At 39.1% G+C, this 144,179-nt stretch overlaps 2 protein-coding genes and 1 long non-coding RNA gene across 8 annotated transcripts in view; all 3 read left to right on the top strand.

The window, feature by feature from the left end:
* Window positions 1–63,519, top strand: part of STON1 (stonin 1) — a 71,353-nt gene extending 7,834 nt beyond the window's left edge. The window contains exons 1-5 of one of the 3 annotated variants that reach the window (XM_007475288.3): window positions 9,944–10,989; window positions 19,914–20,027; window positions 36,238–38,191; window positions 55,871–56,073; window positions 57,270–63,519. In XM_007475288.3, the coding sequence (XP_007475350.2) occupies window positions 36,286–38,191; window positions 55,871–56,073; window positions 57,270–57,344 (2,184 nt within the window). In that variant the 5' untranslated portion in view covers window positions 9,944–10,989; window positions 19,914–20,027; window positions 36,238–36,285 and the 3' untranslated portion in view covers window positions 57,345–63,519. 3 annotated transcript variants of the gene reach the window in all.
* A 17,184-nt stretch (window positions 63,520–80,703) lies between these two features.
* Window positions 80,704–82,222, top strand: LOC130457426 (uncharacterized). The gene is made up of 2 exons (XR_008916643.1): window positions 80,704–81,494; window positions 81,943–82,222. It is a non-coding gene; the product is annotated as an uncharacterized LOC130457426 (long non-coding RNA).
* A 16,440-nt stretch (window positions 82,223–98,662) lies between these two features.
* Window positions 98,663–135,875, top strand: GTF2A1L (general transcription factor IIA subunit 1 like). Of its 4 annotated transcripts, none has more exons than XM_016427949.2 (10): window positions 98,663–98,791; window positions 103,597–103,698; window positions 103,929–104,052; window positions 112,934–112,989; window positions 114,554–114,647; window positions 117,479–117,996; window positions 128,972–129,229; window positions 129,853–129,942; window positions 131,959–132,039; window positions 134,889–135,875. In XM_016427949.2, the coding sequence occupies exons 1-10, from the start codon at window positions 98,771–98,773 to the stop codon at window positions 134,994–134,996; spliced, it is 1,452 nt and encodes a 483-aa protein (XP_016283435.1). In that variant the 5' UTR covers window positions 98,663–98,770; the 3' UTR covers window positions 134,997–135,875. The 4 variants fall into 4 exon arrangements, with proteins under 4 accessions (XP_016283435.1, XP_007475352.1, XP_016283422.1 ...); XM_007475290.2 differs by having other exon boundaries at window positions 98,667–98,791; window positions 117,479–118,089; XM_016427936.2 differs by lacking the exon at window positions 131,959–132,039 and having other exon boundaries at window positions 98,667–98,791; window positions 117,479–118,089; window positions 134,867–135,875.
* Window positions 135,876–144,179: the final 8,304 nt, after the last annotated feature.

The following is a 144,179-nucleotide window of genomic DNA, read 5'->3' as shown; positions in this document are numbered from 1 at the left end:
GAGCTGAGAAGTGTCTGAGAACCAGGGACCTCCTGTCTCCAGCACTGGCTTTCTCTATCCACTGAGCCACCTAGCTGCCTCCATCAGGCATTTTAGATCAGGGTTTCTGGGTGACACAACCCTTTGGTAATGGGGTGGTGCCTATGGATCCCTTTTCAGGGCATTGCTTTTAAATGTGTAAAATAAAACACAAAAGAAGCAAGTTACATTGAAATAGTTATGAAACGAGTTCATAGAGCTCATGTTAAGAACTCTGTTCAGATGTGGATGCTCCTGTTCATTCATTCCTCTGACCACTCGATCCCGACATTCTGTCCCTTTTGGGTTACTTCTTAAAACAGGTACTTTCCTGATAGATAGGCTTTTGGTCAGTCACAGCTAATGAAGATCTGACCCCCTGAAGCTGCCCTCCAACCCTAAGGTCCCTCTTAGTCTGTGGCCGGACTTGTTCTAGGGATGTGAGTGGAGTTAGAATTCTGGGGCTCATTTTAATTTCTGGAAACTGACTCACTTATTTTAGAGTTGAAAAGAGTTTTCTTGAAGCCAGTTAGTGCAGGATTATTGAGAAAGAGGTCTATTATTAACTCATATGTTTAGAATTCCTTTTTAAAAAACCCTTATCTTCCATTTTAGAATCAATGCTGTGTGTCGGTTTTAAGGCAGAAAAGCGGTAAGAACTAATGATGGGGGTTAAATGACTTTTCCAGGGCCACACAGGAAATATCTGAGGTCACACTTGAACCCAGCACCTCCCTTTCTGGGTCTGGCTCTCAATTCATTTAGCCACCTGGCTGCCGTCTCTATAATTCTTTGAAGCAGTAGTTCTTAATCTCTCTAAAGCAAGAATCTATAAACCTAAATTTTAAAAAATATTTTATTTAATAATTCTTTAACTAATTTAATTAATCAAACAACTCTTTAAATTAATTAAACATTTTATTTAATATAATATTCTATTAAAATATAAAGCTATATTTTAATGTAATAGACTTCCTTTAAAATCTATCTATTTTATGATATGTATTTAAAAACATTATTCTAAGAAGGGGGTCATAGGTTTTACCAGACTGTCAGAAGGGTCCATGACATAAAAAAGTTAAGAACTTCTACTTTCATATACACAGAGTACTTTTCTCATGACAGCCCTGGATTATGGCAATGGAAACATGACTTCCCATTTTACAAATGAGGAAACTGAGACTCAGGGGTTAAGTGACTTGACCTGGCTCACACTTATAACAAGTCTTTAAGGTAAAATCATTTTTTAACCACCTCCTTCCCTAGCATCCCTATACTTGCTAGTCAACGCTATAAGGCTGTGAGTGAGTAGTAACCACCTTGAGGTACCATGTTAATCAATGTAGAACATGAGGCAGAGAAAGCTGAGTCAGCAGCAAGAGTCTGAGGACTTTGGTGGCTCTGCCACTGGCATAGATCCCTGAAGTCCATCATTTAGAATTTTAATTAGGTTCAATAATGGAGTGTCTTCCTCTCTAGTTCCATATGGACAGGATTTGTTTAAGATGAGTTAGGCACAATCCTTGGGATAGGTTGGACTCAATGACCTCCTTAGAGTCCCCATGATGGGCGCCATGATTGTTCAAGATAACAGGTCCTCTAGCAGTTTACAAGTAGGGAGGAAACAAACATTAACTAAATGCCTACCAGGTGCCAGGTACCATGCTAACTGTTCTACAAATATTATTTCACTAGACCCTTAGAACAAACATAGGAGGCAAGATGCAATTATGGTGACCCCTATTTTGCAGTTGAGGAAATGGAGACAGATGAGTTAATTGACTGGCCCAAGGCCATACAACTAGTAAGTATCTGAGATTGGATTTGAATTCAGGTCTTTCTGCCTTCAAGCCCCATCATTCTGTATCCAGCTACTTCTATATCATAGAGTTTGGGTAGGAAGATGAAGTTTTCTCAGAACAGAAGAGGATGCGTTTTCTTTATCTGAACTTCTAGAATTGCATGGATCAAAGCAGAAGAAAGCCACCAACGTGGCATGCGTGAAACCCCAAAGCTAAAATGAGCTTGGAAAAGTGGGTGTAGTGAAGGAGGGCTAAAAAATGCCCACATTCCACGATAGCTAGTTTTGCCAAGTCTATGTAGTGGACGTAACTTGGCTTTAAATGTAGAGCTCTAAGAGCTTCCAGTGAATTGGAAGCATATGGGGCAGGAGGGAGGAAGGGGGCATTTGTGGGAGGAGAGTGGGGAGAGGCGGGAGAAAGTTCTGTGTTTTCTTCAACTTTCTTCATTGTGAAATGCCACTTCACAAGGCCCAGACTAAATTATACACAGTTCAAAGAGTTTCCATTGGCCCTCCTACTGCCAGGACTATAAATTAGGTAGTAACTGGGGCAAAGTTGAAGAGTGGTATGTATGAAGGGACGAGGTGTGAGCACTACACAGAAACCTGAGCAGGAACACCTGTAGAAAACTTAGCCCCAAACTTAGAAGATTTAACAAACTATTGATAGTAAGTTCTAGAGTGAGATCTTAAAAAAAAATTATTAATAGAATTTATCCACAAGCGTCCCAGCCACTCCCTCCCCTCCTTACATCACAGAAGGGGAGACAGACACATTCATACAAATTCTTTCATATTTCCACCTTTTAGTTCATTCTCTAGAGGAAACATTCACAATTTATTCTTCCAGTATTAATTCTGTAACTGTTTATAATGTTCTCTTGGTTCCACTCATTTCGCTCTTCATTATCCCATATAGTTCTTTCCAAGTTTTTTTTTTTAAATCACTCTGTTTATTATTTCTTATGGTATGTATTCCATCACAATCATATACCACATATCACTGGGGGTAACATTAAAGGGAAGGGGTAAACAAAAAAAAAAGATCCTTAACAAAAACTTACCACCCAACTCTATATGGAAAAATATATAACTATTCTCCAATTGATGGGTATCCCCTCAATTTCTATTTTTTTGCCATCACAAAGAGAGCTGCTATAAATATTTTGGAGCATATGGGTTCTTTTCCTTTTTTCCTGCTCTTCTCAGGGTATCTTTCTGAGTATAATCCAAAATTGCTCTCAAAAATGGTTGGATCAATTCACAGCTCCACTAACAGTGTGTCAGAGTCCCTAGGGTGAGGTTTTTAAAAAGAAGCATGATGATGGTATAACCAAAGGGCATTATATTAGGAATTAATAAACCAGGGATCTAATCTTGACTTTCCCATTAATTGTATCATTGGAGAAGCCCATAACTCCTCTGCACCTCAGTTTATCCATTTGAAAATTTGGACTATTTGATTTCTAAGTTTCCTTCCATCTCTAACGCTCTGTGTTTCAAAGATCCCATCTGCTGTGTGAGGCTACCCAAATTCAAACAATTTTCTTCTTTTAGAGGAGCAGAATTCAGCTCTTCAACCATATCAGGTTTGATAATGGAAGACATTCTTGCAAGTCATTTTTTCCATATAGAGTTGGGTGGTAAGTTTTTGTTAAGGATCTTTTTTTTAAATTTCTGTTTCATTTCTGTCCCTTAAAAATGCTTTCATTTTGCTCGACAACTTACTTTTACCCCTTCCCTTTAACCTTGCCCCCAGTCATATTCCCAATGTTATATTTTCTGGTATCCTTTGGAGTCTCCATTAGAGAAACCCTCTCCCAGGATAAGATTATATAGCTCTCTGGGTCCTCGAAGTTCCTTAAATGTTTGAGCACCTGCTTGATGCTCAGCTCCATGCTAGCTGCTATGAGGTACTTGAGGCAACTGGAGAGAGAACACTTACATTCCTGAAATGAAGAGCAATTACGTGGAATATAAGTTCCTCTGGCAAAATGAAAGTTTGTTGGCAATAAGGATTTTGCTTTTCCTTTGTGTGGTCAATGTTTTGAACATAGGGAGCATTTAATAGTCCTCACTGAAGTTATAAATTGTCAATTAATCAATCAACATTATTAAGCTCTTTCTAAGTTCCAGGCACTGTGCTAGGGATACAAAAAGAGGCAAAAGACAAAGTCTGCTCTCAAGGAGCTTACAATTTAATGGGGGAAGACAACATGCAAACAAATATATACAGAGCAAGCTAGAGACAGGATATACCACATATATAAATAGGAAATAATTAATGGAGGGAAGGAACTCGAGTTAAAAGGGATTGGGGAGAACTTCCCAGGGAAGGTAGGCTTTTAGTCAGGACTTATGGAAGTCAGTGAGGTCAGTATTCAGAGTGGAGGCAGGAGAACATTCCAGGCATTGGGGGGGGGCAGCTGGAGAACATGCTTGGAGCATTGGTGATGGAGTGTTTTGTTCTAGGAACAGCCAAGAGGCCAGTGTCACTGGATCAAAGAGTACACGTTGTGGGGGAAGGTGTAAGAAGACTGAAAAGTGTGTTTGGGCTAACTGAAGGGCTTTGAATGCCAAACAGAGATTTTATATGTGCTCCTGGGGGTGATAAGAAGTCCCTGGAATTTATTGAGTAGGGGTAGTTGTGATATGAACAGTTATGTTCTAGGAAAATCATTTTAGTGGCTGAATGGAGGATGGACAAGGCTGTTTATGCTAAGTACTAAATTCATGAATCCCTCAGGAGAAATAGCTACTGGATAGTAGCTCATCTTTTTTGAGTTTAGCATGAAGTTACTCCCTAATACGTCTCTTTCACAGTCTGTATCAAGTGAAGAAAAAACCTCTTTCAAAGTAATAACTCAGAATTTGGCATCATTCAAAATACAAAACCGAAATTCCATCCTTCAGCCCATTTTGTTAAGACTTCAAGTTGGTGTTTGAGTGGTTGTTTGGCAGGCAGGGAAAGGTTAGGTCTTCAAGCAAACATTAAAGAAACTGAACATTCTTCCTTTCCTTTAGACTCAGGATTCATTTTTGTCCTATTCCCATTATGTGGCAAAGCTCTGCGGTGACATTAGAAGGGACTATGAAGCCAGTTTCCATCTTTCTATTGCCCTTTTTGGAATTTTATTGGATCTTTGTTTTAGGTCTTTATGTTTAACCTTAGCAGCAAAGAGGAAGCAGGGGGTTGTGGAGCTACAAAAGTAGCTAAGTTTTCTATAGCTTGCTTTATGGTTTGCAAAAGTCTTAAAAGGTATGTTGTTTATACTCACAACAAATATGGGAGTCAAATGCTTATTATTACCCAGTATTATAGAGGAGGACACTGAGGCAGACACAGATAAAATGACTTGCCCAGGGTCACACAGCTAGTGAATATTTGAGGCCAAAGTGGAACTCAGGTCTTCCTGACTCTACCATCTACTGGACCACCTATTATCTACCCACCCTGCTGGAGGAAAGGTTGGTACCGTAAATGGCATCAACTAGATAGGTGTCACAGTCATCTGAGGACCCAATACATATCTTTGCTTGACATCCCTGGACTATTCCTGAATCTAGCCTGGAGAGTCCAGAATGGAAGACTCTCTAATCCCCAATACCGAATAGCTTGAGTATCTAAGCTGGTGGTGACTTGATCTGCTTTTTTCCAGTTGGTTTTCAAATAAATTGAAATTCAAGTTCGTATGTTTATTTCAAGTTTTTTTTTAATTGTCCTTATCTACTTGTAATAATACTACCTAAATCTTTTTTTCTTTGCAAAACTTCTTTTGGGTTGATTATATATTCTAACATAGCTCCAAGGATTAGAAGTGTAGATTTGAGATTCTTGGGGCACAGATTGAGGGTGGGACATAGATCGTAGGAAGGAATAATCTTAGCGATACCTGGTTTCTTTACCTGTCAGGATCTATTATCAGTCGGTTCCAAGCATCCCTTTTCCTTTTAGCCTCTTTTAGTCCTGTTTCTGCCTTCATCCTGGGATCACTTCCTGCCTTGACAAGAAATATACAAGAATCTGTTGTCGGAGCCTCAAAGCGTTGTTGTCTTAGTATCAGACTAACATTCAGATTGTTGGTATTTCTTATCATCATCTCTCCTCCCTGTTTGCCTTTTGCCCCTTTTCCTGCTCTGGTTTATTTATAGTAGCTTTTTTGCAGTAGTAAAGAATTTACTACTAGAGTTTGGGTAGGGAGAGGAGGGGGGAGAAGAATTGCCTATTCCAGAATGAGCAACCTGGTCCAAAACCTTCTCAATCAGTTTCACCCCAGCATCACATTCATGGTGCCTTTAAGAAATGCAGCTACAAAATGGCCATGTGCCGCCACTTGGGGCATTTGCCAGGATAATGCCCTTTCTGATTTTACTTTTTTTCCTTTGACCTTTTCCCTCCCGTCCATTCCATAGTAGTGCCCAAAGGGGTGTAAATATCAAACAACAACACTGAAAAACAGTCCTTGTTTTCAGGCATGGCTCTATTGCAAATATGACTTTCCTTTGAGTAGGAGTGGACAAGATTTTTATGAGAGTTTAAAGGGACACACTTTATGTTGTCACTGTGATACTGCAAGATAGCCTGATATTTCAGAGGCAGAATATTATATATCTGGCATCTGGCTATTCAGCAATATAGGCTGAGAGCCTGTAGTGTCCAAGCATTTTCTACTAGGTGTAGTGAGAGAAATATACAGGGGAAGAAGAAAACAGGGGCCCTTTCCTTGGGGAACCCCCAGTGTATTGGAGGAATAGGACACACATATACTACTAGAATTAATATTTTCAGTCACTCACCCCTAAATGTGGTTTCCTTCCGTATTCTAGGGAAACAATTTTCTTTTTTAAAAATTTGTTTGTTTGTTACATTAAAGTTCCCAAGTATCTAATACCCTCATTCCCCTCCCTATACTAAAAAGGACACTATTTGATTAAAAAAAGAGAGACCTATGTATAAAACTACACCTATGTATCAGTTCATTCTCTGGAGGTGGGCATTCATAGTTATTCTTTGAACAATATTTCCATTGTCATATGTAAATGTTCTCTTGTTTTTGCTCATTTTGCTCATCATATTTTCATGTAGTCTTTTTTTTTTTCAGAATTAACCTATTCGTCATTTTTCTTACTGGGCAGTAGTATTCCATCACACTCATATGCCCCAATTTGTTCAGTTTTCTTTTTTCTGATCATCTTGGGAAACAGACCTAATAGTGGTATTGCTGATTCAAAGGGTATCCAAAGCTGTGTAACTCTTTGGGCATAATTCCAGATTGTTCTTCAAAAAGGTTCGTTTAGTTCACAGTTCTACCAACGGTGTTTCCATTTTTCCACATCCCATCCAACATTCGTCATTTTGACTTTGTATTTCTTTAATCAGAATGATTTAGAGCATTTTATCATATGACTAAAGGTAGCTTTTATTTCTTTATCTAAAAACTATCATTTATCAATCTGGAATGGCTCATATTCTTATAAATTTGACAAAGTTCTCTATATATTTTAGATATAAAATCTCAATCTTGACAACATTTTAGTTGTATAAAACCTTTTTCAAAATTACTCATTTTACATCTTACAATATTTTCTCTTTTGTTTATTCATAAATTCTTTGCCTATTCAAAAATCTAATAGTTAATTTGTTCTTCTAATTTGCTTAAGATGTCTCCCTTTATGTCTAGGTCACATATCCATTTTGATCTTGTCTTGGTGTAAAATATTGGTCTATCTCTAGTTTCTGCTGACTGCTTTTGAGTTTTCTCAACAATGTTTACCAAATAATGAATTCTTAAACCAAAAGCTTTATCTTTATTTTTGTTAAACACTAGATTACTCTAATTTTTTTTACTACTGTTTGGTATATGACTGTTCTGTTCTACTGATCAACTTTCTATTTCTTAGCCAGTACCAGATAGTTTTGATAATTACTGCTTTATAATATAGTTCAAAATTTGGTACTATTAAACCTACTTTATTTACTTCTTTTCATTAATTCCTCTGATATTTTTTTACCTCTTGTTCTTCCAAATGAATTTTGTTATTTTTTCTAGCTTAATAATTTTTTTTTTATAATTTAACTGGGATAGTATTGAATGATTTTATTTAGGTAGGACTGTCATTTTAGTTATATTGACTCTGCCCACCTGTGAACAACTAATCTTCTTCAGTTATTTAAATCTGAATTTATTGGTGTAAAAAGTGTTTTATAATTATGTTCATATAGTTCCTGGGTTTGTTTTGACAGATATATTTCCAGGCATTTTATTCTGTTTATGGTTATTTTAAATGGGATAGCTAATACTATCCCTTCTTGCAGGACTTTGTTAAAGATATATATAAAAATGCCAATGACTCATGTGGCTTTATTTTATATCCTGCTACTTTGCTAAAATTATTGTTTCAACCAACTTTTTAATTGAATCTCTAGGATTTTCCATATTAACCATCATCTCTTCAAAAAGGAATCATTTTATTATCTCTTTGTCCATTCTGATTCTTTCAATTTCTTTTTCTTCTCATATTTTATTGTTAGCATTTCTAATACAATATTGAATAGTACTGGTAATAATAGGCATCTTTGTTTCACTCCAGATCTTATTGGGAAGGGTTCCAGGTTATCTCCATTACAGATAATGTTTCCTGATAATATTAGGTAGATGTTCCTTGCCAATTTAAGGAAAAATTCATTTATACTTATGCTTTCAAGTGTTTTCTTTCATGTATTTATTTCAGTTACATATAGAAACAATTTTTAACAATTGTTTTCTGACATTATGCAATCCAAATGCTTTCCCTCCTTTCATTCTCTTCCCTACCCTGAGACAGTAAATAGTGTGATACAAGTTATAGTAGTGTTATCATGCAATACATATTTCCGTATTCTCATGTCATGACAAAAGGTAAATATACATACAAGAAAAAAATCTTGAAGGAAATTAAGTGAAAAAAAATCTCATTCTCTGATCTGCATTCAGACTCTGACAATTCTTTTTATGGCTACCGATAGCATTTTTCTTCATGAGTCCCTTGGGGTTAGCTTGGAACCTTGCATTGTTGATAATAATTTAGTCTTTTACAGGTGATCATATTGCCATATTTCTGTTACTATATATAGCGTTCTCCTGGTTCTGCTCACTTCACTTTGCATCAGTTCCTAGAAGTCTTTCCAGGTTTTCTGAATTCATCTTGTTGGTCATTTCTTATGGCACAAGAGTATTCCATGACAGCCACCTACCAGAACTTGTTCAGTCAATCCCCAATTGATGGACGTTCTCTCAGTTTCCAAATCTTTGCCACTATGATGTCTACAATGTCTTCTCTAGTGCATTGTACTTCAAGACCCAAAATACTTAGTGGGAACCTAGTTCTGACCCTGCCGTGTGAGGCACTATACTATTCAAAATCTTTTAATTTGTTAATACTTTCTTTGTCAATGACCTTCTTTCTTCTTACTTTCTAAACATTGGTCTTCTCTAGGGCTTAATACTTAGGTTTTTTTTTGTTCTTTTCTCTATGCTCTCTCCTCAGATGCCTTCTTTCTGGCCCCGGGAGGGTTAGCTGTCAGAGCTGGAAACACAACTTTACTATTGTTCACTCACCCTATTTGGTGTGTGCTTTTTTTGGGCTCTAGAACCATACAAGCCATTACCCTAGACCAGTGATGGAGAACCTTTTAGAGGGGTGGGTGAGGTGGAAAATGTCCTCAGAGGGGATCAGCCCAACCCCTTATTTCTGTGGCTTTTTATGAATGAACTCTGGCAAACTCTGTGCTGAGTGACAGTGTGTGTGCCCACAGAGAGGGCTCTGAGTGTCCCGCTCTGGCATGCATGCCATAGGTTCACTACCATGGCCCTAGACCATAATGTGTAGACCTGTGAGTGCCTCATGCTAAACCACCATGAAAACTGAAAGAGTGATAAACCCTGTGTCCCAACACTATATTATTGCTGCTAATATTTCCTCCTAGTCCCATCGAGTCTTTTTAGAAATTTCCATTTTAGAATCAATTCTGTGTATTGGTTCCAAGGCAGAATTGCTTTTTTAATCCTTTCCTTCCATTTTAGAATCAATTCTGCATATTGGTTCCAAAGCAGAATTTTTTTTTTAATCTTTACCTTCCATTTTTAGAATCAATTCTGTGTATTGGTTCCAATGCAGAAGAGCAGCAAGCACTAGGTAATAGGGGTTAAGTGATTTGCTCAGGGTCACCCAACTAGGAAATTTCTGCAGTCACATTTGAACCCAGAACTTCTTGCCTCTAGGCTCTTGGTCCCCTGAGTCACCTAGCTGTCTCCCCCTCACCCAATTTAGTCTTTCTGTCTATCCTCTCCATCATATATGGGCCAGTCTGAACCATGGTATGCCAGTTCCTTTCCCTATATATGACTTTTATAAAAACCCTAGAAAGAGTGCTGGAAGGAAGTCACTTCCAGATCAATCCACTTGTTCCTCACCAACTCAGGATGGTAGGAGCATCTTCATAGAGTCTGCTATGTACATGGTACCAAATACCACCTACCTACCTGCACCCTCTTCTTTTTGTACTCTGCTTGAGGAAAATCTAGCCATGATTCATGGCATTTATTAGCTAGCTGAGGGTCAAGATATCTGTAGAGATGGCTACAACGCCAAACATTACACGACATGTGAATTATAGAGCTACAAAACACCATGCCATGTAAGGGTGGGAGGGGGAAGGTCATTTCTGGTTGAAGGAAATCGGAGAAGACAATGAACAAGGGGGTCAATTATGTCACAAGAATAGGTAGGACTTCAACCAGCAAAGAAGGGGTTTTAAGCCTAAGAACAGGGTGAGCAGAGCCTTGAAGTTGTAAGAACTCCACCTATTGGGTAAGAAGGAGAAACCTGTAGAGGGAAGTTATTGTGTTCATTTCAAAGTGGACCAATGGCATCCGAGAGAAATGCCTTTCTTGACTTGATTGCCCGTCCATTGGATTTAAGGGAGGCAGAGTGGCACACGATCATCAGCCTCACTCTCTTCCAGAGTTATCCAAGTCCAGCAGCAAGACAAAAGCCAGGATGGCCCAGGATGTCCATCTTTGATGTCCAACCAAACTCTAAGTACTCTGTGAAATTTAGATTACTCCACCCTACTTAGATCTTACTTTATGGAGAAGATAAAATTGTAATCTCCTGATTGAACAATGAAGGTACTTAGTTCTTACTTTATAATGAAGCTTGAACTTTAAGTTAAGTCTATTTTAAGATCTTAATACAAAAAGGTGTTAAGTAACTATAAAGGTTAAATTAATCACAAAAAGGTTAAGTAACTCAAAAGGTGAACTTAACAAAGAAGTGTTAAGTAACTCTAAAGATATAATCTACTCAAAGAAGATAAGAACTAAAGAATGGGCATTTAGAGGAGGAGACACAAGAGTAAAAGGGGGCTATATATTTGGCTCACTGGCTCTCTCCAGGAGAACCTTTTCTCTCTTTCCCTGGAGAGGTGGCTCTGGCCGGTCACTTCCTGTGAGCAGGCCTGGGTGCCAGTTCAATCCTGGAACTCGAGCCTGGAGGAGCTCCCTCAGACAGCTTCCTTGAGATGGTCATGTGGTGAGTGATAAGACTGACTCCCTTTTCCCTTGGCTCTCAGGGGAGGCTCCTTGGCCAAGGCCTTGAACTCCTGCCTGGCTCAGCCCAAGCCGGAGCAGTTTAAATTAACTCTCTCTCTCTCTCTCTCTCTCTCTCTCTCTCTCTCTCTCTCTCTCTCTCTCTCTTTCTTAATTTCTTTCCTCTATATTAATTAAATCACCATAAACTTCCAGCTGACTTTGGTATTTTATTATGGGATTTCCTTGGCAACCAAATTAATTTAGATTTTAAGTCACAACCCTAAAAATATCTTTAACAACTCCAAATCACTTTCATGGCTGTCCGAAGAAATTGTTTGCCTTTGCCCATTCTGCTAGGTAAAGCCTTTGCATGCTTAGTGTAGACACTATACTAACACACTGGTAGGCTGGAGACCAGTTAGTTCTCTTCAACCTAGTTTAGACCATTTGCCAAGGCAGTTTTATTGGAGTGTGGCCACTGCCCATACTATAGCTTCCTGGAACCATAGACGAGAGTTGAGTGAAAGGTGGACCCCAAAGGTGGATGAACAGCCCTGAAAAAGCAAGCCGGAAGTACTGTGGTATAAGATAAAGGAGGAAAGGCAGACTGGGACCAGCTTGTAGAGGGCTTTGACTATTATCCTAAGGGGTCTGCACTTTATTCAGAACGTAGTAGGAGCTACTGAAGATTTTTGAGCAGAGACCTCATGTGTCCAGACATGCTTAGAATAGGGATTATTTTGTATTTATAATTATATGGATGACAGGTGAAGGGAAAGAAAAAAGATACAAAGACCCGTTAGAAAGCTCTTTCAATATCCCAAGTTGCACTGACATATGGAGGATAATAGAGCTAGAACTTAAAGGAACCCTAAAACACATTGACTCCAACTCCACTTTACAGATGAGACTATAGAGACTCAGCAAGGTTAAGTGACTTAACCAGAGTCACATAACTAATATCAGAGGTAGGATTTGAATTCAGGCCTTTCTGAATTGACATTTAGTACATTATCCATTACACTGAAAGAAAAAGGGATTGATAGGGAAATTTTTGAGGAGGTAGAATATATAGAACTTGGTACATTGGTGATTATGAGAGATAAAGAAAAAGGAAAAGTTAACCATATGTTTATAAAGAAGGGGGACTAAGTGAATTTCTGCACCAGAGAGAAATTGTGAATTTAGGAGGATGAAGAAAAACAAAAAGAGGAGGGAGTGAAAAAAAATTCAGCAAATCCAATCAATATACTAAAAATTTGACAGGTATACAATGGTCTGCACCCATGAACCTCTAATGCAGAGAAATGTTGAAGGACCAATAGGATGAGCAGTATATCTGGAGCCATTAGAGGAGAAAGTATGCAGCTGTGTTAGAAGTTACAGAAAGGTCATAGGAAGTTGGTGACTAAAATAAACCACTAGATTTGGTGATTGGGGAGACGTTAGACTCATGTAGCTGTTTAGTTTCTCAGTGATTTTATTGATACTCTTTTCTTCTCATGATTTGTGATTTATTAAGGATATGCCTGTGAAAGTATGAGAAGGGGGCCAGCTAGGTGGCTCAGTGAAGAGTGAATTAGGTCTTTAGAGGGGAAGTCTTCAGTTCAAATTTTGTCTTAGACACTTATCTGTATGGCCCTGGGCAAGTCACTTAACCCCAGTTGCTTAGCCCTTATGGATCTTTTGCCTCTATCCCAATATTTAATATCAATTTTAAGACAGAAGGCCAGGGTTTAAAAAATACAAGAAGGGAACAGATAAGCATTCTCAAATGATATTCCATAGCAGGCTGTATTTTTACAATTACACAATTAATTGAAAGTCACAGGGATCACAGGATCCTACTTTACTTATAGTTTGCTGACTATTTTAAAAAAGCATTTGACTGGGGGCAGCTGGGTGGCTCAGTAGATGGAGAGCCAGGCCTAGAAATGGAAGATCTTGGCTTCAAATATGGCCTTAGATACTTCCTAGCTGTGTGACCCTGAGCAAGTCACTGAACCCCCATTGCCTAGCCCTTACCCTTCTTCTGTCTTGGAACCAATATACAGAATTGATTCTAAAATGGAAGGTAAGGATTAAAAAAAAAAAACAATCTGCCTTGGAACCGATATACAGAATTGATTCTAAAATGGAAAGAAAGGATTAAAAAAACAATTCTGCTTTGAAACCAATATGCAGAATTAATTCTAAGATAGAAGTTAAGGATTAAAAAAACAATTCTGCCTTGGAACCAATATGCAGAATTGATTCTAAAATGGAAGGTAAAGATTAAAAAAAAATCTGCCTTGGAACCAATATGCAGAATTGATTCTAAAATGGAAGGTAAGGATTAAAAAAACAATTCTGCCTTGGAACCAATATGCAGAATTGATTCTAAAATGGAAGGTAAAGATTAAAAAAAAATCTGCCTTGGAACCAATACACAGAATTGATTCTAAAATGGAAGTTAAGGATTAAAAAATCCAGCATTTGACTTTGTGGAGCAAGACAACTCTCCCAATCATATGTTAAAATTATATAAAATTTCTTGAAAAAATGAAACAACATCAATAATTTTGCTGACTGGTTATTCATATCGAGTAAGGCACAAGATAATGGGACATTTGCTTGCCAAGGAAGATTTATAGTACTTTTCTTTGCCTACAGTGGGCATGGGTTTCATACTTCTTCGTGACATGTGCCATCATCTTGGAATAGTAGATTTGCCTCTTACCAGCTCTCAGGTCCATCTGTCCAAAGTTATCATCCAAAGCTTTCCTGGCCACATAGAGATATGTACCTGCCACTCACTGATACCATGTGTAAGATCGGTGACCGTCCAGCACCACATTCTATTGCACAGCTCCAACTTCGGCTGTTTTTTCAACACCAAAGTGCCTTGAATGGACTAGCCCTTGAGTCCCTTGGCTGATCATCACCCTTTTGCTTCTTGGCTTGAGTCACTTTTCTCAGCCTCCCACCAGCGATCTTTCTTTGCCATTTATCCACCGCAGACAACAGAGGCAAGAAGGTTGGATCACTGAAGTAGGGACTGTGTGCTGCTGCCATATTGTCCAGTGGAAGCCCCCAACTTTCAGCTGTACAGCCATTAGCTTATAGTTCAGATCTTTGGGCATTACAGAGAGCCTTTCCTCCTTCCCAAGCAACGTCATGGTTTCTGTGCCATGGAACGTTAGGGTGAGATAGGTGCATCTTTGCTAGTTGGAAGTAAATGTTGGGTTTGTAGGCTACTCTATGTATCTGGCAAGTAGCAGTTCGCGTGGGGCTGGTCGGAACATTTGGAGATTGTTGTTGGTCTACGGTATTTGAATGCCTCAGTGATGACTCGTATCCAAACCAAGAACTCCAGGTTTTATATGGGGGAGGATGAGTTTCCTGATGGTTCAAATCATTGGTAGCAAATACAACTGGTTTTTGGTGACCAGAATTTTCTTGGTCCAGGATTGCTTCTAAACCCTCTAAATGCCTAACTCAGCTTCTATATGCATGGCAAAAGGCTTCTTTGGGTCTGCATAAGGTAACCCTATTATGCACATGTGAGACAAGCTGCCAAGTCTTTGGAAGCTTTTTCATAGATTTGTCTTTCAGTTTTCAAAGGACTTTGTGGATTATAAGACTGACATCTTTGCATTTCTCACTTTTTAAAAAATTCTTTCCTGTCTTAGAATCAACATGGTATCTTGGTTCCAAGGCAGAAAAATTGGTAAGGGCTAGGCAGTAGGGGTTTAAGTGACTTGCCCAGGGTCACCCTGCTAGGGAAACATCAGAGGCCCTATTTGAACCCAGAACCTTCCAACTCCAGGTCTGGCTCTTAACCCACTGAGCCCCTTTCCTGCCCTCTTCACCCATTTGTTGTTAATGCTTCTTCTCTTATATTTACTGGAGTTTCCCATTTCTAGCAAGTTTCCAATAATAATCATCCTGAACTAGAAAAGTCCATTATTGTTCTTTGGAAATGGCTCATTCTGTTGCACTTTTGTATCCTCTGGGTTGGGGCTCACATTTCATTGACAAGAGGCTTTTCAAAACTGGCAGCTGGCAATTGATAACGTGCCTTTAGTCAGTCTATTAAGAAATGCCTCACTCCAGAGATCCCAAGGTCCTCCTGGAGAATAATTCCTCCCATGCTGGTACATTGGACTGGAGGTCAATAAATTAAGAGGCAAGGCTAGATGACAAAACATTTCATTAGCCTCAGTGAAGGGACAGTTGCCAGATGGATAGCAATTCCAAGGAAAAAAGGGAGATGCGCACAAATAGGGTTTTACACAGCCTTGGAGTAACATTAAAGCTGGCAAAAGGGATCTCTCAGGTGAAGCCCCTTAGCCACTTTCCCTCTTGAGAGACTGAGTAATAGGGAAGATACCAGGTGAACTGGAGGAGAAGAGATCCCAGGAGGGGGGCTATTCTACTCTGCCATGGTCCTTAAGAAGGCCAATGTTCATTAAGGTCAATACATCAGAGACAGGAATTTTTCTGGCTCAGAGGAGCTGGGATAACCTCCCTCTTCCTTTCCATGAAGAGGGCTCTATCACTGGATACCTACACATGTGGTGAATGAGTTCAGGCCAGGTGGAGCCTAGCCTCTAATGAGGGTGGTTAGGACCCCCCCCCCCTTTTTAACACTCTAGTCACATCCCCCACCTCAGAATGCCAGGGATGATTTGTTTAAAGCTTAGGTTTTGGCTCCTCAGAGGAGGCAGCAGCATCATTCTCAATGAAGGTTATAAATCAAGTATGGGACAAATATTTATTTCCTACAAACATAAAAAATATGAACCCCAATTATTAAAAGTATGTGATGACAATTAGAATAGTGTTCGGTAACTTCACCTATTACTATTGTTATCCTCTCCTTGAATTTTATACTTAAACTTCATTAGAACATAAAACAATTTAAGGAACTAATAAATTGATATTTTGTTTCACCTCAACTAGTTGAGTCTTCCTGCCTCAGTTCATACAAGTCTTCCCAGGTTTCTCTGAAACCATCCCCTTCATCATTTCCCAAAGCAGAGTGACCCTCCAGCACATCATAAACCCTAGCTTTTTCAGCCATTCCTCAATTGATAGACGGTCCCTCAGTTTCTAGTTCTTTACTACTTCAAAGAAACTAAACATTTTTGTACATATGGATCCTTTCCCTTAAAAAAAATCTCTATGGGGGTCTAGAAGTCATATCTCTGAGTCATTGTGAACAATTTATAATGCGGCATATTTCCAGATTACTTTAGAGAATAACTAGACCAATTCATAATGCCATCAACAATTTGATTCTGTTCCTTATATATTTTAGAAATGAATTATCAGAGAAACTTGCTGAAAATATTTTTCCTGTTTGCTTGTCTCTTTTCTAATTTCAGCTGTATTTTGTTTTCACAAAACCTTTTTAATTTGATGAAGTAAAAAACATAAACAAAAACAACTGGAAAGGCAGGAAGCCTAGAAGTACCATATCTCAGTTTATACCTGAAAGTATCATCAAAATGATTTAGTACTGATTAAGTAACGGAAAGGTTGATCAGCAGAAAAAGACTAGGTACCCAGTATTCAGAAGCAAGTGATCCCAATAGATAGTATTTGATTAACCCTAAGATCCTAGCTATTGGAGTAAGAACTTATGCTAAAGCAAAAATGATTGGGTTACCTGGAAAGGACTATGGCAGAAACTCTGTATCAACCAGCATTTTATACTATTTACCAAGATAAAATCTAAATGGATACATCTTATACATAAAGAATGACCTCATAAGCAAATTAGGGGAGCAAGGATGAAATTACCTTCCAGATCTATAAATAGGGGAAGAGATCATGACCAAGCAAAAATAGATCTGAGCACAGAAGGTAAACTGGACTCCTAGATCTGCTTTCTCCTGACCATCTCAATTCTGCTGCCGCCCTTGTGTCGGCATGACAGAATGCCAAAATAAGCAAAGGACAGGGCAGTTAGTTCATTAACATTTATCAAAAAGCGAACATGTGCCAGGAACTGTCCTAAGTACTGGACTTACAAAGAAAGGCAAAAGAAAGTTGCTGCTCTCAAGGAGCTTGAAGTCCAATGGGCTTAAACAACTATGAACCAACAAGATATATAATTGAAGATAATCTCAGAGGAAAGGCACTAGCATTAAAGAGATTAGGAAAGACTTCTTGGACTTGAAGGTAGCCAGGAAAGCCAGGAAGCAAAGATGGAGATGGTGGGAATTTGAGACCAGGGGGCAGGCACCAAAAATACCCAGAGTTGGGTGTTTTGGGGTCTCTTGTTCAAGAAACAGCAAGTAGATTCGGGTAACTGGATTGCTGAGTAGTTGGGATTGAATAAGGTTAAGAAAACTGGGAAGGTGTGTGTGTGTGTAGGAGGAATTTATGAAGGGCTTTGAATGCCAGGAAAGGTTTTATACTTGATTGTGGAAGTGTTGGGAAGCCACTGGGATTTACCAAATAGGAGGGTGACGTGGTCAAATCTTCACTTTAGGAAGATTAATTTGACAGCTGAGTGGAAGACAGTCTGGAACAGGAAAGGCTTGAGACTTGGAGATCCACCAGCAGGCTATTGTAATAGTCCAAATATGTGGTAATGAGAACCTGAACCAGGATAATGGTAGCATCAGAGAGGAGGGAATATAAGAGATTTTAGGAGGGTTTGGCCAAGAGCAATGGAGGTGCGCCATATTATTGTGTCTAGGTTTTGTTCTCAGGAGCCCACATACGATGCATATAAAATGAAGGAGGAAGTGAGGATGAAGCTCTTTTGCACACACACCCATGTCCTAGCATGCTGTTTGCCTAACAAACATAGGGTCCTCAGACTTTGCTACAATCCAGGTAGAAAGTAGATATTAGCAGGATAATAAGACAGGACGTATTGGACTATTAGAAGTGGGGTTGCCAGCCTCCTTATTTGCCTTGTTTCCCCTTTGATTGTCACTTTCTGATGGGGAAGGACCACTGTCTTTTTTTTTCTTCACAATCTGCAGAATTGCACAGCACCTTTTATCTCATGAAGCCTCCCAGAATTTCTAACCCTTTTATTTCTAGGCTTTCCTTTGATCCTCTTTCAAAGATGTAATTTTTAAACTCTAAACTGTGGCTAAAAATCACTGCCTCCAGGAAGCCTTTCTAGGTGAATCTCCCCTCACTCTAGGCACTCCATTCATTGCACACAGTCTATCATTTTATTCCTAATGATTTAAATAGCAAGAAGTAGAAAGAACTCTGGATCCAAAGCTCCGTTCCGCCACATCCTCACTGTGAGTCAAGTCCCTTTCCTTCGGTGCAGCTTGGTTTTCTCATCTATTAAATAAGGGGGATTGGACTAAAGGGTCTCTGTAATCTTTTCCAGTTCTAAAACCCTATGATCCAACAGCTGTAATTCATTGTATATTTGTTTGTTCACTCCGTTCTGCCGCCACAAGGACAGAGCAAAAGGAATTCAAGGAATTGCCCCAATAGGGTGGCAGGGTCACCGCCTGCGACACATGTCACCGTTTCCTTGCCTACGCCTGGATCCCTCTTTCCAGTAGCTGGACAGCATGTAGAGAGGCCCTACAGAGTTCAGGGAAAGCTCCGGGTCTCATGAAGCTCATCTGGGCCTGATTTAGAATCTGCGTGAAGTTTCGTGGTCAGCCGAGGAGGTGGGAATCTTATCTAGCCAAATGGAAAATAATCAGAAACAGCTGGCGGTCCGGAAAGATGGGAGAGCGCTGGTTGGGAAGAGGTCAGAAACCCCAGAGAGGAGTCTGGAGACGGAGCACTGGGAGCTCTGGCTGAGCCATCCATAATAATAACAATAACAATAAGAATGATAAGTGGGGCAGCTTCCAGAGAGTGGAGACAGCATTAAACTCAAGTTAGTGATGTCCACATTTTATGATCCTCCTCCTCCTCCAGCCAAAGAGCACTTCCACTGGGTTTTACATGTGTCATTGATCAAGACCTATTTCGCTATTATTGATGTTTGCACTGGGGTGATCATTTAGAATCTACATCCCCAGTCATATCCCCATTGACCCATGTGATCAAGTAGTTGTTTTTCTTGTGTATTTCTATTCCCACAGTTCTTCCTCTGAATGTGGATAGCGTTCTTTCTAAATGTACTCTTTTTTAAAAATGTATTTAATTAATTTAGAATATTTTTCCATGGTTACATGATTCATGTTCTTTCTCTCCCCTTCTCCCACCCTCCTCCCCTAGCCAAAGAGCAATTCCACTGGGTTTTACATGTGTCATTGATCAAGATCTATTTCCATATTATTAATATTTGCACTAGGGTGATAGTTTAGAGTCTACACCCCCAATCTTATCCTCATCAACTGTTGCAATATTTAGAGGGTAAAAGAATTGAGATCTCTCTCTTTCCCTTATTTCCCTTTTTACCTTCCCCTTCCTTTTTAAATAAAATCAAAATATTTATATGTTACCTCTATGTTTCTACCCTAAAAATCCTTCAATCCTATTATATTTTACAACCCATGTGATCAAGCAGTTGTTTTTCTTCTGTGTTTCTACTCCCACAGTTCTTCCTCTGGAGTAAAATGGACTCTTAATTCTGCCTTCTCCTGACCATCTCAATTCTGTTGCTGCCTGGATGTCAGCATAATAGAATGTCAAACTAAATAAGGATGGGGCAGGTAGTTCATAATCATTTATTTATTTTTATTTTTAATTAAAAAAAACTCTTATCTTCTGTCTTAGAATCAATATTAAATATTGGTTCCAAGGCAGAAGAACAGTAAAGGCTACTACGCAGTTGGGATTAAGTCACTTGTCCAGGGTCACACAACTAGGAAATGTCCACCTAGCTGCCCCACATAATCATTTATTAATTAAGTAGTATGTGCCAGGCACTGGGCTAAATGCTAGAGATTCAAAGAAAGGCAAACGATAGTCCTTGTCTTTGGATGGCATCCAGATGACAAAGTGGGGACCAGTTTATAGCACCACAGGAACATTTATGGGAACATACGATGGAAACACTCATGACCTATGAAATACATAACCCTGGAACTTCAGGGCCTTGATATCTCTTCCTTATCCTCAAAGACTTTCTGCTGCTCAGCTGTCCTGGTTCATAAGGGTCCATATACCTGTACCTGTACCTGGGTCTTCTGCAGAGAAGTGGCTGGAGACAAAGCTAGTTTGGGCTTTAGACCTTAGTTAATTATTTCTTCTGACCTTTTAATACTCAGCCCAGTTTTTTAAAGGCGTGGAATGCTTCCTTTTCACATGAAAGAGTTTTCCTTTTACATTTGAATGTTTCCTGGGTTTTGTTTTATTTTTTTCTCTATGACCTAAAGTCAAAAAGGGCACATTTTTACCTCTCATTTCCTGTAGTCTCTAGCACAGGGCTGGACCTATAGTAAGGACAGTAACTGGCCCTTTACATACTTGATTTCATTTGACCCTTAAAAAGTTCATTTAAGATGGGTATTATATATAGTGGGCAGCTAAGGTGATGCAGTGAATACAGTACTAGGTTGGGCATCAGGAAGACATCTCTGAGTCTGAATCACTTCAGACACTAGCTTTGTGATGCTGGGTCTCTTAACCCATTTGTCTGCCTCAGTTTCCTCATCTGTAAAATGAATTAGAGAAAGAACTGGCAAACCACTCCAGTAACTTTGCCAAGAAAACCCTAGAAGGGGTCATGAAGAGTTGTACGCTACTGAAAAGGGACTGAACAACATTAAATATAATATTGTTATCATTTACAAATGAAGAAACTGATACTCAGAGATGTGAAATAACTTCCCTTATGGGCACCTAGTGTCAGAGATTGGCTTCCAATGAATCACTTCATCATGTATAAGTGGACATTTTCTACCTTTGAACTACATTCCCCCAATTCCTTTTGTATTTTCCAGCATCCTTTTCCCTTCATTTATGTGGGTCTTTATGTTGTTGTTTATGAGTTTCTGTAACTCCTCCCTCTTTCTTCTCTTGAGACCATGGCTTGAGTTAGATAGCTTCCTTTCAACTCTAGTCTTTATTTTAGTTATTTTAATAAAACTTAGAAATATAATACTTGAGTTATTATATATTCATTTTTTAAATCTACATTTTGGCTTACCAAATAGGGATAGAATTCAAGGTTACAGGAACTTATAAACATAAAGACACACATAAATGAAGGGAAAAGGATGCTGGGAAATATAAAAGGAATTCTGGGGAATATAGTTCAAAGGCAGAACATTTCCACTTATACAATCAGAAATTATTAAGTGCCTACTCTTTAGGAATTATTCTAGGTTTGGGGATAATAAGACAAAAACAAAACAATTCTTAACCTCCAGGAATTTTGCTCTCTAATGGTGGAGATGATGTGTCTGTGTATGTGTGTGTGTGTGTGTGTGTGTGTGTGTGGGTAGGTATATAAAAATGATAAGAGGTAAAGTCGCTGTGGGGCAGGTTCAATGGCAACTGGGTGCGATCATTAAGTCCTCATACTCCTCAGTCAGTTTGTAGACTAAATCTTGAAGGAGTCTGAGGATTTAAGAGGAAACAGTAAGGTGTGTGTTCCAGGTGTGCAAGAAGGAATAGGAGGTGGAGAAATTTGTAATAAAACTGGAAAGGGAGAATGGGGATAAGGTGTCAAGAGTTTGAAATGCCCAGGTGAGAAATTTTATTTAATTCTAGAGGTAATAGGGAGCCAGTGGCATTTATTGAATAAAGGGAATGGTATGGCCATACATGTGCTTTAGATCCAGATCACTCCTGGTTCCAAGTCCAATACACCTTCTGTTCTACCCCATTCTGCCTCTTAGTAAGTAGGTCTTTAGTAAAAACTATTTGAATGGATGATGTTGTAGCAAAAGTTAAAAAATAGATAAGTACCGTTCTGAGTGGTGGCACAAGGTGATACCAGACTCCATGTTACCCACAAAATCCCAAATGAAAACAATGAAACCTTGATGAGGGCAGATTTACATTCTAGTAGTTTTCCTTAAACCATTCACCTTTTTTTGAGTTATTGTCCTCTTTTTGGCTTATCTGTATAGAGCCCACACCAGGGCTTCAAGTAACTGTATGTCAATTTTGAAAATGACGACCTGCTAATGGAATGCCATTCTGGCCCTAATTCCTGTCTGATGGCCATCTGAGGACATGTTTCCCAGGGATGTTCAGGGTTGACTTGCCATCTGTCCACTTGGCATTCTAAATTCAGGAAATAAACCAAGAATAAAACATGATCAGAAAAATAGCAAGAATTTGAGGTAAGCATGGAAAAGCAGAGTGAATGGAGCCACATTGGTAGAATGAAGACAAAGCAAATGTCATGATGCTGGGGATTTGAGTGAGAAGCTTTCTATTTGAAGGAAAGTGGGGTAGGGGGGCATTTTGTCATTTAAATATTGTCCAAATGGTATTTCCTGTCACATATCTGAGCTAAATGCTGCACGTGTTTGTGATTAAGTATTACGGGGTGCAGAACATATGTGCTAATATCATGGGACACAAGATCTGTGTTTTCTTAGGACTTAAGACGGACAGTTAGTTTTGCAGACCTTTAGCCATCACTTAGATTTCTGTTTTGCTCAGTTTATTTATTTATTTTTTGTTTGTTTGAATGGAAGTATTTAGGGTACCAAGAAATAATTTTATAAATATCTTCCTACTGAATGCCCTGCCTCTCTGTCTCTCATGCACACACACACATATTATTTTTAACATTTATTTCTTCTATGTTGGAAGGCCTTTGATTTACATGCTTTGCTTGCCTGGGGCACCTAAGGGAATAGCAGTCAATGTTATTTCAACTAGATTAGGTTATGCAAATAGAACTCCATCCTGATTACAATAGAGGGAGGGGGTTGATAATCTGGCAAAGGAAAGAGTCTGTGAATCCCTTATTCATCATGAAGACATTCTTTCAACACATCATGCAGCTTTGTTCCAGAAGAAAAAGTCATAGACATAAAGGACTAAATTCAACATTCAAACCTTGGGGCAAGTGGGTGTCTCTGGGGGTGGAGGCTTCCAGGGTCTGCAGGAAACCTGTAGAGGAGGGAGTTTGCACTCCAGCCTAGCTGTGGGCTGATACCAGAAGACTACCGATAGGAGCCTTTAAATATTTTCTCTAGTTTCTTAATCTATAATGCCAATATTAACATACACTGAGTACCTGGCAGGGACACCTCAAGGCCAAAGCTCTTGTTGTGCCATCAGGGGAAACCTCATCATCCTGACATTCCACTTGGCTGGGGGCCATTGGGGGGGGGGGGTAAATACACTCTGAAGGGGCATTAAAGCTTTTTAGTTGCAAATGATCTGAGGTATGTACAAATGGAACAGCCAATAAATATCTGGCCTGCTTTTGAGAAAAAACATCTGCAAGGAAAGGTAGAACTTTATATCCATTCCTTTGCTTTAATGGTTGATGAAAGGAAAAAAAAAACAACCACTGGAAACTGTGAAGTATAACAGATGTGGAAACTTGGGGGGGGGGATGCCATTTTTTTTCAATTTGCAAAATATTTTAGAAATAAGTCATTGAATGGAGGCTGTCATTTGGGGAAAGGGGTGCTGCCAGAGCATGTTTATTAGAAAGTTATATTTGTCTTCTAAAGAATTTTTCAGCATAAATATTGCCATATTAGTTGGGAAGAAGAGGCAGGGAATGTGAAGGGCTGGGGTTATGAAAATAGTTTCCTGAGTAGGGATTCTAGCTGGAATCCTAAATCAGTGCTAAGATGTTTTATTGTTCTTGAACACCCTTGGGGGATATTGTCTGAGGCAGTAGGTCCAGAGTTTTTTTCCCACAGACTAATATCCTTGGAGCAAAGCATGGCCTTCATGAGCTTTTTAAACAAATTTTTAAAAAGCACTAGGGTAGCATTCCTTCTTGTTTGAGATCCCTAAAGGGGATTCTTAGGTTCTAACAAATAGACTTCATCTCTTGGTTCTTTGCCTCTCGGAAGGGGGTGCAGAAGAATGGAAGAAGCTCTGGCCTAGGAGTTAGGAGGCCTCCCGAATCCCAACTCTGCCATTGACTAGCCACTAACCTAGGACACTGCTAGAGCTTGTTTTCATTCTCTGTAGAATGAGATAGTTGGACTCAGGTCCCTTCCAGTTTTCACATTTTATGATTCTGTGGTCTTGGCTCTGCTGTTGACTATCTGTGTGGTCTTGAATAAGTCTGGGACTCAGTTTTCTCATCTGCCAAAAGAAAAGATTAGACTCCTCTCTAAGTCTCCTCCAAGGCTGAAAGTTCATGATTCTCTGAACTAGGGAAGGTGATAGAAATATTTTTTTTCTGATGGTGAAAGTGAAAAGAATTTCTATTGTGTCCATAGTTCAATCCATATGGAAGCTAATCCATTCCTGGACACTTCTAATATTTTGGCATGTATTTTCTCAAGAGAGCTACTGAAATCCTTCTTTTTGAGCTTTGACTATGGAGGACAGACCTTTTGGCAACATTCTCATTTCTCGGTTTTGTCTGGGATCATCTCCGCTGGGGCTCCAGATGATCTGGAGTAATTGCTCAAATTATGAAATGATTATTATTAATAATTAATTCTTATCCAGTGGAACATAGTAAATAGGGAGATTTCTTTGGAGATAAGAAAGCTCTGGGTCTAGTCCTACCTCTGCCACATACCAGCTGTGTGACCCTGGGCAAATTACTTAACCACTCAGTATTCCAGATAACTCTCTGACTAGTGGAAGAGAAGGGACCAACTTGCATTGCATTCAGGAGTTCTCTGTGTTATTAAACTCGAGTTCAGTCACTAGTCTTATCCCTAATCATTTGAAAATGTATTTCTGACACAGCATATGTATTATCAGCCAGGGTTGTGTGAGTTCATTTTACTGAACTGTTTTTCTTTTTTCCTTTATTCTTTGTTACCTGCTGGGTTGGGGGGATGGGAAGGATAGATTTGGAAATGAAGGTGGATATAAAAAGAGATCTCGATAAAAGTTAACATTGACCCTCTCCCCAATCCCCCCCCAAAGCAGTATAAGAATCCTTAAATGAAAAAAGGAAATACATTTATTTTTTTAAAGTTTATTTAATTTAGAATATTTTCCATGGCTACATGATTCATGCTCTTTCCCTTGCTTCCTCCTACCTGCCTCCTGTAGCCGATACACAATTCGACTGGGTTTTACATGTGTCATTGATCCAGACCTATTTCCATATTATTAATATTCGCACTAGAGTGATCACTTAGAGTCTACATCCCCAGTCATGTCCCCATCGAACCATGTGATCAAGCAAATATTTTTCTTCTGTGTTTCTGCTCCCACAATTCTTGGTGGGATGTGGATAACTTCTTTCTCACAAGTCCCTCAGAATCATCCTGGATTGCTGCTAGTAGAGAAGTCCATTACCTTCGATTGTACCACAGTGAATCAGTCTCTGTGTACAATGTTCTCCTGGTTCTGCTCCTCTTGCTCTACATCACTTCCTGGAGGTTGTTCCAGTCTCCATGGAATTCCTCCACTTTATTATTCCTTTGAGCACAGTAGTATTCCATCACCCAACAGATACCACATTTTGTTCAGTCATTCCCCAATTGAAGGGCATTCCCTCATTTTCCAATTTTTGGCCACCACAAAGAGCGCAACTATGAATATTTTTTCCTTATTATCTCTTTGGGGACAAACCCAGCAGTGCTGTGGCTGGATCAAAGGGCAGAAAGACTTTTATTGCCCCTTGGGCATAGTTCCAAATTGCCCTCCAGAATGGTTTGATCAATTCACAACTCCACCAGAAATGCATTAATGTCCCAACTTTGCTGCATCCCCTCCAGCATTCATTACTTTCCATTGCTGTCATGTTGAACAATCTGCTAGGTGTGAGGTGATACCCCAGAGTTGTTTTGATTTAGGAAATACACTTCTGAAAGGATCTGGATGTGGTAGACAGTTGCATCCAGCTCTTAAGGAGAAATCTAAGACTTTTTGTCTAGTATAGATTGTAGTGTAGATAACACAGGCTTTGATTTGAATGAAGGGTCATTTCTTTGGTTTAAGGGCCCTATGGGATACAGATTGGAATCCAAACTTACTTGGAAAAAAAAGCAAAAATAAAATAAAATAAAATAAAAAGTACCAGCCACTATCAGATAAAAGTGATTACTCGATGAACTGGATTTGAATTTCTTGATTACTAACAAGTCTACATACAACTAAGACTCTTAGTCTTCTGATAGGCGAACACACACAAAAACAGTTGACGTTTGCCTAGGAATCAGGGAAGGGAGAGGAGAAAAGGAAGCACTTTTGAGATTTTGGCTTGGTTGTTGACCCTGGGCAAACAAGACTGTGTGAGGGCCTTTGAGACTGGGATAGAAAGATGAGGTCATTTTAGGAATGGAACTGAGAAAAGGGATGAGAATGAATGGAAAGGAGGAAGGAAAATGGTGTTCAGTGGAAAGGTAGAGGAAATGAGTAAAGCAGAAAGGAATGAGGAATGGCAGGATGAAAAGAACAAGAGAACTCAGTTTTAACTGGCTTGACAAAATGTACTATTTTGAAAGCTTCCCTTACCATTTCGTTGTCAGGCTTGAAACCCAGGATCCTCCAACCATTCGGTGGGAACTGGATTTGAACTAGAGACATGTTCAATGTATGTTTTTTAGTGTAACAGAGGCAAAAATTTGTTTTTTTTCTTTTGGATCTTTTAAAGAATTTGGTTGCATGAAATTTAGTTTAGTTCATTTTACATTTTTCTGGTGCTCAGAGAGGGCGTATCATTTTACTGATGAGCAGAGAATATTATGATATCTACTTTGTTGAGAAAGATCAGAGCTTTTAATATTGGTTGCCTATAAAATAGTGAGACAGGCTGGTTTCAAGAAATCAATCTCATTTTATACTCCATCACTGGGAAATCGACAGAGCTCTCAAGAAATAAACATTGCATGTTCAAATTCTAGTCACATCAGTAATGGGACTAGAAAAAAAGGCAAATATTGGATAGATCAGAATGTTTTTTAAAGAGGCTGAAATGGACATTCTCTCTCTTTCTCTCTCTTTTTTTGTGTGTTTTTTTTAAACAGACCCTACCAAAGTAAATATTTTTATGATCTCTCACTCTTAACAGAGGAGTTGTTTTGGCTGAACTCTTTTGAAAGGGGAAGAATACCATTGCCTAGTTCCTGCAGATAAGCCTCTCTGGACAGCCTCCTAATGAGCCAAATTGCTCTTTGAGCTGTGAGGGAAGAGGACTTTATGGAACCTCCAGCCTAATCGACAGTGACACTGAAATGCATTCTCCTGGGGAGCTGGTGACCTCAGCAGCTTCTCTGTTGTGGGCTTCTATGCCCACAGGAATGTGCCAGGGCGCCGCCGACACAATACTGTTCTGTGTGTGCCCCCTCGACAGCGAGAGGCCTCGATTTTTTTCAAAGCTTGAGTAATTGCATTTGTTGAATCTTCGTTAACTGAGGGAGGGGTGGAATTTTGAGCAATGGGTTTTTTCAGGCTCGAGGGACAGCTCTCTGGCCTCTGAACATTTTGTTTAAAAAATCTGGTTGTGAAGGTACCTGATGGGTGACAGAAATTCTGGCTTTGTGGTTTGTCTTTTCTCAATGAATGCCAAGTTATCACAGAACTACTGAAGCTGGGAGGGACCTAAAAAGTTACTTCCAGGTCAACTTCAGTATTTCTCAGATGAAGAAACCAAGAGGAAATGGCTGGCCCAGGGCCACATAATGATGGGCTCCGGATTTCTACTTATGTGTTCTTTCTACCACACCTCTATACTTTGGAATGATAGAAATACAAGGATGGTTCCAAGATAAACAACATCCTTAAAGTTAGATGTCTTTTTTGAAAAATAGAAATGAAGATATTCCCCACAACTCCCTTGATTTGGAGACGGATTGTTTAGACCTCAGAACTTCCACAAGCTTTTCTGGGCAGAAAAGGAGGGAGAGTGGTTCATTTCACTTTCATATTATTTAAAAAAAATTATTTTTTATAATCCTTACTTTCTGTCTCAATAACAACTCTAAGACAGAAGGTCAAGGGCTAAGCAAACAGAGTTAAGTGACTTGTCCATGGTCACACAGCTAGGAAATGATTGAGGTCAGATTTATTTTTATTTTTTATTTTTCGAGGGCAGATTTAAATTCAGGTCCTCCTCCTCCGCCCCTTTTTTTTTTACCACTTAAAAAAAAAAGATCCTACTGAATTGCTACACTTGGAAATTCTTTTATTCCAGGAGTCTACTTCTTCCTTCCTTTCCTGTGGATTCTTCGGCACAGTAATCCATAGTTCCTTGGAGACACCTTGGAGATGATGAGCCACAGTTCTGGGGTCTTTGACACACAAAAGGGGTTTGCTCTCCTCCTTTATGTTATAGTAGCATCTGCAGAGGCATACAGCTTAGGCTCCTTTCACACATATGTGTGTAATGGGGAACTATCCACTGTAATGTAAAGGAGAGCAGATCCCTTTTGCACACAATCTCTGAATGCTTAGCTTTAGAGATATGGAGCTCACTGCAATGTCCATCAGCTCACTCTTCTTCCTCTTATACCCAAGGCTTCTGAAGACCCTGAAACGAAGGTAGTGGCAAAGGGTCTCTGGGAATCTCCATCCCTCCAGCTAGCAGTTTGGTCTCTGATTCCTGCTTATAGATGGGTGACCCCAGGATTATGGCTCACCACCTTCAGAGTGGCTCCAAGGAATCTGAGGGTAGAGGAGTCTGGTGTTAGAGGTCTTCTTCTAGGTCTTTAATATTTCAGAGATAGCAGTGCTACACCAGAGATGCCTTCTTTTATTTCTTGCTCTCTCTACTACAAGCTCATCTTTTCTGGTCACATATTTTCTTGATATCTTTTGTGTCACTTTTTGAACAGAAATGACTGAGGTTGGATTTATTTTTATTTTTATATATTTTTTTTGAGGTCAGATTTAAATTTGGTAAGGTTTTCTTGTGCTCACCATGAATTTCCTCTGATGCTCTTTGGATCACCTGCTATTTATAAGATTTGAATATTTCATGATTCCTAACCACAAAAAAAATTACTGGAAGAATATTAATGTTTTTAAAAATGACTGTGGGTGGCAGGTAGGTAGCATAGTGGAAAGAATTACAGGCCTGGAACTAGGGGAACCAGGGTTCAAATCTAACCTCAGACATTTCCTATCTGTGTGACCTTGGGTAATCATTGAACCCTAATTGCCTAATCCTCACCACTCTTCTGTCTTGAAATTGATACAGAAAGCAAGAACTAAAAAGAAAATAAAAATAAAAGACTAAGTTTGGCTTTTTGAAGTAGCTTCAGTTTATTTCAATGAGCATTTTTTTAGTGCTTAATATTTGCAAAGCATGCAAGATGGAAAGGTTAAAACAAAACAGGCTCTGCCCTTAAGGAATTTACATTCTATTGGGGATTTCAAACGCTGAATCGGATATGATCAGATTGATATGAATGTTTCCTCCATTCATGCAGATTTAAACCCATTCATGTCTGCTGATCCTGTGCAGGTCTTTTTTTGGTCTTCCTATAAATTCATCAAAAGAGCCCCTATTGTGTTGTGGGCCTTCTTCACTTTGGATACCTTAAACACACCAATGGAGTCCACAGACTATCAACTGGTGAAAATCTGCTCTATCCATATAATCAAGCCATTTAAAATTTTTTTCTTCTACTGAATCATTTTCTTTGGTTCTCCTTGTTATGATTAAAATTCTCTGGAGACCATATCTTAGCTTTATAATTATTTACTAAATAGCAAAAAAAAAAAAAACAGGCCTTAGTAAGAAAGAGAAGCATGAGTCCCTTGTGGCTGGCTAGCTCTTTCTTTCTGTCATCTCCTTGATCCAGACTGTGGGGCCTCCCAAATCTGCATTTCCAAGGGAAGAGAGGGACTTCCTATCCTCTCTACCAATTGATGCTCTTCGTGTTGTCCCTTTCCCAGGCCTCTCTGATGGGATGAAACAGACCTCAGTCCAGACAAGAGTCAGGTCTTCTGGATGCCAGGAGTAATCACCAGGTGTTTAGGATGATCACACAGCACATGAACAGCCTCTCCCAGCCTGAAGGACAATAGGAAGGACGACTCCACCCATGGACTCGGGGAGATACAGTCCAGAATCTTATACCTAAGATTTTTTTTTTTGCTTTAAAATCAAAAGGTTGTTTTGGAGGCTAAAAAGCAGTTCAATATACACTTTTCACATTCTTCATATTCAATACTGAAGTGTTGCATTCCACTCAATGCCACCATGTCCCTTTCCATTGCCTTCCATTGTTGTATCCAATTCTTTGGAGAGTATAGTGGTCCATGATTTATGGCCATGCCATATTAGGAGAATATTGGTATTAAGATGGCAGGCCTTTATTTCAAGAAGTTTGAGGTATTTAAAGGAGGCTTGTTACTAGCTAAAAGCATCCTACCAGTCTTTTCCTCCAATTTAATACTGGACCCAACTCATTTATACTGATTGTCTAAAATATTCATATTGCTGGATGAGTTCTATTGGTTGTGTGGGTCCTAAAAGAAAAAGACTGCATGCTGGAACTATACCCCCAGCATGCCCCAGGGGCCCCTCCCCCCTACTTCCTGGTGTGGGATTGGTCTATGAATGGACCAATCCCGTGCTGGAGAGGGTTTGGGGAGGGTACTTCCTGGTGTGGGATTGGTCTATGAATGGACCAATCCCGTGCTGGAGAGGGTTTGGGGAGGGTACTTCCTGGTGTGGGATTGGTCTATGAGTGGACCAATCCTGTGCTGGGGAGGGTTTCCTCCCCGCCTACTTCCTGGCGTGGGATTGGTCTATATCTTTGAGGCCCTATATCTTTAAAGGAACCGTGAATAATTTTTATAAACCTGGTTGGAAGAGAGTCTTTCTGGATCTACAGAATACAAATATTTTGTAGTGAACAAACATTAAATACAATAGACTCCTTAGCAGTTAATCTACAATAAGGACACTTTCATTTATACGAAGTAAAGGGTAATTTGGGGATAGATAAAAATAAATGATTGGAGGTGAGCATCAGACTTCATCTGAACCGAGCCTTGAAAGATAAAGAATCTTCAGGATGGAGATGAGGAAGGAGTATATTCTAAGGGGTAGGAATCTTGTTCAAATACACAGAGGAGTGAGTCAGGAGGGAAGTAAGAATGCTGAACTGCTAATAGTCCAGTTTGGTTAAATCTAGACAAAAATGTGATGAAAAATAATGTAAAATTGGTTTGGGAAGGTGGATTGGAACCAGAAGGCCTTAACTGCCAGACTGAGGAGTTTATATTTTGCTTTTATATTTTATCCTTTGGGTAATAGAGATCCCTTGAAGGTTTTTGAGCTGAAGAGTATCAGAGAGAGATTTATACCTTAGGAAGATTATTTTGGCAGCTGCGTGAAGGATAGATTGGAGAGGGGAGAGACTGGGAGTATGGATACCAGTTAGAAGGTTATTATAATAGTCAAGATGAGAAGCCTAAAAGTAAGAGTTAATGTTTGCACAGTGCTTTAAGGTTTGTAGATCACTTTACAAATACAGTCTCATTTGATCTTCTAAACAGGCCCAGAAAGTAGGTGCCATGATTATTTCCATTTTATGGATGAAGAAGCTGAGGCAGCCAGAGGTTAAGTGACTTGCCAGATCACACAGCTAGTAGATGCCTGAGGCTGGGTTTGAACTCAAAACTTTGTGACTTCAAATCCAGCATTCTACCACCTACGTGCCTCTAAACTGATGAATGTGACTCCCCTTTGATAGAGACCTTCTCCTGCCTCTGAAATTCTCAAAAATTTTAGATTTAACCTATATGCCTCGGTTTCCTCAGCTCTAAAAGAAGATGATTATAAGCAGCAGGGACACTATGTGGCTGGGCCTGGAGTCAGGAAGACCTGAGTTCAAATCTGATCTTAGACACTTGCTATCTGTATGGCCCTGGGCAAGTCATTTAACCCTGTTTACCTCAGTTTCCCCAACTGTAAAATGTGAAGGAAATGGCAAACCACTCCAATATTTTTTTTTCCATGAAAATCCCAAATGGGGTCTTGAAAAATCAGATACAATTGAAATGCCTCAACAACAATAACAATAACAATAACACCTCCCAGGGTAGTTGTGAGACTCAAATGAGATAGTATATTAAAAAAAAATAAACCTTTACCTTCTGTCTTAGAATCAATACTCTGTTTTGGTTCCAAGGCAGAAGAACAGTAAGGACAAGGCAGTGGGGGTTAAGTGACTTGCCCAGGGTCACACAGCTAGGAAGTGTCTGAAACTAAATTTGAACCCAGGACCTTCCATCTCTAGGCCTGGCTCTGGGTTCACTGAGCTACTTAAATGCCCCCGAGATAAAGTGCTTAGCACAGTGCCTGGCACAGAGTGAGCATGTAATAAATGATTGTTTCCTTCCTTTCCTTAAAAAAATAAATAAAAAACTAAAACACTGTACAATTATAAAAATGCAAAATAATCCATGCCTCTTTCTTCTTTATTGGGACTCAGTTAAACTGGGACTCAGCACATGTCTATATATATATAATGTGGTGCCCGGCCAAGATAAATATACCAATGGATTTATTCCATATATTATCCAGTGAGGCAGTATAGCATAAAGTATAGACAACTGAACTTGATAAGCCTAGGGAGAACTGGGTTTGAATCCTACCTCAGGTACTTATTAGCAATGAGCCCTTGGACTAGTCACTGAATTTCTTTCTGGCTCAGTTTCTAAATCTATGAATGCTAACAATAGGGATCACAGAGGATTGTTAGGAAGATCAAATGAACCAACTTTGTGTGCTTGGTTTTTATGTTTTTGTGTGTTTTAAAAATATTTTATTTTATATTTCTTTATATATAAATATGCATTTATATTTAATTTAAATACAATAATAAAAATATTAAAATAATGAAACATTTATTATATGCTTAATGAAACAACTTACATTTTGCAATCCTTGAAGCACCATGACAGTTTGAGCTACCATTGTTGTTCTCATTGTCCATCCAACTCCATTCCATAATCTGCTTGGTTCTCCTTTGTGGATTACTACTAACCAGTCTTCTTTGAGTAGCAGCCAAGGAAATTCTGGAGTCTTCTTGGTCCAATCTGTAAGGATATTTATAACAAATTCTTTCCACCATCAAGGGTAGTAGAGTTACCACATTTAGATTTTGAATATCACAGTCCCTGATGTGCTTATAGAGGAAGTGGAAATGACATCAGAAATAACAAAGACGACAAGCAGTTGTACTATACACTAAGTATAAACAGAGAAGATCCCTTTTGGGTGCAATATAATTTTAAAGGCCTTGAGAGACCAGTTTTCAAGATATCTGAAAGAGGGGAAGATACCAAAGATTTAGGAAAAAACAAAATAAAACAAAACCTCAGAGCCTATTTATAACAAAGAAACAAACAAAAAAAGAATGATCAAGATTTATGGTTCCTTTTTAGTTACTTAAAAATAATGCTATTAGTGATTCTCATTCTTTTGGAAATATTTTGAAAACTTATTTGAAATGTCTTTAAAATTGTGTTTCTGCCCCAGATTGTTGTTGTTTTTTTATGTTTTATTTTGTTTTTTGGCTGTATTTGGTCAAGCCCCAGCCACCTTTCCTAGTTTTTCTTTCTTGAATGCCATTTCTGCTCCCTCCTATAGAACACCACAGGATTTGAGAACAAATGTGGTGGTATTTTGACCATAGCCAAAAATGATGAGAAATGGTCACTATGGTAACCATGACATATCTGTTCCATTTCACATTTTTGTTGCCCTCCTTCCAAATATTCTTGGGATGATCTTGTTTAATTGGGTCTTATGCCATGTTTTCTGTAGGCTTATTTTCCCCCGTCTACTACCTTTTGCTGTTTAATGAAATAATATTATTCATGATATTCTGTCATCCTCCTCTGCAATATTTTGCAAATGAGCTTGTACTTTAAACTGATGTTATCCTTGGCTGCCATGTCTCTCTATTTGGCAGGAAAAATCCAATATTTGCTGACTAAGTCATTTTGGGGCCCTTTTGGGGAATAGTCTTCTTTATAGCATTGTTTTACATTGATTAGATTTCCCTTAGAAATGGTGATAATTGCTTCCATCCAGTTGCTAGTTTTCAGATTCAAACACTTCTTTTAATAAGTTGGATTGGAATTATAATTGTTTATATCATCTCCTATTTCTTTTTTATTGTTGCTTCTTTTAATTTGATGTTCTAATCATGTGATGATCTTACTGCACATAGAGAACTTATTCTGAAAATTGTTGTTCAGTTGTTTTGATCATGTCTTGTCACGTTTTGTGACCCCATTTGGGAACTTCTAGCCAAAGATACTGGAGTGTTTTGCCATTTCCAGCTCATTTTATAGAAAAAGGGACTGAGAAAAATAGGGTAAAGTGACTTGCTTATGGTCACCCAGCTAATCAGTGTCTGAAGCCAGATTTAAAGTCAGGAAGATGAATCTTTCTGACTCCAGACTGGGCACTCTATCCACTATACCACCCAACTGTCCATTCTGAAAATATTAATAGTCATCTCCTGTTTTTATGAAGATATGGTTAATTTAATTTTTTGTTGAGTTTGACTTCTTGTCATTTTCTGACTTTTCTGGAAAAAAAGTATTCATGATATATATGAATGTGATTTCAGTACCTTTTGCTTCTTCCCTAATCCTAGGAAATCTAGAATATTTTTCATCATTCTCCCATTCCTGAGTTATCTAACATTAAAGTCCTTGAGTATGAGAGTTTCACCTCATATGTAAACTTGTCCAATTTCTCTCCTTCCTTTCTATAACACATATTAGTACAAAAGCTACTACTGTCTTCTGGTGGGTCCCTTGCCTATTCTCATCTTACAAGATGAGACAATCGAGTGTCTCATGAAATGATGTTTCTTGTTCATTCTAAGTACACAAGGAAACCAACCTCAGAGACCCCTTTATTTGTGATTCCAAGGAGAAATAGTGAACCATCTTTCTATTCCTCTCTGACTTCTTTATTTCATCATCTTTGTTCATAATGTGTTAATGAGGCCATATGGCTACAGCTTGATTCCTCCAATAATATTTCAATTCATTGGTCACTGAGCAATGACAGTTAAAGGGAGCCCTTTCCAACCCCTCTTAATTCTAATGCCTTCTTTCTTTTTATTATTTCCTTTTTATTCTGGAGAGAGCTTTTTTGTACATATTTATTTGCCTATTGCCTCACCTATTAGATTATATGCTCCTTGAGATAGTCTTTTTATTAATTTATTTAGTCACTCTAGAACATTATTCCTTGGTTACAATAATCACATTATTTCCCTCCACCCACCCTTGCCGCAGCCTTGAGATAGTCTTTTTGCCTTTTTTCATATTCCTGGTACTTAGCATAGTGCCTGGCCATAGTAGGCAATGTTTATTGACCAACAGTGATCTTCCATCCAGAGAACCAATCATTATCTTTGCATTTTTAGGTGCTATAAAAATATCACCCAGAGCTGAGGGCCATTTTTGTATTTTGATCTAATTCATGGATCAGCCTTTCAGAGCCCACTCAAGCTAATTTTTCATTGGCATATCTGCAAAGGACCCAAGGTTGTTGCCATGCCACGATAATTCACCTGTTATTGATGATTATGTTGTTCTTAATGAAAAACAAAGCAACTAAGCCTTGGCTTATTTCAGAGTCATTATTAGATGAGCAGTTTGATTGCAAGTGCTCTGAGGAAGAGATTACAATTTATGATGCAGCTACCACAGGTCTGTACACTTATGATTCCTTCTCATGTAGTGGGATGATAAAGCATTGTTAAATTAAATTGAACTGAAAAGTGCTCTATATTTTTAGCTCCATGAAAGCAGGTAGCATGTAAACCTGGATACTTTTCTATTTGAGTGCTTATCTATTTTTTTTTCTTTTAATAGATACTTCATGCATAATACACCAAGAAGCGCGTTGCTTGATTCTCCAAAATGTATTCTGCTAACCCAGCCGATTGGGTCACATTTGAAGATGAGCCACTTTCTCAGTCCTCTCAAAAATCAAAGAATTTTCCACCGGAGAATCACAGCATCTGTAAACCAAATGGACTTAAGCTGAATCTCCCCGGCCTCAAGGAATCCTATGCTTCTTCCTCTACAAGTGGGACCCCTCTTTCTTCTCCCATCGTAGACTTGTACCTAAGCCCAGGCCCCCCGAGTAACTCTCCCCTTTCCACACCTACCAAAGACTACCCAGGCTTTCCTTATATTCCCAAAGCAGAGGGGATTCACGCACTTTATCCTATTCCTGAATGGCCATCCAACAGCCCACTCCCAAGCCCAGGGCCAGATTCTTCATTGCTCCCTTCTAAACCCAGCTCTCCTGCCCAATCCTCTGCACCCAGTGATCCTTTGTGTAAGCTTCCCGATGCCAAAGCTGGGCATCTGAATGAAAGGAACCCTCACCCTCACCCTCACCAGCCTGAAATCTCGGGCCGTCAACGGGACTTTCCGCAGTTCCAGTATTTTCAGGAAGACTGTGCTTTTTCAAGTCCATTTTGGAAAGAAGAGTCTTCACCTAGCACCAGGTCTAGCAGAAGGATGGCTCCTCCTGAACAGAAAAGTCTCAATCAATGTTCATTCAACTATGTCTGTGAAAGACTGGAACACCTGCAAGCTGCGGCTGATGCTACAGACTCAATCGGAAGCCTGTCCATGCAGTGTCTGTACACTGGAGACAGCAGCCCTTCCTTCGTCCCCCAGACGTTATTCAGAAGTCAGCAGAAAGTGGGCTGGTCCTTCATGCTTAGAATCCCGGAGAAGAAAAACATGATGTCTTCTAGGCAGTGGGGTCCAATTTTCCTGAAAGTGCTGCCGGGGGGCATTTTGCAAATGTACTATGAGAAAGGGCTAGAGAAACCCTTTAAAGAGCTTCAGCTGGACCCTTACTGCAGACTCTCTGAACCCAAAGTAGAGAACTTTAGCATGGCAGGAAAAATCCACACTGTGAAGATTGAGCATGTGACTTACACAGAGAAAAGGAAGTATCATTCTAAGACGGAAGTGATCCACGAGCCGGAAGTGGAGCAGATGTTAAAGTTGGGGACCACAGACTACCAGGATTTCCTTGAGTTTTTTACTGTTATCGATGAGGAACTGATGAAACTCCCTCCTCTCTCCAAACAAAAAAGAAATTATGAAGAACAAGAAATTTCCCTGGAAATCGTGGACAACTTCTGGGGAAAGGTCACAAAAGAAGGAAGGCTAGTTGAAAGTGCTGTCATTACCCATATCTACTGCCTCTGCTTTGTAAACGCAAACACAGAATGCTTTTTGGCTTTAAATGACCTTGAGCTACAGAAGAAAGATGAGCGCTATTTTGAGCGAGATTCTGAAAAGAAAGGCATTGAAATTCTCGAGTATCATTTTCACAAGTGTGTGAAAGCACCAGAGTTTGAGCAGTCGAGGATCATTAAGTTTTCACCATTAGATGCTTGTCGATTTGAGCTGATGCGTTTTAAGACATCGTATGATGGGGAGGACCTTCCATTTTTGGTGAAGTCTGCTGTGGTTGTCCAGGGTGCGTATGTTGAGCTCCAGGCTTTTGTCAACATGACCTCATCTGCTCTGGCCCCAACGCTTTCTAGTCCTTTGAGATTCTGTGATCATATAATGATACATTTCCCAGTCCCAGCCCAGTGGATCAAAGCACTTTGGACCATGAACCTCCAGAGGCAGAAGTCCCTGAAGGCCAAAATGAACCGTCGGGCTTGCCTTGGTTCTTTACATGAACCAGAATCGGAACCCGTCATCCAGGTCACAGTGGGAACGGCAAAATACGAGAGCGCCTACCGGGCGATCGTGTGGAAGATAGATCGGTTGCCAGATAAAAACTCAAGTAAATATCTGATTTTTCTAGTTGTTTTCCAACATTGTGGGGTTTTAAATGTTTTCCCTCTGCTGCATATTGTACACACTGGAATCAAGCAGTCTTAAATATCTAAATAATTCTGTCAACCGAGGCTCTGTCTACACAACCAATACTATTGGTTGAAAGGTAAAAAATGGTCAGGTTGGTGTTTGCACGTGATATTTTCATAATTCAAAGTGATTTAGTTGGATTGATTTTAAATAGACAACTGAGTCTTTTTGGCTAGATCCCTTGGACCTAAGATCCTGTTTCTGATGGGGCACCAAGGACAGTTTGTGGGTTTGAACCTTAGATTTTTTAGAGACATCCCTAAACATCCCAGTTTCCCAGAAAGAATGGAAATTTGAGAATGAGAAGAGACCACAATTGTTTTCCAATGCCATTTATGCCTAAAATAACCTATAATGAATCTATAACCCACAAATATATTTTGGCTCTTTTGGGGGCAGATATTTACAATCTCAATCTGTATCAACTCTTGCATATGGCATATTCCATAGGTTTACCATCTATTATGCAAAATTAGACACACTGACATTTTAGGGTGATAAGCTACACTGCTTAATTAGGGCCTCTTATTGTTATTATTTTAACTTATTTATTTTACTAAATTGACAGATTTTCTAGAAGATCTAACTTAGAGGGACAGCTAAGACCAGAGATGGGAGATCCTAGGTTCAAATCTGGCTTCAGACACTTCCCAACTATGTGACCTTGGGCAAGTCACTTAAAACCCCATTGCCTAGCCCTTATTGCTCTTCTGTCTTGGAACTAATACACAGTATTTATTCTAAGATGGAAGTAAGGGTTTAAGAAAATTGAAGAAAAAAAAGAAAATCTGTCTCAAAAGGGACCTTAGAATTGGTCCTCTGATCCAACTCAGAACAGAATAAGAATCCCTTATTGAAATATTCTCCCACAAATAATCATTTAGACTTTGCCTGAAGACCCTCAGTGAGGGGAAATCTTCTAGGGAGCCTATTCTTTTTAGAGAGTCCCAATCCAATCCTTATTTTAAGCAGTTGGGTTGTTAGGTGGCACAGTGGATAGAGCACAGATCTTGGAAATAGGAAGACTTATCTTCCTCAGACACTTATTAACTGTGTACTGCTAGTAATGGACTATGTAATGTAATAAACAAGTCACAATTTTATTTGCCTTTTAAAAAAAGAAAGAAAGGAAATTGGGTTGTTTACAGAGGATAATTTGGGGCAACGAGCAAATTTAGTGGTAGATTCAAAAGGGACGGTGTCTATATTAGTGTGGCCCAGTTCCAAGGGGGTTTCACTTGGGCATGGTTGCTTACCTAAAGGATTCTATGTAGTTGATTCTATCTGAGATTCTTTGCAGGTTAATATACATTGGGGTCCAAGGCAGAGCCATAACTCGGGTAGGGCAAATGGACCTTTGTCCCACCTTAGCCCTTGGGCTGAAATTTAGAGGTGTGCTTTCTCCCCAAGTAGTTTTTCAGCCTGGCATCCCTGCTTGATGGTTCTCCGCTGGCCTTGCTCCATTGTCCCCAACATTTGTAGTGTGATAGCTGTCCTGGGCGATAATATCCCAGTACTTTAATTCTTCTACCATGACTCTCCCAGACCTCAGTAGCTTTCCTCTTACCTGTCACCACTGGAGCATCCTCACCTCATCCTGGAGTCATTGAAGATGTCTGTGCTATAAGTTCTCCTGTGGCTGCATTGTTCCTGCCTCCGGACCCCGTTCCCCACTTCTGCTCTGCCATTGTCTGCTCCTCCCCACACGTTGGCCTCCTAACAGGAACTAAAGGTCTCTGGGTTTTTTGCCATAATATTTCTGGCCAGACTTTCAGGGTGACGTGTTGCCGTTTCCCAGGTGTGAGTGCATAGAGTAGAGCAGACACAATTCTAGGGCTTGCAGGAAAATCATTTATGGAACAATGAAGCTGAAGACCAACACATACTTGGGGAGGTGAGATCTGGAGCCTCTTGGTGGGCTTTGTCTTGGCCTGACCCATCTTGCCCCCTCTATTAATGGTAACCTCCCCAAGCCAATACTGCCTGGTATCTTAGTCTCCAACTCTTCCTCTGTCACCTCCCAATTTCTCTCTCTTTTTTTTTATGGGGGTCTTACCTCAAGTACTCTGAAATTATTAGCCGTTGCTCTGATCCCAAGAGTAAAATGGACTTGCTGCATCTTCTCAGAAATAGAACAGAAGGGACCTTTACTCCCCGAGGCTCCCAAACCACTCCCACTTACCAGGGACCTCCAGCCTAGTTCATTGATGGCTGGGTTGGCTTTTGTAAGTTATCGTATTGACCTATAGAGCCTAGGCTCAAACAGAGGAACATGTTGAGCAGTCTATGAAAACTAGATGCTCTCTCTTAGATTTTCCATGTCTTCCCATCTTTTCTACCAGCTCCTTTGTTTATTCTGGTTGCAGAGCCATGTGGACCCTCATTAATTATTCCTTCTTTAGAATGTGCCATTGATATAGAAAATTTGTATGGAAATGCAATCTTGTCCCCTAATAATCTAATATTCAGGCTATTTGTGGAGCTAATTTCCTGGTATAAAACTCAAACTGTACCCTGCCCTTCTCATAACTCCACTGTGATGGGATCTATACTTACTCAATTATAAATTTGCCAATTAATTTTTGTAGTTGAAATACAACAATGGTTTTTCATGCCATAGGTTATGGTTAAAATCCATGCTAAAATAACAAAAATGATAACAATTTTTATTATTTCTTTGCTTTTGATTTTTGGGTTTGTGGCATTTTCTTCTAAACCTTCTCCTATTTATGGGGGATTAAGTTTAGTTTTAAGTGGTGGTTTGGGTTGTGCAATAGTGGTTAATGAGCTAAATTATTTGTTTTTCTCTTTCATTTGTTTGCTGAGGAAGGGAGTAAGATCATCATTAAAAAAAATGTTCCCTGGGGGCAGCTGGGTAGCCGAGCCTAGAGATCTGAGATCCTGGGTTCAAATCTGGCCTCAGACACTTCCCAGTTGTGTGACCCTGGGCAAGTCACTTGACCCCCATTGCCTAGCCCTCACTGCTCTTCTGCCTTGGAGCCAATACATAGTATTGACTTCAAGATGGAAGGTAAGGGTTTAAAAAAAATCTTGCCTGGGGATTTTGAGGGCAATAACCAAATATCTGGTCTTTTTATTTGGGTGATTTTTTGTTTGTTTTTGGGCTAGATCTATGATTGCATTAGTCAGTCATTAAGAACTTATTAAGCATCTAGTAGGTACCAGACACTGGGAATACAGAGAAAGGCAAAAGATAATCACTGTATCTAAATCCCTGCATCTAAGGAGCTTCACAGACTAGGGGAGAAAATAACATAAAAATGAATGTTTTTTTTTTAAACCCTTAACTTTCCATCTTAGAATCAATACTATGTATTGATTCCAAGGCAGTAGAGAGGTAAAGGGTAGGCAATGAGGGTTAAGTAATTCACTCAGGATCACAGAGATCACGTTTGAAGCTAGGTCCTGTCTCTAGGTCTGTCTCTCCATCCATTGAGCCGCCCAGCTGCCCCCATGAAAATGAACATAAACAAACCAGATATGTACAGGATAATTAGAGATCATCGACAGAGAGGAGGCACGAGCACGAAGGGATAGCAGAAACGGCTTCTTATAAAAGGTCCGATTTTAGGTAGGACTTGAAGGAAGCCAGAGAGGCTAAGAGGCAGAGATGAAGAGGAAGAGTGTTCTAGATGGGGGAAATGCCCAGAGATCAGCAGATGGAGTTTCCTGTAACTTACAGTCTTAGAGCATTGCCTGGGGGCTCTGAGAAGTTAGGCGACTTGCTTAATCACACAGCCAGTATGGGAGAAAGGCAGGACTTGAATTTAGGTCTTCCCACCTTCACTGACAGTCCTCTGCACTATGCCACACAGCCTTCTCCGCTTCTGAGGTTAGAGGAGTTAATAAAAATGGAATCTTTCCTTCAAAGGAAAACAGATCAAGGGCAGTCTTTTTCTGCTTAAAATTAATACCTGATCTAATTAACATGTGCAGAGCTAGACCCAGAGAAGTAGGTCCTGATGATAAGGAGGCACAGGGCAGTAGAATTATCTTTGAGGTCAGTGATGGACACAGGGACCTAAGGAGGTCAGTCTTGTTTCACCAAGTGGATCGCAATTGGAAATGTGTTCCTAAGGGCGGGGTAGGGAGAAGGGTTCAAATAGCAAATTCTTATTGTTCAGTCTTGTGGTACGGCCAACCAGACTCAAGGAAATAAAACTTTCAAGCTCAGTCAAGCCAATGCAAACTTTATTTTCTAAACTCATGATAGAGTCATGGATCCTCCTTTAAAATTTTTAATTGTTACATTAATGCATATATACATTTTTTAAATTTAATACTGTTTAAAACATTTCCCATTGGATCTGACTCTTTGTGACCCCATAATGTCCATGGAGTTTTCTTGGCAAAGATACTGGAGCCTTTCCTTCTCCAGCTGATTAAGGCTAACAGGATTAGTGACTGGCTCTGGCTCCCACAGCTAGTAAGTGTCTGAGGTCAGATTTGAACTCAGGAAGATGAGTCTCCCTGTCTACTATTTTCTTGCAGAAGATAGCAAGAACCCTCTATTGAGCACTTTATTAACGGAGCCACGTAGCTGCCTCTTTCCTAGCATTAACTGTGATGAAACGATCACTTATTGATGAAGCAGCACTATAGTATGTATAGAGGGGTTGGGGGTCAAAAGGGAGTAGAAGAAGGATGCGAGAATGGTTCCCTGTCCTGTGTGTTTAGGATATTTGTGTATAAACTTGGCATGACAGTAGATCAAGTACATTTGAAATGAGTAGGCAAGGTGTAAACATTTAGAAACCTGAAGATTTTAATGATGTATTAACTAGCTATTGGCCCCAAAGGGAATGAATATGTGAAATGACATTCTCACATAGAAAAATAGAAAATGAGTTGGAACTTTGAAAGTGGTTTTTTCAAAGGTACTCAATGCCATCAGCTCCATCTAGTATTCTTTTTTTTTCCTTTAATTGATTTTATTTTATTTTTAAAAATTTTCTATGGTTACATGATTCTTGTTGCCTCCCTCCCCTCTTCACTCCCAATTCCTGGAGTTGACAAGCAATGTCACTGGGTTATACATGTAGCATCACTTGTTATAGGGAAATTAGCAGGAGCAGGCGCTGCTGAAAAGGCAGAAGCAGGACCTTCCTGCTTCTAATGATATTCACATCTAGAGAAAGGAAGGTTCTACTTCTGCCTTTTCAGCAGCTCCTACTCCTGCTAATTTCCCACTTGAATCCTATTTCCATATTATTCATTTTTGCAATAGAGCAGTCTTTTAAAACCAAAACCCCAAATCACTAACCCATACAAACAAGTGATAAATCACATGTTTTCTTCTGGATTTCTACTCCCACGGTTCTTTCTCTTGATGTGAATAGCGTTCTTTCTCCCTCCGAGTCATCCTGGATTACTGCATTGCTATCAGAAACAAAGTCAATTACATTTGCTCATCCCACAATGTTTTAGTTACTGTGTATAATGTTCTATCCAATATTATTTTGATTATTTATTATATTAATTATTTTAATTATTTAATCATTATCTGGGATACTTAATTCCTAAGTTTTCATTCAATAAATGTCCTTTTACCAAAGTGAGCCTGCATGCTTGGGAAATCAGGAAATTCTAGAGAGAGTAACAGCATGCATGGTATAGTTGATAGAGAGCTGGATTTGGAGTTAGGAAGACCTCGGTTCACACCCTGCTTCCAAAATTCACTAGCTGTGGAACACTCAGATAGCCACTCTGAGATGCTATTTCTATCTCACAAGCTCAAATGAGATAATGTGTATAAAAACGCTTGATACCTTTTACAGATTTCTGGGATTCACCAGGAGGTCAGAAAGATGCTGCCCAGATTGTGGTTACATATGAATTCCAAGCAGGAGATCTAGAGAAAAGCAGTGTGGAGTGAATATTTACTCTGTAAGGCATCCCTGTGCCTCCTACTAAATGTGCAATTTTGGGGAGTAGAGCTCCAAATGAAATGCCTTTACTGGAATGCACTCTCATCTGGTTCTCGATTTTACCAGTTGCTCAGCACTTCCTTTGCCAGAAGATGGATAGAATAGTCACTTAGGAAGCATGTAGCTCTCACTTTTCATCCTATTTCTGTGATAATTAAAATGTTTTGGGAGCAAGGGAAATATATAACAATTATGACCACGGAAATATGTTTTCTACTGTGTCTTGGGTTTATATAAATATAAGATGGTCGCCAGGGAATATATTCCCAATTTATGAATATGCCCAAGCCAACTGGGTTTTATAGAGAAATTTAATTTATAATACACTGATTAATCAATAGAAAAAGAGAGAAAGTAAGAAAGGAATAAGAATGAATAAATCAGTCAGTTGGTTTTATCACTCACCAAGATCTCTCTAGGTAAGGCTTCACATGCCAACCTCAGGCTCCACCTTCAAGAGAACCTCCTTTCAAGAAATGTTTCCAGAGAATTCTCCTCCTTCAGAGCCAGCTTTCTCTCCTGATCCTCCCACAGAGCAACCTCCTCAGTCCTCCTTCAGAGCCACCTCGCTCAGAGCAAAACCTCCACCTCCTTCCCCTCAGACCCCGCTATCTTTAAGGCACCATCTAAGTTCCCTCCCCTCAGTTCTCACATCTACCAATCACTGTCGATGTCTCCCCTGTGCCAATGGTGGCTCTAGCTTAACCCAGGACCGCCCAGAGGTCTGTCCCCTTTGCACATGTCTGTTGAAGGTCATATTCTCAAATAATTAAATCTTGATCCTTTGCTGCAGCCCTTCCTAAATCCTTTTACTCTGAGTAGGGTGAAGATTGTATTTTCCAAGACCTGGTTCTGTCATTCTAAGTATCTCTATTGTATTAATTCTAAAATCAATCATGACTCAAAGAACTTCCTGTTCTATGTTTAAGCATAGGTCAAAGCCCTTTCCATTGTTCAGCAAAAGGTTTCTGTCCTAAAGTAGTCTTAGATAGGGAGGAGGAGGAACCTCCCATGCCAATGGGGTTTCACATTCCAATAGAGTTTCTTACTATCAGTAGGAAATTTTTTCCAGTATGAAATTTCCCAATGGTGAAATTTCCAACATTTGTAAGTCTAAGAAATTTTAAGGTTTACATTTCTCAAATTCCTCAAAGCTTTTGGTTTTAATAGTTTCTTGCAGAAGACAGCGAGAAGCTGGTCTTAAAATGTGGAATCCTTCTTCAGGTCAGTCAGGAAATCTTAGAGAGCTTATTCAGATGTCAGTAAGTCAGCATTTTAGTGTATTCCTGATGCTATGTATGGTACTTCCTCCCTCAATATGGTGCTCCCTCCACCGATGCAGATCTCAACCCCTCTGGACCTTTTCATCATGTTTGATCATTTTCCACTGTCTGGACTCCATCAATATTCACCAAATGACAACCATAATTCATTTAATTATATTAATATATAATTATAATAATATATTAATTAATTATAGAATCCTTTATGATAATATAATTAATTATATAATAATTAACAACATATAAACATATTACATTAATAAATATAAATAATAAAACATAATAAAAAGTAATAGAAAATAATAAAAAGTAATATATAACTATAATAATTATATTAATTAATTTTATTAATATATAATAATAATTTTAAATTATACAAAGGTTTATTCTTTCATTCTTTTAATATGCTATGGATACCAATACCATAGTTGGGCTCCCTATCTGTTATCCTTTGATTTCATTATGTAATTGATCCAGTTACTTTTTTTTAAACCCTTGCCTTCTGTCTTAGAACGAATACTGGGTTTGGTTCTAAGGCAGAAGAGTGGTAAGGGCTAGGCAATGGAGGTCAAGTGACTTGCCCAGGGTCACATAGCAAGGAAGTGTCTGAGACCAGATTTGAACCCAGGACCTCCTATCTCTGGGCCTGACTCTCAATCTACTGAACCACCCAGCTGCCCCCACCAATTACTTTTAATAATAATAATAATAATAACAACAACAACAATTAGTAGTAGTAGTAGTAGTACATATAGGTACTTTAATGCTTGTAAAGCACTTGGCAAATAAAAGTCATTTGCTTAAGAGGATGTGTGATATATACATCCTCAAAATAACTTGATGAGTTATTGTATTTATTTATATATTTATTTGTATGTATGTATTATGTATCTATTGAAGTATTTATGAGGCTATAAATGTACTATATGACACATATATACTCACAATAACTCTGGGAGGTAGATGCTATTATTCTCATTTTACAGATTTTCTCTTCTGCAAGCAAATATTAAAAGCCAAAGCTTTGAGAGATTTGAGAAATAGAATGAAAATCGAGTCCTCCATGCTTCCTAAGTGACCACTTTATCCAGGTTCTGGCAAAGAAAGTCCTAGGCAAATGGCAAAACTGTGAATTAGATGACAATGGTAATATTTTTATTGATAGAGAGTGTATTCCAGGAAGACACTTCAGAGAAAACAGAAATATCCAGAGGATAAATGACTTGGACTAGGTTCCAAAAGTAGTAATTACCTGCCATCCCATTTGAATTCAAGACTTCCTGTCCCCAGCTCTAACATCAATCTACTGTGCTACCTGGCTGTCTCTTTTTCTAGTCAAACATGTCCTTGAAAAATCTCATTTATGACTTTCTGAGCACAAATCATCATTAGTAATTTGCAGCACCCTCCCATATGTTTCTCCATTGTCATTCTGGTCATCTGCCATTGGTTTTTACTGCCATATAGCACCATTGGGAAAATACTAATGTTCAAACAATGGACTTTGGGGGAGGTGAGCAGTTTGTATCATTGAAAGTATTGTGCAATTTCCAAAATTTAATACCATCCAGGCTCCTGTTCAATTTTGGGTCCTAGAGAGCCCGAGAGGTAGTTGACAATGGGCTGATTCACTGGCTGCCCATCTAACTGTATTTCATCATCTGGACAAGGTAATTTTTTTTATCTACTTTTTTTTTTTCTGAGAGTAGATGGCTAGACCTATATGTTTCAAATAAGCATGAGTTTTATGGAAGGGATTTTATAAGATTCTGGAACCTGATTTAATTAGTACAATGCCATCTACAAATAGAAGCATCCTTCCTTCATTTGTACGGGGTCTAAGACCTCTTCCTTGACTCAGGTGAATGTATGTCTTTCCTATTTGATGCTTTGCTTTGATGTTGATCTTATTAGAGAGGTAGCTTGATAGTGTCAGTAACAATAAAAATGTAATAAGGACCTACAGTGCACCAGGCACTGTGCTAAGTTCTGGGGATACAAAGACACCCAAAGGACTGTCTCTGCTCTCAAGGAGTTCATAATCGATTGTGGGAGACAGCATGCAAACAAGCTACAGAGGAGAGAGGTTGGAAATAAGCAGCAGAGGGAAGGCACTAGAATTGAGGGGAATGGGAAAGAGTTCCTGTAGAAGATGGGATTTTACCTGGAACAGGAAGGTTCAAAGGAGAGAAATTGGAAATAAGCAGCAGAGGGAAGGCACTAGAACTGAGGAGGATGGGAAAGACTTCCTGTAGAAGATGGAATTTTGACTGGAATTTGAAGGTTCAAAGGAGAGAAATTGGAAATAAGCAGCAGAGGGAAGGCAATAGAACTGAGGGGAATGGGAAAGACTTCCTGTAGAAGATGGGATTTTACCTGGAACATGAAGGTTCAAAGGAGAGAAATTGGAAATAAGCAGCAGAGGGAAGGCACTAGAACTGAGGAGGATGGGAAAGACTTCCTGTAGAAGATGGGATTTTACCTGGAATATGAAGGAAGCCAGGAAATCCAACAGGCAAAAAGGAGGAAGGAGAGTATTCCAATCATGTCAAATTGAGTGTTTTCCATTTGCTCTGGTGGTGATAGGAGCCACTGGGATTTATTGAGTGAGTGTATGTGTGTGTGTGATATGTGGCTATTGTATATGTATGGGTGGGTGACTGGGGTATATTAGAAAGAGAGGTGGAGTTTGGAGTGGCAGCTAGGAGGGGTGGTGGTGGATAGAATGCCATGCCTGGAGTTCAAACTTGACCTCAGACAAGTATGGGGCCCGGGTGGGTTATTTAACCTGCCTGCCTCAGTTTCCTCCTTTGTAAAATGAGGATAATAATAGCACCTACCTCTCAAGGTTGTGAGGATTAAATGAGATAATTGTAAAGTACACATTACAGTGCCTGGGATTAATAAATAAATGTTGACTGTTATCATCGTCATCATCCTTATCATTTGGAGTCAGCAGGCTTGGCCTGGAGCCTGGCTTTGTTACTTCTTACCAATATGATCTTGAGCAAGAGATTTAACTTCCCTAATCCTCAGTTTCCTCATCTGTATGATGAAAAATATGGACTTCATGACATCTAACCTCTCTTCCGAGTCTAAATTGGGGATCATTTGCAGATTGTTGAAGAGTCTAATTGTATGTCATAATCTTTTTTTTCTGTCATCCAAAGACATATTTGAGAACAGTCTGTAAGTTTACATTTTGTTCTACTAAGGCTTTTTTCTTTTTTCTTAACCCTTTACTTTCTTTTTCTTTTTTCTTTACCCTTACCCTCTATCTTAGAGTCAATAGTATTGATTCTAGGGCTAGGCATTTGGGACTAAATGACTTGCCCTGGGTCACAGAGCTAGGAAGTGCCTGAGACCAGATTTGAAGCCAGGACCTCCCATCTCCAGGCCAGGCTGTCTATCCTCTGAGCCATCCAGCTGCCTCTCAAATGCTTGAAAAAAAATCAATGAGCCGACACAATGGGATTTTATATTCTTTATCCCTTTTAATTGTGTGATGTAGGAAATGGCAAATCAGTTCAGTGTCTTTGCCAAGAAAACCCCAAATGAGATCATGAAGAATTGGACACAACTGAAAAAACAACTAACTAAAAGATGGAACTGCTGTTGAAAATTGTAAAAACTTGACTATTCTCTAATCATATTTTAATTGAGGATACATTTGGTGCATGGAAAGACCAGCCATTCTCATAAAGAATTATATCGACAAGAAAATAGGCATGTGGGTTATTCATTGCCGATATTTTCTCATTTGCCCCTTCTTAAAATGTGTATCCTTCTGAAAGAGATACTAACTGAATTTCATACTAACTTTCACATAATTAACATCAGAGTCTTTTCTGAGAGCAGATTTGAAAGGGCAAAAGGAAAAGGACAAGAATCCTGGGCACCTCAAGGAAGTTCATGGAACGGATTTGGGAAAGCAAAAAGGAAGCAAAGGCAAATGACTGTTTTTATAATTTTCTCAAGAGCTTTATAAAGAAAACTATCAAGAATTTTTCTTTATCTCTCTACGTCATTCCTCTATAGTCTTCCTAGTATCTCTTATTCTCACTGCCTTGCCATCTATTCCCACTAACTCCCTGTAATTTAGTAATGTAAAGTGTTCCAGTGTGCTCAGCAATAAAAACTTTAAAATTGTATGGAATAGGTTTGGTGACTCAGAAGGAAAGGAGCTTGGAGAGAAAGTAGTTACTACTCAGGCCAAAGGGTGCCCCTTAGTGGCCATCACTGGGATAAATAACAAAGTTGTTTTTACTATGTTTAATATTACTTAGAGATTCCCATTTTTTAAAAATGGTAGAACAATTTAGAATACTGTTCAGACTTTCTTTCTTTCTTTTTTTTTAAAGAACCCTCCAATATATAGAAAAATAGAAAATGAGGAATTTTCCTCTTGGATTTCTTTCCCTTTTTTTCTATGTCTTATACTTTAAAATGTGTTATGAGGACATGGTCATGTGGACTGAATTTTCCTTCCCTTCTCCTTCCTCCTTCCTTACCTTCCTTCCTTCCTTCCTTCCTTCCCTTCCTTCCTTCCTTCCTTCCTTCCTTCCTTCCTTCCTTCCTTCTTCCTTCCTTCCTTCCTTTCCTTCCCTTCCTTCCTTCCTTTCCTTCCTCCTTCCTTTCCTTCCTTCTTCTTTCTTTCTTTCTTTCTTTCTTTCTTTCTTTCTTTCTTTCTTTCTTTCTTTCTTTCTTTCTTTCTTTCTTTCTTTCTTTCTTTCTTTCTTTCTTTCTTTCTTTCTTTCTTTCTTTCTTTCTTTCTTTCTTTCTTTCTTTCTTTCTTTCTTTCTTTCTTTCTTTCTTTCTTTCTTTCTTTCTTTCTTTCTTTCTTTCTTTCTTTCTTTCTTTCTTTCTTTCTTTCTTTCTTCTCTCTCTCACTTTCTTTTTTCTCCTTCCTTCTTTCCTTCCTTCCTTCCTTCCTTCTTTCCTTCCTTCCTTCCTTCCTTCCTTCCTTCCTTCCTTCCTTCCTTCCTTCCTTCCTTCCTTCCTTCCTTCCTTCCTTCCTTCCTTCCTTCCTCTCCTCCCTCTCCTCTCTCTCTCTCTCTCTCTCTCTCTCTCTCTCTCTCTCTCTCTCTCTCTCTCTCTCTCTCTCTCTCTCTCTCTCTCTCTCCCCATTACCTTCTGTTTTAGAATCAGTGCTGTGTATTGGTTCCAAGGCAGAATAGTAAAGGAGCAGAATAGTAAAGGATAGGCAATGGGGGTTGTGACTTGCTTAGGTGCTTAGGGACACACAGAGTTTGAGAACAGATTTGAATCCAGAACCTACCATTTCTAGAACTGGCTCTCAACCACTGAGCCATCTACCTGCCCCCCATATTTTTATAGTGAGAGTGGCTCCTCCTTAATATCCCAGGATATGTTTGAAATATTTTTAGCAATGTAGAGCAAAATAAAAGGTAATACATGTAGGTCCTTGACTCCAATTTTCTGACAATATTGTTTGATTTGATCAGGAATTAATACATCTAGGACTCTCATGAGTTGCTTGAGGTTTAGTTAGACAAGTTCCTTTCAATCACACAACTAAGTAAATATCCTGTGGGGTTTGGATCTAGGCCCTCTTGACTCTAAGCACTTTCTCTATGAAAACATACAACCTCTAGGACTAGGAGTATCAGATTGTCTCTTTTTTAAATCATGGAAATAGTAATGGTTTGGAAATGAGTTGCCATTTATTGTTAAAACTGCTCAACTTTTAAAAAGTAAGCTGGAAGTGTGTTACACTGAGATCACTTTTAATTATTCTTTACCACCCAGAAGGGCCTGGGAATCTTATCTCCCGCCCCCCCCCCCCCTTTATAGTGATGAAGGTGGTTTATATACATTTGCTTTCCCATAAAAGGAAGAAGAGAAGAAAAAAATCTGCCTGGGTAAGCAATTATTTATTTTTTATTTTTTAAAACCCTCACCTTCCGTCTTGGAGTCAATACTTAGTATTGGCTCCAAGGCAGAAGAGTGGTAAGGGCTAGGCAATGGGGGTCAAGTGACTTGCCCAGAGTAACCCAGCTGGGAAGTGTCTGAGGTCAGATTTGAACCCAGGACCTCCCATCTCTAGGCCTGGCTCTCAATCTACTGAGCTACCCAGCTGCCCCCATAAGCAATTATTTAGGTAATCAATAACTATGTATTGAGTACCTGCTATATGCAAGGCACTGTGTTTTGTGGGGAATAAAAGGAAAGGTAAGATACTGCCCCTGCCTTGAATTGAATTGAGAGGAGATGATACAGTGTAAGTGATAATAGAAAGGGGAATAAGTGGCCAAAAAGTGGAATAAACTAAAGGGTCTAATAGGAAGAAGGAGATATCATTGTAAGTCAGAATAATCATTGAAGGCTTCATAGAAGAAGTGGGTTAGAACCAGGCCTGGAAAGATGAGTAAGTTTTTTTTTTGAGGATTGGGACATTCCAGGCAATTTGAGCAAAGGAATGATCTTTAAAGTTCATTTTTTTAAAAAAACTTGCTGATTATATCTTCTTATTGTCCTAAATGTTTCTAATTTAAGGTGGAATGTTGAGAACTGGACAGTTATTTGTATTCTATGGTGATTTTACCCTTGTGAAAATTTCGACATCACCGTGACTTTTTTTTTAGCCTATCTGAAAAATTACATTATTGCCAAAACATGTATGTTGCAAGAGATTTTAGATAGCTTCTTATCTGCCATCCTGATATCGTGAGTTAGAAAAGAATGAATTCCCTAAGTTATTTTTGCTTGTATGTGTAGATCTGCATGGATATGTAGAGTTATAGATACAAATATAGTTAAGTGGAGGGTAAAGTTCAGAAAATGCAAATATTGTCAAACTTTGTGATTTCCCTACCAATTATCTGTGTGATCTGGGGAAGGTCATGACCCCGCTGGACCGCAGCCTGCTGTAAAATGAGTCCGTCTCAGAGATCCCTAGGATCCCTTCAAGCTCTGACATTTTATGATTTGTCAGCAAAGTTGGATTAATTCATTATTTAGAAATTGACTTCAGTGTGAAATAAACTCTCCAGAGAAAATGGGGTAGTTTGAAGTTCACTAAAATGGTCTAATCTTTTTTTTGAACTTGGTCTTAATAGCAAAGTCACTACTCTAGGCATCCTTGTCACCAAAGGGACTTGATGACTGGGATTTTCACTCATCATTTTCATGGCCGTCATGCTTGTGATCCAGTGACACTCGCCTCCTTGCTGCTGCCCCTAATGCAGGATGCTCCATCTCCCCACTCCTGGAGTTTTCCTGGGTTGTTTCCCATGCCTGGAATTCTCTCCCCCTTCTTCTCCACTTCCTGGCTTCCCTGGTTTCCTTTAAGTCTCATCTCAAATCCATCCCTCTACAAAAAAACCTTTCCCTGGGGGCAGCCGGGTAGCTCAGTGGATTGAGATCCAGGCCTAGAGATGGGAGGTCCTGGGTTCCAATATGGCCTCAGACACTTCCCAGCTGTGTGACCCAGGGCAAGTCACTTGACCCCCCCCTTGCCCAGCCTTTACCACTCTTCTGCCTTGGAGCCAATACACAGTATTGATTCCAGTATGGGAAAAACAAAACAAAACCAAAAACCTTTCCCCATCCCCCTTCTTTCTAGTGCCCTCCTTTTAATGACTATCTACAATTTATCTTCATGTATATTATATACAGATATAATATATGCACACACATATATATAAACAACTATGTATAAACTAGAGATGCTACACATAAATATAATATATACACAAATAATATTATATTTTGTATATTGTGTATTCATTTACTTATTATCTCCCCCATTAGACTGTGAGCTCCTTGAGGGCAGGTACTGGTTTTGTCTCCTTTCAGTTCTTAGCACAGTGCCTAGCACATAGTAGACACTTAGATGTTTTTGACTGACGAACTAGAGAGGATAATGACCAGTTCCTCTCTGTTTTCATTGAGGATCATTTTTATATTATTATTATTATCCTTGAGATGAGCATATTTAGATTTAAATATTACATATTATTAATAGTGCATATGATATATTATATTAAATTGTTATAAATATTATATATACATATATTATATATACATACATATTTGCCTGTATATAGATATAATTATAAAATAATTAAAATAATTTATATGAATAGTATATCACATACATAGTTAATAGTATACAAACTGCCAGAAGAATATTCATTTACAGAAGGGATACAAGGAGACAGATGTGTGTCCTGTCTTATTACCACCCTTGGGTTCCAGCTCTGGGTAATCAAGCTACCTGTGGATGGAATTGGCTCTGTCTAGTCTATGAATAGATTCAGAGTGGGGGTGGTGGGGATGATGAGGGGTATGCGGGGTTGGGGGTCTGAAGTAGACCAAAGAAACTAGAGCCTTTTTGAAATACATCCATCTGGAGAGGCTTCCTTTTTTTTTTTTTAAGTTTGGAAGATTTAATTTAATTAATTAAGAATATTTTTCCATGGTTACAAGATTCATGTTCTTTTCCTCCCACCCCCCTCTCATAGCTAATGAGCAATTCCACTGGGTTTTACATGTATCATTGATCAAGACCCATTTCCATATTATTGATAATTGCACTAGGGTGATCTTTTAGAGTCTATATCCTCCATCATATCCCCATCTAACCATGTGATCAAGCAGTTGTTTTTCTTCTGTGTTTCCACTCCCACGTTTCTTCCTCTGAATGTGGATAGCATTCTTTCTCATAAGTTGGGGGAGGCTTCTTAACCTCTTTGTGGTCATGGACCATTGGCAGTCTAGTAAAACCTATGGACCCTTTCTCAGAATATTTTAAAGTATAGACAATAAGATAGATAGGATTGCAAAGGAAACTAATTATAGCGAAAAGAAAGCTGCCTTTTTTCCATCCAGATTCACAAACCCATAAAATACTATCCGTGGAACTGTAGTCTGTGAGCCACCATGATGGAGGGTGAACAGACAGGCCCTCATCCCTTTCATTGTGCCAATCAGGAATAAGCTAGAAAAAGTGAAATAGAGGGGTATTTTGTTTATTAGTTCTCTTCGGGCCTTCATTCCTGGTTTCATCTGTTAGTGTAGGTATTTCCTTTTGTGGTTCCCTATTCTCCCCTTGGGGGAAGGGTTCCTGTATATAAAACCAGCTGGCATCACATGTTGTAAGGAATGACAGGCAATTTGTCATTCATAAAATAAGCCATATCTTTTGGGGCTTGTTTTAATAGCTTAAACCACATTCTGGGGGAAACCTTTCTAGGGTTAGGACCATCTTTGTTATTTCAATGAAGTAGGAATTCTATTCTATTGAAGCTGCTAAAATACCTCTCATCCAATTTATTTTTTATTTTATTTAAAAATTTCATTTATTTAATTAATTTAGAATTTTTTCCCATGGTTCCATGATTCATATTCTTTCCCTCTGTTCCTTCATCCCCCTCCCATAGCCAATGAGCAATTCCACTGGGTTTTATATGTATCATTGTTCAAAATTTATATTTTCAATAGTGATCATTTAAAGTCAACATCCCCCCATCATCCAATTTATTGCTTTAAATAGGGTCAGCATTCTTTGATGTGGGAGGATGTTTTTGCTAAGGCAAACCAGAGATCTTTTTGCAAAAAGATCATGTCAGTGTTGATGCTGTCTATTCAACATGTTTCTGATTGCTTTATGATACACACACACACATACATCACCAAACTTAAAGTTTTGAAATATATTTTTGAAGTGAAAAAACAAAAGTTAGGGCAAACACTAAATGCAAAAATAGAATCCTTTACTCCATATATTTTTGAGCTTTGAAAGGGCATGGATGAGAAAACTGTTGATGAAGAAAATTTTGGGGCTAGCACCTAATTTTCTGAATTGCAATGAAATTTCATTCATTTGGACTTGTTATTTTAACTAGAATTGGGATAAAGTTTTTCCTTGCATCATCTATAGAGAAAAACATTGCTCAGTGAATGAAAAAAACAAGACTGTAGAAATTTGATTAATCTTCTAGAGAATAAATTGTTTTGATGTTACTTAGAACATGAATCTATGCAAATGATGTTATTTATTACAAAAGAGTCATCAGTTTATTAAGGCAGACCAGCAGGACTTCTATTTGGAAACACTTTGTTAGCAAGTTAGCTTAGTTTCTTCATTTCCTGGAAAGTAACAAAGCATCCTAAAAAAAAAAAAAACAAAACGCATTACACAATATTTCCCTAACTCCAATTGACTTTCTCTCATTTAGCACACAAGTGAGATTTGGCAGTGTGATCTGAAAGCAAACTTGCACTGCTCTAATGTTTCTGGTCTGTTTGTCAGCTGCACAAAGGTAAAGACCATCTCATACATTCAAAGGAAACAATGCAATTACTTGGACTAACCATTGGCTATTTTTTCCATTCCTTAAGGTCCTGATCATCCCCATAGTTTGTCATACAAACTTGAACTTGGATCAGACCAAGAAATACCTTCTGATTGGTACCCATTTGCTACGGTTCAGTTTGTCATGCTTCACAGTTATGCTTCAAAGACAGAAATGAAGTCTATGGGCATCGAGAGTGATGTCCAGCCCCAGAAACACGTTGTTCAGAAAGCTTGCTATAACTGCCAGGTGAGTCTGAAGCTCTTTTGATCCATCTGTGGTTTACTGAAACTATCAGTTGGTTTAGTTTTAAATGCTTTATTTGAACCACTTAAGTAGTTCTATGTGCATGTACCTAGGTGTAAGAAGTATTTGAGACAAAGATTACAGGCAGGAATATCTGACAGTCAGTAGTAAGTACAGTGTGCCTAGGAGAGCACATGTGTTCCTTTACCACCGAGAACCTTCCATTGGGAAGACCTTGAATAAATAAAAGGGGTTTCAAAAAAAAACATACATACCCTGTAACCAGAAATAGAACATAAACTTCTTGAGGACATGGACTATTTTTCTTTTTTCTTTGTATAGCAGCTACCACTGTTTGTGCATAGCATGTGTTTAATAAATATCAAATGAATGAACGAACACAATATTCTGTTAAAACATTATCTAGCTTCATGCAAGGAAGCAGATGTTCACAATATTCAGGATCTTTTATTTTTGAAACTGGCACACTTCTTCTTCCTCCTTGTCACCCCACCAGCACATGTCCCCTAAACTTTGTCTTCATTCAATGATTCAATCGATCTAGGTAAATGATTACCTAGATGGCCTCTGCCTCAAAGTTACCATGTTACCCCGAAATGTTCCAGAACGTTGGTGTTTCATATATGTTTTGTTCCTATCTCTGGGCTCAAATGAAACTTCCCATTTTCTAATAATTAAAAAGAATTTATATCTTTTGTTTTTATATCCCCTTCATTTCCAAATATATCCTTTCCACTAATATTTTAAAACTCACTCATAGAATTTAAATAGCAGATCTAGTGCTGCCATTTTTTTTCCCACTTTGGCACTTATAGTATAATTAGTATGATCACGTCATTGGCACCACCTCACGATTTTATCCCATAGTAACATTTATTATCATACTTGTAGTTATGCCAGTGAATCACTTATCAACAGTTAAATGTGCATACATTTTCCTGAAACATTATATTTATGGGTTGACTGAAGATCCTTCCAAGTGTTATGTTGTGGAAGTCAGTCTGTGCTTAGGATCTGTATGGCTGTCAGCATGCACTATAGCTTGCATACATCGATAAAGAGTGGTGGATGCTCCAGTTACTCACAAAATACACCTATGCCCAATGCGTAGCAAAGGATCAGGAATTGTAACTATGCTGTACTTATTAACGCATTCCATGTTTTATTTTGAACCACAGGTTGAAATAGAAAAAAAATGGATTAAAATTGACGGAGAAGACCCAGATAAAGCTGGAAACTGCATAACCCAGTAGAGGAAATAAGACTTGACAATGGATAAGAGTGACCCATTCTTCAGATAATGCAATTCAGAGAGAATAACAATAATAGCAAGTTCCAAATGACTTAACTGTTGGATTGGAATTGATAATGAACCTCTGATTTCATTGATAAAAAGAACTCCCAGATGAGAGAATTTTCTCAGTTAATGCAAGTCTCCAACTACAATTACATAGTGGGGGAAAAAGTTCCACTGTGAACACTGATGTGATTCGCAGCATGGGAAAGAGGAAGAAGTGCCATATTTTGTGTTTGGAGAAGCAAAACATCTGAAATCCATCATAGTCGAGAGAGCCATCTTCAAGAGAGCCAAGCTCTCAGTGTTTTGATCTAAAACTATTCCCCTTTGTGCAAGGCTTTTGCTTCTCCTTGAAACTTAATAGTGTTGCTCAAGGTAATTGATGTGACTTAGACAGCAAATGACCTGAAATAGCTGTTCCTTGAAGGTATTCAGTATCTGACAGCTTTAGGAGGATCTGAAACATTTGCTTCTCCTTTGGCCCCACTATCGACCTTATTTTCCTATTGCCACCTTTATTAGGGAATAGGGCGATGAACTCTAAACCAATCAATTTAGCTTCTTGCTAACAGCATTGGAAAAGGGTTTTGAGTGAGAGAACATTGAAACCAAAATGGAAGTTTGGGGTAGATATTTGGCAAGAGCACTTTGACCAGCTTCATTACCTGCTAGTCTTATGATGGTTGGCCAGTCCCTTCAATCCCTTTGGGTTTCAGTTTTAATTTCTATAAATTGAGGATCATAATATCTGGACTTTCTACCACACTGGAGAGGATTCGTCATCTAATCCAACACTCCCATTTTACAGATAAAAAACTAAAGCCCAGAGACATTACATGACATCACACAGGTCACACAGGTAATAAGGAGTAGAGCTGGTATTTGAACTCAGGTCCTCTGACTCCATATCTGCTGTAGTTCACTATTTGGAAAGGACTCTAACAAAGTATGGCAGGATTATGGATTTAAATGACCTATGTCTTCCCTGGCTTGGTCTTAAGCAGAATGGAGAACTGAGAATTGACTATATTTAGAAAATGTTTTTCTGCAATTTCTAATTATCGTATCTTTTAGTATTTACCCCACTTCAGGACTTGTATGGCTTCTGATATGTGCTGCAAATGTTTATGAAATACCTAAGAAGTCATTCATGTGGATAAATATTTTATTTTGGTAACTCAGAAAGATAAATGAACTTTTTTTGAAAGACTATTTTTTTCCAAAATGGAATCATAATATTATATTCATTTTACTTTGGGGCTTTGATAACCCTGAAATCTTTCTTTGGACAGTAGTTAAAATATGCAGGAGATTTTAAATTATCATTTAAAAATATACATGACTCTTCTTCTTTTAAATTTGAAATACTAAGAATATGGAAAAAGGATCAGCCTAAATTATTTTTTCAAAACCCTGAGATAAGCCTCAAGTGAAGAATAATCCAAATCACATGACCAAAAGAACGTAATATTTTTCTTCCCTGGGGACGCTAACCATAAGGGAAGTCAATGTGAAATTATGAGATTATTCTGAACTGGATACATAAGGTATTGCGTGTCAATGATTCTAAAATGATCCTAAAAATACTAGGTAAATGATTATAATCTTTGGGTAGCTAATGAAACCCCCACAGTACTGGCAGATTTTATTCTGCTTCTAATTTTATACTCTCCCCTTGTCCCCACCACTACATCAAAGGAAGTCTCTCAGAGAGATTACCCTTCACTTAGTGTTCAGTCTTAACTATTATTAAAAGCTATTTGTCATTATCTACTAAAGTCACCTACTGAAGCAATAAGCAGTCTAACATTTTTCCAGACAACATTTATCTGTTTGACTTAAAGTTACTTCTGTAGATTTTATTTAATATTGTATAGCATTCATTTTAATCTATTTGCTCAATAAACCATTTTCCCCCTTTTAAAAAATTAATTTTCCCCCCTTTTTCATTTCTTGCTGAGCTGCAGAAGTAAGCAGCTTTTATTGCTACTCTCTTATATCATATAGATAAAGAAATATAAAATAGTTGAATGATGAACTACATTTGTATTAGTATTTTTAAAACCGTACTTGATTTGATACTTATTTGTGATTCTGTGACCTTACCTGTGTGGCTACTTCCCTCCATACGTGAAGATCAAAATCTATTCATTCCCTCCCATGCCCTGTGGTTTTTCTATGCCTTCTATAGACTTCCTTTATAGTCACTGCCCAACAGGCCAGAGGCTTTTCTCCGACTCATTGGATTCAAACATCTAATGCTTAAAATTCATCTTGGATAAAATGGAGGGTGAGCCGTTATGTGTTTACAGCTTCCCTTTTACTCATCTTCCCTTCTTCCATTTTCTTCCTGGTCTTTCCTCCATCCATTTCCTTTTCATCTGGTGTGTCCTGGAGGAAGCAGTACCAAGGTAGGCTAGGTCCTCTGAATCTGTAAGATAATTCTAAGGAATATCGCTGAAATAATGACTGCCATTTTTTAAGGGCCTGTTTTATGCCCACAAAGAACTCAGATCTTGATTCAAATGAATTGAATGAATATTTAAACTTGGAAATAAATTCAGCTAATGACTCAATTAATTGCCCCTCCCAGCTCCACCAGTTGGCCATTATCTTTGGGTATCCCACTGTCAGAGTTCTTTTCTCACAATAACAGCCTGCTTCTTTGGAGAATCTTGAGATTCAGTGTATGGAATATAACAAAAAGTGAAGCAAAAAAACAGTCGGAGAGCCTGTGGGAAGGCAAAGGTTGATGGCATTAACAGCGGTATGCCAGGGCATAATTGTTAATTTACACATTTGCGAGGATCCTTAAATATTCATTACTGAGTGTTAAATTAACATTCAGTGATCGAGAATGGGCTTCTTAATAAAATTCTTCTGACCTTCGAAATGGCAGGAGGTCAGATGTGACAAAGGAACTCAAGCAAGATGCCAGGAAGAGTCAATTAGATTTACAAATTAGAAGTAAAATGGTATCTCCTGGGGACTAGCAGGTAAGAGGTAATTTGCAAAGAAACCTGATTGAGGGGAGGGGTGTTAGTGGCAGACTTTGAAGGGTGCTTCTCTATCAGGTGTGATCTAGATAAGAGCCCCCCAAGATCTGGCAATTGCACTACCTACTAGACTATTTTTAGCCTTAAAATCAAAAGGCTAGGTGGCCCAGTGGATTGAGAGCCTAGATGTAGGGAGTTCTGGGTTCAAATATGACCCTGGACAAGTCACTTAACTCCCACTGCCTTTTAAGCCCCAGTGCTTTCTAAGATGGAAGAGAAAGGGTTTTTAAAAGTGTATTCAGTTATTCAGATGTCCAAATGACGGTTTTGAACCGTTGACTAGATGGCAAAGTGTATTCATACAAATGGTTCTTTGAACTGCTGTCCTAGCATGTTGAGATGCTGGGCAGCATTTCCTTGGAGCCATCTAGAAAAGAGAGGCATGGGTTACCCATGTGCAAGGTATATGCCCTGCAGGGAATTCTGCCTTGGAGGGGGGTAGTCATCCTATTTGGGGTATAGGATACAGTTTCTAGTAAGAGGAAGCTGTGGGTGATTTCGAAACTGTGTGTGAGCAGTTTCATCCCCAGCGGGATCCTTGGGGATATTGGGCAATACTGTGTCTTAATCTTTGTGAGTGAAAATTCTTGTTTTCTTGGGGTTCAGTCAGTGTCATCAGATTAGATTGGGTGTTTGTCATTCCCTTGAGAGACTGGGCTCTGGGAGATCAATCTTATCCAGTGGGGAAATACCAGTGATGAGAGAAAAAAAGACAGATAGAAAGGTAAAGAGATGAGAGGAACAGCAGACAGACAGACAGACAGACACAACAGAGACAAAGGCAGAGAGAGAGAGAGTTCTCTGGTGTGGTAACTCTCCTTTGGACAGCTAGAAAAGATGAGAAAATCAGATTGACTCCAGGAGTGAACATATTGCTTGGTGATGATGAGCCTGAAAATAGTCAAACTGATTAATTGTAATATCTGGATTTAGTTTAGTGACTTGAGAATTTTCCCTCTTTGTGTAGGAATGAAAACTCTTCATCCCTGAAAAAAGAAATGTAGCACCAGTGGTTTTCATCTTGCTTTCTTTTACAGCTCATGTTGATCTAATAAAAATGTTCAATCATTCTCCCCTTCTCTGTTCTTACTGAATTAATTTTTTCCCCCGGAGGGCTAGTAGTCTTAGTCTGTTTCTATACAATTTGGTTCATTTGGATATGAGCTGGAAAAATCTAATTCTCGGATACATGGCTAGACCTAGTCTTGTGAGCTCTCTATTTCCTAGGATGGCTCTGTGGCTGAGTTCAGAATGTTTGCTGATATAAAGGTAGCCTCATGATTTGGATAAGATACAACTCTTCCAAGTGGTGAACACCTTGGCTGGAGAATTCTTCTTAAGGAAGCAATACAAATTGGCATCAATTAATTAGAATGAACAAATAGAACAAAAAGAGACTCTGTAAAGGAAAGATGGCTTGGGGTCCTGGGGAGAGTGGAGTTGAAGCCCATTGAGATCATAAAACTCAGAGCTGGAAGCTTAAGAAGATGAGGTCCCCCAGCCCTCTCCTTTTACAGATGAGGAACCTGAGGTGGGGGGGGGGGGAAGTCACCGGTTTGAGGTAACAATTCATAAGTGCTAACTTGCTGATATTTAGCAGATGCTTCATGGGGAACCATGTGCACATTAATGTGCATGGAAAAGTCAAATCACAGTTTAGTTCCCAACCGCCTCCTTACGCCGTTCCCATAGATTATATTACTGAACACTCATTCCAGTGACGGCTGGTATTTGCCCCAGACTGATTGCTCCAGATGTCTCAGCTCAGTTTAGACGAGTTGACCAATTATTCAAACAGGGTCAATTTTGTTTTGCAAAATATTTGTTTTGCAAAAGTTTTCTTTTCTGGTCAACAGCTGTAATCAGCCTGTTCCCAAAGTTAAAACTGTTGAGTTGCTATTTGACAATTTATGCATAACAGTGATTAAAGAATGTGCTTTGCTCAGAATATCATTTTATGCAACCCTTCTGGGGCTCCTCAAACTTTCACTCAAAAGCCTATTCCCCAAAAGATGGGGTCCTCTCCTCTTGGAGTTCTAGGGCAAACTCTGAAGAGCTGGGGTTTCTATAATGGCCACTGAAGAACCCTTACTGGTATGCTTTGCCATTAACTATCAGCCAGTTGCCTCAATTAGTTTTAGCAAAGGTATTTATTAAGGTAATGTGTATTGGCTCCAAGGCAGAAGAGTGGTCACTGGGCAAGTCACTTAACTTTGTCTCAGTTTCCTCAACTGTAAAATGAGTGGGAGAAGGACACAGTTCCTTCCTTCATAGGACCCTCGTGGAGTTTTCTTTAGGTAGAACTCTCTACTGCAAGGAAGGAAGAAAACATGCATTTATTAAATGCCTCCTGTGTGCCTTACAAATAATATCTCATTCGAGATAAAACAATCCTAGGTAGTAAGTGCTATTATGATGCCTCTTTTATAGTTGGGATTGAGGTTAAGTGACTTGTCAGGGGGAAGCATCTGAGGCAGAATTTGAACTCGGATCTTCCTGACTCCAGGACTACCATTTTATTCACCGTACCATCTCACTGCTTGTAGGGCTCCCAAGGACCTGTGCCTCTCCTGGGCAGCTGGCACTTATCTCTGCATTAAGAGGTCTCCCTCTGAAGAGTTGCTATTTTCAGGTAACTCTCCACAGCCACTAGCAGGCACTTCTTCCATTCTTAGCCACTGTTGTCTCCTGGGCTAATGGTACCACCTCCAGTCACCTGGGGAGCATAGCGGGGTGCAGGTTCCTCTCATGGGCTTGGCTGCATCCCCTTCTCCAGACCAGCTGCTGGAATGCACAATTCTAAACTGTCTTGCTCTTTTGTCCATAGACCTAGACATGTATCTGATTCTTTTGACCAATCATTAGATATTTCCTATGCAGCAGCATCATCTATTTTTATGCAAGGATGAAAACATTGTATTCCTACTTTTGATTAATTGAGTTAATTAGGCTGTTTGGGTCTTGTGTGATTACAGTAAGTGGGGTTGGGGTGGAAATAACTTTATACTTATAACAAAATATTTTATAAATTATATATTGACTTAAAAAAAGAATTAAAGATGTATTTCAAATGACCATTCTGTGTGATACCGTTTTTTTTTTTGTCAAGATGATTGTTGTAGTCATTATTTTTGCTATGGGATCAATTTCAATATACTTAAATAATTGAATTTGCCACTGCATGCATATTATAAAAGAATAGCATCTTAAAATACACTGGAAAAATAAAAGCTATGCCAAACTGTGACTGATAATGACATAGGCACATAGGATCACAGATTTAAAGCTAGAGATGACCTCAGAGGTCATGTAGTATAACTCTCTGATTTTATAGGTGAGGAAACTGAGGCATAGAAAGCAATGTGATTTGCCCAGGGTCATACAGCCAGTAAGTGGAAGAGTGAGGATTTAAACTCAGATCTTCTGGTTTCAGATCCAGTAAGTGTTCTTTCCATTCGACTGAACATTAATCTTTTGGTCTTCAGAAAGTATTTTTGCATGTTTAATAGCTTTATTTCTACCAAACTTACAACCTATCTGAAAATGGTATTTTTATTTATTTTTATTTTTTAGTAATTTTTCCCAATTATATGTAACAACAATTTTTAATATTTGTTTTCTAACATTTTGAGTTCCAAATTTTTTTCCCACCCTGAGACAGTAATCTATATACACATGATATCATGTAAAGTATATTCATCATGTTGTGGAAGAAGACCCATAACAACAACCAAAAAAAAAATCATGAAGAAAATAAAATGAGAAATGGTGCTTCTATCTGCTTTCAGACTTCATCAGCTCTTTCTCTGGAGGTGGATACAGGAGTCCTTTGGAGTTGTCTTGCATCATTGTATTGCTGATAATAGCTAAGCCATTCACAATTGATCATCCTACATTATTATTGTTATCTGTATACAGTATTCTTCTAGTTCTCACTATATTTTGCATTGGTTCAGGGTTTTTTAAAATAGTCCTGCTCATCATTTCATATGGCACAGTAGTATTCCATTACCATCATGTACCACCACTTGTTCAGTCAATCCCCAGTTGATGGACACCCCCTCAATTTCCAATTCTTTACCACCAAGAGCTATTGTAAATATTTATGTACAAATAGGCCATCCCCCCAAACCTGCAGCCCCCTTAAAAATCTCTTTGGGATTTGGGTCTGGAAGTGTATTGGTATATTAAAAGATATGTATGTTTTTATTGTCCTTTGGTTACATTTCCAAATTGCTCTCCAGAATGGTTGGATAAGTTCACAACTCTACCCACAGTGCATTAGTGTCTTAGTTTTTCGACATTCCCTCCAACATTTATCATTTCCCTTTTCTGCCATATTAGCCAATCTGTTAGGTGTGAGGTTCAACCTCAGAGTTGTTTTAATTTGTATTTCTCTAATCAATAGTGATTTGGAACATTTTTATCATATGATTAGAAATAGCTTTGATTTCTTCATCGGAAAACTGCCTGTTCATATCCTTTCACCATTTATCAATTGGGGAATGACTCATAATTTTATAAATTTGATTCAGTTCTCTTTGAGAAATGAGGTCTTTGTCAGACTACATTTTCCTCCTCAGTTTTATTTTCCTTCTAATCTTAGTTGCATTGGTTTTATTTGTGCAAAATCTTTTAAAATTTTAATTAATTAAATTTAATAATCAAATTAATTAATTATTTTTAATATAATATAAACACATTATAATTATATATTATAATTTATTATAATATTACATATAATATACATAATTATAATTATACATAATTATCATTATATTATAATTTAATATAAATATATTAAATATAATCTATTTTATAATATATAACATTATATATTATAAATTTAATTATAATTATTAATTAATTAATTTTAATTAATAACCTGTTAAAATTATCCATCTTATATATTGTAATGCTCTCTAGCTTATGTCTGGTCATAAATTCTTCCCTCATCCAGAGATTTGACAGGTAAACTATTCCATGTTCCCCTAATTTGCTTATAGTCCCTTTATGTCGAAATCATATTTTCATTTTGACCTTATCTTAGTATACAGTGTGATATATTGGTCTATACCTAGTTTCTGCCATACTGTTTTCTAGTTTTCCTAACAGTTTTTGTCAAACAGTGAGTTCTTGTCCCCAAAGCTTGGATCTTTGGGTTTATCGAACACAAGATTAGTATGATCACTTAGTACTTTGTATTGTGTACCCAAACTATTCCACTGGTGTGTCACTAGTTCTTAGCCAGTAGCAGATTGGTTTTATGATGACCACTTGATAATAGTTTTTCTGGTATGGCTAAGCCACCAAAAATGGAATTAAAAAAATGTACTACATAAAAGTTTAGAGCACTACATTAAACAGCTGTACAGGATGTATTTGAGATCCCTCAGCAAGTGAAAAATGGCCTCTTTAGATAGAAAAATAGTCCTTGGACTAGCAGAAATGAAATCCTTCACACACTCTCTAGTAACTTCATCAGCTCTCATGATTAAAGCATTTTATTTCTACTTTTGATTAATTGACTTAATTGGTCTGACATCATTTTTACATAGATGCTTCATAGATTTATCCATCCCAGATTTATCTAGTTCCTATTTTCCACTTGAACTTCAGTCCCACAACACCATCTGCCTACTGGATGTTCAAATTGGATGCCCTGGAGACATCTTAAACTCAAATATGTTCCTAATACAATTTTCTTTTCTTCCAACCCTCCCTATTTTTATCAAAGGTACCACCACCTGTTCAGTCTCTCAGGTTCAAAATCTCAGCAGTATCTTTGACTCCTCACTTTCTTTCACTTCACAGATCTAGTCACTTGCCAAATAGTGCTGTTTCTACTTCCATGACGTGTCTCCCAGCAGACCACTTCTTGCTAGACATAGAACTAATTCATTAAATTAGTCACCTTTTGCACAGATGATTGATTGCAAGAGCCTCCTAATTTTTCTGCCTGTCTCAAGTTTCTCACCATTCTGGTTCATCCTAAACACTTCTGCCAAAGTAATTTTCTTTAAGATAATTTCTGACCAGACATTCCATTATTCAATCAACTATAGTGGCTCCCTATTGCCTTTGGGATAAAATATAAACCCATCTGTTTAGCTATTAAAGATTTTCTTTACCTGGTCCCAAATGATCATCCTGGCTCCTTTGGGCAGTACCATCCCTCCTACGCTCTGCTGTCCAGATAAACTGGCCTTTTGTGCAGTTCTTCATAGATGATGCTTATTTATTTCATGCCTTCACGCTGGCCATCCCACATGCCTGGTCCACATTCTCTCTTTGCCTCCTCTCCAGGGAGCCTCTCTCTTCTTTAAGACAGATCAAGCACCTTCTTCTAGATGAAGCCTTTCCTGATTCTTGCCTCACCCCCACACTGGTTAGTTCCTGGCCTTCCAAATGACTTTGTATTTGCTTTTATTTTTTTTTTTAAACAGGACATCCCAGAAGTCTTTTTTTTTAATTAAAAAAAATTTTTTTAAACCCTTACCTTCCATCTTGGAGTCAATACTGTACATTGGTTCCAAGGCAGAAGAGTGGTAAGGGCTAGGCAATGGGGGTCAAGTGACTTGCCCAGGGTCACACAGCTGGGAAGTGTCTGAGGCCAAATTTGAACCTAGGACCTCCCGTCTCTAGGCCTGGCTCTCAATCCACTGAGCTGCCCAGCTGTCCCCCCCAGAAGTCTTAATAGAGTTTTAAGCTATTAGAAAGTTTAATCGCTTGTGCTATTTATGTTTATATGCTAGGGACCAGCCCCTTACGACCCCTGAGAGGGGAGGGGGAGAGAGAGAAGGAAAGGGGAAGAGACAAGGAAGGTACGGATAGCTCTCACATGGTATGCAAAGAGGAGTCGTTTATTGAAGCAAAAGCATGGTATATATATATATATACTGTGGCTAGGAGGACAAAAGGGTAGGAGGAATGCAGGCACATTTGGTGTCAGAGGGGGATTTACAACCTAAGAGGAATGTAAGTACATTTGGTGTCAGGGAGAGGGGGTTTTACAACCTACACCTGGAACTAGTTAGGGAAGACATCCTGTTTTAAGGGAGGAAGGGAGGTATGTTTATGTTTGCAGTATTTCTAGCCTGTTGTCAGGTTCTATACAATTCCTCCCTTTTCTTTTCAAAAGAGGGAGAGGGGTTCTGAGAGATAAACGGATTTGCAGAACTATCACAACATGGTCTTAAGCCCGTCTTGAAGAACCCTTTCGGAGGCGGCTCCTGTCTTAGGCTATGCGGGGTATTTCCCTAATAGCCTCCACGCAAGGGCAAGGGACCCGCAATATTCCCGTCGTTGGATTACCGTCCCGAGAAGTGGAGTTGGTTGTATTGCTCAGTGGAGGGGGAGGTGTGGCCAACCGTCTCTAGGCGGTGGTACTGTACCATAGGGAAGGCCTTCAAGGATGATTCAATGGAGCGAGTGACCAGCCGTGTGATAGTTTTGAAAATCCAAGGGCCAAAAGTCAAAGCAAGGATAAAAACTATGAGGGGGGTAAGGAGGGTAGAGAGGATTGCAGAGAACCATGGAGAACTAGGCAGAAACTGTGCATACCAAGGGCCGTTTGTTTCCCTATCTTTGCGCCTCTGTTCAAGCTCTTTCCTGAGTTGGGCTAGAGAGTCCCTAATGACGCCAGAGTGGTTAGCATAGAAGCAACATTCTTCTCCGAGGGCGGCACAGAGTCCCCCTTCGCGGAGGAAGAGGAGGTCTAATCCTCGTCTATTTTGTAAGGCTACTTCAGCAAGGGAAGCATGGGACTTTTCCAAGAAATTTATGGTGGATTCTAAGCGGGCAATGTCTTCATCTACTGCTGCCCGTAAATGATTGTGGGATATGTGTTGGGAAGTTAGAGCAGCTATGCCGGTCCCTGCACCGGCGGCGCCAAGAAGAGCGGCTATCGTAACGGCGAGGGTTACCGGTTCTCTTCTCCATCTGGGGTTTTGGAGTCGTTCCCACAGGGGGAGGAAGTCCTGGTTGGGCCTAAAGGTGACACGTGGTACAATGGTGACCAGAATGCACACGTCCTCTGGGGCGGTGGAAGCCCAACAGGCTTGAAGGCCTGCTTTCGCGCAAAGCCAACGGGTATTACCAGGGGGAATATAAAATTTGCAGTCATTCCTAGTCACGAAGGACACAGCACAATAAGGATTAAGTGTAGCATTTTTGCCAATGCAAGTGCCGTTGCCTCCGATAATAGGTATAGTAAGGGAGGGATCATCATTATCCCAGTGACAAGCAGAGGGGTTGTCAACCTTAGAGCACGTAAGATTATTATCGGTTAGGGCATAAGCTTCAAGATAGGGCGGGGACGCGACTAAACAAAGCCAGCAATTGGTCGTGAAGTTTGGGAAGGAATGATTAAGCGCGGAAAAAGACGCTTGCAGGAGAGGGAGGTACGGGTAAGGGATTATCGGTTTCTCCTTAGGGATAGGGGGTAACAGGGGAGGAGGAGGGGGTGAAGGGAAGGGGACGGGGGACGAGGGAGACGGTCTAAGTTGGGGAGCGGATGTCGGTGTGGGGGGGTGAGGTGGGTGTCGGGGTTTAGCGGGTCGGAGGGCCTTGTTTGGGCCCTGAATGGAGGGGGGGGTTTCCTGAGGGAGTTCTTTCTTGATGAAAAACAGTCCTCCGGGGTCATCTCCTGGTTGGTAGGAGCGGAGACCCCAAGTTCTTCCTAGGAGCCAGCTGTCATCGGTGGGTTGTAGTACTGTAAGGTTGAGATATGAACAGTCAATCCATAGTCCTTTAGAACCCTCCGCGATAAAGCGCCCGAGCTGTGATCGGGGCTTACAACCCGAGGGTCCCCAATGAAAGGAAAGGAAGGAGTCTAATTTGGGGGGAGTCCATCCGGTAGAGCGAGTCTCACATCCCCAATAGGAGCAATAGTATACATTTGGGCGATTACAATAATGCTTTCCAGGATTGGAAGAAGGGCAAATGTAATAATCATTATACGTGAAGTGTGATGTAGGGGCTCCGCGTTTTTCCGGTAGGCATGGTCCGTCCTGTTGAATAATTGTGCAGGGGAGAAAGGTGAAGCTGGGTGCTCCAGAGGTGGTTGTAGTCTGGATAATAGAGCTACTGTCCCAGCTGCTAAGGGTCCATTTCCATGGACGGTGGGAGTGGTGTTGTGCGGTACTCAGAGGGGGGGTGAGTAGGGAAAGAAACAATAAAATTTGAAGGCCCATAATGGTCGCGAATGTTCAAGGGTCGTTCAGACTGCGAATGTAGAGGGTGATGTGGATGGATTCTATCAGGGCAGCAAGAAGGCCGAGGATCGCGAAGAACAAGGAGGCAGCCAACAGTGTTCGCAGTACAAGGCAGGATGGATCATGGGTTTCACGCATTACCTGTAAGACAAGAGGGGAGATTTTTCTCAGGGGTAGACCCTGGGGGAATATGATTATCTGGGCTGAAGGGTTTTGTTAGACATGAGGGGATCCAGCGAGCAGACTGCTCCCTTTTGTCGAAAATGCAGGCTGAGCCTTTGCCCCAGGTCAGAACAGAGTCAGGGCCGTTCCAACGGCCCGTGAGGGGATCACGCCATAGGACCTGAGCGAGGTTAGAGGTGGTGTGTGGGTGCCAAAAACGGTCCGCGGCAGAGCGGCCCTCCGTATCCAGGGTGAGGAAGTTAAGGGCAAAAAGGGCATGTGCCAGCAAGGTGGTTTGGTTGCCGCACAAGGGGTAGAGGGTCTCCTGAGTTTTTAGTTTGAAAATGGTATTTTTCAGTGTTTGGTTTGCTCTTTCTACAATACCTTGTCCTTGGGGATTGTAGGGGATGCCAGTGATATGTTTTATGCCTAATTGAGCACAGAACTGTTTAAAGGAACGGCTTGCGTAGCCAGGACCATTGTCTGTCTTAAGGGTCAATGGTCTTCCCATGACTGACATGGCGAGAAACATATGTTTGATGACATGTTTGGTGGCCTCGCCAGATTGTGCCGAGGCAAAAAGAAACCCACTGAAGGTGTCAATGGAAACATGAACATATTTCAATTTAGCAAAGGAGGGAACATGAGTAACGTCCATCTGCCACAGGTGGCCAGGGAGGAGGCCACGAGGGTTGACTCCAAAGTGAGGTTCAGGTAACAGCGTAAGGCAATTTTTGCAGCTTTTCACTATAGCTCTGGCTTGCTCTCTAGTGATTTTGTAGGCTAAGCGAAGAGTATGGGCGTTAAGGTGGTGCAGTTTGTGGGCTTCAGTAGCAAGGGAAATAGGGTCTGGCGAAGGGATTGTAGGTACAGCCAGAGCGGCCAAGCGGGTATATTGATCTGCAAGGTCGTTTCCTAATGCCAAGGGGCCTGGGAGACCTGAATGAGCACGAATGTGGCCTATAAAGAAGGGGTGGGACCGTGCTCTGATGGCTTGCTGTATTTTGGTGAATAAGGAAAAGGTGGCTGTTGTGGGTTGAATAACAGGAGTAGCCTCAAGCCGTAGTAGGGACTGAACAACATATCGACTGTCAGAGTATAGATTGAAGGGGGATTCAGGCAGAGAGATAAAAACAGTGAGTGCTGCATAGAGTTCAACCAGTTGTGCAGATTGATAAGGAGTGTGGACAGTATGGGGATAATCATGCATAACAATGGCCGCGAGGCCTGTTTTCGAGCCGTCCACGAAAATCGTGGGCGCTCCGGGAATGGGAGATGACTGCGTAATACGGGTTAAGGTGAAGGGGGTAAGGGTAAAGAATTGTAAGAGTTTATTACTGGGCATGTGATTGTCAATAGTGCCTTCATAGGATGAGATAAGGACGGCCCAATTATCATTCTGTGTTTGCAGCCATCGTAGTTGCTCTTTATTATACGGGGAAACAATATGATCGGGCTGGCGGCCGAAGTGGCGAGTGGCCAGGCGGACACCCATCATAATAAGTTGAGCAACCAGGTCAGGGTAGGGGATCAGGATCTTCCTAGAGGGTAGGGGAAGGTGTAGCCAAATGAGGGGAGAAGGGTCCTGCCATAGGAGACCTGTGGGAGAGAATTCGGTGGAAAAGATGATTAAATAGAGGGGATCCTTAGGGGAGAAGTAACCGATGTTCTGTTTGGCAATTGCCTGTTCAACTTTTTGTAAGGAGATTTCTCCTTCAGGTGTTAGTGATCGTGATGAAGAGGGGTCGGTATCTCCGCATAGAATATTTTCTAGGGGGCGGAGGTCTGCTTTTGCAAGGGCGAGATAAGGACGAAGCCAATTAATATCCCCTAGAAGTTTTTGAAAATCGTTAAGTGTTTTTAGGGTGGAACGATTAAGCGTGACTTTGTGTGTAAAGAGATGATCAGTCTCGAGACGGAATCCGAGAAAAGAAAAGGGATATTGGACCTGTACCTTATCGGGGGCAATTTTAAAGCCTCTGTCCTGTAGGGCTGAAGTAATGGTTTGAGCGATGGTCTGGGTCAGTTGAGGGGAGGGAGCTGCTATGAGAAGATCATCCATATAATGGATAATATATGCGGAAGGGAATCGAAGCCTGATGGGATCTATCGTCTGAGCAACATACTTTTGACATAGGGTAGGAGAATTGGCCATTCCTTGAGGCAGGACTAACCATTGAAATCGGGGATTGGGGCCAATTTGATTGACTATGGGGATAGAGAAGGCGAATCGAGGGCAATCCTGAGGGTGGAGGGGAATGGAGAAAAAACAGTCCTTTATATCTATAACTATTTTGTGAAATCCCTTAGGGATAGCTGTAGGTGATGGGAGTCCGGGTTGTAAGGCGCCCATGGGGATCATGGTTTTATTAACTTCCCGTAGATCTTGTAGTAGTCTCCACCCTCCAGCCTTCTTTTTGATAACAAAAATAGGTGTGTTCCATGGTGAGGTGGAGGGCTCGAGGTGGCCCAAAGAGATCTGCTCCTGCACCAGCATGATGGCGGCCTGGACCTTTTCAGAGGTGAGGGGCCACTGGTCGACCCAGACAGGGGAATCAGACTTCCAAGTTATCTTATCTGCCTGGGGTGCAGGAGGACCAGTGGCCTTTATGAAAAATTTTGTGACCCAAAGCCTGCTTTATCTCTATTGGGTGTAAGGGAGATAGGTTGAGGATTGCCCTGTTCATTTTTGCCAAGCCCTTTTCCTGGGAGGAAGCCAGATTTAAGCATCATTTGTGTGACAGGGTCGCTGGGGCTCACCATGAGGAGTCGCATTTGAGCGAGAATATCTCTGCCCCAGAGGTTAACAGGGAGCCCTTTGACTACATAGGGTCGAGTCGTGCCGGTGTTACCCTCAGCATCTCTCCAAGTAAGGAACTTTGAACTCTGAAGTGTGTGATTGACTTGCCCTATGCCGGACAAATGAGTGGTAGAGGGCTGAAGGGGCCAGGCACAAGGCCAGTGTTTGTGGGAAATGACCGTGGAATCAGCCCCGGTGTCAAGTAGTCCGATAAATTTTTTCCCGTCAAGAGACAACTGGAGGGTGGGACGGGACTCAGTGATTTGTTGTACCCAATAGATGTTTGACGATCCTGGGGACGAAGGGCCCCTTGTCTGTTCAATGGTAGGGAAGTCACCCACCATGGGAAGGGGGAGGGCTTGGGCTAGTCGGTGGCCAGCAGGGATAGTAACCGGGCCATGGGGAGACTCAACAATGAGCTTTATTTCTCCTGTATAGTCATTGTCCACTAATGTGGGGTGGACCACAACTCCCTGTAGAGTAGTGAGTGCCCTTCCGATGATTAAGAAGAACATACCAGGGGGTGGTGGACCAGTGACACCGGTGGAAATGACCTCAGGGCCATCCTCAGGGGTTAATATTCTGGTGGAGGAGGAACAGAGGTCCAAGCCTGCGCTGCCGTTGTGGCTCGAGCAAGGGTGAGGGGAAGGGGCTCCCGAGGGAGCCCCACATCCCGTTTCCCTGGACAGGTGGAATATTTTGTCCATTTGAGGTAGTTTTGGAGCGGCAGTCGCTGGCCCAGTGACGCCCTTTCCTACATTTCGGACAGACACTTGGGGGCAGTCTCGAAGGCACACCCGAGGGGCTGAAAGGTAAACTAGGGGCAGCCTGATTGGAGGGACATTCATGAGCAGTCTGATTGGAGGGACATTCACGAGCAATCTGATTGGAGGGACATTCACGAGCAAAATGTCCGGACATGCCGCACTTAAAGCAATTACGGGGAGCGTTCTGTCGGGTGGCTTGAATGGCTGCTCCAATAGCTAAGGAGATAGATTTGTTAATTCTGTGGTCATAAGAGTCAATATCATTACATAAGCGGATCATGCCGTTCAGATCAAGCTCTCTAGATTTTGCTCTAAGGGCGGCCTTACAGGCAGGGTTGGCGTTTTCAATGGCCAGGTGTCTAACCACTGGGTTATCGGTACCGTCCTGTCCCAAGACCCTTTCTGTTGTCTCTAAGAGTCTGGCTACAAATTGAGCATAGGGCTCGTTTGGTCCCTGGAGGATTTTAGAGATCGGGGCGGTGATGGCCCCGGAGGCAGGGACAGCACGCCATGCGGCTAAGGCTGCGTGGGCAGTTTGCATGAGGAGGCCAGGAGGCAATCTCAATTGCACGGTGTCAGGGGCATAACGACCACGACCGATGAGTTTGTCTACTGTCCAATTGGCTGTTTGGGGGTTTGTGAGATTTGATTTTGCTTGATTTTCTGCCCTTTCCTGAAACTCTGCCTTCCAGGTTAAAAACTGGCCTCTAGACAAGACAGATTGTGTAACCTTAGTCCATTCTGAGGGGAGTAAGTGCCCATCTCCCCCGAGACTTTCCAAGATAGAAAGGGTAAAGGGAGCATTAAGGCCATAGTTTTTTACTGCTGAATGGAGGTCCTTAATCTGTTTGAATTTAAGTCTTTTAAATGGGTGGGCATGGGGCCGGATTGTATTGGTGGTATGGACCCCTTGATTCGCTTCTTCATCCCCCTCCTCTCTGTCAGATTCAGAGGAAACGGGGGGTGAATTTTGGTAGGGTTGGGACAGTTCGTCAGGGATCTCCTCTATGTCTACATCCTCCGGGGTGGTACCGGTGGTAGTCCTACGCCTGGTAACTACCGGGAGGGCCAGGAGGGGCTTTTGTAGTTTGGAGGGGTTGTTTTTAGGTTTTTTTGAATGTGAGATTGGTTTCATGGTGGCGACCTGAAGGTCATGTAATTGGCTTGTTAAGTGGCCGATCTCATGTTGTAAGTCTATAAATTGTTTGAGATCAGTGATTTGCTTAGTTAATTGAGCAGTGGCTATCTTTAGGTCATTTGTATTGGGAAGAGTTGGTAAAATCGAGGAAGGGTAAAGCGGATTGTAGGGAGGGGGTTTGTTTTTAAGGAAGTCTGGAGGGTGGTATCTGGCTGCCACCTCATCCAGTTCAGTCTGGTATGTGGGATTGAAGGTCTCTGGTGTATTGCTATCGTAAAGGACAGGATAGAGAGCGGGTCTGTGGGAGGGAGGCAGTGGTTCTGGTAAGTGTGAGGGGGTGTTAATAGGTTCGTCTAATTCAGGGGTTTCTTGAGACGGGGTTTTGTATTTTTTATCCATGTTGTCTAATTCAGGGGTTTCTTCAGTCTGTTTTTTACTTTCCTCAATAGCGTCCTCAGCAAGGCTGAGGAGGTGGGAGACCTGTGCGCTGGAATCAGCCTCTTTAAGGATGTCCCGAATCAGGCCATAAAAGGTAAAGAAATCCTCAGGGATGGGCTGACCTGAGCGTGCAAAATCATTAAGGTCTCGGCCAACCTTATCCCAAGTTAGGGGGTGAATGCCAGGGCCATGGAGAATGAGCCACGGGCAGCGTTGTTCAATAAAGGAGAAGAAGCGCAACAGATCTCTTTTCTTAACTTCTACATTGCGCTCTTTAATTCTTTCTTTTAATTCTTTTATAAACAGAGCTTCCTTAGATAGTGTTTTCCCCATTTTCAGTCACACACAAGACTCGCTTCCCTGGTTTCCTGGCCGCCGTGCTCGCGCAGGGTCGAAACCGCAGTAGTCCCAGGTCAACACTCAGAAACAGGTCAACGGCAGTCGAACCGCGAGATCAACTCTCCACGAATTGGCCTCTCCCCTTTGGTCAAAGAGGGGTCCCTTATATTTGAGCGTAGGCGTGCCGTATAAGCCCCGGCCAGGTTCCCCAAAGGGGCGCCCTATTACTCGTATATATAAGGGGACTGTTATTCCGTTGCCATCAAAACACACATACATTCAACCATTCACACAATGGGGTTTGAGAGGGAGATATGAATGGGACAACTTACCGTTCCTCGGGATCGTCCGATCCCTACCCGTTACTGTAGCCTCGGTTTCGGCGCCGAACTTTTCCTCAGTTGTCCGGTGGTCGCTTGGGCCCCACGTTGGAGCGCCAGATGCTAGGGACCAGCCCCTTACGACCCCTGAGAGGGGAGGGGGAGAGAGAGAAGGAAAGGGGAAGAGACAAGGAAGGTACGGACAGCTCTCACATGGTATGCAAAGAGGAGTCGTTTATTGAAGCAAAAGCATGGTATATATATATATATATATACTGTGGCTAGGAGGACAAAAGGGTAGGAGGAATGCAGGCACATTTGGTGTCAGAGGGGGATTTACAACCTAAGAGGAATGTAAGTACATTTGGTGTCAGGGAGAGGGGGTTTTACAACCTACACCTGGAACTAGTTAGGGAAGACATCCTGTTTTAAGGGAGGAAGGGAGGTATGTTTATGTTTGCAGTATTTCTAGCCTGTTGTCAGGTTCTATACATTTATAGATATTTTTCTTAATAGAATGGAAACTCCTTTTTAGTAGAGATTGTTTCCTTCTTGGTATTCAGACCCCCCAGCATCTAGTACAGTTTCTAGCATATACTAATAGGTGTTTAATAAATGCTTGTAAAGGGAAAAAAATTCTGTTTATGAATCTGAAGAGAAAGAGTATTTCATGTGAAACATCATAAACTCACCCTGAGTTGATTTAGAGAAACCAGAAGGAGAATCATCAAAAGGGGGGAGGCAAGAGGGAGATGAAGGGAGAAGAAGGAGGAAGGGAGGTATAGAGTGAGAAGGGTAGACAGAAGAAAGAAGATAACTGCCTGATCAGTTACCAATCAATATAGTCCCTTATTATTATTTATTACAATTCTAACTTAAATTTACGTTCTGTTTTACACATAGATTGATTGAATCCCTATAATAAATAATCTTATGCAGTATAAAAGGATAATCCTCTGATCTTTTTTTTTAAACCCTCACCTGTCTTAGAATCAATAATGTGTATTGTGGGCAGGAGAATGGTAAAGAATAGGTGATGTGGGTTAAGTGACTTGCCCAGGGTCACAGAGCTAGAAAATATCTCTTTTATAGATGAAGAAACTGAGGTTGGGAGGTGTTAAGTGGCTCACTTCAGGTTACAAAACTAAAAATTCAGTCCACCTAGAATTTATTGAATACCTACATTGTGCTAGATGCTGGGGATAGAAAGGCAAAAATAAAATGGTCCTTACCCTCAGGGAGCTTACATTCTACTGGGAATGATTCTAAGTATCTTCTGGCTCCTCTTTCAATGCTCTTTTTACTGTAACATGCTGCATGAGTTAATAAAATATAAAATATAATTATTTTATTATTTATCTTATTATTAATAAAATATAATTATCACACAATTACACATTAGACATTAATGTCATGAAGTGCTCTTTTTGGAGGATATGAGGAATAATTAAGCCTTCTCTCTTTTTCTTAGGAGTAAGGAAGTGTAAACACTGGGGGAAAACTAGCTGGATTCCTAGCTGAATTCCAGACATTCACAGTAGTTCCTTTCATGATTTGTCCAAAATATCATTTGGTCGTTTCTATGGGTCCCCATCTGCTGGTGGTGTAGTAATACCAATGGGGGTTCTATGGCAGGTATATATGGGGAAAAAACCCCCACCAATTTTTCTTTGCTTCATTTTTCACTTAGACTAAAGGGCCCTTCTTATGGAAAAACCAAGGCCAATTCTGTGGAACCATACTTAGGAAGATGTGGAATTCCCTTGTGAATCACTATCTTCACCAGCATATTTTAGATTTAGATTCTCTTTTCCCATTGTCTCCACATTCCCTCTTCTTTCCTTCTTGCTTATTCTCAAGGAGGAGGAGACCAAGTCTAATCTTAGGCTATTTCTCATTAGTTACGACTTTCCCTTGCATGTGACTAACTATATCTAGCTTCTAAGTTCTTTCTGGCTAATCACAGAGGCTCAAAAAAAATAGAGGTGGATGGGGCAACCAGGATCCTTATTCTTTTGGGAAATATAAGAGGAAAGAACGATTCCTTGTTCCTAAAACTAGACCTAAATGAATCAGTTCTAGGGGTATGGGCATGAACCTGATTCATAAGAGAAGGCAGGAGGGGAAGAATTCCTAGTAATGCTGATGCAAAAGTCTTTGATTCGTATGATCCTCCAAGTATCCTTTAGAAGGGTCCACCATGTTTTTCTTAAGTGACAGAATGATATCCTCCAATACAAGTGATGGAGTCAGCTGGTAGAACAGTGAATACAATGGTCTTATTCAAATCATGGACTTAAACACTTTCTGGCTATATGCCCTGGGAAAGTCATTTTATCTCTGATTGCCTCAGTTTCCTCAACTATAAAATGGGGATAATAATAGCCTCCAGGGTTGTTGTGAGATTCAACAGTGCCTGGCACTGTTATTCCATTTTCTATTTCTTTGATTAGTTGCCCATGGAAATGGGAAGCAGGGTCTAGATCAGATGACCAACAGTAGATGTGGCTGATCAATATGAACACCCTGTGTCCTGGAAAGCATCCCATGAAAGTTAATAGCTAACACTGATATTATGCTTTAAGCTTTTTAAGGAACTTTGGGTAGGTTGTCCCATTTAAACCTCATCCTGAATGGAAATAGATTCTGACCAAGGACACAAGTAATACCCAATGAAATTATGGGAAATATTGTGATTATTGCAACCAAGGAATAATGTTCTAAATTGACTAAATAAATTAATTAAAAAAAATAAACCTCATTCTGTATGGAAATAGGTTCTGATCAAGGACACAAGTAATACCTAATGAAATTATGCGTGGGCTGCTGGAAGGGTGGGTGGAGGGGAGGGAGGGAAATATTGTTATTATTGTAACCAAGGAATAATGTTCTAAATTGACTAAATAAATTAATAAAAAAAAATAAACCTTATCCTGAAAGCTTAGGGCTGCTGTGATCATTCTGCAGAAGAAACAGAGGCTGAGAGAGTTGGGGTGACTTGCCCAGTGCTCCTATCTTTTTTCTCCCCTCAGTATGTTGGTAGCCTGTTCTGCTATGGAAATTGCATGTGGGGTAGGACTTCCCATGGCTTCTGTGGCTTTCTTTGACATCTGGCGCCATTTTGCATCTTGGTTTCCCCTGAACACCTGTGGTTTTGTTTCCCCCAGTCAAACACTCTCATGGGATGCGGCGACTCTTTCACAGCTATTTTCCTATAAGAAGTAAACTTACAACACCTTTGGGGACGTGGGAGAAGGCAGCTTATTGTCGAGGCACCTTATCTTAGATCCTGAGAATTATTTTTTCTTTATGAACATTTTTTATCTGGGAACACATTTGGAACTTATGACAGAATTGCTTTGAATTTCATGCACTGGAACACAGTTCATTCTTGAAACAGAAGGGGGCATTCACGACTAAGCATACATTTCCCCTAGCTTTATAGACAGCAGTATTCGAATGTGCAGGAGCTTGTATTAAGATTAATAGACGATCCCCAGGCATTTTGTAAATCATATTTAGACATGGTGGAGTATAATTAAAACTAATGCAATGAACAAACACTTAAAGTATTCCTAATTCTTAGAGTGAGAGTGCAGCTCAATAACAATTTGGGAAGGTTGCAAGGATTTAAGCAGCAAGCTTCTCTCTCAATATTTATATTTATAGGACACGGAGGAATATTACTTTCCATTATATCAGATTTTCAATGAGGAATTTGTTATATATGTATGTATGCTGGGGGGGTGTTGTGGAACTATTTATTGCTGGAATTCCATGTGAATTCTTGTTCGTTTTGTCCCTTTGGAGGGCCTGTATTTGTCCGCTGCAGTGATTTCTAGATTTATTTTCTGCAGCAATAAAGTATGGTCATATGGAAGGCCCGTTCCACCCTGGCCTGAGACATCCCCTTTTGCTGCAGCAAAGATAAGTGTCTCCATTCTTGTACTCTCTGACAGTTTGGGGTCTCCCACCCTGAGGGGAAGGAGGATTCTTAGGCATGTAGCCACCTTGATCCTGGACACTTGATTTCATTATATCTTCTCCTTCTCCTGGGTACCAATGGACTGCATCCTGGTCATTAGCCTACAAGAAGTCTTCAAGACATAGATGCTGCCAAGCCCTCAGTGCCTTTCTTACAGGGAGGGGAAAGAAACACGGGAACAACTTACCAAGGGTCTCTTGCTTCTGGGACTGGGCTGCCCCGCTGTACCCCAAAGCCTTCTCTGTCTCCTCCTCCCATTTCTCCCCTACAAAAGCTCTTTGTAACTTGCAGTATGTTCCTGCCACCTCTTCAAAGAGAGCAGCCCCAGATCCTCCTCCTTTTTTCTTTCCATATTCTGGCTCCATCAGCACCAGGCAGAATTTAGAAGCCCTCCTACCTGGAGCAGCTACTTTGAGGAACCATGGCTCAGGGGCAGCCTCCTGGGGAATGGGGTCCCTGAAAAAGTCCAGTAAGCAAGTGAATATGGGCTCTGAGCTAGATCCTGACCAGGGCTTGAAATGGCTGCTTTGGGGCATGGCAAAGAACTTAATGTCTGCCAGTCAATGCCTGGGACCCATGAGCAGGATTACTTTGCTTCTGTTTTGGAACAAATAGGATTGAGCCCCTTGTCAACATGGAATCTAGAAACCCCAAATGTGTAGCCTAGTAAGATTGGATGAACCCCAAGTTTTACCCAAAGCTTGTACTTGTTCCTTGTTCCCATCTGGAACAAGGCCTTGGTCAGTCTTGCTGGAAAGAAGAATGCAGAAGAATGAGATAAGCCTGTCAATGCTGAGGTCCTTTCATTTAAAGGAAAGCTGCAAAGGGAAACCTAAACTAGAGACTGCCAAGAAACAAATGGCAGGAACAATGTGGGGAAGATACTGGGGCAGCACACTGCCCTCTGATCTTTTACTTTGATGAGATCAATAGTTCCGAAGTGGGACCCCCTTGCAGCGAACCTGGGACTCACACCTCCCAAGTGGACTGAGGATCAATTCATCAATTAACAACCATTTTTTAAAATTTATTTTTAAATTTATTTATTTTTATTTTTTTCTATTTGAATAAGTTTATTTAGTCAATGTAGAACGTTATTCCTTGGTTACAATAATCACATTATTTCCCTCCTTCCCCTCCACCCACTCTTCCCGCAGCCAATTTCATTGGGTATTACATGTTGTTGTTTACACTAGGATGTTCATTTAGAGTCTACATCCCCAACCATATCCCTTCGACCCATGTATTCAAGCAATTGTTTTTCTTCTGTATTTTTACTCCCACTGTATTTCCTCTGGATGTGGATAGTGGTTTTTCTCCTAGATCCCTGCATATTGTTCAGGGACATTACACTGCTACTAATGGAGAAGTCCATTACCTTCAATTGTACCACAGTGTATCAGTCTCTGTGTACAATGTTTTCCTGGTTCTGCTCCTTTCACTCTGCATCACTTCCTGGAGGTTGTTCCAGTTCCCATGGAATTCCTCCACTTTATTATTCCTTTGAGCACAAATTAACAAGCATTTATGCTTTGATGTTCCCGGTATTATACTAAAATCTGGGATTCCAAAGCAAGGCAAAATTCGTTTATCTTTTTTTGTCTTTGATCAAGAAATGGAAACTGTGGACAGTAATAGAGGACTGAGGATCCTCCAGGAAGGCTTCAAATTCTTGAACCCTGAGTATCTGAACCCAATCTTAGAGACTCATTTTAGTTTCACATACTGGCAACCCCATGGTCCTAGGAGAGGGAGGCCCCAGGTCAAGGAGTATAAGGTCTTGAGCTCCAGTCTTCTAAGGATAGAATGGGATTTCCTGAAACGTACCAGCCTCCTAGCAACCTCACCTGGGAGAGCTCTAAGAGCCAAACTTCTAGAGAGAAAAGGTGGGATTTTGTGGACAATGGCAAGTTTGTAGAGAGTTTGGGGACAGCCTTTTAGATAAAGGGATAGGTTTAGAGGGAGGGGGGTTTAATTCCTGGGTAGTATAGATCTCAGGCACAATTGTCTCTAGTAACTTTACAATTGAGAATTCCAGGACTCAGACTTTCTTTGGGGTAGTGCTAGCCTCTTGGGAAGAAGAGGATGGTACACCTGATTCCACAGCTGGAGGACTGTGATATGGAGGAGAAAAACACTTGGATTTTGCCATCTGCTATTATGATGAGTTATCTAAATTGGGCTAGTCTTGACATGGGCACTGTACCCCAGAAACCCAGGCCAAGTATTATCAGGGAAAACTCCCTTGCCTTTGCATCCTTGGGACTCTTAACCTAGAAACACCCAATGACCCCACCCAGGGTCCTGAGATTTTTACCCTTTTTTGTCCTCTAGATTTAAGGTGGACAAAGAAATGAATCTTTATGCCTCCAGGCAGACCCCAGTCAGAAGACCACCCCACCCCAGGACCTAGCATCTAAAGAATATATAAACCCCAGAACTGATGTCGTCTGGGGGACAGCCTCTCCATTCATGCTGTCCCCAGGGGGGAACAGCCTTTCCTTTCATGCTGTCCTCCCAAGGAACTGCTCTCCATCTTGCTGTTCTACCTTGCTATCCCCCTGGCCACGCTCAACATTACTTTCTAAATTAATAAATCTCTTTTTGTTTTTAAGCTAAGTTTTGGAGTCATTGCATGCTTGCAAAAGGCATCCTTCCCGAACCCAAAAAGGGTATCCTTCTCTGCCTATAACAGTCTGATGGGAAGAAGATTGCCCCTTCTAACAACCTTTCCTTTCCAAGGGAAGGTCCTTTCTGAAGGATCCCAAGTCTGTTGGGATCTAAATTCAAGCCTTTAGAGAACAAAATAAGGCTGGTGGCCTGGATCTCTAAATGAAAGCAGGAGTCACTAGAATACCAGGAAGGAGCTTTCTTTAGCAAACCCAAGTTTGTTTCCCTTCTAAGGAATCCAAACTACCAGGTGGAACTCAACATGAGGGACTTTGAAGTGACTTCCCTGATAGAAAGATGGGGCTCACCAAAAAAGGAGAATTATACCAATTTTTTTTGAAGAGGAGGCTACTCTGTATGTTTTCTTCATTTTCTATGGGATGAAATAAAAGCTGTCCTATACCTAATATATATGATTAGCTTGAACACTTGCACAGGGTTTTTATCTACAATGAACCATGAATTATATCAAGTTCTATATTTGAGCAGTATTTTGAGATTTTCAGAAGAAACTTCAGGAAGAGACCTAATAAGCCAAAGAAATCGAATTTTAGGGCTCTGTTTCCACTATTGATGTATCAAGAGTAGAAGTTGACCTGCACTCAATGGATGCACAGTGTAATGTTAGCCAGCTGATTTCCACCATAACTTTGGAAAATGAGGAAGGAGTTACATTTAGAATGAGTCTTTCTCAATATCAAATCTGCAGGAACTTCCTCTCCTGAGTCACTGGTCTGAAACACAGTAAGAATTCAGTTAATATTTCTCAGGCTTCATTTCTAGTACAATATCATCCAGGTACTATTATTATCCTTATCTTTTAGCTGTATAACTCTGGGCAAGTCATTTAACTTGTGTTTTCCTTAGTTTCTTCAACTGTAAAATAGGAATAAGAGAATCTATCTTGAAGGGTTGTTGTGAGGATCAAACGAGATATTCTACTTAAGGTAGGCATTCTATAAATACATATTCCCTTCTCTTCCACCTCCACTTTCTTCTCTCCAGTTAGGCATCTCCAGTTCCTGCAACTGATCCTCGTATGGCATGATGCTGTGCTTCTTCACCACCCTGGCCAATCTCCTCTGGATATTCTCCAGTTTGTCAATATCCTACCTAAAGTGGTATCCAGGGCCAACAAAATGCCAGAGATGCACATATCTGACACACTTTTTAACAACCTTTCTTAATTCAGGCTAAGATTGCATTGATTTGTTTTGGCTGCCAGGTCCCACTGAAAACTCAAATTGAGCTTGTGGTCCAAGACCCTCAGCTCTTTTTTACAAGACGAATTTCCATATAATCACATGAGTTTCTTGGTGTCCTATAGTTGAGGAACATTTATACTAGAATATGTTGTGTTGAATATGTCACTGAGTGTCCCTGAAAATACCAAACCGTGACACTTTGTAGTACTGTCTTTTGTCCATTTTCATATACATGAAACAGAGCTGGAAGTTTAGATGCTCTGAACTCAAACCTAGTCGAACAAGAGAACAAATAGGAGGATATGAGTGGAAAACTTGGGTGGGCTCAATCAGCAGAGACCAGGCTACCCTGATAGGAAGGGCTGGGGTTCAGGAGGGGTAACCAAAGAAAAGATGTACTACAGAAAAAGCAGAGGAGCTCCTGAGAGCCCGGAGGACATCAACACAGAGCTGAGCAGTAACTGAAAGGGATGTTCTTCTGAGGAAGAGAGCTCAGAGGAGCCCAAGAGCACTTCCACCAGACAAGAGAACAGCAACAAGTGAGGATGGCAGTTAGAGATGAGTAGCCTATAGGAAGTCCTGGTTAATTGAACAGACTCAGAGGAACCACATTTAGTGAGAAGTCTTCAGGTAGAAAAAGATGGGTCACTGTATTGATGTAGAGATGTAGAGAGGGACCAAGGGCTTTTCTACAGGGTGCTGACATCTGGAATATTTGTTTCTTCTCCCTAGTGGCACAGGGACAGCCAAGGACTGGGAGGTGGGGAGGAGGGCACGCTTCCCTGATGTCCACATTCTAGGGAAGGAATACACCCCTCATCCTCACAATCTCTCCTGGCTTTGAGCTGATACCCCTTCTAGAGTCCTGTGGACATCACAGTGATGCTTGGGATGAGCCAGGATGGGCAAACACAAGCCTTGGGGTATCCCTTGGGATATGAATTCTGTCTGTTCTCCCCCTCCTCCACTGAGTCTGACAATTTTGACTCCAGGGCCATAATGAGTTGTAGTTCTGCGTGGTTCAAAGTGCACTCATTTGAGCGAGGATGCCATGGACTTGGGAAGTCACAGCAAGTGGCTTTGGTTTTTTCGGTGTTATTTATAATACATGTAACTGCTTCGGATATATTGTGGCCTGTGCACTTGCAAGGTCAGAGTTAGATGGTCCTTTACTTTTTCCCAGGAGCCTTGGAAAACCTTCAGGGCTAAAAGCAGAGACTATTCCCCTGAGCTAAAAGCAGAAGAATATCCTCTAAAGGCTGCTGGAGCTTTTCGTCCTTACAAAAAAGGTAAAGAGGAGAACAAAGGAAGATAATGGTTACCACTTTCTACTCTACCTAAGCACTTTGAAACTGTTACCAAACCTTTGATCTTCCCTATAGGATCATAAGATTTAGAGCTAGAAAGACTTTCGAAATCATTCAATTCAGGAGTTCTTAAATCTCCATTTATGTCTCGATCCCTTTGATAGTGCTGTGAAGCCTATGGACTTTTTCTTAGAAAAAGGTTTTTAGATGCATAAAATAAGATACATAGGATTACCAAGGAAACCAACGGACAGTGAAAATAAGGATGTATTTTCCCCTCAAGTTCACCCTTCACACCACAATCTATTGAGGGGTCTGTGAACCCAAGGTAAAAAAAATCTCAACTCTCCTCATTTTATGGGTGTGGAAGTTAAGAATCAATAGAATTTAATTTACCTCTTTAACTTCCATAAACAATATGTAGTGGAAGTTAGAATTTGAACCCAGATTTTCTGATTCTATTATAGCAGAGCTGTCCCAGAGGTGTGGTTTTTATAGAATTTCTTTGCTAGATAGAGAATTAGATTTAGCATCTTCCCATCATGCCATGGAGGGGAGAAGGAACAAGAGAAAGGGAAGAGAGGAAATTGGGTCTGGTTGGGTCTTTAAATCCCAGTAAGTCCACTGACATCAGGTCTGATTTTGTTTTTATATTCCTGAGCTTTTTAGTGAATTATTTCAGCAGGTGTTCTCAAAAAACATTGCTTTGGATTCCTTGTACTTTGGTGACCATATTCCCTTCCAGGGGATACTGCTATAAATTTGGAGCTGAGATGTTCATCTGCCATCTAAAATAGAGAGTAAATGTTTCTTGGAGTACTCTTAACATTTAAATCTTTTCTCTCTGCCTCACATCACTGAGGAAGCCTTTATTCCTATGTGTGAGGACAAGCAAAAGTTCAATTGCTCATTTACCCCTTTCGAGGTGGGCTTTATGATTTTTCACACCATCCGGAGAGAATTCCATCAAAATGTCCCCAAGTGCCATTCAAAGGCACGGAAAGAGCATCTTCAACCAGTCACGTTGTTAAATGCCAGTAGCCCGACTCTCTAACAAATTATTTTGAGATATTCCAAAACATTTTTTAAAGGCCTCCATATGTAGTGCCTGGAAAAGGACAAACATCTAAATTAAACCAAGGCTGAGGATGAGGCTGGCCCTAGGTGAAATTGTGCATTAGACAGTTTATTTGCGAACCCGGGCATCCAGTCCTCCCCCTTTTCTCTTCCCCTCTCCCTTTCCTAATGCCAGTCCCCCAGCTCCCCTTTCAGGTATCTGGTGCCCTACTGCTCGCTTCTCCGTCTCCTCTCTATTAAAACCGCTCTAAATAAAGGAGCTGACATCAGTAATTTACATCTTGGTGTGCATTTCAGTCAGTATGCTACCTCCTCCAGAAACATTAGCATTTGCAATCCTCATGTTCACATGGAATTAAAGGCTTTGTCCCCCTTAAAGGAACTTTAGACATTATCCTAGGAGTGGGTGGCTTCTTAGCTGTATTTCTTTTTTTTTGGGGGGGGGGGGTTGGTTGCTCCTGTGTCCTTAAAGTAATACCCTGTAGGTAGAGTCTTCTTCCTTAGCCTTGCAGAAGATGGCCTTGGAAATCTCAAAGAAACATTCCGACATTTGGAATTTATTCACCAAACTCTCCCTTCTGTTTTTTTTTTTAATTCAAGTCAACAAGTATTTATTAAACACCTACCTACATGGTGCCCAGAACCTGGCTCTGATGAAGGGAACAAATGAGACTGTTCCCATTACTGTGCATTCACAGGCTTTATAGAACAAAGGCATTTTCTACTTCCTACGCCCTAAAGACAACATGGCTGCACAGACTCAGCAGATGACAGCTTTGGGGGGCCTTCTTTCCTCAAGGACTCTTCAGCCCCATCATTTGCTTTCTGCAATATAAGACCCAATAAGAAGGAAGAAAAGGTAGTGCTTTCTGAAACAAAAGCTATTTGCTCCATGAGAGCCCAATTGTAAATTCAGGAAATTGGTCTTACATTTGGTCCTTTCCAGGTGTGGCTTAGATTGGAGATGAAAAAAAAAATACAATTACACTTGCAAGTAATTTATATTCATGGATGGTGGTGGGTTAGGAAGGGAAAATGGAATAATGTGTTGGCTGAGAAATAAAAGAAGCCTTATTGATGACATTGATGAAAGATCTTTAAAAAGTTGTGTGTGTGTGTGGGGAAGCCCAACAATAGAATTCATCTTGTGTGTCTGTCTGCCTAGAGTTTAGCATTAAGTTGATAGTTACAAATAGTACCTTTTAGATATGCAGAGTGTTACAACAAAAGGTATGCAAAGCTTGATCATTAATAAGGCATTTACACATGGTGATAGACTTATATTGTACTAACCTGGGATAAGTTGGTATTAGGGATGGGTCATATGATTAAGCAAATTGAAATACTGTTTGTTGGAAGCAGGACTTTTAAAAAAAGTTTATTTAATTAATTTAGAATATTTTTCCATGGTTACATGATTTATGTTCTTTCTCTCCACTCCTCCCACGCATGCCCTGTAGCCAATGAGCAGTTCCACTGGGTTTTACATGTGTCATTGATCAAGACCTATTTCCATGATTTTATTATTATTTGCATTATTAATTGCATAATATTAATGCCTACTGTTATATTTAATATGTAATTAATATAATATAATGCATAATATTAATATTTGCATTAGAGTGATCGTTTAGAGTCTACATCCCCAATCATATCTCCATCAACCCATGCAATCAAGTGGTTGTTTTTCTTCTGCATTTCTCCTCCCACAATTCTTCCTCTGGATGTGGATAGTGTTCTTTCTCATAAGTCCCTCAGAATTGTCCTGGATCACTGCATTGTGATCAATCAGGAATTTCTATTAAGTTCCTACTATGTGCCAGGTACAGTGCCAAGTGCTAAGGTTGAAAAGAAAGACAAAAACACTCACAAAAAGTCCCTGTCCTTAATATTCTAATAGGAGAGAGACCAACATAAATGAGCAGGTACCTACAGAGTAGAAGGAACAAAACCTTAGAGGGTCGTGAAGACTGATATTAAGAAAATTGTAAGTGGATTTTAGAAAAGAGAATTTATAAAAGATGGGGACTTTGGAAAAAGTTACTGAAGTGCAAAGATATTTTATATCCATTTAACAGAAAAACTGGCAAGATAAAGAGGAAGTTAAAACTTTTTTGAGTGTATAATAAATCTCATCAATGCACAGAAGTTGGCGATGAGCACTTTAATAATTTACTTCCATAAGGTACAGGCAATAATTGTTGTTCAGGCACTTTTCAGCTGTATCTAATTTTTCATGACGTCTTTTGGGGTTTTCTTGGTAAAGATACTGATGTGGTTTGCCTTTCCCTTCTGTTGCTCATTTTACAGATGAGGAAACTGAGGCAAAGGAGGTAATGAGACTTGCTTAGAGTCACAGAGATAGTAAGGGTCTGAGAGCAGATTTGAACTCAGAAAGATGAATGTTTCTCACTCCAGGCCCAATGCTCTATCCATTGATTGCTTCACCAGCTGCTCACAAGGCTGTAACAGTCACATCATAATTTTTATTACAATCAATCAATAAGCATTTATTAAACACTATGTGCCAAACACTAAGTACTAGGAGTATAAAGAAAAAGCAGAACTAGTCCCTTCCCTTATGAAACTTACATTCTTTGTGAATGTAAATAAATATAAATCAGAACATATAAGATAAATGTAGAGTGAATAAATGGAGGATAATCTTAGAGAAGACAGGACTAGCTGTTGGGAGGGGGGGGGAGCTCACTGCCAGAAAATGTGGTGTTTGAGTTGAGTCTTAAAGGAAGTCACAGATTCTCAGAGTTGTCTATTGAGTGGGAGAACATTTTGGATTTGGGGAACTGCCAGTGCAAAGTCATGGAGATGGGAAATGGAATATCCTGGATGATGAACACCAAGCTTGCCAGTACAGATAGATTGAACAGGGGAGTAAGATGTAAGAAGAATGGAAAGGTAGGACAGACCAGGTTGTGAAGGGCTTTAAATGTGGGGGAGAAAAGACTTTATGTTTGATGCTGGAGAAAAGAGAGTCATTGCTGTTTATGGCTACTGTGTGGAGGATGGATTAGAGTGATTAGAGATTTGAGTCAGGGAAGATGAGAAAATCATTTCAGGGCAGCAAGGTGGCTCAGTGGATAGAGAGCCAAGCTGGGAGACTGAAAGTCCTGGGTTCAAATTTGGTCTCAGATGTTTCTTAGTTGCATGACCCTAGGTAAATCATTTAATCTAAACTAAATCATTAAATCTAATCTAAACACTTCCCACTCTTCTGCCTTGGAACCAAAACTTAGTATCAATTCTAAGACAGAATGTAAGGGTTAAAAACCCCTTCAGTATTTAAATATTTTAGGAAACAGATAATGAGGGTCAAAACTATTTGTTGTGGTTGTGTGAGTGGAGAGAAGGGGGCCTCTGTGAGAAAGATAGAAAGGATAACATTTAGCAATGGCCTGGATATGTGAAGAGACAGAGAGAGGAGTCAAGGATGTCACAATCAAATATTTGTGTTTGGAAGAATCCTGATGGCTTCAATAGTATTAGGGAACTTTAGAAGAGAGAAGGGTTTGGGAGAAAACATAGTCAGTTCTGTTTTACATATGCTGAGTTTGAGATGCTGATATGATGATGTCCAGCTTGAAATGTCCAGCAGGCAACCTGTGATGCTGGATTGGAACTCAGGAGAGAATTTAGGGTTGGACAATTCGATCTGGGTCATCTGCAAAGATAATTGGACCCATGGGAACTGATGATCTTAATCAAATTGTAGAGATAAGGGCCTACAAGACAGCCTTGTGGAGAATCCACTCATGAATTTCTGACAAAATGAAGAAAGTGAAATGGTCTCTGCATTTCTCTAAGAAGGGGAAATCACATAATGTGAAGAAATGAGTCCAACTCAATAATTACTGTCTTTTATAGAAATTTGTATTGATTAACATTAGCAAGTACAAAATATACAGGTTCTTTCTATTTAAAATGAGGCTTGAGGAAGTTATGAATATCCATTTCTATCCATATTGTTCAGTATTTTGCTCAAAGAAAAGGCTGAGCATTCTTTTTCATTCTCTATTTATTCCCATAATTAACTCCCACAAACTCCGTTCTGTGATAGCCACTATATAATGAATGGCCTCACTTAGGCTATTTGATTGAAAAAAATCTGAATTTTCACATTGGAAATACCTTGTGAACTCGACACGCTTCATCTCTAGGCTTGAGAAAATGGCACACAAAATGTGATTGTTATGTGAAATAAATATGGTGTGTTCATTTCATTATCATTTGGGGTGCATGAATAGCACTCCTGTAAAATGACCACTTCTTCTGCCTCTCTTAATTAAAAGTGACCTCGTTGTGAAGTGGGCACACCCACTGTTCTCCAATAAATGGAAATTAAGTGGCTGCTGTATTTAGAGTCAAGGTACTGTTTGAGCTCCTTAGACATAATTATAGAGGCATAGCTGAAAAGTACTTTGGATTTGAAGTTCAAGGACCATGAATCAAGGGAAAGAGAATGAAAAGGAAGAAGCACTTATTAAGTTACAGTAGGGCCCTGTATCCTCAGGGAAATGTTCCAAGACCTCCTGTGGATGGCTGAAACCTTTCCAGTATCTTTGCCAAGGAAACCCCACCTGGGGTCATGAACAGCTAGACAGGACTGGAACAACAGCATTTATATAGGGCTTACTATAATCGCTTTGTAATTATATCTTATTTAATCTTCACCACAAACCTGAAAGGTAGGTGCTATTGGTTTACGGATGAGGAAACTGAGGACACAGATATTAAGTGACTTGTCCAGGGTCACACAGCTGTTAAGTATCTGAGTCTGGATTTGGACTCAGGTCTTCATGACTCCAGACCTGGCACTCTCTACCCCTTGTTGCACCCAACTGCCTCATGTCTATTGGATATCCAGTTTGAGAAGTCTGAAAGGCAGTTTGAGATATGAAGTTGGAGGTCAGCAGAGAATCTGGGGAAGGATAGGTAGAATTGAGAGTTGTCAGCAAAAAGACTAATTAAATCTATGGATGATAATGGGATCACCAAGTGAGGTCTTATAGAGGAACGAGAGAAGAGGACACAGGACAGAACCCTATGGGACACCTCCAGTTAGAGGAGATGATCTGGAGGAGGATCCAGCAAAGGAGACAGAGAAGAAGAGGACAGACAGGTGGGAGGAGACCTAGGAGAGAGAGTGGTGTCCTGAGAACCTAGAGAAAAGAGTATCCAAGAGGAGAGAGTCATCTAGAGTGTCAAAGGCTGCAGAGAAGCCAAGGAGGAGGAGGATTGAGAAATGGTTATTGCAACCAAGAGATCATTGGTACCTTTGGAAAGAGCAGTTCTAGTGGAAGGATGATGTTGGCTACAGTATCCTAAGGGTTAGAAGAGATTGAGAAGAGGGAAAGTAGAGACACCTCTTTTAGATGGTCTTTGTGAGGAATTTAATCATGAAAGGCAGAAGAGATATAGGACAACAGTTAGCAAGGATGGAAGGATCAAAGGAGAGTTTTTTTTTCAGGATGGGGGAGACATAGAAATGTTTGTAGGTAGTAGAGAGAGCCAGAAGGTTGGGAGAAATTGCAAATAAAGTGATAGAGTGGGGAAGATAAAAGGGGCAATCTAGTGGAGTCTTATAGATTAATCTTAGATTATTTTATTGATCAAAGTAGTCAAGCCTTTCAGAGTTAATCATCATTACCTTTGCTGTCATTGTCATAGTGACTTCCTGGTTCTTCTCACTTCACTTAGAATCAATTCTTGATTTGTTTTCTCTGAAACCTCATTCCATCCCCATCCCAACACCATTTTCCCCTTTCTTTTTCTTTCTTTATTTTAATAGAACTTATAACCCGGTATCTTAGCTCCTCCCACTCCTCCCTGCATGATAGAAGGCATTACCCAACAAAAAGATATGTATATGTAGATTGTCTTTTCAGCTTCTATTTTTTGGTTTGTTTTCTGGAAGTAGACATTCACAAGTTTTCTTCAAATATTAATTCTGTTCTTGTAGGTCTTCACAAATTAAACAAAATTATTCTGCATATCATTTCTTATCGGGCAGTAGTATTCCATCACAATTATATACTACAATTTATGCAGCCATCCCCCAATTTATGGACATCTCAGTTTCCAGTTCTTTGTCACACAAAGAGAGCTGTTCTAAATATTTTGGAACATATAGATTCTTTTCCTTTTTTACCTGATCTCCTTGGGAAACAGTCCCAGCAATGTATTGCTGGATATACAGTTTTATAATTCATTGGGCATAATTCTAAATCATTTTCCAAAATGGTTGGATCAGTTCACAGTTCTACCAACACTGTATCCTTAGTATCCCCATTCTGCCAAATTCCCTCTAATATTTGTCATTTTGCCCTTTTATCATTTTAGCCAGTCTGATAGGTGTGAGATGATACCTAAAGGTTATTTTGATTTGCACTTCTCTAATTGGTAGTGACTTAGAACATTTTTTATATACCTATATATGGCTTTGATTTCTTCATCTCCAAAGTGCCCATATCTTTTGTCCATTTATCAATTGGGGGATAGCTCTTATTCTTATAAATTTGACAAAGTTCTCTCTCTATTTTATATATGAGATCTTTATTCAAGAAATTGTCTATAAATCCCCCTCCCTCAACTTTCTGCTTTCCTTCTAATCTTGGCTATATCTGTTTTATTTGTACAGAACTTTTAAAATTCAATGTAATTGAAATTATCCATTTTATATCTTACAATGCTCTCCATCTCTTATTTACTCATAAATTTCTTTCCCACTCATAAACTTAATAGGTAGTATGTTCTCCATTCTTCTAATCTGTTTGTGATGTCTTCTTTTATGTCTGAGTCATGTCCATTTTGATCTTATTTTAGTGAATGGTGTAAAAAATTAGTCTATACCTTGTTTCTGCCAAGTTACTTCCAATTGTCCCAGTATTTTTTACCAACCAGTAAGTTCTTATCCCTTAAACTCAGATCTGTTCTATTGTTAAATATAAGGTCTTTTACTACTGTTTGTTGTATGTCTGTCCTGTTCCATTGTTCTACCTTTCTACTTTTTAGCTAATGCCAGATAGTTTTGAGAATTACTACATTATAATATAGTTTAAAATCTGGTACTGCTTCCTTTACATTTTTCATTAATTCAGTTGATATTCTTTTTTTTTAAACCCTTACCTTCCACCTTAGAATCAATACTATGTATTGGTTCCAAGGCAGAAGAGTGGTCCGGGCTAGGCAGTGGGGGTTAAGTGACTTGGCCAGGGTCACAGAGCTGAGAAGTGTCTGAGGTCAAATTTGAACCCAGGACCTCCCATCTCTAGGCCTGGCTCTCAATCCACGGAGCTACCCAGCTGCCCCCAGTTGATATTCTTGATCTTTTGTTCTTCCAAATACATTTTATTATTTTTTCTAGCTCAATAAAATAATTTCTTTAGGCAATTTAATTGGGATGGCATCGAATAAATAGATTAGCTAGGATTGCCATTTTAATTATATAGTATTTGCCCACCCATGGATGACTAATATTTCTCCAATTATTTGAATGACTTTATTTGTGTAAAAAGTGTTTATATTTATTTGGATAGTTTGTGGGTTTCTTTTGGAAGGTATATAGTCAAGCATTTTCTTCTGAGGTTTTTTTTTTTTAAATGAGTATCTATCTCTTCTTGAAGAACTTATTAGTAATATATAAAAATGCTGATGATTTTTGTGGGCTTATTTTCTATCCTGCTACTTTGTTAAATTATTGATAGTTTCAACTTATTTGTTAATTGAATCTCTAGGATTTTCCACATATACCATCATATTGTCTGCAAAAAGAAATAGTTTTATTATCTCTTTGCCCATTTTGATTCCTTCAACTTCTTTTTCTCTCTTATTGGTATTGCCAGCATTTTAATACTATTTCTGTATAAAAACTTAGACAGTTTAACTTTATTGAGTTCCTTATGACTACTATTCATGTTTACCTTTTTCATACTTCTTTTGAGTATTGTGTTGGAATGTTAAATATTCTATTTAGCTCTGGTCTTTTAACCAGATATGTTTGAAAGTCCTCTATTTTATTAAATATCATTTTTTCCTCCTAAAGGATTATACACAGTTTTGCTGGGTAGATAGATATTATTGGATGGCAGGTACTAATTCCTCCCAAGCTCTGAAGGACATTCAAAATATGGCACAGCAGAAAGGGTAGTTGTTTTCCAGTGACTTCATCCTCCATGTAATTTAATTTAAAAATTTACTTCTAAATGCACAGGCCAATAGTCAGAAACTTTTTATCCTATCCTCTGGAAGCTAATGGATTAGGTATTGGTCGTGGAGTCAGAAAGCCTGGTTTCAAATTCTGACTTCCAAGTCTAAAACCATGTGAATTCATAGAAGTCATATAATAACTTCTCTGATCTTCAGCTTGCTCATCTCTAAACCAGGCATCATAATATCTGAACTTACTCTCTCTGAATATTTTTGTGTGTGCCAAGTACATTGAAAATCATGAAGAACTCTAGAAACTTGCCCTAATACTGTTTTATTTAATATACTCTCCCTTTCCTAAAAGTGTCGCGCAAATTACATAAATCACATTTTGTGTGGGCCTTGGATTTTGTCGGTCTGAAGAACTCCTTTTGTGTGGATACTCTTTCAACCAATGCAGATCTCAGTGGCTACTCCATAACAAAATTTCAGAGAATTGCCTGAGGTTAAGTGATTTGCCCCATGTCAGTTGGTTAGCATATGTCAGCCGCAAGATTTACATCCAGGTCTTCTGGACTCTAGTCACCCAACTATTAGTCAACTAGCATTTCTTAAATGCCTATGAAGTTCTGGGCACTGAGTTAAATGTTGCAAGTACAAAGAAAGGTAAAAAAACCCCCAAACATACCTAAAATGAACCCCAAACCAGTCCCTGCCCTCAAGAAAGTCCAAAGGGTAAGGCAGCATATACAGAACTCCGTACAAACAAAGATATAGACAGGGTAAATTGGGGGGGACCTAGGGGAACCGTGTAACCCTTCTGGAAGTATATTCTGCGCTTGAAGCTCACTTATCTTGCGTTGGAGAATTTCTGAAATAGGACCTGAGGGTTACGGGATGAAATTACCGGGCATGATTAGAGTTTAGGGGCGTCCTGCCTTGTATTTGGCAGCCCAGTCCCATCAGCTGTTTTCCTGCCCCGAGTAGGGCCCTTGGATTGTAATTGGACTCAGCTGCAATAAAGTGGTCCTTCCTTAAGGGAGAGGAGTGAGTTTCAGGAGGGAAGTGTTTTATTCTGCTCGGTTTAGCGCAGATGGTTGGGTAACGGAGAATAGGGGAACGCCCCACCCTGGTGGTGTCTAGGCGAGGCTAACGCTCCGTATCGCTGACCTCGGGTGCTGAGGGGTGTTGTGGGCCGGTGTGCTTCACAGGTTGTCCCTTAATCTCTGATGTTTCCTCCTTAATTCCTACGTTTACGAGTTCTAGAAATTCTGGTAATTCTTTGGTGATCTGCGGTCCTTTTTCTCGTTCCTACTACTATTACTTTGTGTCGGGGTTAGTACAGCAGCCTTCTCACTGAGATGCCTTCCTCTAGACTCATAAAAAAAAAAATAAAAATCCTTACCTTCCGCCTTATTGGTTCCTAGGCATAAGGGCCGGAAGGACAGGGTAATGGGGACAAAGTAACTTACTCAAGATCAAACAACTAAGAGGAGTCCTATTTGAACCCAGGACCTCCCGTCGCTGGTCCTGGCTCTCCTTCCACTGAGTCTCCTGGCTGCCCCATCTCACCTTTTTAATCATGCTCCACACGACTCCCAGATGACTCTTCCTAAAGCATCACTTTCAGAAAGTCTTTTTTTTTTTTTTGAGAGCCCACTTCCTGCATGCTCACCCGAGACTGCACATTACGCCCCAGAAACACAGGCGTATCTACTGATGGAGGCATGAGGCTCGCTTAACTTCATTTGCCTCTTTTCCAGACTCTCCACTATCTGGCTGCATTCACCTTTCCAGTGTTATGCCATCTTCCTTTTGTTAACGGGAGGGTAGTCAGTCTTTTTTTTTTTTTGCTTTTTGCCAATCTCAAACCACTTTCTGCCTTGGTCAGCGAAGTCTTCCTATCAGTGGATTATGCATACATACTGCCCTCATTCCCAAATCCCAGCCTTTGCTAGTTAGTGTTCCTTTCTCCCATTCGGTGCCTTTCCATGTCCCCTTTCCAAAGGCTACCCATAATGGAACCCTCTGCTCTGGGAGCCCCTTTCTTTAGACTCCTCTTCTTAAGAGTCCACATCTCTCCATTTACTGGGTGATGACACGCTTTGACTTATTGCCAGCTCTTTCAAGAGGGCCACTTTTATCTCTGGAACCTGAGAGTCAGGACCCTATCTTCTTGGCCTCTTGCATAAAGGAATTCCTGGGTGATCTGTAATGAGTAGCTTAGTACGCAAGTCCTCACTTCCTTGCAAGTCAAGGATCCATTTCCTAGTTTGTAAATTAAAGATATACCTGTTTCTAGTCTGAACTAAGGGAGGGGATAATTGAATTTATCTTGGTTCTTCGTGGCTTCCGTGCACTTCTGGCTATTTCATGAGTAGTGACTATTTGGACCTCCTTTCCAGAAGTGAGCTTCTGACGCCTGGGCCAGGGATGAGATCCGTCAGCTCTCCCAGCAGAGTAGAGGGATGTCCAAGGCAAGTCAGAAGCAACCTCCAGGGCCTGGCTCAGAAGGCTGTCTTCAGTACATAGTGGTTCCTGCTTTCAGCTTCTCCAGTGACTTCAGGGGAATGGAATACCATAAAGGAATGGCCCCTCTTACATATGAAAATACTCCTTGAAGGCCAGTGCTCTGACATGCCTGGTAAATACACCCCACTGGGCTACCAGAAAGTTGATAATGACTTTCTTGAAATGATTAAATGCACAAACTTCATTAGGATAATGTGCCTACTTGGATTAGTTCTGAGCTTATGGGCAGCTAGGTGGGGCAGTGGATAGAAAACTGGACCAGGAGTCAGGAAGATCTGAGTTCAAATATAGCCTCAGACACTTAGTTGTGTGACCATGGATAAATCACTTAACCTCTGTCTACCTCAGTTTCCTCATCTGTAAAATGGTGCATCAATAATAATAGTATATACCTGACAGGGTTGTTATGAAGAAGAAATGACATAATATTTGCAAAGCACCTAGTACAGTGCCTGGCAAATGGCAGGTGCTTACTAAATGTTTTTTCCTTTCCTCCCTCCCACTTTCCTTTTCTTCCTTCTCTTTCTCTGGACAAGAGTCATAGGAATTAGTGAAGACAGTAACATTTCTTGGAATGATAGACGTTTCCTTGGATATTTCCCCCAGCAGCTCTCCATTCCTAGAATTTTCTTTCTCCTCATGGTTTCCTCCTAACTTCCTTCCAAACTCACGAGAAATTCCCCTTTCTCTGACAAGCCTCCCCTTGTGTGTTGATTATCTGTGATCTGTCCTGTGTTCATTGTGGTTGTACATATTTGTTTATGTGTTATCCCCTCCACAGACTGTGACCTACTTGAGAGCAGGGACTGGCTTTTGCATTTTTTTTTCTTTTATAAACCCTTCTTAGAATCAATACAGATCGAAAGGAGCAGAGCCAGGAGAACATTGTACAGAGACTGATACACTGTGGTACAATCCAATGTAATAGACTTCTCCATTAGTGAAAATGCAGTGATCCTGAACAACCTAGAGGGATATGGGAGAAAAAAACACTATCCACATTCAGAGGAAAAACTGTGGGAGTAGAAACACAGAAGAAAAACAACTGCTTGATTACGTGGGCCGAGGGGATGTGGTTGGGGACGTAGACTCTAAAGGAACATCCTAGTGCAAATACCAACAACATGGAAATAGGTTCTGATCAAGGATACAGGTAATACCCAGTGGAAATGCCCATGGGCTGCGGGAAGGGTGGTGGAGGGGAGGGAGGGAAATAGGGTGACTATTGTAACCAAGGAATGATGTTCTAAATTGACTAAATAAATTAATCTAATTTAAAACAAACAAACAAACAAACAAACAAAAGAATCAATACTGAGTACTGGTTCCATGGCAGAAGAACAGTCAGAGTCATGAGGATGCAGTGACTGGTCCCCTGCCACAAGCTAGGAAACGTCTGAAGCCAGATTGAACCCAGGACCTCCTGATTCTAGACCTGGTTCTCAGTCCTCTGAGCCACCCTGCTGCCCCCACTTTTGCATTAAATGCTTGCCGACTAGACTTGGAAATTTCTGCTCCAGCTCCCAAGGCCACCTCCTACCTGGGATGCCCCTCAAGCCCTCTATCCATCCTAGACATCCTTTCTACCCCCCAGCAAAAGTCTGAAGTCAGCAATGAGGCGCGGGGTAGGGGAAAGAACACCTGGGCTTTGCAGTGGTCATGGGTTCAAATGATGACTGTGCTCCCCTGATATCTAGGCTAATAGATAGTATCCCCCTGGCCTCAGTGTCCTTATTAAAAAAAGAAAAAGCCTGGGACCAGATGGGCGTGGAAATCCTTTCCAGCTGGTCTTCGAAAAACCCGCTCCAGGGGAAGGATGCCCCAAAACGGGCTCGAGTCTGACTCTTCATCGACTGGGTACTTGGGAGCTGTCCCTCTCTTGGTTAACTCTTTCCCTCCCGGCCTCCTTCTGCCCTCTCCTAGTTAACAGCCTCCATCCTTTCAGTTACCCCCCGCCCTCCAGCGGCGTGGCGCCCCTCCCCCCGCCTCATTCATGCCCGCCCCTCCCCTCCCCCTTTGGGTAACCCGGCCCGGCGGGGTCACGGTTAGGGCGGCGGCCGGGGCAAGGGCCAGGCCAGCGGGGGCGGGGTAGGGTGGGGGCTGCGGCGGCTGCGCGGGGGGAAGGGAGGGCCAGGGAGGGGCGGGCGGCGGGCGTTATAGACGGGAGCCGCCCGCAGGGCGGTGCTGGGCTTCGAGGGAGCTGCGGCCATGGCTTACGCCAATCCTGTGGTAAGGTTGGGTCCGAGGCCCCGGCGGGCTCGCCTGCCTCTTCCTTCTCTTCGACGCCCCGGATCCCCTCACTGTCAAAAGCTAACGGCGAGACTTGCCCGTACCCCGCCAGGCCCTTCGCGGGGGTCCGACGGGGCGTCCCCGCCTCCCCTGGGGTCATAGCATCGAGACCCCCATACGTCTCCTTGCCCAGTCTGGCCTGGCCTGGCGGGCCTTTGGCCTCTGGGCCCGGTTACAGGGTCCCCTCTGCTGCGCTTGTACCCCCTCTCGCTGTCTTTGGTCCAGCGGAAAATGGACTAAATAGGTCCTATAGCTGGAAGGAGCCATCATATTCCAGTACCTCCATTTTACAGATGAGGAAACTGAGCCCTTCAGGACTCCCCACCTCCACCCCTGTACAAGTTCCCCAGGTTGCCTGTGGCAGAACAAGTGGACCAGGGTGGGGCGGGCTTCGGGTGGGGTCCTTCGGGGGAATTTTGGCGCAAACCCGATTTGGGTTTCAGGTCAGGTAAGATCTACAAACCATTCAGATGTACTTCCCGTCACTGGAGCCATTTAAGCGGAGCCATTTAAGTGAAGCTTGGATAATTGCATGGCGTCATAGATTTGGAGTGCAAGGGACACATGTAGAGCCAGGCTCAGAGGCGGGAGGTCCTGGGTTCAAATGTGACCTCAGACACTCCTAGCTGTGTGACCCTGGGCAAGTCACTTAAACCCCATTGCCTAGCCCTTACCATTCTTCTGCCTTGGAACCCATACACAGTATTGATTCCAAGGCAAAAAGTAAAGGTTAAAAAAAAAGTTGGCTAAGGCCACACTAGTTGGAGCAGAGTTGGAAGTTGAATTTAAATTCACTGATTATAAGTCCACTCCAGTTTTGCCTCCCACCGTGAGCCCAAGGGATTCCTGTTGTGGCATTTGTTGGACTAGGCAACCTTTGAACTCCCTTCCACCTCTGAGATTCTATGAACTTTGGGATACTTGAGAGAGTTCTTACTATTTTGGGGGCAAAGGTGATTGAGCTGTTACTACGGTTTGAACTACCTGGTTGGAAGAATGTCCTTTTTTAACATTCATTTACAATTATTTTTGAGTTTCAATTTTTTCCCCTCCTTTTGGTCCTCTCTTCCCTCCCTTCCTCCCTCCCTCCCTGAGATAGTAAACAATCTGATCTAGATTTTACACGTGCAATCAAGTAAAAGAATGGCCTTTTTTAGAACCAAAATGTAACCCCTTCCATCTCTACATATAGCCAGAAAGGTCATAGACTTAGTATGCACAGGTGGGGTCTTGGTGTTCTCCTGTTCATTTTTATTGCCTTATAGCTAGCTTTCTTATACCCTACCCCAAACCCAATTGGTTCGATGGTAACTTTAATTTCTGAGCTAAGAGGATTTTGAGTAAATAATGTCTAGGAATCAGTTAAGCAGGACAATATTAAGTTAATTCGGTTCTTCTCAAAACAATTCTCTATAGGATGGCAGCTTGGTATATTCTGGTTTTAGTTCATGTGGAATCCTACCACCACAGTTTCATTTTAGCAAAATTGACCTAGACCTTTCTCTACTGCACTCTCTAGCACATCATTGTAATGCTCTCTGTTTCCTTATACCTACAAATATTACCAATCCAAATATAAAAAAAACATTACTCAAAGATTTCCACATATTTATTTCTGGGAGACTGTGGTATTTTTATAATTTCATATGATCCTAGATCTAGAGATTTAAACATCTCAAGAGACCTTCTAATAACATAATAGCCAGAATTCATATAGCTCTTTAAGGTTTGCAAAGCATTTTATAAATTTCTTATTTGATCCTCACAAGAACCCTGGGAGATAGTCTTATTATCCCCATTTTACAGATGAGGAAATGGAGGCTGACAGTTAAGTGCCTACTGCCACATAGTCCAACCCTGTTATTTTACAGGTACCTAGGCAGGTTGAGTGACAGGTTGGAAATTGTCAGAAATAGGATTTAAACCTAGGTCCTGAACTCAAGAACTCTTTCTACAAGATCATTTGGTTTACAAATAATGTTGAGTTCATTTTAAAGAGAAATGAGTTATTAAGACCGTTTAAGTTGTTATGGTTTAAAGAGTAATGAGTTGTTAAATATATATTTTAGTATGTATTTCAAGTATGGCTGATATTTATTATAATTTGTGCTGTGTTTATGGATGGAAATGTAAATAGACCGTATATTCTGCTTTTTAAGATGATTAGTTAATTCTAACTGGTTATTGTTTCTGGAAGGGATATAGATAGCAGCTGATTATGGTCTCACTAATAGATATTGGATAGTGAAGTCAACATAAAATTATTCAGAAGAGGCCCAAAAAGAGGGACTTTATTAAATAACTCTTCTGAATTAGGCCAGAATTATGTTCTTTTTGATTATTTCTAGGTAGTTTGGCCCTAAAGGCCTCCCTGACTTTAAATGAAATCAATCTAGATGGATCTATCTAGGAAATCTGTATCTGCTGTTTTCTATCTTAGTAAATTTTTCTAGAGAGGAAGCTTGATTGTTGTTGACCATAGTCTTATAAAGTACCATATAAGTAGTTATTGAAATCATAGGTATGATGTATTTAGGCTTAAGAATGCTGTAGGGATATAGGGGTTGGGTAAATGCTTTTAGAGAATTCATTGTTTTATATTTTGGTTGGATTGTTAAATAATTTAAAATGATGCTTTCCATCTTGCCAGTGGGTGATTGGTGGAATATAGCTTTTGACTGTAAGTGAGAAATGCAACTTAAATTGTTCTGAGAACTGAATTTATTTAACATTTTATTAAATGTATTTTAACCCACTGATCACCAGTGTTTAATATGGCATTAGTCATTGAAATAAAATTCATATTATGGCTTAAAAAAACCCCAAACTACCAAGGAATTAAAACAAAATTCAAACTCTTACTTTCTGTTTTGTAACAACTTTAAGACAGAAGGATAAATTCTAGGCAATTGGGGTTAAATAACTTGTTCAGAGTCACACAGCCAGGAAGTGTCTGAGGCCAGATTTGAAACCAGGTCCTTCCTACTCCAGGCCTGGCACTCTATCCACTTTGCCAGGGAGGTGCCCCACTACCAAAGATTTTAGAATGAATTAGTTGTATTTTGATAAATTGAATGATGGACTTGGAGTCAGCTGACCTAGACTGGAATCAGAAACCAGCTGTGTGATCTTAGATAACTTCTCAGAGCCCTAGTTTTATCATCTGTAAAACAAGGAACATGTTGTGTTCTGAGGAGAGGCCCGCTATGGAGTTTGGAAGACTTGTGTTTAAATCCTGTCTGACACATACTGGTTGTATAACCATAGGCAAGTCACTTGACTTGGTACAACAAATAACTCTGAAGGATTTCAGAGGAACTGCTAATGTGTGCTGATGAAGAAAGTTTTCCATTTTCTACACCAAAGGGTTCCCCCCTTCACTAGTAAAATCACTCATCTGGATTGTTTCCTCCTTACCATCAAGCTTTTTTTTTTTAATGAGGAAAGTGCTTTGAAAACTGTAAAATACTATATAAATACTCATTGTCATTGACACGTTAGCCTAACTTGACATATTTTAGAATTTCAGATTACATATGTACTTTGGTATAGGAGACTATCTTAATCTCTAACAGGTGTTTGTTTTGCCTATGTTGCTTGTATTTGTGCCGAATGAAATTCCAAGAGACAAAGTTGAAGGTATGATTAATCAATTTATTAGTTAGGCTAGCAATAACCAATAAATTGAGGTCATTGATTTCTCTTGGTGACCAAAGATACCAAGTGAGTATCCCAGGCATCTTTAAACAAGTGTCTTCCTTTTGAGAGTACCTCATTGGGATCCCCACTGGCAAAGGCAAGGTAATTCTGATTAGTGGATACTTTAATAAGGAGGTGGGCTAAAAGCTTTTAATTCCTCTCTATTATTTTATCATGGTGCATGGGGTATAGAATAGGTAGCTAGGGAAAGTGAGCTAGTCAGGGGACCTGGCTGCCTCTAGCAATCTAGGCAAAAACCACTCCAATCAGCATCTCTCTGGCTTAATTTCCCCTTTTTAGATGAGGTTACCCCAATTTTGATGAGGGGGAAAAGCAAAGATAAAGGGACAAGTCCATGTGGCACAACCCATCTCAGAATGGCTTCTATTTATGGGATAAACAGAAGTAAGGGTCCCAGCCCAGGCAGATACCTTGGGGTTTGGGAGTAATTATCTTCCTCAACCAATTCAGTTTGGGAGAGGTTTTTCTTTAAGCTAGGCCAAAAGAAGGGGGTTTCAACAGAAAATGGTATCATACAAGTTAATATTAAATTTAAGATTATACAGCAGTGTTAATTTATTAATGATAAAAATGCAATGACAATAATATATTTAATATCGTACAAAGATTAAAAAATTTTAATTGGTCTTTTTGAGATGTGAGTCATTTGAAAACGAGTTTATTTCTAGATCACTTAAAATTCATTTATCACTCCGTAGGAAAAGGGAGGTTAAACATTTGGCACATATGCTGACGGCAACAATAACAGTACAACTTCATGGGATTATTGTTCTATGCTTCAGTGAAGTCTTCCAAGTCGGCCTTGCAGATAGCTGCATGACTGTATGTCTCTCTTGAGGCAGGAACAATTTGTGTCAGGCTGATAGTATTGTTTAGGGTGAGGAGGGAGCTTAATCAAAATGATTTTGTGGGTTTCTTTTTCTCATATTTAAATGATGAGATGGGTAGAAATTGTATGTATTTTTTTCCAGGCTAAATAAATTCAAACCTAAGAATTAAAAATGTTAACAATTGTTTTTATTCAGCCCAAGCTCTACAGATCTGTCATTGAAGATGTGATTGAAGGGGTTCGTGAGCTATTTACAGAAGAAGGGATAGAGGAACAAGTCCTAAAAGACTTAAAACAGGTTTGGAGCAGTAGAAACAAAGGTTTTTCCCCACCTTGAGTCAGTCTAGAAAACTGATAACCAACTTAGTGCTCTGCTTTGTAATTCATGTTTACCATTTAAAATTATCCCTTAGATAGAGCTGTTCATTTTACTAACACTTGAAAAAATATATTTTAAAAAACAAATTTTAAGTTGAAATATATCACAATTTTTATTTTTTAAAAGAAAATTTTTTTCTCCTGTCATAGCTGTGGGAGACGAAGGTGATGCAGTCTAAGGCAACAGAAGGCTTCTTCAGAAATAGCCACCCGGGCCCCCTCTTCACTCTTCAGTTGCCACATAATTTGCATCAGACAATACAGACATCAACAGGTTAGATGTAGTTTGTGAGGGAGCATTGTGATTCAAGATTATTGGGTTCCACTTTTTTTCTAAATTAAGAAAAATACTACTGGCGACTATTGTATATTTATGATACAACACATTTGTAAATGGATACAGGCTAAGTCCTTAGCCTGTGGTAAGAAACCCCTAATTTCTAATTGTAAATGGATAGTATTCCCATACCAAGTAAAGCATGGGGTAAAAAACATCTTGCAAAAAGTCCACAAAATGATTACTTGTAGACCCCAAAAAGGAAAATTACATAGACTGTGGCCTGTGGAGAATAGCATCCATGTCCAAAATCAAGGAGGCCAATTTGGGATTTGGTCAGAAGACTATTGTGATCTAAGAAACTATTGTCATCAATCTGCTTAAGGAAAGGGAGGTTGTGTGTGTGTGTGTGTGTGTGTGTGTGTGTGTGTGTGTGTGTGTATGTATGTGTGTATGTTTGTGTATGTATGTTTGTGTGTAATATATAGGTATATGCATATATGTATGCACATGTATATACATATAGATACAGTTATGGAAAGAAAACATTTATTAAGCTCTTACTGTGTCAAACCCAGTAATAAGTATTGGGAATATAAATACAAGGGAAAAAGATAAGTGATCAATCTATTTATTTAGGGTATTGCTTTGAATACATAGATTGGAAGTAAAACAGGGAGTTAATGAAAATATGGGGGGAAAGTCAGGCTGTTTCTTTGTTTTGGAGTCATAAAATAATTATTAGAAATTGACCACATGAATTTTGTTTTTATCTTGGACCTTTTGAATATATTTCTTTGCTGCTAAGAAAATGTTTCTTCATAATTATAGTGTATCTATTTAAATAATGTTGACTAGCCTATAAAATATAAAAATTGCTATTGTTGCTTCTGACTCTGAAAGGTTTTATTTAGTTTTCCTTGGTTTTATTGTTTTTTTCCTTCATAGAACTTTTTTGTTTCTTTTGGCATGTACATAAACAAGTTTTATTAAAATGATTTTAAAGAAAACTAGAATTATGTATTAGGTGGTCAAGAAATCCTATAATATACTTGTTACTAAGATGCTTTAGTGCAGAGGTTCATAACTTGGGATCCACAGACTTACATCTATGAGTAGACTTTAAGGGGTCTGTGAACTTGGATGGGAAAAATAATGACATCTTTATTTTCACTAACTTTTAAATGAAATTAAACATTTTCATCATTTGCCATAGCAATTGCTTCTCATTTTACATCATGTAGATGTCTTTCTCCTCTATCTCTTCCCTTGCCCCCTGTCATGTGACCCTTCTTACTTCTTCATGTACCCTTAATCTCTTATCCTGTTGTCTTCTCCATAAGGCTGCTCCCTCCATCATCAATCTACAATCTCTCCCTTTCTACTGATTGTTTCCCTGCCATCTACAACGTCTCCCTTATTGATAAAAATTTCTCATTTGATCCAGCCATTCACATTGACTGTCATCTTATATCTCCTTCCTTTCATGGCTCAACTCTTGGAGAAAACCATCAAGAATCAGTGCCTCAACTTTCTCAGTACTCTGACTTTGGACCTCATCAATCAAATGAAAGTGCTTTTTCCAAAGTTACCAATGATTGCTTAATTACAAATTTAATGACCTTTCCCCTCAATTCTCATCCTTTTAAGCCATCTGCAGTCTTTGACATTATTGATTATACTCTTCTGGTTTTTCTTTCCTCTTTCTAGGTTTTCATGACATTTCTTTCTCCTGGTTTCCCTGTTTAGCTAACCTAACATTAGTCTATGTTGCTGGATTTTTGTCTGAATCTTGCTCACTAACCTTGGTGTCCTTTCAAGATACTGTCCCAAGATAATTTTTTTTCCCTTTTGGCTTGCGGAATCTTATCAGCTTTTGTGGATTTAATAATTTCTATGGATATGATCCTCAGGACTATGTATTTAGCCTAAACTTTCTCTTCACTAACAGTCTCATATGTTGGAAGGAATACCTATATTAAGGAAATCAGAGATTTTGCAGAAATCACAGACCAACTGCCTATTTGACATCTTGAATTTGATGTACAGTAGACATCTCAAACTCAACATATCTTTTAAAACAAAAAATCTTCACTCCCCTCTTCCAAAGCTGCTTCTTTAAAAAAAAAATATTTTTTATTATACCCTGCTGCCCCCCCAAAGCTTCTTAATGTTGAGAGCAAACACTTGCCCCCAATACCACATTTACAACCTTAGAATTATCCTTAACCTCCGCATTCTGATTCATTATCTTACCCATACAATTTGTTGGCACATCTGTCTATTTGTACTTTCAAATTTCTTTCATATATGTCTATTTCTCTTCTTGCCCAGAGCCACCACTCTGGTATAGGTTCTCATTGCCTCATATCTGGCCTATTTGCAGTAGCCTTCTGGTGCATCTATTTGTTTGCCTCAAATCTCTCTCCATACATATCTTCCTTTCAACCTATCTTCCTTTCAATCAAATTAATGTTCCTAAGCAAATTTAAAAGTCCTTTGATTGGCTTTTAAAGCTGTTTACAACTTGGTTCTTCCCTATTTTCTAGTTTTCTTATATATATTTCATTCTCTGCTCCATACTCTCTGCAATTTGGCAATGTTGCCCTTCTTGTTTTTCCTTAATGCATGTCATTCTATCTCTCAATTTTGTGCTTTTTTTGGCCATTTCACAAGCCTAAAAAATGTTTCTCTTGGCTTCTTTCAAGATTCACCTTCAATGCTACCTCCTGCAAAAGGGTTAGTTCTGCCACTTGTTGGCACCTTCTCTATGTTGATCATACTCATTTTCCATCTTGTAGGTATCTTGTTTGTAAATAGTTTTTTTCCCCATATTATTTCCTGTATTCACAGAGAAGAGAAGCAAGCCCTCTGATCTGGTAGTTATTAATATTCTCTTGGTGTACTTTATTTGGGTGATGATAAAATCTTGAATTATTTTTTCTAACCTTTGGTTTTCTCCCTCTTCCAGATACATTGAGAGCCAATAACTCTATGGCTTCAAGATTGTGCTCTTTTCTGTGTGGGGCTGCTTTTACAGAGACTTGGCCTAGTCAAGCAGTTCTTCCTACTTTGTGCCATTTTTACTTCCTTATCTGCCATGCTTGAGACAGTTGTATTTTAATTTTTTAATCTTTTTTTTTGTCTTTTCAATATCTTCAGTGTATTATTGTAAGTGAGTGTGACTTGTAGACTGGCCTGGATCAAAATGAATAACAAAAAATAAATGAAATCAGACTTTCAAAATAGTGTTTTATCACCGTTTTCTGCCATAGAATGAAAGAATTTGAAGGATCATGTAGAAATATGCCCACAACTGAGACTAAATGTGTGAATTACTTAGTTTAGGGAATGCTCAGATCAGAGAATTCATGTTACTGTCTCTGTGACTTATGTTATCATTTCCTGTCCTAGGGATGTTGTCCAGAGTTTCTGAGAGGATAAGGGACCACACAGAAAAAGTACATCTCAAAGATGGAACTTGAACCTGGGTCCTTTTGGTTTCAAGCCCAGCACTTTGTCCACTATACTATGCTGCTTCTCTGTGTATTGAATAATAGGGAATATAAATGTAGAGAATATGACCAGGACTAAGCCTAGACACCTTGCCAAAGTTAAATGATGAGAACTTTGAGTAGGGAAGCTGCTTAGTGCAGTAGGTGTTAAGAATTTAGAGTGAGAGGAGCTGAATTTGAATCCTGACTGCCACTTTACCTATGTAGTTTTGGTCTAATCACTTGGGTTTTTTTGGGGTCATTTTTTCCTGTAAAATGAGAGGGTTGAACTAGATAAATGATCTCTAAGGTTTCTTTTCAGTTATAAATCTGTCTTCTTGATAGGTGTGAACATTCCCTTTGATTGAATCTTGGCTCTTTCAGGATGATTTTCTTTGGTCAGGATCCATTGTGTATCTGAGCCACTTAGATCTCTAAAAGGAATCAGTAAATTAGATTCTGGGAAAATGAAGACAGACTGAAAAATAGACTTTGAACTCTGGAGATTGAAAGATTTGCTTTGGTATAGTTTTGTAGGGATCCACCTATTTCTCTTTCTTCTCCCAAGCCCAGAGTGGGTAGCCGTGGAGATTTGCAGAACCTCCCATCCTGAAAGATGGTAGCATTTAGGGAAGAAGTACAATGTTAAGAACTATTGGATTCAATAGTGGTGAAATAGTGGTGGTATATGGGCTCCAGAGGTGGCAGACATGGAGAAGAGAACCTTGTGATCTGGGAGTGGCAGCCTTGGATATATTAGTGGAGTGGCTGGAGTTTCTGCACTCAACCTCCTAAGAGGAAGGGGGATTCTGAAAGGGGCTGAGTTCCTGATCTTGTTTTGGGGAAAAGAGGTAGAGTTCCATGGTTTCTACTACCCTCAAGAGCTTTTAGACTGTGCTGGCCCACTGGGTGAGAACCTGACTTCCAATTGACTCCCCTTTTATAGGGCAGGATGAAACTATGAGATCTATGGTAGATAGGGTTACTTTTAATTCTTTGTTTTACATCCTTTCTGTGGAATGAAATAAATACTGGCCTATTATCTGAAATGTTGGTATCTGGATACTTGGATGGGAGCTGAAGGCACTTTACATTTGTAGACACTGAGAAATGAATTGTATTCTGAGCTTCCCAGAGGTAGCTTTAGATGGGGAATGAAGCAAGCCAGAGTAAGTCTGTATAAAGCCAGACCTTAAAAAGCCAGTACCATACTTATTAAATAGTTGTCTTTTATTATGTAAGTCAGAAATTTTGTCTCGGGGATTTTTTTATTTTGTTGTAAACTGGCAGTACTTTCATTTGAACTTTACCTGTTTTCCACTCTACCCTCCTATTTCTTTTTTTAAAAATTAAAAACATTAGCTAGGATTTCCCTTTTGAAGATTTTTGACCCGGAGGAAAAGGGAAAATGCTCCTTTACATTAAACTCTGTATCTCATAGTCAAGTTCAGGGATGCTGCTCTTTTTCTTTTGAGTAGAAATTGTAATACTCTAATTTTGCCACAAGATGGTAATATTAGCAGTGATTAAAGTCTGAAATAAAATATAGTCCTGCAACTAGCACAAATATTACTAGTCCTTACTCAGTTCTCTATTTGGATTCTATACTCCAGATGTTAGAATAATAGAAATAATTACATTTAAGACGAAGAGGTTTTCCTCCTCTTCTCCATTTTTAATGAAGTAGTTCAAGGCAAAGAAACAATTTAGACTGTTTTTGTAGAGTGCAAATTTAGTCTTGTTTTTATACCTTTTTATCTTCAACCCTCTTACAAGTGAGACTCCTAAGTAAATAGTCTTATAAATCTGAGATGCCTCTTAATTACAGTACCCCATCTTTCTAAGAGGTCTGTTTTTTTTTCCTTTGTCTCCTTTTCAAAGCCTTGATTACGCTATGATTTGTATAGAATTTTCCCAGATAAAATCATGCCCTCCCAGTGGCTCCTCACTACTTTGGGTGTCAAGCTCAAATTGAGTTTACAGAAGAAAAATTTAATTACTTTTGTATGAAAGGAAAGGGTCCTCTACTAATGCCTCACTTTAAAAAAAAGTCTGCCATTCTTCAAATGCAAATTAATAGGAGTGTGGAGCTATCAGGAAGCTGCCTTTTCTCTTTTCTCAAAATATTTAAAACTCTGGCTGAATGTCTTGACAAGACAGATGACCTTGATCAGGCCATCAGGACCACTCAGTAGGTTTTGTCATTTTTCTGATTCAGTAATCTTGAATCCAGATCCTTACTGCCATACTAAGATACCTACAGCTTCCTTCTTGCCAACATTCTCAAATGTGTCTTTATGAGGGAAAAGGGAAAATTGAGAAATGTGAAAATAGCACAAATAATAAAATATGTTAACAAGAACAACTGGCTCTCCAGATTGTTGAACATTTAATTTTGTTGTTCATTAGTTTTGTTGTTGATTGCTGAACATCCTGACCTCCATATGTGGTTATTCCTCCAGTTTTTTACCTTTTGGGAATAGCTTCTCTTGGTAGCTTGTTTGATGCCAGCATGAGATATTCAAAATCCAGTGACCCACAGGATCATAGCATGTTAACAACCTCCTTATATTAAAGGTGAGAAAATGGAGACTCCAAGAGGTTTATGTGACTCCTCTCTTCTCACATGAAAAGTTAGAGGGACTCAGATTTTCCAACTTCTAGTCTTATACTTTCTCTTCTATACTATGCATGATTTATTCCACTTATTAAAGAAAGTGTCATTTAACAAAATAATTAAAGAACTTGTGCTTCTACAATATGAAATTGGTCCACAATTTAAGTAAAATTTAAAAACGTTTCAGTGGAAGTTCACCTATAAATCCAATATAAATGGAGGTCAGTCCTATTGTATCCTAACATTTATCTTTCATGTATTCCACACAACTCATTTCACCAACTTCTGGGAAAAAGTTGGTGTAAATGTTAAATGACAATTTCTAGACTTTTCCAAATTGTACTGTAAAATCAATCTATTAATTAAATACTCTTATTTCATGGAATGTAAATGTTTGTTAATATAGTTTTTTGTGGCTCCTTTAAATATATGCCCTTCAGGATTCCTTACATTATCTAAGATGGAAAGATTTTTCGCTCAAGAACCTCAATTATATCAGTTATTAGAATTGATATATTCAGATATTGCTTTCCTGTCAAGCAATGGCTTTGGTTATACTAGCTCAAGCAGTGGCCACTTCAAGTAATTAAGACTGATGTCATTGTTATCCTTCACTCCAGTTCTAAAACTTGAATGTTTCTAATGGAGTGCTTGTTAATGGCAAAACTGGAGATGAACTCGGGGTAAAAATAATTTTGTGCTTCATTAACTACCATTCTTTTGCCTGCCTCATTTCTGCATGTTTGTGTTTTAATAACAGAGATGGAATCTGTTAGATATTTTATGTGTTTTCATGAGGAAAGATGTTTTCTTTGAATAGTTGTTTGAGATGAAAAAAATCACATTTATAAAATGCTTTCATGTATGCAAAGTACTTGAGATATATTTTCACTGAATCTTATGGGGGGTACTGCAGATATTACTTTTGTTTTACTGGTGAGAAAATGAGGTTTAGTGACTTATTCTTCATGGTCATATTGTTACTAAGATTTGGAGGCAAAATTCAAGTCCCAATCTTTAAAAATATTTTTATTGATACTTAAAGAAAATCACTATAATTATCTCTAGCTTTCTTCTTCTCCCTATAAAATTATCATCCCATACTAAAAATAATATAATAAAAATAAAAAGGAGAAAAAATCAATATAATTTATCAGTTCATCAAAAAAGTCTGAAAGTTTGTACAATGTGCAACACTTGTTGATTTCTCCATCTCTGTAAAGGGATGAGAAGAGAGCATCTTCTCATCTCTCAATCCATGCTTGTTCTTTATAGTTTTATTATATTCACTTTTGATTTTTTGCATTTTTTACTGTTTAGATTGTTGCAATAATTCTGTATATTGTTTTTCTTGGTTCTGCTGGCTTCAGTATACATTTTTTCATATAGACTTTTCTGCACTGTATTGTATTTATGTAGATGCTGCATTGTATACTTATATTCATCATATTTGTTATTTCTTCTTTATTAATGGCCTCATTGAGGAATACTACTAAATAATTAAATCTCTGGGTCAAAGGGCATGGATTTTCTAATCATTTTATTTTCACACTTCAGATTTGCTTCAGAATGGTGGTACTAATTCCCAGCTTCATCAATAATGCACTAGAGTGCCCATCTTCCCATAAACTCTTTCAACATGGACTCATCCCATATGTTGTTATATTTGCCAATTTGTTAGGGGGGAGATAAATCTTCACAGCTGTTTTGCATTTCTCTTAGTGATTTGGTGCTTCCTTACATATGGTTATTAACAGGTTACAGTTCTCTTGAGAACTGTTTGTTCATATCCTTTGACCACTTTTTTACTAGGGAATGGCTTTTGGTCATGTATGTGCCAATTATTTATATATCTAGGCTTCAAAACCCTTATCAGAGAAATTTGATTCAAAGATTTATTCCCATTATATTGCCTCCCTTTTTATTCTAGGTGCATTAATTTTGTTTCTGCAGAAGCTTTACAGTTCCATGTAATTAAAGTTTTATGTTTATCTTTATTTTCTCTAATTACCTGTCACTTGTTTGCTTATAATATTTCTTTTACCCATAGTTCTAAGGTATATGTATTTTAATACATATTTTCATATATGTATCTATGTATATACATAGGAGCAGATGGTGATGAAGTATATAGTGAGAACAAGAGATAACAGCGCAGTCCAAGTGTTGCCCATACTGTCCTTGAAATATTAGAAGACTTTTGGGGTTTGGGTACATCCTCTGTGAAGTATCTATGGAAGACATGGCCTTACATAGGATATGAAAGCAAAGATGGACTATATTATCTACCTCCTTGTTTGAATAGATGTCTACTTCAGCATCCTGATTATATGAGAGAACTTTCCTTCTCTTTCCATTCTGTTCTTAAGATCATTTCAGATCTTGTCTAACTTGACTCTCCTTTGTCACTCAGAACTCCTGAACTCAAGCATTCAACCAATCTTAGCCTTCTCAAGAGATGGGACTACAGGCATGCTTATAGCATTTGTATTTCTGAAGAAGATTTGCATTATCTGAAAAACTAAAAGTCTTTTCTTTCTGGATGTTAAAAAAAGTTTCATTGTAAAGTGTTTATCCAAAGTTGTTTTGAAAAAGAAAATATAACAAGATCAAAATTCCTTTTGGAAGCAGGCAACTTTTAAAAAATGTTGCTTGAGGAGGTGAATAATGATATAGTAATCATATAATAGGAAACTATAATTAGTAATATTATTAAATATTTCAGTAAATGCTAACATTTTATAATATTTATTTTGTTTCTATGCAGCATCATTAGTTATCCCTGCTGGGAGAACTATTCCAAATTTCACTACTACAGAACTGGTATGTAAGTGTATATTCCCATAACACTTAGTAAATGTTGGTGGTAGTTATGGAGATAATTATCATCATATTTATGCCTATTTCTATTTTCCCATCAGTATTTAAAATACTTTTTATTTCATTGATTCTCCCTTTTTTACAAATTGAGTTTATAGGCATGCTAAGGATGGGTAGAAAGCAAAAACAAGACTCGATGTGGTCTTTGTACTGACTTTTCTAAACCCCCTCAAGATACTTAGCCTCTACCAAGCTAGAAACTACTAGGGCACAGGTTTAGGATGTCTCACAGCTATTATATGTCATATCACTGTCTAGTGCTGTTGATAGTGCAATTGATAGACCCCAAATAAAAATTTTGAAGTTTGCTATTTCCTGTTTTTTTCTTTTAAAAACAATTATGCTTATGTATAACAGTTTCTTCTTTTTTCCTTGGATTTAAATGTAATGTCTTGGTTATAATTTTATAGCTTTATGAACTAGAGCTTGAAATATCCCCATTTTTCCCTATTAAACAAGAATTTGGAACAGATGATAAACTCACAATTCTTGAAGAATATTGAATGGTTTGTCATGAAACTGGAGATATGAAAACCAATTCTCCTCAGGTTTATTTTTATTGGTCTACCTTGCATAATTCAAACCAGTGTTTTCATACTCTTTTGATTTGTGGGCTACATTTGGAAGGGCAAAAATCCCTATAGAGTAGCCACTTAATTCCTATTTACTTCAGTACTATAAGTATGTATTATTTTCACATTTGGGTACTTCTTTACCCAATGCAAATGAATGCTCATCCATGCCATAATAGTCTTGTGAAAGGAGGTCAAAACAATTCATATCCTAGTCGAAAACCTTCCACTAAGACTCTCTACCAGCCAAGTCCTTGGGTAACAGATGTACAGATCATTCCTGTGCCTGTCCTTGAAGCCTTTCTGTTAAGATATGATCTGCTAGAGCTTGTATTTTACTGGTGTAGCCCAAGACCCCCCTCATATCACAGCAAGCAAGATTTCATGGAAATGGATTATCACCATTAAAAACAAAAACCAAAAAACCCAAACAAAGTAAAAACTAAAACTTAGCAGGGTTGATGGGAAGAGTTGTGCTATTGCTGATGAAAAACAATGTATTTTTACTAAAATTAAATTATCACCCCAAATTGTTTAAAAATTATTAATCCTAGAACAAAATTATAGAGTGCCATATTATTAATGTAAGTGCTAGAGATGAACTCAAAGACCACATGCTAAATTTGCATGAGCTTTAATAGTCCTAGAACATGCTTTAAGAAATAGCAGTCTGAACAATAAAGGCCAACTTTTAAAATTAAGGCTTAGTATTTTTTTACTTTGCTAGGATACCAGGAACAGGGATGTATCAAAGCAGCTGGATCTGTACTAGGGTAGTTTTATAGCATCCTATTTGAAAGCGGCTTCATTCAGAGACTCATTCTAATAAAATTCCTTATTTGTGGTATCTGAACTTTTATCAGGGGAATGGACAAAGGTGGGGATAAAGTATTGTACTTTTGCTTAACATTATGTGATGAAATTTTCACATCCAGGGCACTTCAAATTCCAGTGCAAATTATAGCCTTCCTTCTGGTATTGGTTATCCCATTCATGTGCCAGCAGGAGTGACTCTGCAAACAGCATCTGGTGAGAGCAAACTTTAAGAATGGTTTTTATTTTGAACAGTAGTCTTAGCTAATTAATTGTGATTAATAATAGCAACTAGTGTTAGTGCTGTAAGGTTTACAAAGTGCTTTCCATAGTTATGTCATTTGATCTTTATACCAATCCTGTGATGTAGATGCCATTATTATCTCCATTTTACAGATGAGAAAACTGAAGCAGATAGAGGTTGTGACTTGTTCAGAATCAGAGTTTCTGAGGCAGAATTTGAACTTGAATCTTTCTGACTTATAAGCTTAACACTGTTAGTTTATAGGTGAATTTGGCCTAATTATCTCTGTAATAAAAGTTATAAACTATTTTAAGATCTGTTGGTCTTCTAGCTTTAGCCCACCCTCCAGAACTTTAGCCATTTGAAGTGGCTGTGTCCTTACTTCTTTCCACAATTTGTTTTTTTTTAGGGAAAGCTTTCAATGGGGCAGAAAGAAAATATGGTTAGGATCATAGAGAGAAAAGTCTAACCATTCAATCTTTTCAGTTTTACCAATGTGCTTTCCTAGATTTGGCTTATAAAAACAAAAACAATGCATATTTCCTGGTGCTGGGGCCAGTTATCAAGGTATTTCAGTCTAGACTTCAAAGATAGATACTGGAATTTTAGTGAAGTTCTCAAACAGGAAAGTCAATCTTTGCTTTTAGTTTTGGAACCTCCAGAAAATGAGAAGCTCGCCGGGGGCCATGTTCTTCTATTCACATAATCCTCTTTTATTTATGGGTTTAAACTAATGACAAGAATTGGATGTACTTTTAGGAGAGTTTATTTGTTTTGGTTTATAAGAACTTTGCTCATTTATAGCATCTTAAATTAAAAGCTAGATGCCTTTTTATAGCATAGCGCAATGTTCCACAGATTTGGATGGGTTTGTATTTCAAGTGATCCCTGATTTTTAAGGATAGATGCTTCCTTTGCTGATGGAGGTTGTAACTTCTCATAGCCTTAGTAGATTTGGCTCTTTGGTAGGTTAAATTGTTTTCATATCACTAAACTATATGTAGGGAAAAACATGCAATTAGAATATGCATTAATTCTTTTCCTCAGTAAGAGATTAATTATAGATTTAGAACTGAAGATGCTTTTGAGATTATCCAATCTAATTTTCTCACTTAAAAGTTATGGAAACAGGTCAAGAGAAGTAAGCTGATTTTACTCAAAATCAAACAGGTCTAAGTGGCAGAGTCAAGATTGAAACGTGGGTTCCTTGACTCCAAATCTAGGACACTTTCCATTGTACTGGACTATCTCTACTAGACCAGATATTTTTAAGTCTACTATTCCTGATGATTCAAGGAGGAGTATAGTATATGGGATAAGCTAGAGTGTAGTAGAATAGAAGTTCCTCAAAGGCTGTGCTGTTTGTTACTTTTGCCTTTGAATCCCCAAACCTCACCCCAGTTCTTTGAACATAGATGCTTAATAAATGTGTTAAATAGTAGTGTAGAAGAAACGCTGAAATAGAATCAGAGACCTGGATTCGAGTTCTGTCTGTTTCACTTTTTTATTGTGTGACCTTGGTCAAGTTATTTAACCTTTTTAGGTCCATTTTCCTCATCTCCAAAATTTAGGTTTGGGCTAGATCTCCTACAACCATTTTCTATGTCTCTAAAGGTCTCTGATTCTATTGATACCTTTTAGGGAAATGGAAAGAATTTAATATGCTCCAAAAGTTTATTTTTTGTTTGTTTAAACCTGCTCCCCCCAAATACCTTCTATCTTAGAATTGATACTAAGAATCTAATGACTAGGCAGTTGGGGGTTAATTGGCTTGTGCAGAGTCACATAGGTAGGAAGTATCTGAGGTCACACTTCAACCCAAATCCTCCTGACAACATGGGCTCTATCCTTTGATCCACCTAGTTGCTCCTCTCAGAAAGATTAAAGCTCTTGTTGGTCCACATATCCAGTCCTTTTAATTACCTTAGAACCAAGATCTTGAATAATGGGAAATTTGAAAAAATGAAAGTTATTTTTATGTGATCATGTTAATTGAAACCTAAATTTGTACAAAGGATATTGTTATATTGTGCCCATCTGGCTAGGCTACTGATTGGGTAGGGTGCAGTTTTGTCAGCTTCCAAATACCACAATATAAAATAAGCTGTGTAAGGACATTTTTTTTAATCTAGAGCTGAGCTTCCCTCCTTGGAAATTTTCTCTACCAATGCCCATCAGCAATAGTTATGCAATATAATAATCTTAAGAATTGCCTGGGAGCATTGAGAGGTTGTAGGAATGTAAGGGATAAGGGATAGAGAAAAAGTATGGATTGGCTTTAAGTAATGTGGTCCACCAAGGTCACAGAAGTTGCACTTGAATTCAGGTTGTCTTTACTCTAAGGTTGACTCTACATCTTGTAAGACTAAAAATGAATGAATACTACAAGTATTTAAATTTTTAGGATTTAATAACAACAAAGTGAGAAAGAAAGGGGTTTCTTCAGCCGAGTGAGCAGAGCAAAGAGCCAGAGACTCATGCCTGCTGCACTAGAGCTAAAGCAAAAGCCCCCAAAGCCCTTCAGTTTTATAAACAAACTCACGCCAAGGCATAACACAAGAGAAGGGAACCCCAGAAAAAGTAAAGAATGCTGGGAAATGAAGATCCCGACCATAATATTTTTAAAACACACAATGTCAATGTGGAAATTCATTTTATTTGGTTATACATGTTTGTGATGGGGTTTGTTTTGATTTTTCTAATGGAGAGGGGGAGATAGAAGGGAGAAAATATGTATATGAAAATAAAATTGAATTGAATAAAAAAGAGCATTAATGCTTAATTATTTCTTTTTGTTTGTCAGGACATCTTTATAAAGTGAATGTGCCTGTTATGGTAACACAGACCTCCGGAGGAGCAAGTATCCTTCAACATCCAATTCAGCAGATATTTCAGCAGCTTGGGCAACCTTCCATAATACAGACCAGTGTTACACAGCTGAACCCATCCTCTGTTCAAGCAGCTACTGAAAAATCACAGAGACTGGAAACCGTGCTCCCTCAGCCCACAGTCCTCCATTCTACAGCAATGGAAAGGAAGCATTTAGAAAACTTGGTCACCAATGAGACCCTTGCACAGCCACCTGTGGGAAATGAACACAAAACCACACCTGAGCTTCTGTTAAGTCAGCAGCCTAATTCCTTGGAAAGCCCCCAGTATATGAATCTCCCTGGTGTTGTATTTACTCCTCAGGTGGCCTCTCAAACAGATTCTAATGGGGAGCCAGTGGTCAGTGTTTTAGGTAGTGTAACTCAAACTCTGGATGGTGAACAGCTTTCCTCAGGCCCTCAGGACTCTCTTCACCAGCAGTCTGATGCAGAGGTACTTGTTCTCAAGAACAGGATGGGTGAAAATGGTTTCCTAAAACAGCCTCACACCTTAGAAGAACCTTGTAGTCTCCCTGGCTCAGAAGAGGTAATAATATCTTTGATGCTCTGGGCTTCATTTCCTCATCTAGAAAATGAAGGGGTGGTACTTGATAATTTCCAAGGTTCTTTTGGCTCTAAATCTGTGATCTCAGAAGTTGAGATTCCTTTGTTTTCAAAGTTACAAGGTCAACTCAAAATTATGGGTCTTTAGGTGAGATCAATTCTTTGAAGTCACTCATTTTTTTGTGTGTGTTTGATATTCAGAATTTCCCATCTATGACATTTATTTAGTACTTCAAGTTTTGCTATGTGCTTTATATATACTCTAATTTGAGCCCAACAATAACCTTGTGAAGTAGATATAACTGGTATCATCCTCTTTGATAGATTTAGGGAAGTTAAGTGACTCACTAATGCTCCCAAAGCTGGTGAGTGGTAGAAATGCTTAGCATACTGTCTGGCACAAAATAGATGCTTAATATAAATGTTTATTAAGTCACCAAGGTGGGATATAATCTGAAGAATGTTTGACTTCAAGTCCATTCTAGGTATCATATAGTACATATAATCTTGATTGAAAAAAATACAGATTTGCTAGAGAGGTAGATGTAAGCCTTGAATCCATTACCCTTCCTTCCATGAATTGGCATTAGTAATGCCAATTGGAATCGGAATTGGAAAAGGTAATGAAACTTATATTCTGAACTAGTATTTTTATGATGATGAATGTCACAAAATTTTGTAGCATAAACCCACAATTCATCTCCTCACTATAACTATTCTTTCCCAGGTAAAAGTGGACTATTGTCCATTGTTCAGTTTTAAGGAAGAATTTAAAAAAGAGCCACCCAAATCTGTATTCCTAACCCAGTTTAACTTATCAGAATTCAAATCAGATGATTGTGAACTCATTTTAAGAAGTAGCTTTTAAATGATTCCCTCCCGGAAATAGGTAGAGTATGGAACAAAGGAAAAGCACCATAAAGGCATGTTAAAGATTTGATGTAGTCAGAAATATTTTTAAAAATAGAGAAAAGACCATGCATTCTTTTCTCCTGTCTATAATATGGCTTAATTCCATTTCAAGGATTGTATACTTGATTAACTATGGAAGGCTTGACTCTGTAGCTTTGGTTTCATGGTTTATCGAACCTCTGGAACAGTTGTGTGAAATTGTAGTCAGAAGTAGCAAGTGTCAACCTAACATTTTATTTATAGTTCCCTTTGAATCTCCTAGATAGAGTGGGGAAAGGTGAAGGACACTGAGTAAAGAAAATAAATAGCAGGAAAATAAGGGACCAAAAAGCCTTGTTCAATTCTAAAACACTTTAAATTTTCATCCTGGATCTTTTGGCAAGTCATCTTTTAGTGTTTGAAAAGTACTAAGTCTTAAACATGACCCTGCTTCTATTTTGGATGTTTTCACTCTTCATTGTTTGAGTGCTTTTTATTTTCCTCAACATGGATTTCATTCATTTTTTTTCAATTAAAAAAGAAAAACCTTACCTTCCATCTTAGAATCAATACTATGTATTGGTTCTAAGGCAGAGGAGTGGTAAGGGCTAGGCAATGGGGGTTAAGTGACTTGCCCAGGGTCACACAGCTGGGAAGTGTCTGAGGCCAGATTTGAACCCAGGTTCTGGTCCTGGCTCTCAATCCAGTGAACCACTCAGCTGCCCCTAATGGATTTCATTCTTGTCCCAGAAGAACTCCAACTTGCAAAACCACAGAATTGAGCAAGGCAAGCCAACATATTGGCCATGCCTCTCAACATAGGGCCCATTCCACATCTGTAGTCTGTCATCTCTTTCAGAGTACTTTGTAAAGTAACTGGGTTTCTTAAGTGCATAGACATTTTCATGGGTTAAATTAGAACTCTAGGAAACATTTGGGCAAAAGAAAAAAGTTGCTATAAATTTATTTTATATGGTTCTTTTGATTACTTTTATTGCCATTAGAAGAAATCTTTTCTTAACTTTGAATTTTACAGAAACTTCTGTCATGATAAACTAATGACCTATTTCACTATATTCAATAAGAGTTAACTTTGAGTTAAATAGGATAATTTAAAAATTCTATAGAAGGGGGCAGCTGGGTTGCTCAGTGGATTGAGAGTCAGGCCTAGAGATTAGAGATCCTGGGTTCAAATCTGGCCTCAGACACTTCCTAGCTATATGACCCTGGGCAAGTCACTTAACCCCCATTGCCTAACCCTTACCACTTTTCTGCCTTAGAACCAATATATAGTATTGATTCTAAGATGGAAGGTAAGGGTTTAAAAAAATATGAAGTTAAAAATCCTATAAAAGCTTGCCTCTATAGGTTTAGGACCGTTAAAAAATATAGGTTCAATCTAGCAAGTGTTCATTAAATACCCAATATGTGCAAAGCATTGTACAAGGCTCTGGATTTTTTAAGGTTAAAAAACCCCTTTTCTTCGCTTTATGAAAACTTGATATAACTAAATATGAACTTTCATCATGGGGAAATATAATTACTTTGTAGAGTAAGGAATCCTTGATTGGAAGAGATTTCAATGTGGTCTTTCTCTAAATCACCAGCTCTTCAGAATGATATATTTGATTTGTTAAAAAAAATCAGTTCAGATATAACTTCAAGAGTATTTCTGTTTGCTTAAAGAAATGGTCAGTGAATAGAGGGCTGGACTTGAAGTCAAAAAGACTTGAGTTCAAATACTGCCTCAGATACTTAGTGGGATCCTGGGCAAGTCACTTAAACTCATCCTTAGTTTCCTCATCTGTAAAATATGGAAAGAACATTTACCTCCCAGGATAATTATGTGGATTAAATGAGAAATGTAAAGCATTGTGCAAACTTTAAAGTGCTATATAAATGCTAGCTATTATTATTACAGTGCTTTTTAATACTTGTCCAGTGTAGATTACGTGTCTTTCTGGTGAGTTTAGGTTATGACATTTTTGTAAGATTAAGATTACATTTTTCCCTTTCTCGGTTAAGATGGCATTTCCAAATTTTAAAGGTCCTATTGCTGTGTAAAGTGAACCCCTGGCTTGGAAAAAATATTTTTTATACTTGAAATTAATATAATTCTGTGAGAAATTTGTTCTCAATAGGAAAGAAATTAAATCAGTATGAGTAGAAGGAGAAACAGGAACTATATATTGGATAGAGAGATGGGAATAGAAAATGGTGCAATTTAGAATAGCACTTTTTCATGAATACTTGTGGTTTTCCCTGTAAAATAAATGGATATCAAAGTCTCACCCCCTTGCCAACTGACAGTACTTTATGTACTCAGAGATAGCTACCCTGGCTTCACTAATGCTTCTCTTCTGCAGGCAACCATTACCAGGTCTTTCAACAAATATTCATATGGCATGAAATTTGGGCTTTTTACCACCTTAGTGAATAGTAGAAAAAGCATTGACTAACGTAGAACACCTGGGTTCAGATTTTGCTTCTGATGATTACTACCTGTGTGACTCTAGACAATCACAACCTTTAGATGGTTTCTGTGGTCCCTCTCACTCTACATCAGTGATCCTGTGTCCTGTGATCTTGATCACCTTCTTTTACATACTTTCCAACTTAAGGCCTTTCTTAAGTGTTTCTAGAACTGGATTGGATACTCCAGGTATGATTTCCCGGGGCAGAATAAATAGTATCATCATCTCCCTAGTTCTTTTTTTTTTTTTGACCCTTACCTTCTGCCTTAGAACCAATATTGGATCTAAGGCAGAAGAGTGGTAAGGGCTGGGCAATGGGGGTTAAATGACTTGCCCAGGGTCATATAGCTAGGAAGTGTCTGAGGCCAGATTTGAACCTAGGACCTCCCATCTCTAGGCCTGGCTTTCAATCCACTGAGCCACTCAGCTGTCCCATCTCCCTAGTTCTTGTTTGAATGTAGTTTGTTTGCTTTTTTGGCTACCATGTCACACCAATGACTCTCATAACTCTTGAATACCACTGTAACCTCCAGATCATTTTTTAGAGCTAATGTCTAATCAGCCTCACCCCTACTCTTATACTTGTGAAGTTGTTTTTTCTTTTTTAAACTCCAAAGTAAGACTTTAAATTTAACATTATTACATTTGATCCAATATTCTAGACTGTTAAAATCTTTTGAATGCAGACTGCCATCAAGTGTGTTGGCTATATTTTCCAGCTTTGTGATATGCAAATTTGGCAAGCATACCATTATTTATGTTATTGATGAAAAATCTCAATCCACAGAGGCTGAGCACAGATCCCGAGGACTCTCTGCCCCATTGTTCCTTCTGATCTGATAGCAAATCAGTAATGACACTGTGGGTTCAACCAGTTACAAATGCACTTAATCTTATTATCTAGTTCACATCTCTCCATCTTCCCCAAGAAAGACCCTAGAAGCTTTCTTAAATGCTTTGCTGAAATCATGGTAAATTGTATTTATGACATTCTCTTGATGAACAGACTGGTAACCCTTTCAGAAATGGAAACAAGGTTAGTTTGGCATGACCTCTCCTTAATGAAGTCATCTTGCTTCTTTGTGATTATACAACTTCCTTTTGTAGATATTCATTAGCCACCCCTTCAGTAATATATGCTAGAATTTTCTCTTGGATTAGAGATGAACTCAGGCTCTATTATAGATTCCATTCTCTTCCTCTTTTTATCTTGAAAATCAGAAAGATATTCTTCCTTCTCCAGGCCTGTGGTACCTCTTCCTGATCTTTTATATATCACTGACAGAGGCTTATCTACCAATTCTCTCTCTACTCAGTAATGTAATCCACCTGGGACAAGTTATTTGACCTTATCAGATGGGTAGGTGCTCTCATTGCCTTCCTACTTATGATAGACCTCAGCTCTATAGTAACTTTTTAGTTTATCCATTCTAGTCTGAAGATCATTCCTGTTGGTTGAAGAAACAGAAGCAAGATAAGAACTAAGCAATTTTTCATTGTCTTTGTTAACATTTATCATTGTTCCATCCCCTCTGAGCAATGGATCTATCTTTGGTCTTCTCTTTTCTCTCAGTATAGCTAAAAATTCATTTTTTATTGTTCACAGCTTTGCTTGTCAGTATCAGTACATTTTGAGCCTTCTCTTAACACTTTTTTATGTGACTGGATGTTCTTGTTTTCATCCCTTGTTCATTGCCTCTGATTCTCCCTATGATGTATAACTTTTAAACATCTGAGTTGCTTAGGGATTCTCTGGACATTCACCTTTCTCTCTTTGGATGACTCCTTTTTTCTTCTCATCAGAATTGTTGTCCTTTGTGTCCTCAGAATTTTAGTTCTGAGAGCTTCTTGTCTTTTTTGGACTGATTTTCCCCATAGAGTCCATGGGATCCTTCCTCTCCTTTCTCCATACCCTTTGAAATCTTCCCCCCCCCCTTGATATGGGATCCATATCAAAGTATGCTTGATTTTCTTGTCCTTTTCTATCATAAAGTCCAAGAGGGAGTAGTCACTTTCTTCCAAAGTTCTTATCTTTTCTACCTCAGCAATGTGTTCTTCCTAGTTGGGGAAATTCAGATTCATTTAATTAGCAAGTATTTATTAAACACTTAGTATGTGTCAGGCATTTATGATACAAATTCAAGGAATCAAATGATTCTTGTCAAGGAGTTTACATTTTAATAGGGGATACAAAGGGAAGCTTAGTAAAAGATTGAGGAGCTGGGCTCAAACTTGCCCATTATGTTTATTGCTTGATTGATTTTGGGCATCTCTTAATCTCCTTGGTCCCAGCTTCCCCAGCTAGTCATGGGATTAGATTAGATGTCTTTTTAGGTCCCTTTCAGCTCCAGATTTCTGATCCTATGGTCTTAGAAAAGCCCTATATAAATTTATAAAGAATAATTATATATAAAACAAAGTAGTTGTATGGAATATTTTGGGAGGAAGAGCAGTAGCAATTGGGATTCATGGACAGTGTGGAATCTTAAACTTTTTTTTTTTTAAAACCTTACCTTTAACTTACACTCAATACTGGGTATTGGTTCTAAGGCAGAAGAGGGGTCAGGGTTAGGCAATGGGGGTTAAGTGACTTGCCCAGGGTCACACAGCTGGGAAATGTCTGAGGCCAGGTTTGAACCAGGAATCCACTGAGCTACCCAGCTGCCCCCTTAAACTTCTTTTTCGAAGGAAGAAATGGATTCTGTAAGGCAAAGTCAAGGAGTTAATGTACAATGAGATTGGAAAGTTGGACTGGGGCTAGGTTGCAAAGGGCTTTAAAAATGAAACAGACGTAACCCTTAACCTTGGGTCCATTAGCTTATTTTAAATATACTATAACTTTCAATGTAATTGGTTTCCTTTGTATTTTATTGGCTTTTATTATATTTTCTTTGCAATTTTATGTATTTTATTTCATGTACCTAGAAACATTCTGAGGAGGAGTTCATATCATAGAATTCTTCACCAGGCTGCCAAATTAGTCCATGATTCAAACAAAGTTCAAGAACTCCAGTTCCAGAGACAGTAGGGAGCTGCTGGAATTAATTGAGTAGGGGAGTGATCTGGTCAGATTTATGCTTTAGGAAAATCATTTTGGCAGTTCTGTGACATGAAGGAAGATACTTTTGAAACTATGTGGAGTATGAAGGGAGAAGAGAAAGACTTGAAGTATGACCAATTAAAAGGCTATTGGAATAGTTTTTGTGAGAGGTGAAGAGGGCCAAGGGTTGAAGAGGGTCTTGCAAGTTGGAGAAGGAGGGCACAAATATGGGAGATGTGGAAACAGAATCAAGAAGCCTTGGTAACTGATTGGATATGGGATTGAGGGAGAGCAAAAAGTTGAGCATAATGCTAAAGTTTCATATTTTAATAACAGAAAAGATGATGATATGCCTGACAGAAATAGAGAAGGTGGAAATTCAGTAGATTTGGGAGACAAAGATGAATTCTGTTTTAGTTCTGTTTGAATGCCTATGGGCTATTTATTGGAAAATGTCTAATAGGTAGATGTTGATGTTGAATTGGACCTTGATCAGGAGAGGGATTCAGGCTCAATATATAGATCTGGGAATCATCTGCATAGAGATAATTGAACTCATGGGAACTGATAAAAATCACACAGAGACAATATAGAAAGAAGAAAAAGAGGTCCTAGGACAGAGACTTAGAGATAATTCAAAGAGTGCAGGGTATGGATAATGATCTAATAGTAGGAGTCTCTCTGATGTTCTCCCTATCTGTCTACCCACTCTTGAGTGTCACAGAAACCTAGAGGTCAGAGTATTTTGGAGAAGATGGTTAGTAGTGATTTATGGTTCTGTGCCATCATACTGGTTATTCTTCATGCCCGAAATGAACTCTCTCCTTAATCTCTGCCTCAAAATCTCTCACTTTCTTTGAATTGTATCTTAATTAGAAGTATTCTTCACATTTTTCTTTAAAAATGAATTTATTTTCAATAAACATATTTTTCCTTCCATCTAGTGTGTCCCTTTCGGTCCCACTCCATCGGAAACAAAACAAAATTGTGGCAAATATCTGCATTGGCCATGTCTAACAAATATACAACTTAGTCTACACCTTGAGTCCAATATGTCTTGATAGGAAATGGATAGTAACTTGCTTCATCAAGAGTTCTCTGGAATTACAATTGGTTATTACATTTATTGGACTACTTAGAGCTTTCAACTTATTTATATTTATAGTGTTGTTCTCCTGGTGCCCATTTGATTTTGCATCAGTATGTAAAAATCTACCTGGATTTCTCTGAAACCATCGCCTTTATAATTTATTAAAGCAGAGTAATACCCCATTGCACTCATATGCCATAATTTGTCCATCTGCTTCCGAGTTGATGAGCTCCTCCTTAGTTTCTGTTCTCTGCCACTACAAAGAGCTGCTATAAATATTTTTTGTACATATAAGTTATTTCCTTCTTCTTTGATTTCTTTGGTGTATAGACCCAATAGGAGTACTATTGGGTCAGTACATATTCTCAGTTTACTTATTTTTATGGACAAAATTTTAAATTGCTTTCCATAAAGGCAGGAGCAATTCTTGGTTTCGTCAACAGAACATTAATGTACTTGTTCTTCCATAGCCCTTCTAACATAAATAACTTAACTTTTTTTTTTTACCAACCTTGATAAATCTGAAGAATATAAGGTAGAGTTGGTTTAATTTATATTTCTCTAATTATTAGTAATTTGAAGCATTTTCCCCATTTGTTGATAGCATAGATTTTTTTCCTTTGGATATTGTTTATATACTTTGACCATTTAACTATTAGGAAATGACTCTTGTTCTTATAAATTTGAATCACTTTATTATTTATCTTAGATGTGAGACCTTTATCAGACAAACTTGTGTGCAAAGATCCCCCCACTTAACCTATTTCCTTTAATTTAAGTGAATTATTTTTGTTTGTACAAAACTTTTTAAATTTTATATAATCAGATTTATTTGTTTTAACTTCTTTGTTCATCTCTATCCTTTAGTTTGTCATGAATCTCCCCCATCCATCAATCTGAAAGATATTTTCTTCCTCATTTTTCCATTTGTTCATAATATCTCCTTTTTATCAAAGTATATCAAAATATAGCCTTTTGGAGTTTTATTGTATGGTATGAGATGTTGATCTATATTAGTTTCTGCCAGACTACAGTTTTCCCAGAAGTTTTCATTTGAGGCCTTACATAGCTCTCCAGTTTATTTAGGTATGTATTTTAAAACAGAATGTTTTATAGTTTTATACAGATAGTTCTTATGTTGATCTTGACAGATTCCCACCTATTTTATACATTCTATACTTGTTTTAGATCAAATCTCTTTGTATGTCTTCCTGATAGGTTGTGTTGGTAATATAAAAAAATGCTGATTGCTTTATGTGGGTTTGCTTTATGTCTTGAAACTTTGCTGAAATTGTTGTTATATTAATATATTTAGGTAACACTTTAGTATTCTCCAAGTCAAGATCAGTCAAGATCATGTGATTTGCAAAAACCAAGAATTTTATTTTATCTTTTCCACGGCTTTGTTTCTTTTTTTTTTCTTGTCCTGCTGCTATAGCTAACATTTTTAGGAGTATGTTAAATAGTAGTGGTGAAAATAGACCTTTTTTTTTTTTACAAAAGCAAAGATCCCCATTATGTATAATGTTGTATAGTGGTTTTAGATAGATATTACTTATAATATTAATCCTGTGCTTTTAAAAGTTTTTTTTTAATTAGGACGGGTTACTGTTTCTTTTTAAATGTTTTTCTTGCATCTTGATAAAATGATATGATTTTCATTCAAGATCATTTCATTGATCTTATTAATATAGCCTTTGATGCTGATAATTTTCTTAATATATAAAACTAACCCTACATTCTTAGTATAATTCCAAGCTAGTCATGGTATAAAATTTTTGTGATATGTTGCTATAGCCTCTTGCTAAATTTTATTGTATTTTATATGTATTTATTTTATTTAATATTTTGCTTAATGTTTATTAAGGATAAGATTTTCTTTGTTTTGATTTTCTGTATTTTAGGTATCAAAATCACATTTATATCATAGAAAGAATTTAATAAGACTCCTTCTTTTCCTATTCTCACCCCCCTAAACATCTTCTATAATATTGGTATTGTTCTTTGGATGTCTAATAAGATTTTCTTGTAAATCCATGAGATCTTTGGTGCTCCCTCCAACTTTGGGAGTTTTCTATTTTCCTTTATCAATTAAGCAAGTGTTTGAGCACCTATGGGTTATGTAGTATGCCTTAAAGTTATAGCATATATAAAACATGAGACACTGGCTTTGCTTTTGAATCCTAATGGGCTTTTGGCTCTGATTTACCACTATTTTTGTGACTCTGTAGTCACCATACCTTAATTTATAAAGTAGTGGTAGTAATTTCTTCCTTACCTATATGACATAGATGTTATGAAGATGAAATAGGATGATATATATGAATCTTAAAATTACCAATGTTTATACTAATGTATTATGTAAGATAAGTATATAAAATTGACATTATTAAAGCAATGATCTTATTGGAAATCAGAATTAATAATAAAAGTAATTCATTTATATGGTACCTGAAGGTTTACAAAGCTCTTTCCTTATAATAGCTACAAGAGAATTACTTTATTTCTTCTATTTTGTAAATGAGGAAACTGAGGCTTTATTTCAGTTCAGCCAAGAAGTCAGCTTACTTGCTCTGTGTCAAACAGATGTGCCACATCTCCAGTGAATACAGATCTGGTACTTTCCCCTTATAACAAACAGTTTTTCAAGTTATCAAAGGATGTGCTTTTTGGTGTGTTCCTTATATTTTGATTATTATTATTATTGTATAAGAAAACTCCAGGAGTGATTAGAGAGGAGATGCTATCTCCTTTTGGTCAGGAAGGCTTTAACAAACACTTTTTGTTGCTTCTCATAAATTCTGTGCCCTATTTAAAGTAACTTACATTGCATACACACATAAATACACATATTTAATCAATCAAGATGCATATACTAAGCACTTATTATGGACTAGCCAGGGAATACAAATAGAAGGAATGACATAACCCCTACTTGCAAGGAGATTACATTCCAGTTCTGTATATAAGAAGACAAATATGAATAGAACCATATATAAGTGAGTTAGCTAGTATCTATTAATAAGTGTCTCCTTTGCCAGGTACTGTGCTAGTGCCGAGGATACAAAGAAACATAAAGACAGTCCATTCTGTCAAGGAGCTCATAGTCTAATGGGGAAAATAACATACAGATAACTATGTACAAATAAGATGTACAGGATAAAATGAGGGTGGTCTCAGAGGGAAGACTCTGAGATTAAGAAGAACTGAGAAAGGCTTTGATGTGACTTCAATTCTCTTACTATTAGAAGATTGTCATATGATTGTTGAGTTTACAGTTCTCCTCTTGAAAGCTTTTTATTTCTTCTGACCACTAATCTTTTGGGCAAAATAACTATATTTTACATCCTGCATATGATTTTCTTTATAGGAATCCAGTGCACAAATGGATTTGAGTATACAAACAATTGATGACATTAAAGAAATTATCCAAATAGATGGAACTGGAGATACATCTTCAAATGAAGAAATAGGGAGTACAAGAGATGTGGATGAGAATGAATTTCTTGGTATTATTGATGCAGAAGATCTGAAAGTTCTTGAAGAAGAAGGTGATAGTATCTCAAATGAAGATTCAACCACCAATAGCAGTGATAATGAAGAGCCCCAAATAGACATTGTAGAAGAGGTGAGGATTGCTTTGGTAAAATGAATAATTTTACTACATGTAAAAGAGTAATGCTTTTGTCATTAGGTCCCTAGGGTTAATAAATTAACAAGAATACCCCTCCTCCTTTTTTTTTTTAAAGATTTATTGATTTATAATCCTTACCTTCCATCTTGGAGCCAATACACAGTATTGGCTCCAAGGCAGAAGAGTGGTAAGGGCTGGGCAATGGGGGTCAAGTGACTTGCCCAGGGTCACACAGCTGGGAATTGTCTGAGGCCAGATTTGAACCTAGGACCTCCCATCTCTAGTCCTGGTTCTCAATCCACTGAGCTACCCAGCTGCCCTCTCCCCTCCTCCTTTTTTAAGGGGAGGAAGAGGAATTTTTTTTTTGCATGGTAGGAAGTCCATTAAAATTTTTTTTCTAAAATTAAATTGAAAACTGTGTTAGAGCCAACATTTAAAAAAGACTTATCTTGTTAAACTGTAGAGACACTGAGGGAGTCAGGAGAGGGTTAAGAAAGACAGGCTTAGGGATTACAAAGTTGGCAAACTTTTTAAAGCAGCAAATACTTTTTTCAATTTTTTAAATAAAATTTTGTATCTAATGAAAATTATTTGATGATATTACTTTTAATCTTTAGGACCCTTTAAATTCTGGGGATGATGTTAGTGAACAGGATGTGCCAGACCTGTTTGACACGGATAATGTAATAGTTTGTCAATACGACAAGGTATAGTATGCAGATCCCTACCTTTGGGTTTATTAATGAAATCTGATGTATCTGAAAGTCATGACATCCATAATGGAAAAACCAGTAGTTATGTCTGCTTAGCATTTAACTTACACTATCTTTAAAAAGGGTTATTAGAATAAGTATATATTGATGGCTTCCTCTGAGCCAGGCACTCAGTATTTTTAGATTTGGGACATAAAGGAGTTGAAACCAAAAGACATGCAGTAATTAGAGAAAATTCCAAATAGTATGTGACAAACTACTAAAAAAAATGCCAAAAATGCCTCATATAGACCATTGCAGTGAGTGGTCATGAAAAATAATTCAAGGGAACAGATATTTATTAAGCATCTGCACTGTATACAGTGGAATATGAGTCACTGGGGGAAATACAAAGCTTAGATAAGGCAGAATTACAATTGAGTAGCTCTGCTTCCTTTCTGACTACCACCATTGTCCAAGCTAATTAGAATAGATGTCTTTCCCTTTTTTTGATTGTCTTCTTTTCCCTATTATAGTTAGAACAACAACTCTCGGTTAATTTTTGAAAGCTTCTTTTCCCTTTTTTTGCATTGTTTTTCTCTTAAGAATCTTGGGACATGTAATTGTCTCTTATTTCTCTGAACTGAACTGAGAATCCTAAAATTCAATTCAACAAGCATTTGAAAGCCTAAATGCTAACTGTGAACTATGCCTTAATGTTGTTGGATATAGAAAACATTAATCTTGACTCCAGGTTCTAAAGGGATTTTGTCTTTCCTTTCATAGAGCTTATGATGCTCTAGGGAATAAAATACTAATATGGCTCACTGTTACATAAGGAAGGTAGAGTCACAAAACAAAGTGCCACACTAGGTCTGGAAGGCTAGAAGAGATTTGGGGAAAATTTTATGGAGAAAGTGTTATTTGAGTTAGAATTTTAAGGATGGATAAGAATTTAGTTGGTGAAGAGGTCAGAGGGAGGACATTTTAGTTCTAGAGAACAGATTGGACACAAGCATGGGGGAAAGGGTAAGCTAGATTCAGATGATAAAGAATCCAGATTGGCTTGGGCTTAGACTTGAAGACGATCAAAGGCCTTGAATGTTGTGTAAAGTATTAGTATATAATCACAGTAGACACCATAGATAAATATAATTATAAATTAATTAAAAAATAAAATATTTAAACAATATATTTCTTTTCCCACTCCAAATCAGAGTCTGTGTTCTTTTTTGACAACTAATATAATTAAACTTAGCAGTATCAAAAAATTTAGCACTGTTCAGTTGAAGTTTATTATCATTAGCTCTTGATGAGAGGTGACAGATTTTGGAGAGAGAAAAAAAATCACTGACTTGAAGTGTTAGTACTTATAAAACTGTAAGTCTTAATAAATTTATTTTATAATGATATTTATTTCTGTTTGGTTTTAATTGATTTTTAAAAATTATAAAGGAAAATAGGATCCATAAGAGAGTAGTAGTAGCTCACCATAGAGCTGAAACTAGGGCACATAAGAAAAGCAAGGGATTGTCTCAAAGGTGCAGAAGGTGAGTGTAATTGTTAGCATACTGAGGGCTGGGAGAAGGTGCTCTCTCTCTGGAGCCCTGTTGAGCTGACTGAAGGAGGAAAGCATTTCTTTAAGGAAGAGACTTCAATTTTTCCATGGCTGGACCTAATTTGAGTAGTATTTTCTGCCATTTATATTTCTCTTGGTGTATGAACTTAAGACTCATTATAAAATGGTTTTCAGTGTCCAGGCCCCAGGACTAGGTGATAGATGGAACCATAATATGAGATCCTCCAGGGTTGTCCTTAATAAAATCTCCTTAATAAGAGGAGCTTAGGTCATACCAGGTTTTACTTAGATATATGTAGTATTGTGACAGGAATCTAGTCTAGTCAGTTCTGCTGTAAGGTGTGCTGGAAAATTCAGATTTGTTCAACTGTGATTGCTACATTAGGGAACATTTGAGCATAATCGACTAAAAAAAGGTTTCCTTTTTTGCAATTTCTTTTGAGAACGTGCAGAAAGCTACCTCTTCACAATCACTCACATGCTGTAACCTTCTGACACAAACTTCCACAGTTAAACTTCCTGCCTTTTTAAAGGTAAAGCATTAATTAAATATATGTTGTTACAGTAGGACATGTTGGTAGAGGAGGACTGATCCACACTACCCTCACTCTGTCCCCTACTCTCATAGCCTCAGGCCTAGGAACAGACTGAGGCCACTCAAGGGACCACTATTTATTATGGTATTTAAGTATTTCTTAAGATGTATGAAACTATGCTACTATTTTTTTCTTGGGTTCCTTTTTTTTTTTTAAGTACACCACTGATGAAGCTTTTGAGCCATGTGTCCCTAACTGGCATTTCCTCCATGAGCTGTGTGGTTTTTATTGCTTGGTTTTGCATTGCAGGGTGATTTTTGGGAACATTCTCATGATAGCAGAACTGATTATGTATTTCAGGGTGGACCTTCACATTATCTGTACTGTTTGGATGTTCAATGGATAGACTTACTAGGGAGGCCTTAATGGATGAGCTGGAGCTCAAGTTGAACCTTAAGGCATAGGAAGGGGAGGATATAGGATTGGGAGGAGAGGAAGGAGAAGCTTATGAAGGTAGAAAATGTCAGGAAAAGAGTCATAGAGATGAGAATGGGTTGCTAGGACAGACCTTTTTGAAATAGCATACTTCTGGATGTACTAGGAGAGCTCAATTAGGGTCTGGAACATTAGAATGATGAGCCTGGCCTTGATCTGATAGGCACTGGGGAATTAATGACTATGTTCTTGAGCAACAAAATGATATGAAGGTATGTTTCAGAAAGCATAGTAGTATGCAGGATGTATTTCAAGGAGAGTCTTGAGGTAAGGAGAACAACTGATTGGATGGACTGTGGAGGTGGCAGTTGGAAAATGGAAGAATCAATAAAACTTGGGGAAAATTGGATCTAGGTGATAAGGGAGAAGAGGAAGTCAATAACTTACTACTGGGTTTCACAGTTGGGGACTTGGAACAATTGTTAAGTACTAGTAAACAGGAAAGAGTTTTTTTAAAATCACTATTGCTTCTATAGTAGAGGATGAGCTGGTCAACCTTTTGTACTTTTTCTGTATTACAGTTGGGGCTCCAACTCTACACTGTATTCTTCCCATGCCCACTTATTGTATCTCTGATTTTGTCCTGCCAAGGCTTGGTCTTGATTCACTCTTGCCATCTATTGCTTTTGCTCCTATACATGTGCTACTGAATGAAGCTGGAGAAAAATCATTAAATTGTGCTGACTGGGTCTGCTGCAGATTTCTGTTAGTAGCCTCAAATGGGGCCTCACTGCTGCTGCCAGGTGATCTTTCATACCTCCCTATTTAATTCATTATCCCTCTTACTACAGCAGATCTTCCAGATCTTTTAATCTCTTCTCAAACCTTCCATGGCTCCAGGTCCTCTAACTCCTGGACTCTTGCCTTGTATATTATTGCTAAAACTGAGGCTACTCACCAAGAGCTCTCTTCTGTCCTCATTTCACATCACCTAGGTGCCTTCTTCTGCTCTCTTTCACTTATGTCTCCCATGAAGAGGTGACTCTTCCCTTTGCCAAGACCATCCTCTTTATCTGCACAAGTGATCCCCTTCAATCCCATCTTTTCCACCAGATTCCACCATCTGTTATCTCTATTTTCTTATCTTCAGTCTCTCCTTGCCTCCTGGACATTTTCCTATTGCTACAAACATATCCATGTCTCTTCCATTCTCAAAAACTGTCATTCATCCAGGATCTCCGCTAGTTATCACTTTATAGCTCTCCTTTTTATGATTTTGTGATTAGAGAAAGCCATTTACAATTGGTGCTTCTACTTCTCTTCCTCTCATTTGCTTTTTTAACTCTGCAGTTTGGTTTCTGACCTCATCAGTCTACTAAAATTTCACTTCCTAGAATTACCAGTAATCTCTTAACTGTCAAATCCATTGGTCTTTTCTCAGGCCTTATCCTTGATCTATCTGCAACCTTTGACACTATTGATCACCTTCTTCTGTCTTTACATTTTTCTGACATTCTCTCTTGGTTTTCTTATCTGTCTGACTATTCCTTTTCAGGCTCCTTTGCTGACTCTTTTCCCTGTGGGATAGTGTTTGCATTTGAAAGTGAGCTATGATTGCTATTCTAAAGGGACTAGGCCACTAATTCTTTCTTGGTGGATGAGTGTGCTTTCTTTGGGAGTTTGTTTTTGGGCACAGTGTCTAGAGCAGTGATGGTGAACCTATGGGTGCCAAAGATGGCGTGCAGAGCACTCTCTGTGGGCACTCAGCCATCCACCTTCTCCCAGAGTTAATTACCAGAAAGGCAGAGGGACATGGGCAGATCTGCTCCCCTCCCCCTCTCTACCATACCTAATAACATTTTTTTTTTCACAATCCCTCTCTGCCCAGCAGCCCAATGGGAGCACACAATGGATAAGGTGAATGGCTCACAGGTGGCAGAGCTGGAAGGGAGCAGAGTGCTCAGGCCACTTCCCTCCCCCTCTCTATACTCTATGGGGACATTCCTCATTTCACCCACCCCTCTGCCCAGCAGCCCAATGGGAGTGCTTCCTCCCTCCCCTGTATGGGGTTAGGAGTGGGACAGGGCACTCCTTTCTGGCCCTTGATTTAGGGGGTGGGATGGTAGTTGTGCCTGGTATTCCATCTTTAAAAGGTTCACCATCACTAATCTAGAGCATACTACATCTTAAATAAATGCTTGTTGAATTGAAAAATAATGTAAGGTTTGGGGTAGATTCTTCCTATGTAACACACATTGATTGCCTTTTATTAGTGATTATTTGTAAATAGCACTTCATATAAAAGTAAAGGAATACTTAAGAATACTTATAAAAATTATTTAATTTCTAAAATTTTGCCATTTCATGGATAATTTTGTGTTATTTTCAGACTGTTTCTTTTTCACCTCCAGATTCATCGAAGCAAGAACAAATGGAAATTTTACTTAAAAGACGGTGTCATGTGCTTTGGAGGGAAAGACTATGTGTTCGCCAAAGCCATTGGAGATGCAGAGTGGTAAATCTTGTGTGCTCTATTTATCAACTCTGTATGTCTGTGTAGACATCAGTGAGAGTATACTAAATATTCTAAAATTTTTTTGTTTTAAATAAAATAGTTTACCAAACATACCTAATGTTCAAAATTAGAAGAACCTGTGTGTACATTGCAGATACATGGCAAAAGTTCAATTCTTTCTTGGTTTGTTCTTAAGAGTTAACTGATTCTTCCCATTATCTATATTCTCTAAAATATAGATATTTAGCTTTATTTGATTTCTAAAGTGATGATGATTGTTAGTAATTATTCCAGAAACAATAGCACAACAGGAAGAATGCCCCAGTTTTTCAGTATTTTAAGTCTTTCTTGGTTTCTTCTGCTTGATAAAAAGTACATGTCATTGTTTCCTACAGTGACAAAATGTATACCTATTAAGTCAGTAATTAGTGATTTATCTTTTTTGTTTAAAACAAAGCAAGGATGAGTAAGTTGGGAAAGATGCAATGTTAAAGTTAAATAGCAGATATCTCTCATAAGAAGAGTTAAACACTCTTACTCTCACATTTTGACTGGTTTGGATTGCCTACAGTGAAACTGGTGAATTGGGAACATGTGGAATTGTGATAGTTATTGAAGAAATTCAGAAAAAAATTCTAGAATTAAAAGATTTTTCCAGGTTCTACATTTGGAATTCAAACGATATTGTTTTGACCACATCTGACATTTTATAAAGTACTGAGCTTTTGAAGAAAAATTAAAATAAAGCCATTTGTTTGTTCTCATGTAATATGTATCTCTATGAATATTAACTTAGCACTATATAAAATTGTTGCAATTATATTGAGCAGTTGAATCTCTGTCCCAGTACCCTACAAGCTTAAATTAAAGTGATTGAAATTTTTCCTTGTAGAAGTTTTTATTTGGGGAAAGGGGTTGATTTTTAGTTCATTGAAGAAAATAATATATCTGTTTATCAATTACCATTGCAGAATTTCTTTCTCTACCTCCTCTCATTTCTCTCCCAGTTGGCAAGCCATTCCAAGCATCATTCACTAGAAACTCATCAGTGCAATTGATATCATGAACATTAGTTCTTGGACATGAGTATACAAATCCTTTTGGTTAGGAAATTTTTTTTTTTTTAGAGAAATTCTTGTTCATATCAGATTTCTTTGAGTCATGGTACTTTAGTTAATATTAACTTAAATCATAGTTTATATGCACTAGCAATTCTTTTCAGCCTTAAAGTGCTCTAGAAATGTGACTACTATAGTCTCCCATATCTAGAATGCTCTTCTTCTCTGTTCCCTGGCATCCTTCAAGTCCAAGTTTAAATTTGTACTAGAAGACTTTTTTGATTTCCTTTAAGGCTAGTACCTTCCTTCTGTTCATTATTTTCTATTTAACCTGTATGTGGTTTGTACATATTTGTTTACATATTGTCTCCCCCATTAGACTATGAGCTTCTTGAGGTCACAGAACGTATTTTGACTTTGTCTTTCAGACACAATGTTTGACAGATAATAGGTGATTAATAAATGATTATTAACCAATTAGTATAGCTTGAAGCTTCAATAATTGTTTATTATTTTCTTAACTATGGTATTAGGAACTTGCTCAATCTCTTGGTCTCATTTGGATTGTATGGTCTCTAAGGTCCATTTTTCATTTTAAAATTCCATAACTGAATAAATTTAGACATAACTATTTTGTGTGCAGTGGTGTAGGTGTGTTCAGTAGTGTCTGATCCTATGACCCCATTTGGGATTTTCTTGGCAATGGTTTGGAGTGGTTTGCCATTTTCTTTTCCAGCTCATTTTACAGATTAGGAACTGAGGCTAACAGGTTTAAATGATTTCCCTGGGTCACACAGCTAGTAAGTGTCTGAGACTAGATCTGAACTCAGGAAAATGAAACTTCCTAACATTAGGCTTAGTACTCTATCCACTGTACCACCTAACAGCAGGCATGTATTGGAGGCTATAAAAGGGGTAAAAAAGACTCCTGCACTTACTGTCTAAATGTTGGAGAGGCAAAGCATAAAGTGATTAGAAGAAAAAGTAAGTACTAAGCTATATTAGCAACTGAGACCAGCAGGAGCTCAGAAAAAAAGGAAAGATTCATTTGGGTTGGAATAGGGGGAGCTTCCTTGCTGGGTTTTTCCTATACCAGTAAAATCCTAAATCTGTACCCCCAAAATTATTTTTCATGATAGTATTGCCATGATATTTTGAAGAAAAACTGAAATTAAATGGTAGAAGAGAGAGAAGGTATCAGACGGGGCAATAAGAAGTAAATAAATAAATGAGCATATTTTCAAGTGTTTGGAAAGTGACAAGTGGGAAATGTTTGTCAAGACCTTGAAAGTGAAATACTGGGGGACAGCTTGGTGGCTCAGTGGATTGAGAGCTAGGCCTGGAAACAGGAGACCAAATTGGCTTTAGATACTTCCTAGTTCTGTGACTCTGGGCAAGTCACTTAATCCCATTGTCTAGCCCTTACCAGTTTTCTGCCTCAGAACCAATATGCAGCATCTAAGATGGAAAGTAAGGGTTTAAAAAAAAAGGGAAATGTGGGTTTGTTCCTAATGAATTTCCTGACCAGCAGGGTCCCACAAGGGAAGGGGCTCACCTTTGTAATGGGACCCAAGGAGAGAACCAGGGTGGAAATGAAAGACACCGACAAATCAGTGGTTGGATAGGGCAGGCAACCCCTATGATTTTCCTTAAGGCGGAAAATGAGGATTAATGGAAAAGGAGGTGGTTGAGGAGATTAAGGTAGAGAATGCAGGCCGAGATGGTTACAGCCTCGGGGAAGGAAAGGACTTAGAGGAAAGAGAGAGAGAAGAATGGAGATCCTAGCTGGGGAAAGAACTTTCCTAAAAAGAGAAAATCCCAGTGGTTGCCTTTGCTTTTATTTATGAGGAGGCAGAGAGATGCCTCTAATCACGTAACAATTACATCACATATCTTAGACAATCAAGATTGGGTGGTATAGTGGAGGGAACACCTTTTGGGCATGGAGGTCAAGTCTCCGAGCATGTTAATGGGCTTGTCTTAGGCAATAGGCCGCGTGATCAGGTCAAGGTTACCTTCACAAACCTTATCGGTAAAGCCTCATGCTTGGAGACATAGTCGCCATACAGTCATTTATGATTCATAGATGTGAATATGCTTGGGATGCTGCAGGAAATAATGGATTTGGCACTACTTGGGCCTTGGTATCTGCATCTGTGGAAGAAGAGGGTTAGAGGGCTAAGCTCCCTATCACAATTCTATGACAATGATTCAGGAGTTGATAGGGAACCACTATAACTTCTTAGGGAAGGAGTGATAGGATAAAAACAATGTTTTAAGAACATTGGTTTTGCATCTATATGCAGTTTTCATTTAAAGGAAGAAGAACCTAGAGGTGAAGTCAAATGAGTAGCTGAGATAGGAACTTAAAGTGGCGGTTTGAATAAGAATGGAGAGAAAGGAATGAATCTGATGGATATTTGCAAGGAAAAAATGACAGGATTTGGTATCAGATGAGATACTGGAATGAAAAAGGAAGAAAGGGCCAAGAACATATCTCTAAACTATTTAGCTTGAGAAACCAAAATAATTAAGCAGTCAAAAAAGGGGAATTAATTTTGTGAGAGATGACATAAGAAAAGAATTTTTTTCCTCAGGTAAAGTTGCTCAAAACTTTATTAAAAGATAATCGGGAGTTCAGACCTCATGGAAGACCCTTCCTTACCGATACAGACTGAATGCTCCTAGGGCACTGAAATTCAAGCTGAACAACAGGACAAAAGCGGGGAACCCTCCTTCTGGACTCAAATCAAAAGGTACGCCCCCCAAAAGCCAGAATCTGAGAATACTCAGGGCTAAGGGGAAGGCAGAGTGAAGATCCCAGGACCCCTCCCCCACAACCCAGAGGGCTGAGCCCCCAGCAGCAGCGGGAACCTCTGAGCTGGCAAAGGTGCTGTTTTGGAGGGTCTACCTTGTGAGCAGTGGGGCACCGGGCTCGGAGCATCCAGCTTGGACAGCGGGGAGGAAGCCAGGGAGAGACAGGCGGTGGCTGGGTCCCTCCATCAGGCTCCAGTCTCACCTTTGCCTCGGGGCACATCCAGACCAATCCAGTTGAACCTAGTTCCATCAGAGCTCCTCAGAGTTTAGGGAGGCGGGCAAAGGCACCTGCGGACAGCAGAGAAGCAGCTGGAGAGAGCTGGAGAGAGCCTGGGTGGCCCAGCCTTCCAGGTGTCTTCAGGGCCTCAGAGCTTCATACCACATACAACCAGACCCAGTTGAACTCAATCCAATCAAAAGCTCCCAGACGACAGGGAAGCTAGCATTCCTTCCCTAGAGACTGTGCCAGGAGATCTGACAAAGCTCCAAGAGGGGAGACTGACAGCCCCAAAACCAAAACAAAATGAGAGGAGCAAGAGCACAGCTAAATATGGGGAGCAAAGAAGGGGTAAACTCGAGCAAACAACAGAAAAAGAAGAAAGAAATTATAATAGACAGTTTCTGCACAGGTAATGAGCAAAGAGCGAATGAAACAGGGGGAGGGATCAGCAAAGGAAAAATCAGAAATCCCAGCGAATTGGAAACAGGCTTTGGAAGAAGTCAAAATGCAATTCAAAACACAAGAGAGGCTGAAGACAATTGGGAAAATAACTTAAAAACTAAGATAAGTCATCTGGAAACAGAAAATAGTGTCTTGAAAGCCAAAATCAACCAGCTGGAAAATGAGGCAAAGGAGATGAAAGATGAGGCAAAGCAGATGAAAGATGAGGTGAAGAAGATGAAAGATGATGCCCAAAGAAAATCTGACCAAAAGGAAAAGGACAACCAAAAAACTAAGGATGAAATCCAGTCTTTAAGAACCAGAATACAACAACTAGAATCATGTGACCTTACAAGGCAGCAGGACACTATAAAACAAAACCAAAAGAATGAAAAAATTGAGGAAAATATGAAGCATCTCATTCACAAAACAGAGGATTTAGAAAATCGTTCAAGGAGAGACAATTTAAGAATTATTGGCCTACCAGAAGACCATGACAAAAGAAAAAGCCTGGACATTATATTACAGGAAATTATTAAAGAAAACTGCCCCAAAATCCTTGAACAAGAGGGAAAAGTGGAGATTGATAGAATCCACAGATCACCTCCTGCACTTAATCCCTAAGTGACAACACCCAGGAATGTTATAGCCAAATTCAAGAACTATCAGACCAAAGAAAAGATATTACAAGCTGCCAAGAAGAAGTCATTCAGATACCAAGGAACCACAGTGAGGATAACTCAGGATCTGGCTGCATCCACACTGAAAAAAAGAAAGGCATGGAATACGATATTCCGGAAAGCAAGGGAACTAGGTCTACAACCAAGAATCAACTACCCAGCAAAATTGACTATATTCTTACAGGGGAAAGTATGGTCATTCAAGAATTCATAAAGAAAAGGCCAGACCTGAACAGAAAATTTGATGTACAAGCAAGAACTCAAGAGAATCATCAAAAGGTAATTAAAAAAGAGGGGAAAAAAGAAAAACAAAAAAAAATTTTTTAAGAGACTCAATAAGTTAAAATGATATGTATCCCTATAAGAAAAGAGGTCATTGGTAACTCTTAAAAACTGTTGTTATTACCTGGGCAGAAAAAAGTATACATAGAGGGAATAGCAACAAACTGTATAGGATGAAAGGACAAGACATAAATAGGTATATAGATATATGCATGCAAAAATACATATGCATGAGTATGCATATATAATAACTAGAGCTTAAAAATAGGTTAATATTAAAAGAAATGGGAAAAGAAACAAATGGGGGTAAATTTATATGTCATAAAGAAGCTCATGGTGGGAGGGGGGAGAACATCAATACACTGGAAGGATAAAGAGGTTGGAGACAGGAAATATTCAACTTTTACGTGCTTTGAAAGTGACTCAAAGAGGGAAAAATAATCCAATCCATTGGGGGCAGAGAATAGATTTGCACCCTATAGGGGAGTAGAAGGGTAACAAACGGTCTGGTGGGGAGGGAAGCAGTACAAGAGAGGGAGGGAGCGGGGGGTTAATTTTAGAAAGACTACAGGGAAAATAAGGAGGGGATAAATAGGGAGGGGGGTAGAAAGGGAAGTAAAATAAGGGTGGGAACAAGGGGGACTGTTCAAAAGCAAACATTGGTGTAGAAGGAAATAGTGAAAGAAGAAAAGGCAGGAAAAGGAGCAGAAATCAAAATGCTGGGAAATACACAGCTAGTAATAACTCTCAATGTGAATGGAATGAACTCACCCATAAAATGCAAGTGAATAGCAGAGTGGATTATATCCGGGCCTGCCGGACTTCAACGGTGGGGTTCGGGGAGCAGCCATGCAAAACCCTATCATATGCTGTCTACAAGAAACACATATAGATACACATAGGGTGAAAGTAAGAGGGTGGAGCCAAATCTATTGGGCATCAACTGACAAAAAGAAGGCAGGAGTCACAATCATGATATCCGACAAAGCCAAAGTAAAAATAAATCTAGTTAAAAGAGATAGGGAAGGTAATTACATCCTGATAAAAGGCAGTATAGACAGTGAGGAAATATCTGTCAGACCTTTGGGAAGGGAAAGATTTTCAAACTAAGCAAGACTTGGAAAGAGTCACAAAATGTAAAATAAATTATTTTGACTACATCAAATTAAAAAGTTTTTGTACAAACAAAACCAATGTAACTAAAATCAGAAGGGTAGCAACAAATTGGGAAACAATCTTCATAAAAACCTCTGACAAAGGTTTAATTACTCAAATTTACAAAGAGCTAAATCAATTGTACAAAAAAGCCATTCTCCAATTGACAAATGGGCAAGGGACATGATGAACAGGCAGTTCTCAGCCAAAGAAATCAAAACTATTAATAAGCACATGAAAAAGTGTTCTACATCTCTTATAATCAGAGAGATGCAAAACAACTCTGAGGTATCACCTCACACCCAGCAGATTGGCTAACATGACAGCTATGGAAAGTAATGAATGCTGGAGGGGATGTGGCAAAGTAGGAACACTAATTCATTGCTAGTGGAGTTGTGAATTGATCCAACCATTCTAGAGGGCAATTTGGAACTATGCTCAAAGGGCGATAAAAGACTGTCTGCCCTTTGATCCAGCCATAAGACTGCTGGGCTTGTACCCCAAAGAGATAATAAGGAAAAAGATTTGTACAAGAATATTCATAGCTGCACTCTTTGTGGTGGCCGAAAATTGGAAAACGAGGAGATGCCCTTCGATTGGGGAATGGCTGAACAAATTGTGGTATATGTTGGTGCTGGAATACTATTGTGCAAAAAGGAATAATAAAGTAGAGGAGTTACATGGAGACTGGAACAACCTCCAGGAAGTGATGTAGAGCAAGAGGAGCAGAACCAGGAAAACATTGTACACAGAGACTGATACATTGTGGTACAATTGAAGGTAATGGACTTCTCCATTAGTGGCAATGCAATGACCCTGAACAATCTGCAGGGATCTAAAAAACACTATCCACAAGTAGAAGATAAACTGTGGGAGTAAAAACACCGAGGAAAAGCAACTGCTTGACTACAGGAGTGGAGGGGATATGACTGAGGAGAGACTCTGAATGAACACCCTAATGCAAATGCCAACAACATGGAAATGGGTTCGAATCAAGAACACATGTGAAACCCACTGGAATCGCGCGTGGGCTATGGAAGAGGTGGTGGGAGGGTGGGGAGGGAAGAAAAGAAAATTATATTTGTTTCCAATGAATAATGTTTGGACATGACCAAATTAAAAAAAAAAGATAATTGGCCAAGTTGGGGAACATTGCTTCTTTTAAAGACACTCTTAGCTCTTAAAGGATTGGAGTGTCTTATGTATATCATAAACAAAAAAAATGCATATGGGGGGATGTCAGGATATCTGATAGATCTAGACTTTCTTGCAAAAACATGTATATAAAGCACAATTATTGAAGGAGAACATTAACTTGAGAGTTACTTAAGGTGTAATGGGAAAAGGATGGAGAGGGGATAAGATTTAAGAGAAGTGGAAGTATGTGCTTCTTTAAGGCACATACTAGGAACTCAAGGGAAAGAAGGCAGAGGAGGAACACTTTGGAAGTGACATCTGCTAGAGCAGTGACTTCCCTGAAGGAGGCAGGACACTTCCTATCCAGAAGGGTGAAGGAAAGGCGGGCTTGTGGGGGCCCATCTACCTCAACCTGACTGTGGAGAATGAGCCAACCCCTAAATCATCTTTGGAGGTACTCTATTTGACTGGGAAACATCTAGAAAAGGACCTGACCATACCTGCTGTGCTTTCCAGAAGGCTTTTATCTAAAAATCCTGTCAGACTGGCTTTGAAGTTTTACCTCAGGGGTCAGACTCCCTGGGGTGAACTTAGCCATTTGAGATCAGTCATAATGGTTTTCAGAGACAGCTTTTGAAATAAATCTAACCAACTACTGAGGGTCATAGGTAGCTTAGTCAGCTTTTGGGGAACACTTAGATAGAAATAGGGAGCTGGTCAGTTAGCAGGAAGGTCTGAAGGTTCCCTCTTGCGAGGGATGTAGAGAATTGCGGGGGACTAGTTAGGTCCCTTAGAGTTAGGGACCCTTGTTCTGATCCTCAATTTATATTCCTTCTTATAATAAAAGAGATACTGTTTTTTTATATATCAATAGTCTCCAAGGCATTTGTGTAACTGGCCCAGTGAAAGAAAGTGATTCTGTTTCACTCTCACTAACTGGAGGTTAGAATACCTGGAGATCACAGCTGGGTATTCAGGGCCATCCCTAAGTGGAAATTACTCTATCTACTCTGGATCTGGGTCTCCCCTTTATATCTTTTTTATAAAGGTCACTTAGATTTGTCTGGTTTGGGCGACATGATGACACCTTCATAGGTACAGTAATATGTAATTTGTGGGAAAAGGGGAAGAAAGTGAGATTTATGAGATAACATGCCTCATTCAGGTCACAGGAAAAAGAATTTTTTTGAAGGTACTTTAGGCAAGTTGGCTTCTACAGGGAGATGAGTTCAGCTTTGCACATTTGGAGTTTGTTGTCTTAATGAGGAATCTAAGAGTTATTTGTTGGAATGAAGGGGATTTGCTTAAAAAAACAGTGAATCATTAAAAAATTATTTCAGAGAGCTCACATTTATGTAGTTCTTTGAGGTTTCTAAAAGACACCACACATAGTCATT

The sequence above is a fragment of the Monodelphis domestica genome, chromosome 1, assembly GCF_027887165.1.
Source record: "Monodelphis domestica isolate mMonDom1 chromosome 1, mMonDom1.pri, whole genome shotgun sequence".
NCBI classification, from domain to species: Eukaryota; Metazoa; Chordata; class Mammalia; order Didelphimorphia; family Didelphidae; genus Monodelphis; species Monodelphis domestica.
Note: the sequence above shows the minus strand (reverse complement) of the source record. Positions and strands in the feature narration are given on the sequence as shown.

What these genes read in the sequence shown, in the direction of transcription:
- GTF2A1L (XM_007475290.2), top strand. Translation starts at nt 98,771, where the DNA reads ATGGCTTACGCCAATCCTGTG. An exon ending in AAATAGACATTGTAGAAGAG is followed by an intron (nt 129,230 to 129,852) that starts GTGAGGATTGCT and finishes TTTAATCTTTAG; the next exon opens with GACCCTTTAAATTCTGGGGA. An exon ending in AACTTCCTGCCTTTTTAAAG is followed by an intron (nt 132,040 to 134,888) that starts GTAAAGCATTAA and finishes TTTCACCTCCAG; the next exon opens with ATTCATCGAAGCAAGAACAA.